The sequence below is a fragment of the Triturus cristatus genome, chromosome 3_2 (genome assembly GCF_964204655.1).
Source record: "Triturus cristatus chromosome 3_2, aTriCri1.1, whole genome shotgun sequence".
NCBI lineage: Eukaryota > Metazoa > Chordata > Amphibia > Caudata > Salamandridae > Triturus > Triturus cristatus.
Window position 1 is genome coordinate 703,183,829 of NC_140584.1, and position 144,179 is coordinate 703,328,007.

Consider the following 144,179-nt stretch of genomic DNA (forward strand, 5'->3'; position numbering starts at 1 on the left):
AGGACCAAGACAGTCCTGTCAAGGAGGAATACAATGAAATCTGCGTTAGTACACCCAGTACTGCAATCAACTTCAAGCAAATAATGCACTAAAAAAAAAGAAAACAAATCTGAACATTAAAATCCTATTTTAACTCCCTCTCCCTCCCCCTGGGTCACGAACATAAGGTCTGTCCCGTTGCCGCCATGTGTCAGTAATCTAGTACTGCTTTAATCAGGTGATCTACACTGTACCAGGGCAGGGGCTGCCCTCCCGTCCTCCCCATACCTCCGACCCATCTCTATCAGGTAAGGTCCCCTTTGACCATTGGGTGTTGGGGGCTTCCCCTACAGGGATCACCGAAATCATTAGATGCTATGCCCATGCATCGTCCTCTAATTTTCCATCTCTGTGGACTCGAATTAACTCCGCTGTGGCCCATTCCCTCAAATCCTTGGCCCAACATTTTACTGTGGGGGGGCCGGGACCCCATCCAGCTGACTATGATCTGCCTTTTGGCGAGCACCAATCCTAGCTGGAGGAATCTACACATGAGCTTTTTGCTCCTGGGGTGGGGAAGGAGACCCAAGAGTATTTCTTTGATAGATTGAGGAAGCGTCCACCCCGTTATGAGTCGTAGGTGCTCCAGTATCAACCCCCAGAATGGTCTTATCTGCGAACAGTCTCATATCATATGTAAAAATTGAGCCTCGTTGGAACCACATCTAGGGCAATGTGCTTAGCGACCTGGATATATTTTATGGAGCATCCATGGAGTCAGGTAGGTTTGGTGGACAACGTTAAACTGGGTTAGTCTGAATCTAGTGTTGGTGCTAATCTGCTTAACCCCTTCATGTACTCTCTTCCGTCAGACGTTCTTCCAGTTCTGCATCCCATTTGGCCTCAACCGGAAGTGGGCGTGAGTCTAGATCCTCCCGTAATGCCCTATAGATGTGAGACACCAGCTTGCGGCCCCTGGATAGAGCCACAAATGCCTGAAATGTGGCAGTAATAGGCAGCTCTTCCGGAAATACCGGACATAGTTCTCGTGCCACTGCCGATATCTTAATGTAGTGAGGGTATTGACCTCTACCTAACTCGAACTTTATCTCTGCATCTTCTTTAGTAAGAAATCGCTGTCTCGAGTACAGATCCCCATTGTGCAACAACCCCCCTTCATCCATCTAGTAATGGACATAATCTGGCTTATTTGCTTTAACGGTGCCTCGTAACACACTACATTTCTGATTACATATTCCCAGACTGAGGCCACTTGACTTATAATGTATGGAAATCGTTCAGCTACCCGTGATCCCATCATGAGAAGGTAAGGGAGTACTACCCCCGATGACTGCCCATCAGTAACCTCTTCTCCCAATTATCATTTTCGTCGAACCAGTGCACCACGTGTTGCAGCTGTGTCACCATGTAGTAAAAATTTAGGCGAGAGACCTCAAGTCCTCCTCTTTCCCATGTCCTCTGTAATGTGTCTAGTGTCACTCTTTTCCGTTTAGTCCCCCAGAGAAACGCAATCAGTAGGCGATCTAGCTGGCGGAAACATTCCCATGGTGTGCGGTAAAGGGAATATTAAATAATATATAGGCAGCGCGGTAAGACCACCATTTTTATCAGGTTGACCCTTCCCCTTCAGGGATAAGGGTAAGTCTCGCCAGAACCCAACCAACGCACACTGGATAGCTCACCCTCCTCTAAATTTTGCAGGCTGCCCATGGGGAAGAGTTTAGACTTTCCTGGGTTCAGACAAAGTCCTGATATCTCGCCGAACTCAGCTAGCTCCCCGAGGAGTACCGTAACCGCCTCCCTCTGTCGATGAAGATACACTAAGGTATCGTCGGCGTACATGGATACCACAGGAATCATTGGGCCCAACTGAATATCCCATCGCCTCATCTTATCACTGGCACTTATCTCTGAGTGTAATTGCCAGAGGCTCCATCTTCATGATTGCGTAGGCGGACCCGGGCAGTTGGTTTAATGTAAAGCAGTTTCAACCAGCTTAGATAATTGTCCCCCAGTTTCATTTGCTCAAGAACTGCCCATATGTAATCCCACTCAACAGAGTCGAAGGCCTGTTGTATGTCCAAAAGGTATAGTGCGTAATCCGCCCCCTGTAAGTCTGGCGCATGCCATATGTGCGCTAGTCGACGTAAGTTGTGCGTAGTGTTTTGGCCAGGAATAAACCCAGCCTGGTCCAGGTGGGCCAATCGTGTCATGTATGAGGAGAAGTGCCGCCAGCGCTCCACTCAGTATCTTCTCGTCAATATTTAAAAGAGAAATGGGTCGATAGGAGCCCGGAGCCAGGGGATCCCTGTCTGGTTTGAGGATAATGGACACTACTGCCTCCATCATGGTACCAAGAAGCTCCTTTCTGGACAATGCCTCTTTAAACACTTCTAAGAGGTGATCTACCAACTGGGTGGCAAACGTTTTATAAAATTCATCTGGGAGGCCATCACTACCCGGACACTTCTCCGACTTCAGGTTTTTAATCGCTGCCGACAATGGTTCCCCCACGCATGCAACGTTTTCCTCCCCAAGAGTGAGAATCGGGATAGCGTTAAGATAGTCTTGTAGTGTATGTGGACCAATGCGGGTGCTATTGGAACACGTCTGTAGTTGGTGGGTCACAAACTCTGCAATATTTGCATTTTGTGTGTGCAGGACATCTCCCTCGTTATTATGCAGCTGCAATACTGGCTGCTGTTCCATCTCCGTGCGAAGCAGTCATAACAGTATTGCTCCAGACCTGTCGCCTCCCATATAGAGCCTCTGCATAGTAGTGTATTGGTGTTTTTCTAGCCGGGACCAAGCCTTGAGTAACTCCCCCCGAACCCGTGCCCAATCCACCCTGTCAGTCGGTGTTCTATGAATTGAGTTCTCTACGGTCTTTAGTCTCTTTTCTAAGGTATCAATATCGGCATGCAATTGCTGTTGGACCCCGTGAGTGGTCCTTATGCAAACTCACCGGAAAACAACTTTCATAGCCTCTCATTTATTAGATCTAGTGTCCATGGACCCCCAGTTCTCAGTGAAGTAATGTTGTAGGGCCTCCTTCACGGTCTGCTCATATGGGGGGTCCGCAAGGGCTTCCACGCAGAGCCACCAGAGCGGGATGGACGGCCGTTGCAACCGCTGATCAGAGTCAGTAGTAATGGTGCGTGGTCGGATATGTACTATGGCAAACAAGAAGCTGCCTCCATTACGGCCGAAAGGCAGGGCCAGAGGTAGCAGCCATCAATTCGGGAGAAGGTGTTAGCTGCGGGGGTAAAGAAAGAGAACTCTTTTTTGGCAGGGTTACGCGCTCTCCATTCATCCCTTAATTGCATTCCCCGTATAATGCCCATGAGGGAGCTCGTCATACGTCGTTTAGTGTGGTCTCTAGGGGGCTCTCTGTCCAGGTATCCCTCGGATATACAATTAAAGTCACCAAACGGGAGGATCTCGGCTCCCATATACGGCGTCGCCCCTTTCAAGACTGCCGGATAAAAATCAGGGCAGTCCAAATTAGGTGCATAGACTAATTAATGTCTATGCACAATTCTTTTTCCTCCCATCTCCCAAACAGTATGACGTACTGCGCCTCGGGATCCAAAACATGATGAATGTGCTGGAATGGAGTGCCTGGTGCCACCCACACTAGTGCCCCCGTCCAAAGCCAGAGTATGAAGTGGTGTATATCTGCCCTCTTCAATGTTTACACAGGCTCGTTATCGAATTCCCCCGTATATGTGTCTCTTGCAGTTCAGCAATTGCGACCCTATATCTCCTCAAAAAGCCATGTACTCTGCCGCCATTCCCCTGACATTCCAGTTAAGGAATTTAATCGTTGGAGCTGCCATAATGGTGTATCTGTGTATGAGTGATAGGAGCCCCTCCCATGCCAGTGCATTTCCCCCGTCTCTTCCAGGATCCGTGAATCATGGCGTGACCTTTTGTGACCCTACCACTACCCCAGTAAAAAAACACACATCGCAAGAACCAAACTGTAGTTAACCCATTCCCCACCCACGGGCAGTAGTATAGATAGATATATGCATACAAGTCCTATAAGGAACCACACATACCGACCCATATCTCCACCCCCCTCCCTCAAATGCTCCAACAGCTGGACCCCAGACCGAGGGCCATGGCCCCCTCTAGTCCGGACCGAGTTGCCAGTGTGGATATTCATGTAGCGCTGTGCAAGAGAGCAGATAACGCCCAGTGTGAGATTACTCTCAAGCCTCCCGGATGGACCTGGTCTCTATTGGGGGTGTCGCTGGTCCGACGGCGGCCTCTTCTCCCAACCCACACATATAATAATGTACATTTAGACCCAATAGTCAATACATGTCTGGGGTGATACTGGAGATAAACCCATACTCCAAAGATCAAGTAGCCCACCCCTTGCTCTAAAAATGGGGAGCCCCCCCTGAAACCCCAGCAGTAATATTCGGATCTGGCATAGAAGACCCCAGATAAGCAATCAGACGAGTAACAACTTATCTGTACTGTTCAGCCATTAAGTGCAACAAATACGGTCATTCACGACCACTGTCTGGCCCTTCCTTGTCTCGTGTCCCATTTGTCGTCGCCTCGATCAAATCCGGGACCACCTCGGAGACTGACGCCTGCTATGTGCCATCCTGAAGGACCGTAATCTGACTTAGACTCATCGTCCTCTTATGCTGTTTCTGCCGCGTAAGCTGTCTGCGTCCCCTCCCAGAGGGTTGCACGGAAGGTGTCCCAATAGAACTTGTGGAAGGCACTAAGCATTCTCTATCTGGGGTTCTGGCATTCAGCCAGTCTCGTGCCTCCTCTGCAGAGAAAAAACACAAGGTACGGCCTCCACTTTCCACCCTGAGTTTTGCTGGAAACATGAGGTTATATTTCAAGTTCAGATCTCTAAGTCATCGTTTTACTGCGATGAAAGACTTTCTTTGCTCCTGGACCCTTTGTGTGTAGTCCGGGTACACTGTGATGGAGTGTCCCTCAAAGAAGAACCGTCACCCGTTACGGGAGAGCTGGAGCAGGAGATCTCAGTCTCTAAAGTTAAATAGCTTAGCGATGATAGGACGGGGTGTGCCCCAGGTCTTGGGGGGGGGGGGCGCCAGTGCTCTGTGCACTCGTTCAATGCTGAAGAACATCGATAGTTGTGTAGGAGCCATTTCCCGGGTGATTCAGTCCTCCAGGAATAGATCCACAGCCCTCCAGGAATAGGCCTTCTGCTTTTGCTGGAAATCCGATGAATCGGAGGTTCTCCCGCCATGATCGACCTTCTGAATCCTCCGCTCGATCGTCGAGTTTGATCACCTGTCACTTCAGCTCCACCACTGAAGCACTAAGGCTCTTGATCTGTTTTTTCAGTGATGTGGTGTCTTCCTCTGTTGCCATCACCCTGTCAGAGACCTTCCTGAGGTCATGTCGCAGTAAGTTGACATTTATGGCGACCGCATCGATCTTACTAACCATCTCGTCTCTGTACAGCGTGAATTACATCTGCCAGCATCGAGGGATAGTCAACCACTTCGCCTGAACTGTCTTTGTCCATTACTTGGTGTTCGTTTCTGTTCTCTAGGCCATGTGGTAGCGGTTGAGCATAGTTGGATATCTTATTAGATTGCGGTTTCGGCGGATGGCCTTTTCCCATTTTGCTGAATTGACAGTGGTAGAGTTTGCCTTGAGGGACCTGGCTCTGTCTGGGTAGCACCAAAAAGTGTTGCTCCCTTAACTACTGTGAGTCCGGTAAGAGGCAGCCGCACCCCAGCGTGCAAAGAGCTCCCCCACAGGCCAGGTATGCGTGGGACTCCAGGACCCCACCGAGGAGGGATAGAGCCAGTGCCAGGTCCAGCACAGTCCCCCCAGAGCTCCAATTCTGCGCCAGGCCGAGGCGACCTTCACATGTAGATTTTAGGAGATTGATCCTGCCCCTACCTCCAAACGTAGATCTGGGCCTGAGGCTACCTCCTGCAGTTCAGGATCTGTACTTTCAAGGCATCCTACTTCTTAGCTAAATTCTACAGACCACAAACGCCCAGCGGCTGCGATCAGGTTCGATATCCTCGAGCTGATCCCACTTCCAATCAGGCAGCCCTCTGTCAGGCAACAGGAGGCCTGTCCCTCTCTTCAGTTATGCGGGGCAGCCTCTCATCAATCACGGCCTGGATCGCATCCCGCACAAGAAGAACAGCCCATCAAAGGCCCAACAAAGCCCTCATTCTACCAGCTCGCCTCAGCAGAGGTGCACGAACCGCAGCTCACCGCACCGTCAACACAGGCCCGTCCAGTGCCGTGGCACCCTGTTCCAGACCTGCTTCCCTATCCCAGAGGTCCGGCCTGTTCCGGGTCCCACTCGGGTCAGGCTGCACCCCTGACAATGCAGCAGAAGCCCAGCAAGGTCCTAGCCGCTCAGCTCACCTCAGCAAATTGGAAGGTTGTGGACCCCTCCGTGGGCAGCACGGGGCAATCTGGGAGCACGACTTCCCCCTCTGTGTCCTCCTTTCTGCCGTCGGGATGCAGTTAGCAATTCCCCCGCAAGGACTGAAGCCGAAATCTCTCCAGGTCCGGTGCATTCCGGGTCCTGTCTCAGCAGAGGCAAAATGGCACAGGGTATCTCCAGGCTCGATGCGCCGGCGTCGCCGCCTCGGGAGCCCATGTTGCACCCCAGTGATAGAGGCATCTCAGGGGGCCCTCCGGGTCTGGGGAGGTCGTTATGTGTGTGCTTGGTAGCCAGGATTCTGCAGGATGTTTCTGAAGTTTAGGCCATTGAACGGAGCATTTGCAGAGCATGTCTACGCGGCCATGTTTTCAAGCCACGCCCCGGGGTTCCTAAGTTTCTTATCATACATTTAAGTTCTCCATGACGACGATACCAATACTCATTAGTACCACGTTGATACACCATCAAATTAATTTAGTGAGATTTTAAATGATCGTCTCTTTGTTGAACTTTGTCCAAAAATTCCTTTGCAGAAACATGTGTAAGATGAACTCTTGTTTTCAAACAGAAGATGAAATAAATATGGAATACACTGTCGAAATCTTGGACCTTCTGAGTACAAACTTGTTGTACGATATTCTGAAGCTGGCATCTGTACTGGTCGATCATCATATCGTCTACCTTTTCCATTGTGGAAGAGCTGTGGAAAACAACGTGCTTCTAAACTTTTTTCCCATACACTCATGGGAGTTCCCTTCACTTTGTTAATTTGAAATAATTTATTTCCTATCACTTCTTTTGAATGTAGAAGATGTATACTGCAATGTTCATAAATGTATTCACTCCTGGAGTTGTCCACTTTTTCTCTTTGGCCAGTTGAAATTTCTGTTTCATCTTCTAAACATATTGCTTATTCATCCATATTTACAGTTTTAGAATAAATATTGTTTTGTCCAAGATAGAATGTAGCCATTTGAAGTTTGGTGACATCCACTAACTCTTGTCATATTTTCCGACTCTTTGTTGGTACTCCATTAACTAGAATAACTACAGGTTCATTTTTCTCTCTCTCTATACTAACAGTTTCAATATTTTTCTTAAAATCTAAAGGTAAATACACAACTCTTCCTTTTAGACCTCTTTGTAAATCTGTTAGAGGAATCTTACCTGTTCTAGGCACCATTCGAACTATAGCCTGAAACGAGTGCACAGATTGAATAAGAATAGACTCATATGTATTTAAATCTACCAGTTCCGGAGGAATAGCTACCAACTCTAAGTTGTTATGTACAGCTGAAGCTGGCATTTTATTCTCTTCTAATTTGTTGTAACAATATTTACAAATACATTGATCTCTACCCAACTCAAAACGACCTTCCACCAACAAATTAGCACCAAATTGCTTCCACTTATCATTATTTTCCTTTTCACTTTTTAAATACACATCAACATTCCTAGTTTGACTTCTATAGTGAGTACCTCGACAACAAATACAAACATTGTTTGGTTTTTCACATGAAACTATCTTAAACTTTGTAATTTCCTCTGCAAACTTCTCAGTACTAATATCTTCCACCTGTTCTTCAACACCTATACTTATCAAGCTCTCACTTTCTCTACACACTTCATGTGAACCAAAGAAACAAAACTCTATATCATCACAAACTTTTTTTACATCCGATACTGAACCATGCAAAAGAGCTGTGTTCATTTCACTTAAAGATAATGCAGGACTTTTTATGTCGTACAATCTCCTTACTAACTTCCGCATTTCTGAGTGATATACTGCTAACATTCTTAAATGATGAAAAGTACTTTGACACACTTTTCTAGAAAGACAAGCCAGAGAATGACCCTGCAAGTTAGTATATTTCCTTAACTTACATGGATCTTATCCTTGTAACATCTTAATCTTCAGTTTCAGACTTTTTTCCCATATTCTCGTATAAAAAAGAAAAAACTCATAATATGTCAATAGATTCTTGTTGAATACTACAAATACTTTTACAATCCCACTTATACACAGGAGCTTGTGTACATCTCCCTTGGAGTTCTTCAGCTATTACATCTTTCATATTTCTAGGAACCATCTTTTCTTTTTCAATTGGACAACCATCCTTTATCTCGTACCAATGACCACTGGTATCAACTGCATGAACCTATGTATTTTGTTGAAAATAGCTCTCTTCATTAAAAAAGGCTTAGTACTAGAAGTGTGCTTCGCTTCACCCGCATTGTTTTTGCAACAGTTACTTCTATTAATCAGTCTTTTTCTTTTGTTTTTTTCTCCTTCATAAAGTCCATTGTTTAATTCAATGTTTTCATTCTCTTCAAAACCAATATAAATAATCTTTTTTTCAATTCAAAAGCTTTTTCTACAACACTTTCAATCTGTTGTTTTTTTCTTGTAAGCTACTGATCTTTTTTTAATATTTTTTACAATCTTTCAATACATTTTGTAGTACTCTACTTTTATGCATTCTCTTCCTAATATCTTTATATTCTTTCATCCTTCTTTGAACATGGATTATTTTCCCACTACTTGATTTTCCATTAATATGTCCTTTTTTCGTTTCCTTTTGATTGGTTGTACAACTTTTCTTTCTCTTTTCCACATTTTGAAAATTCATTACGTTCTTTAAAAGCCTTTTAACAAATTCTTTAGCTCTCTTACCAGAAGTCTTTTTCTTCAATGTCACATTTTGAACTTCATCTAATTTCTGCTTTTCTCTTTCCTTTAAATAGTACTGTTTTTTTTCTTTTCTTTTGATATTTTCTTGTCATACTCAATCTTTATTACTAATAATTGTGAATATCTGAAAACAAAGAAAAGTTTAAATAGTTTTGTTACATAATTATATATTATTAAAATAATTATATACAATTATTCTCATCTATAAATAAAGAAATATATTTAACTGTATTGCAAAGCTATTTCAGACACTGCACAATTCCGACAATTAGAAAACATCACAACCTCTACAACAGTATCACAGAGCACAACTTAAGGATTTCTCTACTGCGACCCAAATGACATGTAAAGTGCAGTTTGTCAAGTTTAAAGGCCTGCATGGTGTTGTCATTGAGTTATGTCTCTACTTGCACATGTATTCTCATATGTGTTATACATTTGAAGATGCTTTACATATAAACAGAAGGATACATGTATTTGTATGCTTTTTTATATCTAGTACACTAGCAAAAAGTACAGACTCATGCATGCATGGTTTCAGAAAGATGGTGAAACTTACAGCAGAAACATGTGAAGTGTTGCTGCTTTGTTTTTGCCTATACTCAATACCTAACTATTACCCAGTTCTGTACCCTTCTTCCCTCTTTCTGCACCTCTCTTGCCTCTTTCTGCATTCCTGTTCCCTCTTTCTGCACTTCTCTTCACTCTTTCTGCACCCCTCTTGAATGTTTCTGCACCTCTTTTGTCTATTTCTGCAACTCTCTCCCCTCTTTCTGTACTTGTCTAGTTTTGTTGCTTCTTTCTGAACCTCTCTTGCCTCTTTCTTTACCCCTCTTCCTGCATCTCTGTTGCTTCTTTCCGTACCCCTGTTGCCTCTTTCTGCACCCTTCTTCTCTCTTTGTGTACCTCTGTTGACTCTTTCTCTACCCCTCTTGCCTCTTTCTACATTCCATTTGCTTCTTTCTGCACTACTCTTGCCTCCTCCTACACATTTCTTTCCTCGTTCTACATCTCTGTTTTTTCTTTCTGCAATGCTCTTGCTGCTTTCTGCACATCACATGTATATTTCTGCACACCCTTTGCCTACTTCTACACCCGTGTTGGTTCTTTCTGTACTGCTCTTCCTTCTTTATGCCCCTCTTTTGTCTATTTCTTGAACTCTCTTGCCTGTTTCTGCATCCCTCTTGCCTTTTTCTGCACCTCTGTTCCTTCTTTTTGTACTGCTCTTACATCTTTCTATACCTCACTTGCTTCTTTTTACAACCCTCTTGCCTCTTTCAGCATCCTTTTTCTCTCTTTCTCTACCTCTCTTGCCTCTTTCTGCACCCCTATTCCCCTTTTCTGCACCTCTCTTGCCTATTCCTGCATTGTCTTGTCTCCTTCTGCACCTGCCTTGTCTCCTTATGCACCTCTGTTGCTTCTTTCTACACCTCTCCTGCAAATTTATACACCTCTTTTTGCTCCTTCTGTACCCCTCTTGCCTCCTTCTGCACCTCTGTTGGTTCTTTCTGCACTGCTCTTGGATTTTTCTGCACTTATTTTTCCTGTCAGTGCACTTCTCTTGCCTCTTTGTGCACCTCTGTTGCTTCTGTCTGCACTTCTCTTGCTCCTTACTTATTTATTTTGACTATGTTCAATACCTAACTACTAGTAAAATGGTAAAGCAGCAGCACCAGAAAAGTAATGTTTAACATATGTTGGGTGACAAATTATTGATTATGATACTTTGTAAGACTCTCTGGAAACGTTCACTTGAAGTGCACTAAAGAAATCTAAGTGTATCTTTGAAATATGAAGTGCACTGTCTCAAGTTTTAAGATCTTCATGGTCTTCTGTTTGAGATATGTAGAAACTTGCACATGTATTGTGATATGTAATACATCTGAACATACTACACATATAAAACACAGGTATACATCTATTTGTATGTTTATTTGATATATGATGGTACTAACAAAAGGTACAAATACATGCATGCATGAGACTTACACCACAGACATGTGAAAGATTGCTGCTATATTTTTGACTAGGCACAACACCCTATGAGTCATAGAACGATGAAGCAGCAGCACAAAAGTGACGTTTAAGGCATATTAAGAGAAGAATCAGTTATGATATTGCTAGCAAAAGGTACAGAAATAGGTTTAAATGGTTTCCGGAATATGTTAAGACTTACAGCTAAATTATATGATGGGTGTGTCTCAGTGATTGCATGACTCCATGGGTAGTGCCTGGGTGATTGCATGAGTGCAAGGGTTGTGCCTGGATAATTAGAGAACAGCATGGGTAGTGCTTGGGTGATCGCATGAGTGAAGGGGTAGTGCATGCATGAGTGCATTGGCAGTGCCTCAGTGATTGCATCAGTGCATCTGTACTGCCTGGGTGATTCTACGAGTACAGAGATTGTGTTGTAATTGCATTTGCATTTGTATAGCGCTTACTACCCTTGACGAGACGTTGAAGCGCGTTTCGGCGAGTAGCATGCTACTCCGGGACCCATAGCGGATTAGTGTTGAATTAGTATAGTGAAACATGCAAGTAAATTTTGAGTGGTGGATATGTTAGTCAGTTATTTGGATTCAGAAGGGTGGCAGAAGGATAGAAGAGGGAAAAAAGTTTGTGTTTATATAACGCTTCTTACCCCTGATGTGGTGTTGAAGCGCTTTTTTTGGGCGAGTACCACGCTACTCCGGAAACCCATAAAGGGTTAGTGGTGAATTAGTATGGTGAAATATGAAAGTAATTTAAAATTAACATAGTGAAATATGAAGTAATTTGAGTGGTGGATATGTTAGTCACTTATTTGGATTGAGAAGGGTTGGGGAGGGGTAAAAAAGGGAGAAAGGTTTGCATTTATATAGCTCTAGTAACCCTGATGAGGTGTTGAAACACTTTGTTGGCAAGTAGCACGCTACTCTGGAACCCATAAAGGATTATTGGTGAATTAGTATAGTGGAATATGGAATTAGAGAAGTGAACATGTTAGTCTGTTATTTTGATTGAAAAGGATGGTGGAGGGATAGAAGAGTGAAGGATTTTAAAGGTCATAGCAGTAGGAGGAGGCTTTTGGATGAGTAAAAAGGGGTTTTGGAGGGGAAGAGTCAGAGGGAAGAGTTTAGAAAGGTTTGTTTTGGGGGATCGGTACAGTAAAAGAAGTTTCAGATGATGCAAGGAGGGGTAGAGTAGGAGAGCGTCAAGAAGGGTTATTTTGGGGAACATAGTAGTGGATAGTTCCTGGGTGATTGGAGAAGTGCATAGGTAGTGCCCCGGTGATTTTATAAGTGCACAGGTGGCGCCTGGGTGATTGGAGGAGTACATAGATAGTATATGGGTGATTGCATGAGTACAGGGGTAGTGCCTGCGTTATTGAAAGAGTGTATTGGTAGTGCCTGAGTGATTACATAAGTGCAGGGGTAGTGCCTGACTGACTGAAGGACTGTATATATAGTGGCTTAGTGCATAGATGAGTGCACGGGTAGTGCCTGGGTCATTGCAGACTTACAGCTGACACATGTGTTGAGATTGCTGCTTTATATTTGACTACACCCAACATCCTGAGTAGTAGGAGAATAGTGTAATTGCAACACAAAAGTGAGGTTTATGACATGGTGTACACTTTTCTAGTACAGCTTCACCATTCTCTAACTGCGCAGGGTATTGGGGCGACCCAAATATAAAGCATCAAACCTACACATGACTCTGTTATAAATCTCACCATATTCCTAAAAACATGAATGCCTGTGTTTGTATCTTTTACTAGTACTACCATATATAATAGAAATATACAAATAGAGATATATCTCTCTTTTATACATGTAACATCTTCAGATGCATAACACATATGAGAATACATATGCAACTAGAAAATACATCAATTACATGACCATGCAGACCTTAAAACTTGACAGACTACACTTAATGTTTCAAACAGACACCTCGATATATGCGACATACTTCAAGTAAAGATTTACATTGACTCTTTTAAGCACCATAATCAGTAAATCCTCAACCAACTTATTTTAAACATCACTTTACTGCTCCTGCTGCTTTACCATTCTACTACTACTCAGATGTACAGCCTACGAAAATACAAAGCAACAACCCTTCACATATCTCTGTTGTAAGTCTCCGTATATTTCGAAAAAACATGAATACATGTGTCTGTACCTTTCCCTAGTGCCATCATATATAAAAGGAACATACAAATAGTTATATAACTGTATTTTATACATCTAGCATCTTTAGATGCATAATATATATGAAGATACACCTGCAAGCAGAGACATGCCTCAGTCACAAGATAATGCACCACCTTAAAACTTAAGAAGCTGCACTTTTCATTTCAAGTAGAGACCTAAAATCATATGGTGTATTTCAACCATACTTTTCCACAGATGATTGAAGGAGTGCATAGGTAATGGTTGGGTGATTGCATAACTGCAGAGGTAATGTGTGGGTGATTGAAGGAATGCATGGGTAATGCCTGGGTGCATAGATGAGTGCATGGGTAGTGTCTGGGTGCGTGGAAGAGTGCATGAGTCATGCCTCAGTGAATGTAGGAGTGCATCAATATTTTCTGGGTGATTTCATAAGGGCACAGGTAGTGCCTGGATGATTGGAAGAGTGTATGGATAGTGCTTAGAAGTTTGAATGTGTTCGGAGGTAATGAGTGAGTGATTGCAGGAATGCACAAGTAGAACCTGAGTGATTGAAGGAGTGTACAGGTAATGCCTGGGTAACTGCATTAGTGCAAGGGTATTGTCTGTGTGATTGAAGAACTGGATGGGTACTGCCTGAGTGATTGAAGGAGTACATTGATAATACTTGGGTTATTGCATGAGTGCATACGTAGTGCCTGGGTGATTGCATGAGTGCAGGAGTAGTGTCTGGGCGATTGGAGAAGTGCATAGGTAGTGCCTCGGTGATTTTATAAGTGCATGGGTAATGGCTGGGTGATTGCATAAGTGCACGGCTAATGTCTGGGTGATTGGAGGAGTGCATGGGTGGTGCCTGGGTGCATGGAGGAGTGCATAGGTAGTGGCTGGGTGCATGGAGGTATACATGAGTAGTGCCTGGGTGATTGTAGAAGTTCATCAGTAGTACCTGGATGATTATATGAGTGCACGGGTAATGCCTGCATGATTGGAAGACTGCATGGGTAGTATTTCAGTGATTCCATGAGTGCAGAAGAAGTACCTGAGTGTATATATGAGTGCATCGGTAGTGCCTGAGTGAAAACATGAGTGCATGGGTAGTGCCTGGGTGATTGAAGGAGTGCATAAGTAGTGCCTGGGTGGTTTTATAAGTGCATTGGTGGTGGCTGGGTGATTGGAGAACTGCACTGATAGTGCCTGAGTGATTGGAAGAGTACAAGGGTGGTGCCTGTGTTATTACAATCAATCAATCAATCATGGTATTTGTAAATCGCACTACATACCTGCAAGGGTCTCAAGATGCTTTGGGGGGGGCGGAGGGGGGGAAGCTGCTACTGTTCAAAGAGACAGGTCTTGATAAGTCTTCTGAAGGTCAAAAGGTCTTCGGTCTGCTGCAGGTGGATGGGGAGGGTGTTCCATGTCTTGGCGGCGAGGTGGGAGAATGATCTGCCGCCGGCGATCAATCTTCGGATACGGGGGACAGTGGCGAGGGCGCAGTCTGTGGAGCGGAGCTGGCGGGTGGGGGTGTAGAGGCTGAGTCGGCTATTGAGGTACGTTGGTCTGGTGTTGTGGAGTGCCTTGTGTGCGTGGGTGAGGAGTAGGGAGCCAGTGTAGGTCTCTCAGGTGGGGTGTGATGTGGCTGCGGTGAGGGATGTCGAGGATCAGGCATACAGAGGCGTCTGGATGCGTTGAAGCCATTTCAGGAGTTTGGCCGGGGCTCCTGTGTAGAGTGCGTTTCCATAGTCCAGTCTACTGCTGACGAGGGCTTGGGTGACTGTCCTTTATGTTTCGGTGGGGAGCCACTTGAAGATCCTGAGAAGCATGCGGAGAGTGTTGAAGCAGGAGGAGGAGATGGCGTTGACCTGCTTCATCATGGAGAGGGTAGAGTCGAGGATGACCCCTAGGTTCCGTGCGTGGTCGGTGGGGGTTGGGGGTGTTCCTAGTGCAGTCGGCCACCAGGAGTCATCCCCGGCCGAGGGGGTGGATCCGAGGATTAGGACCTCCACCTTGTCTGAGTTCAGCTTAAGTCGGCTGTTCCTCATCCAGTCGGCGACGGCCTTCATTCCTTCGTGGAGGTTGGTTTTGGCAGTGTGGGGGTCCTTGGTGAGGGAGAGGATCAGCTGGGTGTCGTCAGCGTAGGAGATCATGTTGAGGTCGTGCCGTCATGCGACGTAGGCGAGTGGTGCCATGTACACGTTGAACAACGTTGGGCTGAGGGATGAGCCTTGGGGTACGCCGCAGATGATCTCGGTGGCTTCGGAGCGGAAGGTTAGGAGGCGGACACTCTGTGTTCTACCGGAGAGGAAGGAGGTGGTCCAGTCCAGGGCCTTCTCTTGGATTCCAGCGTCGTAGAGGCGTGTTTGTAGTGTGCGGTGGCAGACCGTGTCGAAGGCGGCTGACAGGTCCAGGAGGATGAGGTCCGCGGTTTCTCCATTGTCTAGCAGGGACCTGATGTCATCGGTGGCGGCGATGAGGGTAGTTTCAGTGCTGTGGTTGCTGCGGAACCTGGATTGGAACGGGTCCAGGATGCTGTTCTCCTCAAGGAAGCTGGTCAGTTGTTTGTTGAAGGCCTTATTGATGATCTTCGCCGGGAACGGGAGCAGGGAGATGGGTCGGAAGTTCTTGAGGTCCTTGGGGTCCGCCACGGGTTTCTTGAGTAAGACGTTCATCTCTGCGTGCTTCCAGCTCTCCGGGAAGGTCGTCTCGAAGGAGATGTTGATGGTTTTCCGAAGATGGGGTGCAATGGTGCTGCTGGCTTTGTTGAAGATGTGGTGTGGGCAGGGGTCTTTCGGGGATCCGGAATGGACGGTGTTCATGATCTTGATGGCATCGTCGTCGTTGATGTTGGTCCAGAAGATCAGGCGGTTGGTGCGGGTGGTGGTCGTGGGAGCAGGGGTCTCAGTGGTTGCCGGGGTGGTGGCGGCATTGAAGCTGTCGTGGATGTCTGTGATCTTGCGATGGAAGAAGGTGGCCAGCGAGTCGCACAGGTCTTGTGAAGGTGGGATGTCATTGGTGTTGGAGCTGGGGTTGGAGAGTTCCTTCACAATGATGAAGAGCTCTTTGCTGTTGTGTGCGTTGTTGTCTAGGCAGTCTTTGAAGGAGGTCCTTTTGGCAGATCTGATGGGGTGGTGGTGTCTGCGGGTGGCGTTCTTGTGGGCGGTGTAGCTTTCCGGTGTTCGTTCATGGATCCAGGTTTTTTCGGCAGGTTCGTTTGGAGGCCTGGAGGTCTTCGGTGAACCAGCTGGCTTTCTTGCTAGTGTGGGTGTTGGAGGGCTTCTTGAGGGGGGCAAGGGTGTTGGCACAGTCGTTGATCCACTGTTTGAGGTTGCAGGCGGTGGTGTCGGGGTCGGTCAGATCTGTGGGGGGGGTTCCGGGTGAGGGCGGTGGAAAGCTGGTCTTCTTTGACTTTGCTCCAGCAGCGGCACGGCATTTGTTGGGTGCGGTGGTGCGTGGTGGGTTTCCAGAAGGTGAAGTGGATGCAGAGGTGATCGGTCCAGTGGAGCTCGGTGGTGTGGTTGAAGGAGACGTGTGAGCTTGCGGAGAAGATGGGGTCAAGTGTGTGGCCGGCGGAGTGGGTGGGTGTAGTGATGAGTTGTCTGAGTCCGAGGTTGGCAAGGTTGTGGATCAGGGTGGAGGAGTTGGTGTCGTTGTTGTTCTCGAGGTGGAAGTTCAGTCCCCGAGGAGGATGTAGTCCGTGGAGGCGAGGGCGTGTGTGCTGACGAGGTCGGTGATGGAGTCGATGAACTGTGCTCGTGGTCTGGGGTCTGTAGATGAGGGTTCCTCTGAGGGTGGTGTTGGGGTCGGTGTGGATCTGGAAGTGCAGGTGTTCGGCGGTGCTGAGGGTATCGTCGGTGTCCGTTGAGACTTTGAGAGTGTCCCTGTGGACGATGGCGATTCCTCCTCCTACTCCATTGGTGCGGTCCCTGCGGGTGATCTTATAGCCTCCCGGGATGGCTATGGCGATGTCGGGTGCCGAGGAGGGGTTCAGCCAGGTCTCCATCAGGAAGGCAACGTCTGGGGTGTTGGAGTCCAGTAGGTCGCAGAGTTCCACAGCGTGTTTGCGTGTGGAGCGGGTATTGAGAAGGATGCATTTGATGTGGTTGGGTTCTTTGGTAGGTGGGTTGGCGGGCCAGATGCTGGTGAAGCTGCAGTTCCGGCAGGAGAAGGGTACTTGGGTGCGCTTCGGGGTGGCCAGGCAGCAGGTGCGTGATCGTCCGGTGTTGAGTGCATGGAGGGTGCTGGAGTCATAGCAGAGGCGGGTGTTGTGCCGTTCGCGGGGGCCTGTAGTCCTGGCGCTAGGCGTGATCCAGGCATGGAAGGGTGCAGACGGGCTTGCCTTAGGCGCGCCTGAGTGCATAGGTAGTACCTGGGTGATTGGAGGAGTGCATAGGTAGTGCTTGGGTGATTTTAAAAGTGCATGGGTAGTGTCTGGGTTATTGCATGAGTGCATAACTAGCGGCTGTGAGAAGTTGGGCTGATATATGCTGTCCACTAGTTATAGTGGGCACCTTGTATCAGTCCAAACAACCCCTTATTGGTTATAGGTTAATGACAACCTTTATTGAAAGCTATCCTAGTGGTAGCTATGGAGAAGTCTTGAAGGAATATAAAGCAGCTTGCTTTTCCAGTCTATAATCTCTTGAGTCACTAAATGAAAGATATCCACACCAGATATATATATATAAAATATATGTATTTATAACTAAACACACCCTACTAGTCTCTTTATGAGACTAGAGGTCAAAACACATAAGTTACACTTCAATAATCACAGTAAAATAGCACAAATACATGTCAGGCCCTAGGGGCGCGCCAAATTATATACTAAAATAGTGGTATAAGAACCACAACTTAACTAGACACAAGGCCTAGAGCCTGTAGAATCGCTGGGACCCCAAGGAACCACCCAAGGTAGTGACACAGGGGACCCACGAGGGCCTTGTGCAGTGTGTGAACACAGCCGCGAGCTCAGATTAGCTTCTATGGGGAAAGCCGCGGTTAGATTTTTGAAGATTAGGGACACTTAGAAATGAGTCAGGACCAAACCCTTTTGGACTTAGGAAGTTCTAGGGCTAGCACCCACGGGAGCACCAGAGTACTTGTGTTAACTCACCCAGGGAAGCCGGGTGCATAGGTGTCTTTTGATGTCGGGTCGCGTCGTCGATTTCAATGGCAGCTGGCAAAGAAGTGCTGCAGCTGTGAAGATGCGAAGTGTCCGAAGAGATCCAAGCCTGGATCGAAGATGAGAAGAACCTGAAAGCAGAGTGGACAGAGTCTGGGTCACTTGCCAGTGACCAGGAAGATGATGAGCAGATGCCCACCGATGTCGGGTGATTTCAGGTGAAAGAGGTGAAGCTTGACTCTTCAGCCATGAGGTCCAGGAGGCATCGAGGATGATCAAGAGCTGGATTCAAGCTGTTCCACAAAGGATGTCGAGTGCTGCAGCGTCGGTGCCTGGACTGGACACAACAAGCCTCGGCAACAGCAACCCATGCAGAAACGAGAAAGATGCTTCAGTGCAGACCAGCAAGGTCTGTGGGACTCACCACTTATATGGGAGTCAGGGCAAGTCTGGAGCAACCAGGAAAGCCCAAGGAAATGAAAAGTTACCCCCTCAGGGACCCACCAGTCAATAGACCATGGATCGCAAAGCGACCTCAAGACGAAACACAAAATGGTGACCCACGGGTCACTCGGAATGACCAGGCTGACAATCTTCGGTGGATTCAGTGCTCGAGGTGGGGGCTACAAGTCAGCCTAAGCACGACTTCAAGAGATGTCGAGAAGTCAATGCACTTGCAGAAATGCACTTTGACCAGGAGTTCCGGTTCCACACTACTCACGAGGGCTGCGGGTCTCAGCTTTGCTGGGGACTCGGGACGGCCTCTGAGACAACTGGAAATCCTCTTCCTGGGCTGCAAATACTTTGGAGTCCGGCGGGAGCTTCGATGATGCAGAATGGCAAATTGCTTCCTTGGTGCCTGCCAAGCAGGGGAGTCACTCCTTGACCCCAAGGGAGATTTCTTCAGTCCTCTGGTCTTGAGAAGAGCGTCGAAGGTCCAGGATTCAGCTTCAGAGTTTTGTCCAGGGTAATGTAAAGTCCTAAGGACAGCGGTCCCATACTTATACTAAGGTAGGGGGTTGGACATACCCTGGGGACCCACCTATGGGAGGGTTTGGAAAGAGGGGTGGCTACACCCATTTCCTTTGTCCAGTTTTGCTCCAGAGCAGGGACTGGAAGCCCCTTAACCGGTTTGAAGTGAACTATGCACAGGAGCACCAAATGTGCCCCCATTGCAGGACTGCAAAGCACTCAGAGAGTGCTCCCACCCTGCCCCAATACACATCAGCCTGCCTGGGAGGTGGTTACACCTTCCTGTGACAGGAAACCTATTGTCCAGGCCTCCCCTGCCGGAGTTTCGGTCAGCAGCAGGAGGTCAGACCCGTGTCTGTGGCTGCTGCATCCATTTTGTGATGCCAAGGCTCTATTAAGTTTCTACCGGGTATACCAGTGCTGTCATGTCTCTCCCTCTAGAAGGGTGGGATCATACTCCCACACCAGTTACTGCTGTGGGGGTGTGATTCCAAGGTGTTTGGCACCAAACACGACATGTTTCCGTGCAGCCAGTCCAAAGTTAGCATTTACCGTTTGGTTATAATGCACTTAAGAGTATATGGTCAGGCTGCACTACCAACAGCATCAGAGAAGGGTCTCCGAATGCTGCAGAGGGACTCTGCTCATGCAGGGGCACCCTCTCACATAGGAACCAAGCACTCTGACTTCAGGGTTGATAAGGCCTGCCATAGGAATGACTTATAGGTTTATATGTGGGTATCTGGTGAGATATAGTGAACCTATATCTCAGTAAGGGGTGCATGCACCACCTTACCCAGGCTGCAGTAGCAGACCTGTGGTGTCATTTTGGGTGGCTTTCCAGGGGTGGCATAATACATGCTTCAGCCCCTGGTAGGCCTCTGGGGTACCTATGCCCTGGGTACATAGTATACCATATACTAGGGACTTATAAGGGCACCTCAGATCCAATCTGAACTTTACCTAAAGTACATGGAATCATTTTAGAGAGGAAGCAGCTAGGGCCCTGAATAGCAGGGTCCCAGCCAGTTTAAAGTTGAAAAACAGTGAAACAACAGCAAAAAGTGGGGGTAAATATGTGAAGCAGATCCTACTCTCCTACAGTGGCTGTATGATTGCATGAGTGCAGGGGTAATGCCTAGGTGATTGGAAGAGTGGATGGGTGGTGCCTGGGTACATGAAGGACTGCATGGGTAGTGCCTGAATGATTGGAAGAGTGCATGGGTACTGCCTGGGTGATTGGAGGAGTGCAGGGGGAGTGCCTGGGTGATTGGAGGAGTGCATAGGTAGTGCCTGGGTGATTTTATAAGTGCACAGGTAGCGCCTGGGTGATTGGAGGAGTGCATAGGTAGTGCCTGGGTTATTACATGAGTACTACAAGGGAAGTTCCTGGGTTATTGAAGGACTGCATAGATAGTGCCTGAGTGATTGCATGAGAGCAGGGGTAGTGCCTGGATGATTGAGGGACTGCATACATAGTGCCTCAGTGCATGGATAAGTGCATGGGTAGTGCCTGGGTGATTGGAGACTTACAGCTGAGACATGTGATGGGTTGCTGCTTTATATTTGAATACAACCAACATCCGGAATAGTCACAGAATAGTGAAACTGCAGGACAACAGTGAGGTTTATGACATGGTGTACACTATTGTACTACAGCTTCACCATTCTGTAACTACTCAGGGTGCTGGGCCTACCCAAATATAAAGCATCAAACCTACACATGAGTCTGTTATAAATCACACCAAATTCCTGAATGCATGTATGCATGTGTCTGGACCTTTTACCAGTACTACCATATATAAAAGAAACATATAAATAGAGATATATCTATGTTTTTATACACCTACCATCTTTAGATGCATAACACATATGAGAATACATATGCAAGTAGAAACATACAAAAATCACAAGAACACGCTCACCTTAAAATTTGAGAAACCACACTTCACATTTCAAACAGACACCTACATTTATGCGTCATACTTTAAATGTACCTTTTCACACAGCCTAATCCCTGTTTCCTCACATGTTTTAAAACTCACTTTTTTGCTGCTGCTTCACCATTCTGCAACTACTTAGGATGTTGGGCCTAGCCAAATATATAGAAGCAGTTTATTACATGAACCAGCTATAAGTATCTCCATATTCCTGAAAGCATGCATGCATATGTGTCTACCTTTTGAAATCATCATCATATATAAAAGAAATATACAAATAAACTGCACTTTACATGTGAAAGAGACACCTACATTTCTGCAGTGTATTTCAAGTGTACCTTTCCCCAGACTCATAGAAAGTAGCCTAATCACTAATCCCTCTGCCAACATGTCTTAAAACTCACTTTAGTGCTGCAGCTTCACCATATTGGGTCTAGCCAACTATAAAGCAGCAACCTATTGGGAAGAAGTCATTACAACGCACTACCTTTACCACGCAGCTGTTACAACATGACTGCCTTTACATTGCATGCCATTACAACACAGCCATTACAACGCATGTCACTTCAAAGCATGCCATTACAACGTATACCATTACAATGCATTATAAGGTAAGCACTGGAGATTTTTTTAAGTTTTAGGGTGGGTATGGGTTTTGGGGTACATGGGCATAGTCATTTTTACCCCTATACTATCCAACACTTACCCTACTGTTGCTCTAAAAGTATTATGCGTTGTAATGGTATGCGTTGTAATGGAATGTGTTGTAAATGTAGTTTCTAAAAATGCTTTGTAATGGCATGCGTTGTAAAATCATGCGTTGTAATGGTAGCTGCATTGTAAAAAAAACTGTTGTAAGGCATGCGTTGTAAATGTTTGCGTTGTAATGTCATACATTCCAACCTATGACATATCTACCATAATTCTAACCAAATTCCTAAGAGCATGCATGCTTGTAACTGTACCTATTGCCAAAAGCATAACACATATCAGAATACATGTGCAAGTAGAAACATACCACACTCACAAGACCATAAAGGCCTTAAAACTTCACAGACTACACTTAACATTTCAAACACACACATAGATTTATACGGCATAGTTCAAGTGAAGTTTTACACAGACTATTATAAAGTACCATAATCACTAATTCCTCTCCCAACATATCTTAACCCCTTCGCTGCGGCGCGAATTCCGCCGCAGCGCTGGGGGGTTTGGGGGCAGCACGGTGGCGCGGTGCTCATGACGGAACCACGCCGACATGAGTCACGGGCGAGCTGTGCTCATGACGGCGTGGTTCCGTCACGACTCCGCCCACTCTCTAATTCGCCCGCACAGGCGGGGAATTCGAGCCGCGTGGGAGGAGCGGCCGCTCCATGACGGAACCACGCCGTCATGAGCACACGGTGCCCATGGCTCATGACGGCGTGGTTCCGTCAAGGGCACACAAGGGGTTAAACATCACTTTTCTACTGCTGCTGCTTCGGTATTCTACTACTAATCAGGTATTGAGCATAGCGAACACCAAAACAACCCTCCACTTGTCTTTGTTAAAAGTCTCCCCATATTTCTAAAAGCATGTACACATATTTCTGTACTTATTCCTAGTATCATCATATATAAAAGAAACATACAAATAGATCTATACCAGTATTTTATAAATATAGAATCTTCAGATGCATAACACATATCAAAATACATCTTCGAGTACAGACATACCACAGTCACAAAACCATGCAGTTTTAAAACTCCCGTGTTCTCCATGCAACTGGAATCAAGCTATCCTGGTCCTAGGATGCTTGTTTCCAGTCCAGGGAGGACCTGGCTTGGCAGTTTGGGCTGGACTGTCCCCATGAGGCACAGGGTCAAGACTGATTTGCATATGGCTGGGTTCAAACTGAAACAGCATGCTGAGCAAAAAAACAATGTATTTAGGCCCAGATCTCTGTACTGGGGTGAATGTATGACATTGTTCTGCATTCTGTCCATCAACTGTTGTTTTTGCATTTGTCACCCCGAGTGGGAAGGGTATGCCCAGACGTGGGTCCCGTGCTCTCCATGCCACTGGAATCAAGCTATCCTGGCTGAAGAGGGGTGACACCCCGAAACCGGTCCTAAGATGCTTGTTTCCAGTGAAGGGAGGACCTGGCTTGGCAGTTCGGGCTGGACTGTTCCCATGAGGCACAGGGTCAAGACTGATTTGCATATGGCTGGGTTCAAACTGGAACGGCATGGTGAGCAAGAAAACGATGAATCAAGGCCCAGATCTCTATACTGGGGTGAATGTATGACATTGTTCTGCATTCTGTCCATCAATTGTTGTTTTTGCATTTGTCACCCCGAGTGGGAAGGGTATGCCCAGACGTGGGCCCCATCCTCTCCATGCCACTGGAATCAAGCTATCCTGGATGAAGAGGGGTGAAACCCCGAAACCGGTCCTAGGATGCTTGTTTCCAGTCCAGGGAGGACCTGGCTTGGCAGTTCGGGCTGGACTGTTCCCATGAGGCACAGGGTCAAGACTGATTTGCATATGGCGGGGTTCAAACTGGAACGGCATGGTGAGCAGAAAAACCATAGATTTAGGCCCAGATCTCTGAACTGGGGTGAATGTATGACATCGTTCTGCATTCTGTTCATCAACTGTTGTTTTTGCATTTGTCACCCCAAGTGGGACGGGTAGGCCCAGACTTGGGTCCCGTGCTCTCCATGCCACTGGAATCAAGCTATCCTGGCTGAAGAGGGGTGAAACCCCGAAACCGGTCCTAGGATTCTTTTTTCCAGTCCAGGAAGGACCTGGCTTGGCAGTTTTGGCTGGACTGTTCCCATGAGGCACAGGGTCAAGTCTGATTTGCATATGGCTGGGTTCAAACTGGAACAGCATGGTGAGCAAAAAAACTATGGATTTAGACCCAGATCTCTGTACTGGGGTGAATGTATGACATTGTTCTGCATTCTGTCCATCAAATGTTGTTTTTGCATTTGTCACCCCGAGTGGGAAGGGTATGCCCAGATGTGGGTCCCGTGCTTTCCATGCCACTGGAATCAAACTATCCTGGCTGAAGAGGGGTGAAACCCCGAAACCGGTCCTAGGATGCTTGTTTCCAGTCCAGGGAGGACCTGGCTTGGCAGTTCGGGCTGGACTATTCCCATGAGGCACAGGGTCAAGACTGATTTGCATATGGCTGGGTTCAAACTGGATCGGCATGGTGAGCAAGAAAACGATGGATTTAGGCCCAGATCTCTGTACTGGGGTGAATGTATGACATTGTTCTGTATTCTGTCCATCAACTGTTGTTTTTGCATTTGTCACCCCGAGTGGGAAGGGTATGCCCAGACGTGGGTCCCGTGCTCTCCATGCCACTAGAATCAAGCTATCCTGGCTGAAGAGGGGTGAAACCCCGAAACTGGTCCTAGGATGCTTGTTTCCAGTCCAGGGAGGACCTGGCTTGGCAGTTCGGGCAGGACTTTTCCAATGAGGCGCAGGGTCAAGACTGATTTGCATATGGCTGGGTTCAAACTGGAACGGCATGGTGAGCAAAAAAACGATAGATTTAGGCCCAGATCTCTGGACTGGGGTGAATGTATGACATTGTTCTGTATTCTGTCCATCAACTGTTGTTTTTGCATTTGTCCCCTCGAGTGGGAAGGGTATGCCCAGACGTGGGTCCTGTGCTCTCCATGCCACTGGAATCAAGCTATCCTGGCTGAAGAGGGGTGAAACCCCGAAGCCGGTCCTAGGATGCTTGTTTACAGTCCAGTGAGGACCTGGCTTGGCAGTTCGGGCTGGACTGTTCCCATGAGGCACAAGGTCAAGACTGATTTGCATATGGCTGGGTTCAAACTGGAACGGCATGGTGAGCAAAAAAACGATGGATTTAGGCCCAGATCTCTGGACTGGGGTGAATGTATGACATTGTTCTGCATTCTGTCCATCAACTGTTGTTTTTGCATTTGTCACCCCGAGTGGGAAGGGTATGCCCAGACGTGGGTCCCGTGCTCTCCATGTCACTGGAATCAAGCTATCCTGGCAGAAGAGGGGAGAAACCCCGAAACCGATGCTAGGATGCTTTTTTCCAGTCCATGGAGGACCTGGCTTGGCAGTTCGGGCTGGACTATTCCCATGAGGCACAGGGTCAAGATTGATTTGCATATGGCTGGGTTCATACTGGAATGGCATGGCGAGCAAAAAAACGATGGATTTAGGCCCAGATCTCCGGACTGGGGTGAATGTATGACATTGTTCTGCATTCTGTCCATCAACTGTTGTTTTTGCATTTGTCACCCCGAGTGGGAAGGGTATGCCCAGACGTGGGTCCCGTGCTCTCCATGCCACTGGAATCAAGCTATCCTGGCTGAAGAGGGGTGAAACCCCAAAACTGGTCCTAGGAGGCTTGTTTCCAATCCAGGGAGGACCTGGCTTGGCAGTTTGGGCTGGACTGTTCCAATGAGGCACAGGGTCAAGACTGATTTACATATGGCCGGGTTCAAACTGGAACGGCATGGTGAGCAAAAAAAATATGGATTTAGGCCCATATCTCTGTACTGGGGTGAATGTATGACATTGTTCTGCATTCTGTCCATCAACTGTTGTTTAAAACTTAAGAAGCAGCACTTATCATTTCAAATAGACACCTAAAATCATGTGATATATTTCAATCATACCTTTCAACAGACTCATGCATAATAGCCTAATCACTAATTCCTTTGCCAACATGTTTTAAACCAGAGTTTTGAGCTGCAGCTTCACCATTCTGCAACTACTTATGGTTTTGGACCTAGACAAATATAAACAAGCAACCCTTCACATATCTCTGCTGTAAGTCTCACCATATTCCTAAAAGCTTGCATGCATATGTCTTTACCTTTTCCCAGCAGCATCATATATAAAAGAAATATTCAGATAGATGTATACCTGTGTTTTATACATCTATCATCTTCAGATGCATAACACGTACCATAAAACGTGCAAGTAGAGACATATCTCAGACAACACCATCCACAGCTTAAAACCTCACAGACTACACTTCAAATTTCATACAGACACTAAAATGTATGCGGTATATTTGAAGTGTTGCTTTCCACACACTCAAATAACTAATCTCGCTTCGAACATGTCTTAATCCTCACTTTTGTGCTGCAGCTTTACCATACTACAACTACTTAGAATGTTACACCTAGCCAAATACAAAACGGGAACCCCTCACCTAACTCTACTAACAGTCTCACCATATTCCTGAAATCATGCATGCATATGTCCTTACCTTTTTCTAGCAGCATCACATACAAAACAAATATACAAATAGATGCATACATGTGTTTTATACAACTAGCATCATCAGATACATAACACATATAAGAATATATCTCCTAGTAGAGACTCTCTTCAATCACAACACTATTGGCGCCTATTTGGGATGCCCCGGGTTCGCCCGAATAGACTAAGGACTCTTTAGTAACTCCATTAAAAGCTGCTGGGATAGTATGCTGGGCACAACACGTTCCAGAGGGTTCCCTGCTATCATGGGAAAACCCGAGGAGCATCACGGACAATGAAATATCCAAATTTAAATACTTACAAATAAAGAGCTGGCATCAAGTGGTCGGCATAACTGTTGGTTTCTCTAACGAACTGGAGACGACTATGAAAAAGAAAGTCAGGAAAAAGAAAGAGGTAGCAAACTTATACTGGCTCTTGGTAGACCTACCCGACGGATACTTCAAACTTCCATCAGAGCTGTGGGGAGAGTGCTTGCCGGACTCTTATCCAGAAGAAATATGGCAAATATCTTCTAACATCTTGTATTCCACAGTTCAAGCTGCAAACCTAAGGAGAAATCACATCTTTTGTCTCCACGGGGTATACTGGTATCCCTTAAGGCTTTCCAAGTTTGTGAAGGGTCTTATTCAGAAATGTCCAAAATGCCAACAGGAAAAAGCTGATGATGCGCATATGTTTTTAAGCTGTCCAATGCTACATCTTTTTTGGGTCTCTGTAACTAGAGGTATGGAAGCCATGTTTGGGTCTGATATTCAGGCGAGCATAATCCTGGTATTATCCTGGTATTCTTTGGAGTTTTACCAAACTGTGAGTTGTTGTCCCTAGAAGAAAATAAGTTATGTTTTTATTTAATCTTACTCGCACAGAGAGAACTCTGTAAATGCGGGATCAAAAATAAATCTCGGACTTTCTTAGATTGGTTAACTTCTATTAAATATACAATGAAGCTTGATAGGGCCGCACGGAAAAAGAAGAGTAAGAAAAAGGATTTTTGGTTGCCTTGTGCTGATTGGTTGGATACTCTTAACACTAGGGTGAATATAGTCCAATGATTATGCCTTTACACTGGGATACTTTACCCCTCTGGTTGTTCTGCGAGTCACCCAGAAAAAAGATCAGAACAGACCGAATATGGGAAAGAGAGGTTCAACAACACCTCTTTGTTATACATCATGCACCTTCAAAAATGTATAACACATATGAAAATACATATACAAGTAGAGACATACTTCAGTCACAAGTCCATTCACACCTTAAAACTTGACAGACTGCACTTCCAATTTGAAAGTGCACCTAAAACGATACTGTATACTTCAATTGTACATTTCCACACACTAAAACAAACTACCATAATCACTACTCCATCTTCCAATATATACATATTACTATACAGAATCTATTTCAAACAACATTTAAGTAAAATAAAACGAACTACAATACACATTTCTACATTTAATAATATATTTCAAACATCACAGTTCTTGAATATTTTTAAAGTATAAAAATAAAGCTAATACATAATACACCTCGCAAATTTATAACTCACCTTCCAAATAGATTTGTAGAATATGAAATATCAGAAACTCAAAAGATTTTCTTATGCACACAATCAATGTAAGGCACCACTCTCAACAATATAAAGCCAATAATGGCAAACATTCCCTCTCTTTCTCCATACAAATAAATGTAAGTAACAAATCACATTACTTCCTACATAATTTCAAATTGTAAAACACATTTCTATTGGTTAGACATATTAACCCTTACCAACTGACTTCTAAAAGTGCCCAAAATGGTTCTGCAATTTTCTGGAGTCGTGACTCCACCATGCACCATTGCAATGGAGCCGCAAATCCATACGGGAGTTCAAAAATATATTACAAAGAAAAATACCACTAATTTTTAAGCACACACCACTTCTAAAAATAATACTGACTTGGGAAATCTTACTTTAACAACATATCACTTATATATAAATTACAATTCCATATTTTAAAACCACAGATAACATTCAACCCTTTCCCCATTCTGCTTAGTGCTAGTTTTCATAGTAACAATTCATAGAACATTCAACTGAACTGACAGGTCACAAATTCACCATATTTTCAAGTTAAACACATAAGGTTACAAATGCAAATAGCAGGTGTAGTTGACTTTTGCAAAATATGACCTTATCCTATCTACTGTACCTTTCAAACATTTTTTTACTAACCAATAACAAACATGCTTTTTAAAGAAAGTAACATGCACCCTATTTTTGAGTGTGCAATGTTCTTAAACAGCCAATCAATTCTCTACTTTAAAAAAAACAGCATCTTGTCTACCATTTTAGATACCTCTCATTCTACCAACTGACTACCTCAGCTACAGGCATCTTTTCATTACTTCCAGACATCCCTTCAAGATGCTTACAGTATAGATTGTTGGGCACAGCTATGTTTTCTGGTGCAAAAGGTATGCTGAAAGCAGAGGTAATGACAAACACCTAGGTATGCAAAATGTGGATATTAAATGGATTGCACAAAGAAGATTAAAGTGGCACCAATTGATGCCTTTGGTTAAAACCTTTTTGCGTCTCCAACCCCCTGACCTCATGATTGTGCACTGTGGTGGCTATGGCCTAGGCACATTGACTGGGGTAGGTCTGGAAATGCTAATAAAGGACACCTTTGCAAAACCGATGTTGCTTTTGCCTCTGACTTTCTTTGTATACTCTAATACATGGCAAAGACAGAAATGGAACTGGTCAAATCAATTCTGTCCACAAATTGAGAAAGCTAGAAAGAAGGTCAATAAAGTTATTTCTGCTTACCTCAGAGATCATAGGATGGGCTCGATCTATAACAACAATCTACGTTTTGATATGGATGACATCTACAAAAGTGATTGAGTACACTTCACAGATCAAGGAAACAGTGTTTCTCAACAACCTAAAGCTGTGCATCCGCACTTACATGTAGCTACAACAAACTCATAATGAAAACAAGGGCTTTTTTTAGAGGCAGCCTATAACACAATAGTGAATCTAATTCTTATTTAAACATACATTTTAAAAAAAAAAAATTTAATGATTCGCGAATCTGCAAAAGCATGAATTCAATGTACTACAACACAATACAATTTTATGTATTTTTACTAACTCTATCAATTTTAATCTTATCATTAACTTCAATTACACTCCCTCTTTAAAAAAAACTTCAAAAATGCAACACTAATATCTAAATTATATACTACTAAATTATTTATTCGAAGTGGATTCTAGAATCCAACACGACGTTACATGGGGGCCGCGCTGAAAGCCGCGATGGGAATCCGACTCCAAAATCGAAAGAAAAATAAAATTGCCCCACTTCCATTATTCGGTATCCGCCCTGGGTACCCCATCCCCCAGGGCCTGGCCAGCATTTGTTTATTTTTTATTTTGGAGGGGGCCATTGCCTCTTTTCTATTAAAAAAAAAATAGTACGGGAGGGGGGCTGCGTGGCCCCCCTTCCCACGGTCACTTTTATCCCCAGGGACCCCATCCCCCAGGGCAGGCCTTAACATTGGGTCCAACGGGGGAGCCCCAATTCCCCCGTGGTCCTGAGACATCTATCTATCTATCTATCTATCTATCTATCTATCTATCTATCTATCTATCTATCTATCTATCTATCTATCTATCTATCTATCTATCTATCTATCTATCTATCTATCTATCTATCTATCTATCTATCTATCTATCAATCACTGGTTTTGTATGAGGTGAATCTGAGCCTAACTAACACGTCTCTGTAATCTTTGTTTTTTCTGAGAATTTATAAGGTTTTCTAAATTGTATTTCCTAACTATAATGTCCCTGTAACCTTTGTTTTTAAAGTGAATTTTGATGGGTTTTGTCAGTGGTAGTCGCATTTGCAGAGTCGTGGAGAAAGGGGACAGGGCCTCTGACCAGCTCTCAGGAAACCGCCATAAGGGACCTACTTGAGGTAACATAACAGGAGGGATCTTGGCCCTCAGGTCCATCAGCATCCAAGAGGACTTCATTCCCCAACCAGTATTGCACCAGGAGGCACCTTTGCAGAGTGGGGGAAAAAGGGGACATGGCCTCTGAAGTCCTCACAACAATCACGCTCTGTGGAACTTACTGGAGGTAACTGGAGGGGTAGTTGGCCCCTAAGGACCCTCTGGAGCCAAGGGGACTTCATCCCCCAGCCAGCAGTGTGCCAGGAGGTGAGTTTGAAGAGTGGTAGAGAGTGGGGGCATGGCTTCCAACAACCTCTCAGCACTCTTGCTGTGTGGGACTTACTGAAGGCAACAGGAGGGGTAGTTGGCCCTCAAGAAGCCTTTGGACCCAAGGGGACTTCATCCACCCCATCAGTATTGTACCAGAGGCACGTTTGCAGAGTGAAAGCAACCTCTCAGCAATCCCACAGTGTGGGACTTACTGGAGGTAACAGGAGGGCTTGTTGGCCCACAAGGGCACTCTGGAGCCAAGGGGACTTCATCCCCTAACCAGCAGTATGCCAGGAGGCGCATTTGAAGAGTGATGGAGAAAGGGGGCTTGGCCCCCCAAGCGCTCTCTCAAATATCAGGCTGTGTGGGACTTACTTGAGGTAACAGGAGTGTTTGTTGGTCCCCAAGGACCATCAGCATCCAAGGGGACTTCATCCCCCAACCAGCAGTATGACAGGAGACAGGGACACAGAGGAAGCTGCTAACATGCAGCTCCCTCTCTGTCAAAGCAATTGTGCTCGCTTAGAGCAAGTGAGAGCATTTCACTGCTATCCCTTCCTGAAAGCAAGCACAGTTTGCTGTGGCTTGCGGGCAGCGGTAAAGCATAACAAACATCTATGTCCTGGAGGTGGGCACGCCGGACATAGCAGCAGCTGGTACTGGCTGATGGCAGTTCCCAGGGACATTTTTGGCTCCAGGGGGCACATGGCCCTCTCCTATCTTCACTTTAGCCCTAGTGAGGTGGTGGTCCCCGGGGATCCGCAATGGACCTCCTGCATTATACTATTTGAGCCCTGGGAAGGTGGTGGTCCCCGGGGCTGTGGTGAGGCATAGCGGGCCCCCCCAGATTTCTATTAATTATTGCCCCAGGGAGGTGAAAATCCCCAGAGCAGCATTTAAATTATTTTTAGCCCCAGGGAGGTGGTGCTTCCAGGGCTGAGGAGGGCCTAGCAGCCCCTGCATTTCTATTATTCGTTGACCCTAGGAGGTTGTGGTTGTCGGATGGCCTTTCGCCCAGCATCCTAATGTGGCCTTAAATACTAAAAACACTTAATACTTATATATACTTATCTTTAAAACTCTTACAACAAATATGCCTTTGCCATTCATGCCTTTACAACTAAATTCATTGCAAAGGCATGCATGGTAAAGGCATATTCGTTATAAAATTCTGCATGTTAAAGACTTGTGTGGTAGTGTTGCATGCGTGGTAAAGCCTGCGTGGTAATGGCATGCTGGGTTCTGGCTTCATTGTAAAGGCTGTTTCCTGAGGCCCAGGAGCCTGAGAGGCCCACTGAACCCTGATTATTGCTGTATTTCACAGTTCAAACAGAAGCCAGAGGGCCCATTTCCTTACTTGCCCATGACACAATGCCCATGACACAATGACTATGCAATTGACTTCTCCAGGGTGCCCCAGCTAGAATGTTATAAGCAATTCAAGGGAATATGACCGTGATTATACTATATTCTTAATTTCTTGCATCCAGTTTTGCAATGAACATATGTTACAGGACATTCTATTATGCTAGTTTTAGTTTTCCAGGATTACAAGCACATACAGTTGCAGACATGACCAGTGAATCTAAAGAAAGGGTTGAACGTGGATCCGGTTTCCTGAAGTATGATTACAGCAAATGCCTGAAGCATTGACTGAACAGAAACTTTGAGCATTCTGGTGCAGTGATGGTGATATTGTCTTGAAGTATACTTCTCATTCATCTAGAAAGAGTTGGAATGTACAAAACCAGTGGATTTTGCAGCAATAATTATGAATTTATTGAGTCCATGATACATAGAGGCAGGTAATCTCATTTAAGTGTTCCTTTTAGCTTGAGACAGAGAAATATACTGAGATGTATTTTTTCAAAGCTACATTTATTTGCAGCTCAAAGGTAGATTATTTTATCCACCAGTGCTGAAACTGCATTTGCCGCAATGTGGATGCACTTTCATTGCAGAGATCCCTGCCAGGCAGGTGGAGATCTCCATATGTTGTGAGCAGGTCTCTGCAAGGGAGGTCGGAGCAGAGGGTCTCTGCTGCCGTCCTATCTGTACATGAACCTCTTATTGTAAAGAAATATACTAAAAGAGCATTACCCTGCTTGTGTCATGGATACACCACATGATAAAAACGTGTGGTTGATATATGTGGACATTATTGAAATCATGCCATGTACTGTAGTGGCACAAACACATGACAAAAGATTATAAGAGTAGACTGGGCTGGTTGCTGCTGCAGCCCAGTTTAAAAATTGTCACTGTACCTCCTTTCACTTATGAGTGTGGAAAGTACAATGACCACATGAGTTTGCATAGAAAATAAGTGTTTCTGCCCCATCTGCTTGAAAGGTTGGTGTTGTTTTTTAAAAACAAAGGTTTATCATGTCATGTTATGTCACGTTATGTGTGTTTGTAAAGCGCATTATCACCCGCAAGGGTATTTTGGTGCTGAGCAGGTGTTTGTGCCAAGCCCGACCTAAGGTATGCTGGTTAATTGAAAAGCCATGTCTTCAAGTTCTTGTAGAATTCAAAAGGTGAGGAGGAGACTCCGTTGTGGAGAGGGAGGATGTTCCAGGCTTTAGGAGTAATGCATCCTCTTGATCTGGTTCTTTGCATGCATGAGATGTTGGCGAGTACTAGTCCTGTGGAATGGAGATGTCTGGATCATTGGTAGAAGGAGATGTGACTGTTCAGGCAGGTGGGGCCTGAGTTTTGGAGTGTATCTAATGTTTGAAGAGTTTTAATTCAGCGTGTTTGTGTATTGGACGCCATTGTAGTTCCCTGAGGTGTGATATAATGTGAGTTCTGTATGGCAGGTTGAAAATGAGTCCATCTGCCGAGTTCTGCATGGTCTGCATTCTTCTGGTGAGTTGCTTGTTGATCCCGGTTTAGAGGGTCTTCCCATAGTCCAACTTGCTAGGTGACAGTTTTTCTTGTGTTGCTTGGAACCCATTTGAAGATCTTCCTCAGCATCTTCAGGGTGTTTAAGCAGGATGCAATGATGGCATTGACTTGTATAGTCATGAACAGTTTGCTATTGATGGTTATTCTGAAATTTCTGGTGTTGGTACTGGGTGTGGGTCCGAGTTCGGCCAGCCATCAGTTGAAGTCAATGGTGAGGTGTTCTTGCTGAAGGACACTGCTTCTGTCTTGTCAGCATTGCACTTGAGACAGTTGGCTTTCATCCAGTTAGGTCATGAAGGCAATGAACTTTTTTCTTATATTGGGGATTCTGACGGAGAGTATGATTTGCATGTTATCTGCATAGGAGAGGATGTTGATGTTGGATGACATTGGCTAGAGGGATCATGTATGCGTTGTAGAGGGTGGGGCTGAGCGTTGAACCTTCAGGAACACTGCAAATGAGTTTGTAGGTTTCCAAGTAGTAAGGTGCCGGCTGACAGCTTGTGTTCTATCCAATAAGAATGAGAAGATCAAGCTGAGAGTGGGTCCTTGGATGCCAATCTCATGCAGGACTCTGTTGAGGATAGGGTGAGAGACCATGTCAAATGCTGCAGAGAGATCCAGAAGAATGAGGGCTGCCGTGTCTCCAATGTCAAGGATCATGTGGATGTCATCTGTGGTGGCAATGAGTGCTGTTTCCATATTTGTTTGGGCTTCAATCCAGACTGCATGGCATTCGAGAAGCCAGTGGTTATTGGGGTGGTCGGTGAGGCATCATTTGATTAGTTTCTCTAAGACCTTTGCCAGGTATGGTAGGAGGGAGACAGGTCTTTAGTTTGAAACTGTGGCTGAGGCAGCAGATCGTTTCTTAAGCAGGGGCATGATGGTGGCATGTTTCTAGGTGTCTGGAAATGTGGCTGAGTCGATGGAGGTGAAAGCATGGTGGGTGCATGGTCAGATGGAGCCCCCAAGTGGATGGTCTTCATGGTAGCAGCGATTTGAACAGTGGTGATGGCAGGCACAAGGTCAGGGTTTGTTTATTGGCCATGTTGGGAAGTTGAGTTGCAACGGTAACAGGATGCGGGTGAGGGTTGGTTCCTCTATATAGAGGTGATTTTGTTATAGTTGTGAGGGGTTGATATCCCTGGAGGCAGCAGGAGTTGTGGGGAAATCTGTGAGGGTTGTTTCCTCTGTATAGAGGTGATTTTGTTACAGTTGTGAGGGGGTGATATCCCGGGAGGCAGCAGGAGTTGTGGTGAAATCTTTGATAATGGTGATAATTTTCGTGCTGTTTTATTGATGTGATCTGCAAGAGCTGTGTGTTTAGTGTTCTGTATCTGCTGGTGGTAGTGTCTTAGGGCAGATTTGAAGATATATTTATCTGAAGTGGCTTGGCTTGTTCTCCAGTTGCACTCCAGTAGCTTGCAGTAGCGTGTCGTCAGCCTGAGTTCCTCAGTGTAACAGCTGGTCTGTGGTTGAACTGAGCCTTTGAGTTGCACTTGAAGAGAGCCAAGGTGCCGGCGCATGCAATGATCCAGCTTTTGAGGTTTTGGTGTTTTGATGTTTGGGATGCTTTTCTAACTCCAGTGGGCGGTTCCTGTGGCAGTAGGTCTGTGATGGTGAGTGACTGGTATCCTGAAACTGACAAGGGCGCAGTCTTTCAAAGTCATAGTTGCTCGCTTGTCGACTGTGATGTTGCTGATTCTGGAGAATATCAGGTCCAATAGGTATAAGGCGGTGTGGGTGGGTTCCGTAACATGCTAGAAGAGGGCAAGGTTTGAGAGTTTTTCTAGAAGGTCTGTACAGTTTGATTCTGTGTGGTCTTTTACGTGAAAGTGAAGGTCTACGGGGAGGATAAAGGCACTGGCTCTGCTGAGGAGGGGTGCTCAGAAGTCCATGATGTCGCTGGCAAAATTGTTGCGAGGTCTAGTTGGTCTGTATCTGAGGGTTCCAACCAGGGAGTAGTTGGCTGTGATGTGTATCTTGAGCGTGAGGTTTTCCATGTAGCTGGTGGGGGGTTCCATGTAGGTGGTGCAGCTGATCATATTTTTGAGTGTGATGGAGACTCTACCTCAAAGCTTGGGTGACAGTCTTCCCTAAGGATCTTGTAGCCAGCGGGTATGGCAGTAGCAATGTCTGATGTCGAGGTTGGGTTTAGCCTTGTTTCTGTGAGAATGAGCAGGTCCGGAGCATAGTCGTGCAGTAGGTCCCGTATTTACATGGCAGGTTTGGTGAGCTAGCGGATGTTAAGAAGCATGCATGCAAATGTGGCATGTTGTTTGGGTGGTGTTTGGTCTGTGTGAACATGAGCGAGTGGGGTGTTTGGTGCTGTTGGTGTGTGAGTGGTGGGTGTGGGTTGTAGGAAAGGTCATTAGAACTTTCGGAAGGTGCAAGTGAATGCTCTTTCCATATTCTGTGGTGCAGTATGACAGCAGTGCAGCAAGTAGCAGCCAAGGTGAAAAGCATGAAGGAGCGCAGCTGGGTATCGGTGGATGGGGAGAGAATGGTGATTCTCCAGTTCACATACAGAGAGAATATTGATTTCATTAAAGACTATGGAGGCTAAAATTATGCAATAACCCTTTGTTGCTTCCCCAACATGCAGCCCTTTAAAGAACATAAAAGATGTCATAAACAAAACATTCAATCTTAGAATATTCAAAACAACACATAACTCCTAGTCACTATGCATCTTCCTCTTTAAGCTGCAATGAAACAAGTGATGCTCATTTCACTTGCTTTGGAAAAATTCGAACAGGACAGAATTATCTGAAAAGGAAGAAACCAAGTGTTACCACCAAAAAATTCATTTCAAAGTAAAAATAATGATTTACCTCTGTAAGGAAAGCATCAAAATAATGACATAATAATAACAATAAAGCATAGTAAATAACTATTTCAAAAACAGAATAGTAAGATAAACAAATGGGAGTGGTGGGTGGAATGATGTTAGCCGCCGTTGTTTTTAATAAAATCAAGATTCTCGCTGTATGTTAATTGGAGAATTGCCATTTTATTTCAAGACCAGGGGCCAATATGCATGTTTAAAGCTCCTTAAAGACACACTGGTTACATGCTCCACTGCCTTAAGATAAAAGCTTGCAAATATGTTAGCACTTGATCAGTCTGCTGCTTTTATTATGTTACAAGTGTACCACCTGTCTGAAACACTTTACTGGCATTGCATCTCTAGAAGAGTGAGCTCCAAACTTAAATAAATCAATTCCTGCTTCAGACATCACTGCCCTCACCCATCATGAAACTACCCTACAGGGTTTAATATAGGAAATTAATAGCTGATTCTCACTGTCTGGTCTAAATTCTAGCATACTTTGTTCTAAGCCCTAATGCAATTCACCACACACAATTTCTTACAGTCATTGAAAAAGGGATAAAAGATGTTTTCAGACATGATTTTGTCCTCTTCCAGATCTCAAAGTGGAGCCCATCCGGGGGATAAAACCTATTACAAACTACTAATGTCTTAATATCCTAAACTCTTCTAAAACATATTAGACAGAGCAAAGTTGCCAACTTCTATGATATCTGTCACCTGGAAAGATAGGCATTATCAGGCCAGTAAACAAACAGGTCAAAAATAAGATCAGCATGCCATAATGAATCAGACCTAGCTCCAGGTAGATGCCTGAGCTTTATTACCTTCATTACTCTACAGATCAAAGGATTACTACCAGTAGCAAAATCATTCCCCAGGGAATGTTCTGCTGAAACACCAGATCTGTAACAGTTAACAGGCAGTCCTGACTTAAACAACTCTGAGAGGAAATTTTCTACTTCTACTATAGGAGCGGCCACAGGATCCAAATGTACCTGGTGACTGTGACTTATCCAATAGGTTGTTAGCCTCTCCCAAAAGGCCAGAGTATCTACCAGATCTCCTGAAATCCTTAAGACAAGAAGGTTCAAGTTTCCTACTAGCACTAAAGTATGCTCCTCTCCATCCTGCCCTTCTAGAAGGGTTGGAGGCCCCGGTATCATGCAGGGGAACTTCCACAGCTAGGTCCTTTACTCCAGGGAGCCTGACTTGTGAGCTCTAAAACGGAGTTACCTGAATGATGCTGCATTGTTCCATCTGTACCTCCAATACCGTATGGATCAGTGCAAATGGAGGTAACACATAGCAATTCTCTCCATTTCAAATCTGTAGCAAAGCATTTACTGCCAATGCCTTGGGATCTGGCCTCTAGCTGTAATATTGATCTACCTGAAAAGTAAATCTGCTGGCAAACAGATCTGAAAAGGACCCCACAGGTTCTGAATCTTTTGAAAAAACACTGGACTCAGCTTCCAGTCAAAAGAATTCTCTGATTCCAACAAATATACTAGATTTCCCTGCCTAGATCTGCAAGTTGTTTTGATCCTGCTCCCCCTGGACAACTGATATAGGATACTACAGTGAAATTGTCCATTCCGAACAATACCACTGTGTTAGAATGGCACTGAAACGCATCTAAGCGTTCAGGCCTGCCAACATCTCCAAACAACTTATGTGTAACAATGGTTCCTCTCTGGACCATTTCCCCCCAGTTTCTATCTCTCCTAATCTTTCACTCAAACCAAGGTTGCTTGCATCCGACTCTCCAGTAAATTCTGGAAAATTCCGAATATTGCCTTGCTGTTCCAGCTGTCCAAATTGTTCCACCAACATTGAAGGTCCTCTCGAGCCTACTGGGACAGGGGAATTGAATCTGCATACCAGAGAACTTTCCTCAGACCCATGGATGTCAGTCTCTGAAAAGCCCTGTAATGCAACGGTCCTGAGGAAACAGCCTGAATGGAGGATGACAAAAGTCCTACCACTCTTGCCAGATCTCTCAAAGTTATCATTTCCTTGGTTAGGACATGCGCTACCTCCTTCTTGGTCTTTGACAATTTTTCTGAGGGAGACAAAGATGTGTCTTGTTAGTATCCACCTTAAACCCCAGAAGTTCCAAGTTCTGAGTAGGAATCATGATTGAGTTCTCTTAATTTATACAAGGGCTGTGAGATCCATTGACCTCTTCTTCATGTGCTTTAGAAATTTTCACTGACCCTGAGACATCAGTAACATTTTGTCTAGATAAATCAGTAAGCATACTCCTCTCTTTCTCAAGAAAGCAACTACTGGGCGCCGGACTTTGGTGAACCACTAAGGGGCCGATGACAGACCAAAGGAAAGACAGGAACACTAGTACAAAACACCTCTCCAACTGAACCATGAATACTTCTGAGAACCTAGATCCATAGGGATGTAGGTGTATTTTTAGGTCCAACTTCACAAGTCAGTCGTTTTCTTGTAAAATGTTCCACAAAAGATGGATTCCCTTCCATCTTGAAGTGCTTGCAAAACCAAAAATCTGTTCAGTTCCTTCAAGTTTATTATGGGTCACCAGCCCTTGTCCTTCTTCTTCACTTGGAAGACAGTACTTATAAAAATCTTTTCTGAGTCTGTGACCTTCCAAATTGCGCCTTTGAGCAACATTTGTGCAACATCCTTGTTTATGTAGACCAATTTCAGGCAAAAAAACCGTAACTTTCCACCCTACCTTTGAATGGGAAGAACCACTTGGAGGATTTAGTCTTACCTTGATCTCCAGCTCACTAGAATCTGCCTCTGCTGCCTCGTGAGTAAAGGACTCGTCCTCTTTGCAGAAAGAAACTGCTGTTTGCACGGAAACTCCTTCCATTTCCCCACTGGTCCTGATGGTAATATTAGGTGGGAAGTTTGTAGCCCACGGATGACAGCCAGGCCCCTCCTGTCAGCCCTTACAAAAATTCTGTTATTAAATATTAATCTCATGTTAGTTTGCACTTTACTGATGACCGTGAACTTTGAGACATATCTTCCTAGGGTTTTAATAAAACTTTCCCCAAAAAGGAGGCTATTCGGGTATTTCTTTGTTGGCAAGATTGCCCAACTTTGGGTTGATCTTCATCAGTATAGCCATCCTTCTCGCTGAAATAAAATTGCCATTGGCATTGCCAAGCAGTCATAAGGCCTGTTGACTTCAGCCCGGAGAAGTTCCACATCTACAGACATGGCCCTAAAGGAGGCCTCCTCAGCCATATCCAAAATCCTAGCCAGCGGACACAGAGTGTCTAATAATCTGCTGAAGGGTCTTTTTAGCCTTTGAACTCAAAGACTGTTCTAAAACCTCATCTAGGAAATCATTAGCAAACTTCTTCAGAGGATCGAAGTCAATATTCATCCGCATCATCCTCTACCTCAATACCATATGAGTAATTGTCATCAGTATCAAAACGGTGGTCTCTTGTGCCATGAAGGCCATTCATTCTCTTCGTGTCGTGGGGGACAACTATATCAATTGCACCAACATGGCCGCTCCTGATAATTGTGCTGTTATGAACACCATGGTCTTTTGTTGTGCTCAGGCTACCCAATGATTGTTCACTGTCTTTGGCAGCACTCAGGCTGCCCAAGGAGTGCTCCTCACTCGTGAGGTGTTTAGTTTTTTTAGTTGCTTACCTCCCTTCTTAACTAATAAAGGGGTCTCTTCCTCCGTTTAAGGGGCACAAACATCTTCGTCAGAGAGTGAATCCCCTTTCCTCTTTGTGAAAAAGGCTTCCACCAACTCTTTCTGAAAAGATTTGAATTCCCTGTCAAAATATCTTTTAAAAGTATCCACACTGAGAGGAGGGTTAGGGGTCCCCTGGGTACCGGTCTCAGACATTGTCACACAATACTTCAATAAAGAATTAATAAAAGGGCTCTAAATTTGTATGAGACTTGCCCTTGTAAGTATTTTTCTCCATGTTACCTTTTTTGAATGCTAAAGTACCAATTATAGGCCAGATGATCAAGGTTCCATACTAGGGAATTGTTGGCAGGAGCTCGCTTTACTATGGTAATGCAGGACAGTCACTGGTCACGTCTTAACAAAAGGTCCAACCCAAGGGAAGATGGCCTCTGTGATTTTGAGTCCTCTTTTCATTTCTTTGGGGACTCGGCTGAAGCAGGAGGCTTGGGCAGGCTTGGGAATGCGACTGGTGAATGAAGGCAGAGGTGCTGCTCCTGAACACGAGAGAGAGCCTCTGATGCCTTCCAAGTGCACTCTGTTCCCGGAATGAGGGAGTGCATCTTTCAGGCTTGAAATCCTTAGCCCACGTGTCTTTTAAAAGATGACCTGCTTGAAGCAAAGCTACCGGGAGGCCATGGGCATTGCCCCGGGCCGCCAGAGCAATTGGGAAGATTTAAAGAGGCTCAGCCCTGAAGTGAGCTGTCCCCTCAAAATTATGCTCCACGATATTGGATAAACTAAAGAAACACTTAAGAAAAAAGAAACCCAATCATAAATTGAAAGGATGAAAAGACATTGACATCGACTTACCTGAGTAAATAAGAGTATGATCAATCTGCAAATGTTATAAAGAGGTTAGATAAACATTACAGGTTAAAGGATTAACAGAGCCATAGTACTTAACTGTACAGGAACAGTGAATAAAAGAGGAAGATGCATAGTGACTTGGAGTTATATGTTGCTTTGGATATTCTAAGATGGAATGTTTTGTTTATGATGTATTTTATGTTCTTTAAAGGGCTGCATGTTGGGGCATCAATAAAAGGTTATTGCATAATGGTAGCCTCTGGTCTTGTAATGAAACCAGGGCTCACGCGCTGCCCTCTGCCTAGGCACGTACTGGTGCAGACTGGCTATGCCTCGACACTGCAGTTGTGTAGGAAAGTGGTGTTTTTGTATGGTCAACCCCACTTTTTGTTCTAAATGCTGATGGGTATGACTCTAATGCCTAGACCCCAGTGCCTATGCTCTTTCCCAAAACTGTTATGTTCCACTTGGTAATCCCAAATTGGCAAAGACTTTACCCTCTTATAAGTCCCTAGTATATGGTAGCAGGGATACCCAATGCATAGGTGGTACACGGGTCTGTGGGATTCAGGCCAGTATATGAAGTTAGCATAACTTATCTAGGGTTGTGTCCCCCTCATATGTACATAGAACTGCTTCCTAAAATGGCTTATTCTTTATAGTATCCGGCATGATAGAAAGGGCCGAAAAGCCACAGTTCAGCCATATTGGATCACGACTGACTAGGCCTAGGTCACGTGACTCTCTGTAAACACTATCAGTATGATTTAGCTTGTACCAGCCTAAAGACAGGGTGAATTGTATTTACGGCCGAGGCTCAAGGTCACATCTGCGGAAGGGAGTACTAAGCTAAATTCCTCTGTGCCCGAGACGAAAGGTAGTCACCCGGCCGACCTTCTTTGAACAAGATAGTAACCTTATACGGGCAGATGGTATGAGCTCATTTTAGGAGCTCTAGGACTAACTGGTACTTTTCCACTTGCAATTCTTTGTATGCTGAATCTGTAATGTATATAAGTGTTGTTCTGTCAAGGAGCCAGCAGTCTTCGTCGGCACACCTTCTGGGTGAGGTTCGATGGGGCTCCTCTATGTAGAGTTCTGTTGTGGCCAATAAACGCTTGAACCTTCTTCGTTGCCAACTGCTTATTATTGCTTTGATATTGCGGGCCACTGGTAAGTGTGGCCCTTGGGATTACTATTAGATTACTTCAGTTGGCGACCACGAAGGGACCCCGTGACAGGGTCTTCTCCCTCCCCGTAAACGGGTGAGAGGATCGGGGCGTCTTGGCCGGGCGGGCGGAGGGGAGTCTACGTTCGCTCCGCGCTCCCGCTCGAGGCACCCTCTGCTGCTAGTGACCCTTAACCGGGGTCCTACGGGCTGGACCCAGGAGCTGACTGTATTGATGGTAAGAAGTTGGCAGCGGAGAACGAACATTCGTACCTGGGTGCACCCTGTGAGTAGTTTGTTTGTTTGAAACATGCGCTGTTGAGCGGTGCATTGGTTTGAAGCACGCGCTGTTGGGCGGTGCACTTGGAGCAGTTAACTGTATTTGATTTGAGGGGTCGTGAGTACCCCAGGAGAATTACGGAGGTCTTGCAGGGTGGTCCGGTAGGGACTGACTGTAGAGACTCCGCGGATCTTTTGTGACATTTCGAGATACTGATCAGATGCCTAGTTGTTACCTGTGAGTAATACGCGGCCGGATTGCACTCGGAAACGCCTGTGGCTCTAACTGGGTAGCCATGAGACACATCTGAAGTACGGCTTGGTCTACATCAGAATAGTCTCAGTGGTGAACCAGGAAGGTCATGGGATGGTCCGTAGTCCAGTCCGTGGTCACCCCTGTCTGACCATATTCTGCCAGTATGGCTTGTCGTGATCGTGTTGATCCTTTTTGAATAATTCTCCACGAGCGGGAGTCGACGGGCTCCGTTCGTTTGTTTGGATGCATCAAATGTTGGTAGGGTGAACTGCAGAAAGTATTGTCGACATACATGTTGCGTTTGTCTAACTAACCAACATGTCATGTTTCAGCAAATTGAATTGTTTTGGTTGTTGTTGTCGGACCAGCGACTCTCGGTTGGCCGAGAGTCAGCCTGCCCCTCCGGAGGGCAGTCCTAGTCATTTCATGTATGTGAAGCACGGAATTGCCCCCATATTGTTTAACACCCTGTGACACAAGTATACCAAAGGTAATGAAGAGTTGCAGTGGCCGAAGACTGGTTCCTTTGACGAAAAGAAAGTTGCCTTCTTACAGGAGCAACTATTTTCCAGGCGCAGCAGACAATCTATGTTTGATGCCTTAAACACCTGGCAGAAAGAGGCCAAGCAAAGACGAATAAGGGGAGAAAAGTTGGCGAGAGCCAAGGCAGGGCAGACCGTAACTCAGAAGGCTGTAGCCTACGACAGAGCAAGGGTAGAGAAAGGAATCGATTGTATGAATCAGGAGTTTAGGTTAAAAGTTGACAAAAGTTATGTGACCCGACCCAATGCAGAAGATGAGATAGAAGACCTGCTGGACATGCGACCGCCACCCCCCGTATGTCCCGCAACGGTTGTATCCGGAGGTGACAGCTGCTGTCGTAGCGGCCGGGGCACAGGCTGTTGACCCCGCGCCGGCGCCAGTTGCCTCTCCAGCAAACTCAGTCGCGTCAGCGCCTCAGCCCCCCTCCCTTGCGCCGATTATTGATCATTCCCGACTGTCCTCTTCTGTCTCGGACAGTATGGCCATATGGCCCAATTTGCTGTCGCCTTGGCAGCTGAAACGCCACAGCTGTCACCGGGGGGCCATGTATTCCCCTTCCACCCTGACCTCTTCCTCCGCGAGTGCAACTCCTTTTGCAGCTGTTTCAACTCCAGTACATCCGACCGGTTCATTAGATGGTAGGAAGTTGTTCACTCGATCAGCCTTAGGAACTGAGGAGAAGGAGGCCATTGCAGTCCAGGCATCCCAGTGGATGCGGCAACCCATCTATACCCTGACCGACATATGGAACACTATGCGAGATTATGAACCAGTAATGCAGCAACACGCGTTGGCCCATATGGCCCAACGCCTTATCTCATTATGGTAACAAGCCAATAGAGGGGATAGAGCTCCGGCCATCCTATATGATATTTGCACCCAGGCGCATAGATCTCAGCTGAGTCCAGAAGCGGTGTATGGAAACGTGAACACTTTAGTCAATTACAGAATGCGCCTGCCCACAGCTAGTTCTGTAGGGGTACAGCAATTCCCGATGCGTGAGGTGCACCCTATTTATCACCCCGAAGTAACCGAGATAATAGACGCACAAGGAGCGGTCACCCGCCCAAGGGTAGCCGCCCGTTTTCAGGAACAATGGGTATATACCCCCTGGAAACGAAGTGAGGTACTTTCTTTGAAAACTCAGTTGCCTGACCCCAGGAAGAACCCCACCGCATATTATAAGGAACTGACAGAAGCTGCCTCCTCGGCGGTGATGACACTGGCTGACATTGAGCTGTTCTTTGCTCTGTTGGTACCGGTGGATATATGGCGGCAGGTACACAACCAGGATCATGTGACAGAGTTCGTAGGAACGTGGGAACAATTGAGAGACTGGGACAATGATCGTAAGCCAGGAGATAAGCCTAGAAGTGAGATATTGGCCTTACCGGAGAAAATAATAACCTATATGCATTCCTTAATTCCCCCCAGGAAGGTGGATTGGGACAAATTGACTGCATGTAAGCAGAAGAAAGACGAGAATGTGTCCGACTTCTTCACGAGGTTCGAGGGAGTTTTTATTGATTTTAGTGGGCAAGACCTGTCCAAGGAGGGTGGCATACGTTTGTTTGTCAACAGATTTGTAACTAATCTGTTGCCTGAGATATCGGCCCAACTTCAGGCTGCGGAGAGTACCTGGACTACGTCAACCCCCTCGACCATTCTGAGCATGGCCCAATACTATGAGCATCGAGAGAATGAGAGTAAGGAGAAGACGGAAAAGAGATCAAAGGATTTGAAAACTAGGGTATTGTTAAAGCAAGTTGAGAGGGGATGCGGTAGGGGTAGGGGGATATAGAATTTTGCCCCGTGAGGGGCGGGGCCCGGACAGGGTGGGGGACGAACTGATTTGGGAATAAATCAGTGTGCCTTCTGTAAGCAGAAAGGGCACTGGCGAGCACAGTGTCCGTTGCTGCAGGCGCAGAGCGGGGTTTCGAGGGGACAAGGAAGAGGCCGTGGAGGTGGTCGCCGAGGTGGATATACGAGACAAGACGGAGCTGAGCAAGGTGAGGATAGCCCGAATTGTTTTGACCATGGTCGAGGAAAACAGTACTATAATGAAGGATGTGTAAGTAATGACTCGGCAGGTTACGGTGAGGCATAGGGAAGCCGAGGACAGAGTGAGGGACGTGTGTCAATTCCGATCGATCAAAATGGACCTTATGTACATTGCTCGTCTAATGGACGCATCAGGTAAGTTTCTAGTTGACACAGGGGCGATGAATAGTTCTGTTTCACACACCCTCGTCCCTGGGGCTGCTCTGTCTGGCCAGAATAATGTGTCTGTCGGTTTCTCCGGAACTCCAGTGGTAAGTCCCATCTCCCAACCTCTTTCTCTTAACTTGGGGCCGATTTCAATTGACTCACCTTTCCTTCTGACCTCGCAATGTGGGGAGAATCTTTTGAGTATGGACATACTGAAGAGGCTGTATGCCCGCATTTATTGCTCTCCTGATGGTGTTTACTTAACGATTAGGAAACCCTTACATCCCTCTGCACAATGTTTCTCTAAAACGGACCCTTTGCCTCCTGAGCTCGCCAAGATTCCACAGAGCCTCTGGGCTACTGGAGATACTGATGTAGGGTTGTTGAACATACCACCCATTTCGATAACTTTGAAACAAAATGCTCGATTACCCAGAGTTCCGCAGTATAAAATTGCCCCCGCGGGGGAGCGGGCATTTCTAACCATTGTCCACGATTTGATCCGCATGGGAGTGGTGGAAGAGACGATCTCTAACACGTGCAATAGCCCTATTCTTCCTATTCTTAAACGGGCCCCGATAGATCAGAGTCCTGATTATGCTGATACTTATCGTTTTGTGATCGACCTGCGGGAAATCAACAAGATTGTTGTACCCCAATATCCTGTAGTGCCTGACATCACTACTATCCTGACTATGATACCCCCGACGGGCAAATTTTTCTCTGTCATTGATTTGAAAAACGCTTTTTTCAGTATTCCCATACATCAAGATAGCCGTTATCTTTTCGGATTCTCCTTAGGGGGTCGCAGCTTCAGCTTTTGTCGCGCCCCACAGGGCTATACAGAGAGTCCTAGTATCTATAGCCAAGCGTTCAAAACATTGTTGGACACATTAACATTGCCACCCGGTAACGTTTTGGTGCAGTATGTGGATGACCTTCTCGTGGCCTCTGATACTGAGCATGGTTGCCGACTGGCAACGTCCGCCTTGTTACAGCACCTGGCAGACCATGGTAACAAAGTTTCGTTGTCTAAATTTCAATATTGTCGACCGGAGGTGACCTATCTCGGTCATCTCCTGTCGAAGGAGGGATGACGGCTAACCCCTGATCGTATTCTAACCATATCTAACATGCCTGTTCCTTGCACGCAACGTGATGTCCGCGCTTTGCTTGGTACAACTTCTTACTGTCGTCAATGGATCCCTAACTATTCCCTATTGACTAAACCTTTCTTGCATTTAACGACTAAAGACATGCATGAACCTTTACCTTGGACAGCTGAATGTCAGAATGCTTTTGTTGCTCTGAAATCTGCTCTTTGCTCTGCTCCTGTGCTTGGCACCCCTGATTACCGGAAGCCTTTTGTACTCTATGTGCATGAGGTGGACGGTTGCTCGCTTTCAGTGTTAACACAAGGATTTGGTGGTAAGCAAAGACCTTGTGCATACTTTTCGGCGGTATTGGATAATGTCGCCAGGGCACTTCCCAGTTGTCTGAGAGCCACGGCTGCGGTTGCTGTGGCGATCCGACAATCGGAAGGGCTTGTCCTGAATACGGACCTGAAAGTGATGGTGCCCCACGCTGTGGACATATTATTGAACAGGACACAGACTCAGCACTTAACTAGTGCGCGTCTTACGGAGTACGAATTGACCCTGTTTGCACCACACATTACTATAAAACGTTGTGTCACCCTGAACCCTGCTACGCTACTACCCCTTCCCCCGGAGGATCATAGTCAAGATATACATGATTGCATATTCCGGACAGAAGAGGAAACGAAGGGGCGGATAGATTTGACAGACATTCCTTTATCTGACCCTCAAGGGGAATTGTATGTTGATGGCTCATGTTTTCGGCTACCCAATGGCACTACGACTGCCGCCTATGCGATAACCACGTTGCAAACAGTAGTTGAGACGGCCAAGGTACCTTATTGATCGGCCCAGGCTGCCGAGTTAGTCGCACTACTAAGGGCTTGTGAATTGGGTGAAGGGTTGAGGATAAATGTCTACACCGATAGCCAGTACGCCTTCGGCGTAGCACATAGCTTTGGAAGATTGTGGGCGGAGAGAGGTTTCCTTACATCCCATGGACAAAAAATACAGAATGGTCAATTGGTGTTGAGATTGTTAGCCGCCCTGACCCTGCCCCAAGCCATAGCAGTTGTTAAGTGCAGTGCGCACAAAGCAATAGTTGATGATGTGGGTAAGGGTAATTCCTTTGCAGACAGAATCGCTAAAGAGACTGCCCAATCTAATACCACCTCCATGTTTGTAGCAAGTCCTCATACCGGGATGATAGAGGCGGAGGCATTTAGTAACACTATAGACAGCGTAAGAGACTTGCAATCAGAAGCGACCCCTGAAGAACTACAATACTGGCAAGAGCAGATAGGGAAGCTGGATGACAATGGATGTTGGGTTGATCTGTCTGAAAGATGTAGGTGGCTGCTACCGAACGCCTTTGTGACTGCAGTTGTGTCCATGGCACACGGTCCGGCACATGTGGGAATTCAAGGCATTTGCGTAATTCTGGATCCTGTGTGGTATAATACCAACATTCACAGGGCTGCGAAGCATCTAGTTCAGAATTGCATGATTTGTCTACAGCATAATCCTGGGGGTAGCATCCCTGTTTTGATTGGTAGCTTCGCGCCACCCACCCTACCTTTTGAGGTACTACAAATGGACTTCATTCAGTTTGAACGGGTTAATAATCTTAAGTATGTTTTGGTGGTGGCCTGTACGTTTAGCAAGTGGGTGGAGGCGTACCTTACCAAGGAGAATAGTGCCTTAGCCACTGCAAAGGCCTTGGTAAAAGAATTCTTTCCCCGCTATGGAGTACCCCGGGTGATTTGGAGTGACAATGGGACACATTTCAATGCCGATCTGGTTAAACATGTTTGCAAGGGCCTGGCCATACAGCAGAAGTTTTATGCGGCTCGCCATACCCAATCAGCAGGATTGGTGGAAAAATATAATGGAATCCTTAAATTAAAGCTGGCCAAGTTGCAGGACACCACAGGTCTAAAGTGGCCTGATCTCTTACCTCTAGCTTTACTATCTGTAAGGGCCACTCCTCACTCCCGTAGTGGAATATCGCCATATGAGGTGATATTTGGTAGACCCGCTAATGTATGGGGCGTGCTGCGACCAAAATCCCTTAGAGACATCGAGTACCCTATGTTGGCAGACTACCTTTATGCACTAACTAAAGATCTTCGTTCCATTCATCAACAGATAACAGCAGCGCTGCAGCCTCTGCCGGAGGGTCCCGGACACGGTGTGGAGCCTGGACAGTGGGTTCTGGTTCAGAACTACCAACGGAAATCGAGTCTAGACCCACGCTGGACCAAGCCTTTCCAGGTGCTTCTGGCCACAAGGACGGCTGTGAAGGTCGAAGGGAAGCGGCATTGGATTCATGTGTCTCACCTCAAAAAGGTTCCTCTTCCCTTGCCGGATGACCAGTGGGACCAAAGTGAGGTGTTGAGACCCGAAAGTGGCAAGTCAGCCGGAGAGTCACCTTCCCCGGACGCCCGAGAAGAAACGGATGGGCGAGAGGAGGGTGTCGTAAGTTCGGCGACATCTGTAAAAGGTAATCAGGCATCTGGGGCCACAACGGGTGACAAGAGAAGTCACGCACCCAACCCTTTACCTGACCCCACTGTGCCTGTTCTTTTCATTAATCCTGAAACACCGGGTCATGTTCGCTATAACCTGCGGCCCGACCAAAAGCAGAGATCCCAGGCTCAGGCTAGAGAATGAGAGCGAGAGATCTGAGTAGCCTCTGGGAATGAGTAAAAACACTGGACTGAACCCGTTGAGAGCTTGGAACTTTTTGATATTGCTCTGTTCAGAAAGAAGAGAGAGACATTGGTAGACTGGTGGGGCCCAGGTGGAGTTTTTCTTTCTTTGAAATTACCTGGAACAATAGGAGTCTGCCTGTGAGGCTCTATAACGGACACAGGAAAGAAGCACCCTCCGGCAGGTTGGACTGCTTGTAGATTTTCTGTTTTCCCGAGCTTATAACTGGACTTTTAGTGAGAATGTACCCTTTTGGCCGTTTTGTCCCTGAAGAGGAGCGTCCCATAGTACACCGCCCTTTGCATCCACATTTGCCAATGTTTTTGTTGTGTGTGGAGTGGTACTTATGTCTACCAAGGATACCACAGTTTTCTACTTGGAGCTTGCGTGGCAAGATTGTTTTTATTGTCATAATAATTGTTTCATTAATGTTATGTTTAGGAATGTTCATTTATTTAGAATTCCGTTATCCTGTACATACCCTGATAGCTACCACTCCCGTCCCCGAGGAGCACCATTTTCAGACTTTTGCCCCGCATAAAGAAAGGCACCGCCAGACCTATGTAAACAATGCCTTCATTGAAATGTTGCACCAAACCCACAGTTCAACGAATACCACAAACTGCTGGGTATGTGGGCTCCTCCCCTCAGTGATGCACAAGCATGATCTGTTCATTTCAATGCCATTGTCATATTTAGGCAGTTGTGAAGCATGGTTCAGATTATTGTCAATGATGTATGAACATTATGCTGTTGATGGACACCGGTTTTCAGAGAAAGACTATGATTTGATTCTGGCCTATATAGAGAGACATCAGGGATTCACCCCAAACGCTGAAGGTACGGACGGTACTCTGGATCCTACCGCTTGCATGAATGTATATATGGAACATGAGAATGACACCTGGTTAAGGGATGAGGTATCGGATTTCGTGTCCTTCAACTTTACTGAATATTTTAGATATTTCCAAGAGCGAAATGTGTCAAACGACAAAGTCATCCCGGTCCCTGTGTTGAACAGCACGTCCTCCTTTTGCATACATGGTACTGGCCATTTAGTTGTTGGTTACAGTAGATGTAACTATAGCTATAGTTTACACACGTTTAGCAGCCCGCCTCTACTCACCCCCCCGAATGTATATTTTGTATGTGTAGAGAATGCTTACACTTGGCTTCCGAGAGGATGGTCAGGTAAATGCTACTTGTCTTTCTTGTATCCTCCTGTTTATATAGCACCTTCTGATTATCACCGGTCTCATTCACTGAATCGGCGAAGCTTAAACTCAGTAAAAACTGACGGAGATGCCACCGACCAGACTGATACCCCTGCCCAACATTTTGTCGATATAATAAAGGGAGTTCTGCCTATATGGGGACCCATTGTGACCAGTAAAGAAATTAGGAGACTGTCCCGAGTGGTAGAAGGAGTAATAAATACCACTGCTGGTATACTGACCAATATCACAGTCGAGATTCAAGCGACCCAACTTGTGACGCTTCAGAACCGCCTTGTTTTAGATGTCATTCTAGCTGACCGTGGGGGAGCACGTAGAGTGATTGGCAGCTCCTGCTGTGTATATATACCTGACTCCGCCCCCTCAGTCCATCTGGCCATACAGAAGTTACATCGGTTGGCATCTGAGATTCACACGGAGACTGGAACCTGGTCTGGTTCAGGCTGGTTTTGGGGTCTCCTTACCACTTGGGGTTGGAAGATCTTCATGTGCCTTCTAGGAATAGGAGGTTTCCTTTTCACTTGTTGTATCTGCATCCAATGTGGGCCCGCTTGTTGCTCTTATTGTGCCACCCAAGTCCGCCTTGCCTTACCTACCCCTAAAGCAAATCCTGGCAAGATAAATGCTCAACTAATCCAGAAGGAGATACAAGACATAATGCAAATAGACGAGGGAATTTTCGAAGAATAGCTCCATGAATAGCTACATTATGATAAAAAGGGCCGTTCTGTGGGATTCAGGCCAGTATATGAAGTTAGCATAACGTATCTAGGGTTGTGTCCCCCTCATATGTACATAGAACTGCTTCCTAAATGGCTTATTCTTTATAGTATCCGGCATGATAGAAAGGGCCGAAAAGCCACAGTTCAGCCATATTGGATCACGACTGACTAGGCCTAGGTCACGTGACTCTCTGTAAACACTATCTGTATGATTTAGCTTGTACCAGCCTAAAGACAGGGTGAATTGTATTTACGGCCGAGGCTCAAGGTCACATCTGCGGAAGGGAGTACTAAGCTAAATTCCTCTGTGCCCGAGACGAAAGGGAGTCACCAGGCCGACCTTCTTTGAACAAGATAGTAACCTTATACGGGCAGATGGTGTGAGCTCATTTTAGGAGCTCTAGGACTAACTGGTACTTTTCCACTTGCAATGCTTTGTATGCTGCATCTGTAATGTATATAAGTGTTGTTCTGTCAAGGAGCCAGCAGTCTTCGTCGGCACACCTTCTGGGTGAGGTTCGATGGGGCTCCTCTATGTAGAGTTCTGTTGTGGCCAATAAACGCTTGAACCTTCTTCGTTGCCAACTGCTTATTATTGATTTGATATTGCGGGCCACTGATAAGTGTGGCCCTTGGGATTACTATTAGATTACTTCAGGTCCCCTTGGCTGTTGCACGGTTTTATGCCATCCTGAGTGATCCAAGTAAACTACTGACAGCCGGCCTGCCATTGCAGGCTGCAGGAGCAATGCAAACTGCTCGAACTCGACTGTGTATTCACCAAGTGTTGCACAGTCAATATACTATTTTTAATATATGTCAGGTACCCCTAAGGAAGGCCTCATGAACACTGAAGGCAGGATGCATTATATTAAAGGTGATAACAAGTGCAAACCTATATGTCCCAATAGTGGCGTTCCCCTTTGGAAACTACTATAAGTGTTAGCGGTCCATAGGATAACATGTGCTGCCACTCAGGCATTCTCAAAGTTGGCAGCTCCATTATGGTACCGCCAAAATATGTTAAGTTTAGTATCAAACAATGTGCCTTCTCACTCCTGACATGCATCTCATGTCTTGGGTGATGTAGCATACACCCAGGTGGCTATCTTAGAGGTTGCCCTTTTGGTTGTTCCAGCTTCTCTGTGCTCTGGCAGGCAAGCCCAGACTTGGCACGTTTGCTGCCGTCAAGTTAGGATTCTGAGCTCCTGCCAGGCAGTGAGACCTCTCCCAGGAGCCAGGAACAAAGGCTTGGGCAGACAGGAAGGAGGTCATACCTCTCTCCTCCCAAGCAGGATAGTGAATAGGCACATCAAGGTGGTGAGCTTCAAAGGCTGCACCGCCTATGATATTCATCAGGGCTGACTCCCAGTGGAGGAAACAGTCCTCCCCCTTCCCCAGGCATATTTGCACCCAAGCAGGTGGGAAATTCGCTATTCAATAAGAGGTATGTATACCCCCAGGAGGGGATCCACATCTCCAGTGTGGGCATCCTGGACTGTACAATAAAAATGTGATTTCTGACATCTTTAGGAGTGGCAGAATAGAGAGTCCTAGGTAGACAAGGTGACCCACACACCCCGTTACATGGTCATTTCAAGCTCATATTGTTTCAAAATCCATAACTCCAGGTATATGATTGTGATTTTGTTCATTTGGTGTCTAAAGTAAGATAAAAATACACTCTAGCTTTTACAAATTGAGTTTGTATTTCTCTCGAGTCATGTGAATTACTTATCATCCATGTTGTGTAGTCTGAAATGCTTAATACATGTTCCTCTAGTAAAGCCTGGCTGCTCTTTGCCATACTATAAGGACTAACCTAAGGATTTATTGGTGAATCCAAGGACCATCTTATTGGTATCATGACAGTATTGCATGGTGAAGTCTAACCCCCTCACTACATAATACTCCACTTTCCTGATGCCAGTAAATGGATCCTGACAGGAGGGAGGAGAGCAGGGTCTAGTGGGTGGGAATCCACTGATGCCATTTCCTGTTCATAAGGATGATGGGAAATGAAGCCCTCTTAGTTGGCTTCTTCTTTTAAAAAGGGTTTTGGCTGAAAACCAGTAATGTCACTTTCTATGCAGGTGGTGATGGGAAGTTCAGTGATATCACTTCCTGTGCAGATGGATGATGGGAAAGAAGTCCTCTTGCTTGCTTCTTCTTTTAAAGAGAGTTTTGACAAGGCACTAGTGTTGTCTCTTCCTGTGCAGATGGATGATGGAAAGTCCAGTGTTGTCACCATCTTTGCAGATGGATGGTGAGAAATGAAGTCCTCTTGCTTGGCTTCTTCTTTTAAAGAGAGTTTTGGAAGGAAACCAGTGATAGTTCCTCTTAAGCCTTTAAAGCAGTCCTGCACACTAGTAGCCTTTTACAGAGGTACCTTGTGTATTTCTAGCCCTGTACATGGACATCCTTACACATTTGATTACGTATGCATAAGCTGCTATGACCGAAACCATACAACAGCCATAATATGTGAAAGAGTGAGTGCTGAATGGTCAGCTTTTGTTTACATGGAAGAATGTGGGTGAAAGTTGCTACAGCTCATAGGTAAATTTAACTTTAGCACACATTCAGCATTAGTCATGATGAAAAGGACTAATATCTCCGTTCAGAAGACACATGGGTTGGGGAGAAAGGAGGCAGGTGATAACACCTAATCAGAAAAAGACTGACCCTCAATACCTTATTGCAGATAGCTGAGCAGCGATTAACCTGCAAACGTTAATGGAGGTTCTCTGTCCACATATCTCCTTTTAATGGCAAATGAATGATCCTCATAGCTTGCCTTTACCCCACCTTCCTGCTATGCTTTTTGGTCTGTATAAGTATACCTGTAGCTCCTATTTCTTCTGTAATCTATACAGACAATGGAGGGTGCACTTGCAGTTAATTGTTTTGCTTTCTCAGTTGGCGTTCTGAGAAAGAACAAAACGTGTGTTGTTTGATGTAGGAAGGATGAGTACTGCAAGCCTTTATGTCAATATTGCATTATGCTCTATTAGAAAGTCTATTAGAAGGGATTGATGTGTGTGTAAACAAGAAGGCCAGTATGACTGTTAGAATTGCTTTAGGTACAGCAGTGTCTTGTATAAAAAGGGGTAGCTGTGTGCAAGTAGGAGTCAGTCTGAGTGAAGGTGTCTGGTAGGTTTGCTGAAATTTAGGCAGTTGTTGAGGTACATGGGGCCAATGTTGTTTAAGGCTTTGTATATGTGTGTGAGGAGTTTGAAGAGTTCTTGTTTGTGGATTGGAAGCCAGTGGAGTTCTTTCAGGTGCGTGTGGATGTGTGTGTGAGTAGGATGTTGAGGGTGAGCCTGGTGGCCGACTTTTGTGTGGTCTTGAGCCTTATGGTTAAGTGAGAATTGATTTCAGTATAGAGTGCTTTGTCTTAGTCGAACTTTCTGGTGAAAAGTGAATGGGTGATGGGTATGTGACTGTTGATGGGGAGCTATTGTGTGATCTTCTTGAGAATCTTGAGTGTGTGGAAGCGGGACACTACAACTGTGTTCACTTGGCCTGGCATGGTGAGTTGGTTGTCGATTACTATTCCAGGTTCTTTGAATGGGTTGCAGTGAGGGTTGTGGGTCCAAGTTCGGCAGGCCACCATGTAGAGTCACGCAGTGAGGTGCTTTTGCCAAAGATTACTACTGCTGTCTTATCTATCTGTGAGCTTGAGGATCTGGCGACTTTGGTCATGCAGATGGAGAAATTGGTCGAGGTGTTTGGAGACTTCTCAGAGAGGAAGACTATGAGCTGGGTGTCGACAGCATAGGGTATGATCTTGATACTGTGGGCACTTATGATGCTGGTGAGTGGGGTCATGTAGGCTCTGAACAAAGTAGGGCTGAGTGAGTATTCTTGTGGCATTGTGTAGATGTGATTGACAACGTCTGAGGTGATGGGGTCTAGGCTGACTTAAAGTGCAGGGCCTATCAGGAAGAGAAATTCTAGCGAATTGCAGGACCTTTGATGCAGGCTTTGCGCAGTCGAAGGATAAGAATGTAGTAGGTGGTGTCAAAGGTTTGGCATCAAAGATTGCAGAAAAATCCAGTAGAAACAGGGCCGCAGTGCCATGTGTGCCTATGATCATCTGGATGTCGTCTGCCATGACAATGAGGTTGGTCGCTGTACTGTGGTTAGACCTGTGTGGTGTTGAGTAGGTGGTTTTCTGTGAGGTGGGTGGCTAGGATTCTGTTTTTCATCTTTTCAGTGACTTTTGCCAGGTAGGGTAGCCAGACGTTGGCTAGAGATTTTTGATCTGCTGAGGGTTTCTTGAGGAGGAGGAGAACTGTGGCATGTTTCCTGGCATCCGGGTAGGTGGGTGTGATGATTGAGTTGTTGTGTATCGGAGTGAGGGTTGCGCTGATGGGGTACTGCCCTTTGATGAAGACGTAGTGGGGGCAGGGATCCAAGAATGCTACAGAGTGTTTGGACTGCATGGTTGTTTCAGTTTCTCGAGTGGTGATGGTGGGACAGGTGGACAGGGTGGCCCTCTGTGTGTTGGTAGAGATGGGCAAGGTTTAATGGGTCTGGTCGGGGCTCAAATTATTCTTAGATTCTGGTGACCTTGTTGCTGATAAATAGGGGTGCTGAGGTCCTGAGAGGGGGTTGCACCAGTGGAGATTGCTGCCGGTGAGGTGACGTCTTTCACTATTGCAAATAATGCCTTGGTGCTGCCTTCGATGAGATTGGTGAGTGCAGAGTGTTTGGTGGCTCTGATTTACTGATGGTAGTGTCTGAGGGCATATTTCTAGGAGCTCTTTGCAGAGTTGTTCTGACTTTGTCTCTATCTGTGTTCAAGTTGCTTGCGTGGCACTTGGTGAGCCTGAGTTCTTCCATGTACCAGCTTTTTTGCGTTTTAATTTTCATGGCTTTGTCCACTTGGAGAGGAGCCAGGGTATCTGCGCAAGCGGTGATGCAGGTTTTGAAGTTGGAGGCGGGTTCAGGGAGCTTGGTTTTGAGGCTGGTAGGAGTTTGGAAGACCAGGATGTTTCTGAAGTTTTGTTTCAGTGTCGCCTTGAAGATTTGGTGATGGTGTTTCTGTGGTGGTGTGGGATGGGTATGCTGAAGTTGATGAGAGTGTGGTTGGGCTAGGTGATTAGTGTGGACTTGTTTACTGTATGAAAGCCATTGACGATGGGGTCCAATAAGTGTCTGGCAAGGTGTACAGGGTCTTCCACTCACTGGGTGAGTCCAAAATTGAACAGTCCTTGAGCAGGTTGGTTGTGATAGAATTGGTGAGACCCTTCAGGTGGTAGCTGAGTTCGCCATGGAGGAGGAAAGTACTGGAGTTGAGGGTCAAGGGGATGACGAAGTCTGCAATAGTGCTGTTGAAGTTGGTGCTTGGTCCGGGAAGGCAGTAGATGAGGGTGCCACTCAAGGTGTAGTTGGCAGCAATGAAGAGTTTGAAGGTCAAGTGTTCCATATTGCTGGTGGTTCTTTCCAAGGTGGTGGATCATGAAATGGGTTTTTTGAGGCTGACAGCAATCCCACCTCTGGGTCTGTTTGTCCTATCCTGTCTTCAATCTTGTATCCGAGTGGGGATTGTAGTGCAATGATGAGGGCAGACGAGGGATTCTGTCATGTTTTGGTCAAGAACAGCAGGTCCTGTGAGAGGTAGTGTAAATCCCAAAGTACAGTGTCATATTTGGTGAGGGACAGAGTGTTGAGGAGCATGCAGGACAGAGAGTGGTATGATGTAGTTGTGGTTGGGTGTGTGGCTGTGTGTGTTGGATATGTGAGGTGCATGGGGGAGTGAGGTGGGTGCATGAGGATGCAAATGAAATGGCAGTTGGTGCAGAAGAATGCTCCTTCAATTTTGGGTGCAGAGGCATGGCAGCAGTGCTGGGAGATGTGAACAGGGATTAGAGTGTTGAGGGGCACTGAAGAGTAGATAGGGATAGGTGGTAGGAGGACCAAGGGTTCAGTTGTTGTAGTGGGCGAGGTGTGCACATGCACAGACATGCTTGGTTTTGGTGTGCTATCAGGACGCACACTGCACAGGTCAGGTGTTACAGTAGGCAGATGCTCTGTTTAGCGTACAAAAGCTGTCTCATGAGAGCCTGCCGAATATCTTTCAGAACCTCTATTTAAGAAGTCAAGCTCTGTGACTACAAACTGACGAATTGTCTTATGTGCCTTCACTTATATTCCTCTGCTCTTTCAGTGCCAAGTGCAATCTGGGATGTGTTCATCAATCTTGATGGGAAAGAAACTGGTGGATTCCATGTTTCTCCAAAAGCAATGTTCAGATCAACCTGTAAGTTTTGACTTGAATCTGACACCAAGAGATCCAATAACCCAGTATACACAAACAGCAATCAGGAAACTGCCACAAAGGAAACCCTCCTATGTCACCACTGAAAATGAAATCTAAACTGGGCACACTGGAGTACCAATCCAGGTGGACCTGTCTAAGCAATGACACGAAAAAGCATGGCATCCCTGGCTGAGCAGGGAATGAGAGGTGATGTATACACCCAAGAGGAAAGGGAAGACACAGTAGAGAAGATAAGCCATCAACAAGAAGCCCTCACCTCAACTCAGTGGAGAAGACTAATAATCAAAGATCTCAATTACTTTTAATTATAGCTAGAGTCTGCCAAGGCAATAGAGTGCACCCAAAAAGACAAGTAATTCCCAAGTCAAACTACACTGCTTGGAAGGGCTTTCAGTGAATCCTTTCAGTCCTAGGCGGTAGGGTGGGTTGGGGAGGAATGGCATACACTGAAAACAAGCCAAACAAGGTAGGCTAACACCACATGAACCGATTGAGGAATATGACTGACATTAGATATAGACACATTCTTTCTCACACCCAGGACAGCATAGACAGAGTCCCAACCTGTCTCAATGATCCAAAGCCAGGGCATTCAGATTCACCCTCTACAGTGACCTCACCCGGTAGGAACTATTCACTAAAATAACCAAAAATAAACATTTGGCTCTGCTAAAGTAAGGGCTAGCATTCTTCCTAGAAAGTGACTTCAGACTCATTCTCTTGATTCTGGATGCCAGCCATGCCCTGCTCCACATTCTCACTGATAACTCTTCATAAGGCTTACTATACACTGCAGCATGCCACATACATTAGAGTCCTGAATAAATTTGCCAAATATCCCCAACCTGATTGATCTTTACCCCTTGCCAGGCCACTCCAGCTACTTAGCCTACAAAGCCATCACAAATGGCATCTGTGTCTATCTGACAGAAAAGCTCACCATTTCTTGCAGTTTGCAAAACACCCACGGCCAGGACATCTCCGGACTGTAGATGAAGAAATATAACAGGATAGAGGCCTTCTCCATGTATGCATACAAGATAGGTAACCACATCCCCTTGTCCATCTGGACTTCCACAACCCTCTTTCATTTGAGGAAAGAGCTGAAGACACATTTTCAAATAACACTACATCCAAAAGCCTTAGAATGCCTTACCTTATTTTATTCTGCTCTCCCCTTACTCTCCATCCAATAAACTTCTACTCAGTTTTTGCCTTTGACCTTGTACAACACTCACATGCACCTCATTTTGCTTGTGCTCTGTAAATACCCATAAGCATACATACATCAGCATAAAGTTTCTTTGCACCCCCAAAGACAAAACCCAAGACAACTGCGGATTAAGGAGGAATTCTTCATGCAAATAAAAGTCCTCAAAAAAGAAACAACCATTCAGGTTGAATGCCCACCAAAAAGTACCACCGGACTGAAAAGCTCAAACTAGAGGCTTTCTCTCAACATTAAAAGACCTTCATTCCTTTAAAGTATAACAGAGTCAAACACAACAGAGGCACAATAATTGTAACTGACCAGCTGCATGAACAAACCCCATGTGAGTCAAGCAACACAACTCAGAATATGAAGCTGGAGAGGAGCCTGGGTTGTAGCGAAAATGACTGAAAGTCATCAGGCAGGATGACTCTGATACTGCAAAAATCAGCTTAGAGGACCAACTGGACATGAGTATTATACCCCAGACCATAGGGGAACGTGTACACACTCAGAACTAAAGCAGAGAATTCTGCAAAAATAGGAGAAATATTATAACATATATAAGCATATCCACAGTCCCACCACGTGACCCCTAAAATCCACCCTAAAGAAGGTTCCCAGCCAGAATAGGCATCTTATTTTTTAAATTTCCTTTTTTTATCAGAGACTTAAATTAAAACAAGATTTGAGGTGAAACAAACCAAACAGACAATTCATTTCATACAATTACATACAAGCCATCTATAAAAAAGTTATTGTACACATTACAATATCACTTGCACCAAGAGTTTCTTGACTCTACGAATGATCTATGCGAACATGACTTTGCTTGGCAAAAGCATATACATACTTTTCCCTAAACACAATAGCTCGGAATTATTACACTCCCCACAACAATAAACAACTGTATAGTCTTCCTTATTCAGTAAACCTTGCCCATGAGAACCTTTAACCAGCCATAAATTGGGCCCACATTTTATTAAACCTTGTAATCCCTCCACATCGAATGGCATATAATGACTCTTTCTCCCTTACTTGCTTCATTGTCCCAATCCACTCTCCAATAGAAGGGATATTTGTGATTTCCACCTTTGCAGCAGCAGGGTTCTGTTCACCAACACTGACAAATATCTCAATTTCTGGTATCTAGAGGTTCTTTTTAAAATGGGATCATATCCCATTAGCAAAAACGAGGCACAAGGTGCAAACTGTATTTGCAAAATCCATTCCATATGCTCTAAAATTGTGATTCCAAAATCTTGAAGAGCAACACAGTACCAGATTACAAGAGACCAGTTTGCTGCTTCAATCGATCCCAATCTGAAACATTGGCCCAACAATCCTGGGTTATTCTCATGAATTTGTGGAGTTCAATAAACATCCATTTCACGTATAAACTGCATTCTACACCAATTAGCTCTTCTAAACACCGTAAAGTTCAATTTATTAACTTTACCCCAAACTTCCCTTGACAATAAAATCATTCATATTTTTCCCATTTACTTACAGCTCTTTGATAAATATCAGCCCCTCTTTTTTCCAGCCAACCGGTCGTTTTGGGCTCAGGTCTCAATGAAGTTAATAACCACATTTTTGATGTTTAGTAGAGAATTTATATCAATTGTTTTAATCATAAAATTAAGATACTAAAGGAACACTGCAACCAATAGCTGTTCCCTATCTGTGTCTCTAATTCAAGTAAGGTTTTTCACCTATCACTTATAATAAAATCTATCATCTTAGAGAAGCCATTGGCCCTCGATTTAGATACAGTGCATTGTTCAATCCTTTCCCTTTGACCCCAGACCGAATTGGGCAGATGTGTTGCAGGATTGATAAAGTAAACCGAATAGTACCAATAAAAGTGCATCTGTTTGTTTTTAAAAAACAATATAGAATCTTATATCGAACTTTCTTGGGGGACTTAATCAATCTTAAATTGTCAATATTATTATATTCTTTTAAAATCAAATTTATCAGGTCATACTTAAGAATCACATATGATTAGGATGAAGTACGAAATCTGAGCGTATATTGTGCAAAATTAGCATAATAGTATTCTCTCAAATTGGGGAGACTTAATTCACCTTCTTCCACACTTCTATATAAAGTGCTAAGTGCTAATCTGGCACTTTTATCCTGACAAATTAAAGATGAAAAAAACAATTATATTTCCTTTCAAAATTTGACATTCAACACACAGGATAAGTCTGAGAAAGGAAAACTAAACAAAGAAAGAATCACCATTATTATCAATGCTACCCTTCCCAAATGGGTAAGGGGAAGTAATTCTCATTGAAAGAATGCCTTACCTTTAAATAACAGTGGGGTGTATTTTAACTGATATAAATTTTCAACCTTACTTGTATATCTAACCACCTAGTAGCGCTTAGGTTGATTGTAAATAAAGCCCCGGAGCTCTGGTAGGAGAATGTCTGCACCACTATTGCACAAAATAATTTCAGTTTTCCTTTTGTTTATTCTATAGCGTCCTAACACTTGACACATAGTAAAAATCAAAAAAACTATTTTATGTGTTGAATTCCTAGTGTCTAAAATTAATATTAGATCATCAAAGAGTTTTATCTTGTCCATTTGCGTTATAGGAGGCCAAATCTCCTCAACTTTTAATATTCTGATTGCCAAAGGTTCAACAAAAAAGGCAAAGAAGATCAGAGACAGGAGACAACCCTGTCTGGTCCATTGTTGAACTTTTACCATTTCTGTATCTTGATGCATTTTTAATTTTTGCCTATGCATTTTCATACATTTTCTGTATAAACCTCATGATCTGAGATGGAATCCTAAATCTCTATAGTGTACCAAAAACTTTCTCCCAGGCCACTAGGTCAAATGCCTTCATGGCATCCAATAAAAAGATATCAGATGGAATTTGATTTGCAGCTAAGTAATCAAGAGTTTCTACTAAATAATGTGTAATGGTTCCTAACTGTCGTCCAGAGATAAAACTGTTCTAATCAAAGTGTATCAATTTAGAGGCTATCTCATTAAATCTATTTGCCAGTAATTTCTTGATTGTTTTATAATCCAAATTTAACAATGCTATAGGGTGAAACGAATTTGGATTGTCAACATTTCCCCAATTTTTTAAAAAGGTAATCACTTTGCCTAATTTAAAAGAAAGTGGGATGAGCCCTCGGCCTGGGATATAGTAGTCTAACAAAAGCAGATATTCTATTAAATCCTCAGAGATGTCTCTATAGAACTCCAATGGAAAGCCACCGGGGCGGCAATCTTTGTTATTTGGTAGACTGAGAACCACCTCTTCCAGCTCTTCCTAGCTAAAGGGGCTAGCCATCTTTTGACTATCTTCTTCTGAGAGTGTTGGCATGTCTAGTCGTCCCAAAAACACCTCTGATGCCTTTTTAAGAACTCTTTGGCTATAATTATAAATCTGGTTGTAATTTTTCGGAAGGATCTCATTTATTTTTCCCTTCTTGCAAAGAAACCCAGTTACAGGGCATTTTAAAGTATGTATGTCCCTTTTTGCTATTTTTTTCTTGAGCTTGCCAGGCATAAATTTCACAGCATAACTGCTCTCTTCATAAATCATTTGTATATAAGAAATGTTGTTTGCATAGCTCTTAGCATAAACAATATCAATTAATGCATGCTTATCTTTCTCAAGCACACTTCTATTTTCCTCAGTATACTGCTGAGGAAGTTTATCATGTGCTTACCTCACATGATTTTCCAGGGTCAATATTTTCTCTTTGGCTTTCCTAGTGGTTGCCACATCCTTACATATCACTTCCTCCGTAAGTAAGACTTCAATGTGTCCCATACTACATTTGGTGGGGCTGTTCCTTAATTTCTAATAATAAAGTATCAGATATCCCCGATTAATATTATAACCCAATTCTCAGCCTGCAGTTTTCACAACCCACCTCTTGGGCTGGGGCTTTCGCTCCTCACCAATGATACCCGGACAATCTACCTGAGAAACATGTATACTTCCTCTTTTCTGGTAATGCTTCCCTCCACCGGTCTGTAAGAAGTTGAACTCTTTGATATTCTTGTATAAGATTAGGTACCAGAGGAGGGCTCCACCCGTGTGTCCTGCAAAAAATGAAAATTGCCTCCTATAACATTTTCACCCAGAATCTGAAATAAAGACTGAACTTACCCAACTTATGGTCTTATGTTGTCCTCCTCTGGGGCATAGAAGCTAACTGAGATGAGCTGTGCCGAAGAGATGGAGCAATTGACACAGTACCAGCGACCCTCCAAATCACTCACCTAGACATGGATCTCTGCATTTAGAATTCTAGCTATAAGCACATTAACGCCTCAATGGGCCACCTGAGGTCCTGATATACCTCTAAAGCCATCCCATTTCTAAACATTGAGGGGCAGATTTAAAAGCCCCTTGCGCCACTTTTGTGTCACTTTTCCCAAGTTAAAAGTGATGCAAAAGTGGTGCAAGGGGCTTGTAAATAAGCCCCTGAAAACCTAGCCAACTTAGTCGAGGCAATATGGGCTTCCTGTAAGAATACTACAGATGGATTTCGCCCTATAACCCAGGCTTCAAAAGCATACAATTTCTTTTTGTTTTTTAATCAGTTAGCATCAAATGAAATAAGCTTCAATGTGTTTCCTCTGCAATAATGCCCCTTGAGCTCCTGGCCGCTTTATAAATCTACCTCTATTCAAATCGGTACCCTTTCTGAGTATTACCTCACCCCTTTAAAGCGCTAAAAAAATCATAAAGTGCTTTAAAGTGCAAAAGTGTTTCATGTGCTTAGTGACTGGCCAACAAACTTGTGCAAATAACAATTCCAAGTGAACCATCACACTATCAGGAGCCCCCTCCTAGAGTGTCTACTATGCATGTCCAGTCAATGTAAACTTAATTAGATGGCCTGTAATCTGTCTTCACTTTTTTCACTCTTCTGAACCTCTTTTTCAACTGCACCCCAAAACCCCTCCTTCCCACCCTTCCCTCTTTGAATGCTCTGACTGGAGCCCCGTCCTTTCTCCCGCTTCTCTCATCCCTCTAATTCTGACCTCACCCTACATCCAGCAAAAAAAGACAAAAAATCAGATCACCACATTAACTCATAGATTTTTTTTTAAAAAACCTGCTTCTTTCACTGTGCCGAATGTTTGGAATGTGCCCTCAAACAGTACTTCAAGTCTGGAAACTTGGTTTATCTGGAACTGGAAAGTTGGATTATCAATACCTGTGCACCAGCCACTTGAAACCTTGGAATCCTGTTCTTAAATGTATTTCGTCTCCGAGCCGTTTCTGCTGTCAAAACATCCTGAACGCAAAATTGGTTTGTATTGCTAACAAATTCCCCCTGATAACTTTTACCAACATCATCTTTTTAACTCTGTAATCCACTAAATTCACCAGCATGGTCCTAGGATATTTAGCTTGACTAGACCCTTGGGCAGGGACTCTTAGAGCCCGCATAATTGTCAAATCTTGAGTATAGTCCAGAAGTACATACAATTTAATTAAACCTTCCACCATGGAGATGCTTCCCACTCTATTCTCCTTAACTTCTTACAATGAGTGCACCTTATCCTCGCACTCAGATACCCTTTGCTCCGCTTCATCAATTCTAAAAGAGAGGCCTCCCTAACTGGGCAGGGACGTTTTAAGGATTTTGGGGGCCCTTGGCCAAATGTATTTTGGGGGCCCCTGTTCGAATAGCTTTGATTTTATGATCCAGTTTCAGCTCTTTCATGCCCTCTTTGGTCAAATTCTAAATGTGTGTACATCTGATATTCAGGGCTAGTGTTGAGTGTTTTCACAATTGTAACACAGCAACAGCTCATTGATATTACTGCATGCAATCTCTTACACCCTCCCATTTCTCATATTCGAAGTCCTGTATTCATCTAAAAGAAACTTTTTATATCATGTTGCTTGAAACATAAAAATATTTTGTCTGCAAAATGTCTGTAATAGACTCACAAATTAAAAATAATTGATACAAAAAACGATATTTACAACAATCTGTTTAAAAAATCATTCAAAGTCATCAGGGCAAGACTCTCTGCAGAACATAGCTGGCTTTATCAGGGGGCCCCTTGCAAGGCTGGGGCCCTGGGCCAGAGCCCACTTTGCCTATGCCTTAAAACGTCTCTGTAACTGGGTGCACACATTGTCCAGCCACATCTTCAACTCATCTGCTATCTCTTTCTGAGTGAGTCTAATTGTTTCAACCTTACTTAACAGGTCCTCTAACATGCTCAGTATACCGTGCGAGGCTTCTACAGCTACGACTGGTGTTGTTAAGACAGTGTTCCCGCCCCCGCGGCAAGCAGAGCTCTGCTTTTCTTCCTGATTTACTGTTGCCACTCACTGAGTTTCAAGTAGATAGTTCGCTAGGCTGTCCCTCATGGGCAGGGCCTCTTTAACAGAAGCAAACTCTTCCTTACTTCTCCCTATATCTTTGACTCCTTTCTTCACCCCAGCCTTCCTGGTCTGAAACAGAGCGTAAATCTGGGTCACATCACCTCCTCCTTCCGCACCGCTAAAGGAGGAACTTTTCCCCTCGCTAGTTCCTGGATGATAATTATTTGGCATTACTCTGATCTCCACTCCGCTCTCAGAGATTTGCTCCGACTGCTCCAATTCCGCTAGCTATACCGGTGCTTGTAATGCTTGTGATGCACCCACTGACTCAGCTATTGCTAATCGCCCGCTCCCTGCACCCAAGGACTGTGTCCCAGGTCCATTCTGGAATTGTCCTGGGTTCCACGAGGTAAGGCTGGGACTTTATCTGACACATGGGGAACAACCTTTACAACGCAACTTTTACAACGCAGTACCTTTACAACGCATTTTTTACAACGCATAATCCATTACAACGCATGACATTACAACGCATGACACTACAACGCATTTTTAAAAACTACCTTTACAACGCATTCCATTACAACGCATACTACCATTACAACGCATACCATTACAACGCATAATATTACACTACACTATCCAACACTTACCCTACTGTTGCACCCCCTGGAGTTAGAATAGTAATTTTTACCCCTATACTATCCAACACTTACCCTACTAATGCACCCCCTGGAGTTAGAATAGTAATTTTTACCCCTATACTATCCAACACTTACCCTACTGTTGCACCCCCTGGAGTTAGAATAGTAATTTTTACCCCTATACTATCCAACACTTACCCTACTGTTGCACCCCCTGGAGTTAGAATAGTAATTTTTACCCCTATACTATCCAACACTTACCCTACTGTTGCACCCCCTGGAGTTAGAATAGTAATTTTTACCCCTATACTATCCAACACTTACCCTACTGATGCACCCCCTGGAGTTAGAATAGTAATTTTTACCCCTATACTATCCAACACTTACCCCACTGTTGCACCCCCTGGAGTTAGAATAGTAATTTTTACCCCTATACTATCCAACACTTACCCTACTGTTGCACCCCCTGGAGTTAGAATAGTAACTTTTACCCCTATACTATCCAACACTTACCCTACTGTTGCACCCCCTGGAGTTAGAAAAGTAACTTTTACCCCTATACTATCTAATACTTACCTTAAATGCAATTTAATATTATGCGTTGTAATGGTATGCGTTGTAAAGGTATTATGCGTTGTAATGGAAATGCGTTGTAAAGGTAGTTTTTAAAAATGCGTTGTAGTGTCATGCGTTGTAATGTCATGCGTTGTAATGGATTATGCGTTGTAAAAAATGCGTTGTAAGTGCATGCGTTGTAAAAGTGTGCGTTGTAACGTCATACATCCCTGACACATCAGTGGAGGTTTCCCTGCCTTTTTCCACAGGACTGAGCCCTGCTGTTAACACCACTACTGCTTCAACATACCCCATAGAAACTTTCAGCATGTTCATTGGATCACTCAGCAAAGTTTTCTTTCTCTCATTCAGATGTTTTGATGTCTTTAATGCGTTAGCCAGTTTAGCTGGCATTATCAAAATGGGATACTTGTCACTGGCTCCAGGAGGGGGCGGGGGGCTGGAATACTGGTGGCACACGGTGGGGCTTTCCAATGTACTTATCAACAAAATTCACATTGCTTTTCTTTTTACTCAGCACTTTCCCCATTTGTCAGGTGAACAGTAAGTCAGTAGTTAGAAAAATGTGCCACTCTCTACACGGTTCCAAGATGTTTTTGCGGCGGTGGTGTGTCCATATTGTCACTCCGAGGGCAATAACAAAGGGAAAGACGCCACTTCCTCGCCGCCAGCAGAGGCTGGCAGTGCCTATAATCCAGGATGAGATTTCCATCATTCAGCCACCTTTTTCCTTCCACTTTTGCAGCAGTAGCTCTCCCCCACAAAGTGTGAGGTTGTGAGACACAAAGAAAGCACAGTAGAACATTGGACGGCTAGAGCATGGCCCTCCCTCTCAGCTACAAAGCTGGCATGCATCTGCAATAAACCTACTACCAAAACATGGGGGCAGGGCTATAGGAAGCCGAAAGGCAGAGATCAGAGGATGGGCATGGACAGCGACATCATCCTCCGCTGGCTCCAAGAATACACCCGCCGAGTGTACTCCAATTGGAGTCACATTCATAACCATGTGGAAAGACTGCGTGAACAATACATTCAAGGCATGCAGAATAGGCCTTGTGAGGGACCAGAGATTCTAACACAAATGAAAGCCAGTTAGGAAAAACACACACCCAGGTCCTCAATACCAACCACACCTCCCTTGTGAAAAGCTTCAAGGCACCACCTTCACTGCTTTTATGCCAGGATAAATGCTAAGCATAACTAAACAGAGCAACCACTCAGATACAACAGAGCACCTAGTCCAACAAGGAAGGACCAGGGCTAGAGAGGTCACCAAACCTATATCAACACCTCTAAATAGCAGGTGTGAAAAAGAACATCATAAGCAAATGGGCCTTTTCTACCAACTATCAATCAATCAAACAATCAATCAATCAGAATGGTTTACATGCATTTGTTTAACCCACAAATCACAGATACACTATATAAATAAACACAATCACAAACACCTGAAGAAACAGTGGTAAGAGCATCCTTACCTGGACCAGATCTCCTATGTGTCTCAATAGAATTGGTCTAGAAGAATAGTGGTCACCAATCTTTTGTTGTGCTGTCAAATGTAAATCAGAAGATGCTCTGTGTCTCCTTCAATCGATGCTAATAGATTTTTTTTATCACACTGGCAGCTTCTCTCTTAATATATCTTTTAGAATTTTATTCATTTTTATTGCTCTGAAGTGTTTAGTTACTGGGTGCTGCCTCATGCTTTAGGGGCCTAAGTTTTAGTATTTCAATTTCTAAAGGACTGGTTACTTCTTCCAAATTGTTTATCCCATTTTATCAGTCTGTCATAACAACAATATTTCAATCAAATGATCATAAAAGTAAACATGGTCATCAAATCAATAACACTGATTTGTGAACTATACAACCCAAATCATTTTTAAAGAATGTAGCATTATGCATGTTAAAACAAGATAATGGCAAATGTGGAATCCCATTTCTTTGCTCAAAAGGTGTGTAGTGCACTCACACTGTTAGACTCTAAAATCAATTTTGTCCTGACTAATCACTGTGTGCTACACTGGAGCGTGTGCTGTCTATCATAGCTAAGTTTGAAGACGAATATATCTTTCAAGATCCACATTGGAGAAATAATCTAATACTGTACTGCAGATTTATCGACAATATGTTTTTAATATGGTCCCAGTCTAAGGCAATTCTTGATTCAACTGTTGAATACGTACAATTCTAGAATTCAATTTACATACACCGTTGATGACTACAAAGTTTTGTGTCTGGATGTACTAATAGTCAAGTAAGAGACAGGGTTGCAAACCTAGGTGTATTCGAAACCAACTGACAGAAATAATGCTTTAATGTATACAAGTTTTCACCCAAACGAGCTAATACAAAATGTACCTTTCTTAAAGCTTTTAGGGATCAAATAAATGTGTTTGGACCCCAGAAATGTGTTCGGATGCAAGATCAAAACAGAGAGAGAGGATATCCAGAGGTAGCACTAGAAGAACTCATATGATGAGTCTCAGTGATGGACAGAAACCAACTATTGCACAAACAATTTGAAAAAAAAGAAACTCTACAAGTTTTTTTATCCAAAAACTCTACAGTTTCAGAAAGCATGTGGAGGACTATAAATTCAAGATGTGAACTCTTACAAAATGAACTAGATTTTAATAACATCTTCAAATCCAAATCTTTACATGCATACACAAGATCTATGAATTTAAAAGAACATTTGACAACATCAAAGCATAAGGGGATAAAGTCCCCAGAAGGAACAAAACAATGTTTTAATTGCATACACTGCAAAAATGTAATAACCGGTTCCAAGATCACTCACCCCAGAATGGGAGAAATCATATAACTATCGCATATACTGATTGCAACACAACAAACTAGAAGCACGACATACAATTTCAGAATTGCGTTTCCAAGTGATTGAGGTGCTGGGAAAATTACCCGGAACAAACATCACAAAATCTTTATTAAAAAGAGAAGTATATTGGATTAAAAGATTAGATACACTACACCCTAAAAGCCTCAATGACAAGTTGGACATGACCTGTTTTCTATAAAGTTTCAGCAAGGGTTAACCCCATCACCAGTCACTACACATCCCTCACAACTACATTAATGAGCATTTGCATACATTTTCCGAAAGGAAAATGTATTCGTATTTTGCCATCAATTTCATTACTCTGACATCACATGTTTTATTAAAGGAACAAGAATGTGTGAGCGAAGGTTTACGGCAACGGTGATAACATTTTAAGTGAGCACATAAGATCACAAGACCAAATTAGAATGACTCTTAACATCGAGTTACCGGAGAGTTCGGGAAATGTTTTGATAATTGTTTTTGGTGTAATGACAATTGCGATTATGGTTCAATTTTATTTGGGTTCTCACACTGTGCGAGCTATAAAAAACATGTATTTTCCAGGTTTACCATTCAAATACGGCGTGTGTTCATAGACAACAGAGTCCGCTGTTTATGTATTTGGTGAAACCGTATTATTACACTGGTCAGCGGTAGGATTAACTGTGGCTTAATCCGGTAATGTCGGACCGTTGGTGTCAAGTCACTGCATATTCTACTAAGAGGTATGAGGCTGATGACTCATCCCAACATGGCTGTGGAACAGGTATTCAAAAAGAAAAGTAACACTTGCAAAGAGAAGAATTAACTGACACAGCAGGTAAAAATATCCCAAAGATTTATTCCTGTAAGTCAGGATAAACAGAGCCCACAACAGCAAGTCAGCAGTGCACAAGAGAAAGGCAAACTGACTCAACTGTCAAAGACTACTGTATGAATAAAGTTGTCACAGTTTGAATGCAAACATGCATCTGTACGCAGGGGAGTAGCATCTGCGCGCAGATACATGTTTGAACAAAAACAGAACAGAGAATGCACGCTCCATTCTGGTGCCCGCAACTTCCGCAAGGAGAAGAGGCGCGAGGGCTGTGTGGAGGAAAAAGAACAAAGGGCAACGCTCTCGCACTTATCACCAGCTAAGCGTGAGAATGGTTACAAAGAAAGATAACAACAGTACAACAATGGCGTGTGTTCATTGAACAAGTGGAGAACGGCTACTAGTCGTCCGTTTTTTATGTTATTGATGAAATTGTTTAACCACAATGGTCAGAGCAAAAAACAACCGCGGTTGGATCTGGCATTGACGGCCAATTGGTGTCAAGTCATGGCATATTGGACTAAGAGGTTTGAGACTTATCACTTACCAGGATAACATCAATAGTAAACATTAGTATTGTGTTACAGTAACAGATGATTGTTCTTGTATTCGTAGACATAGTTAACACACTCCTAAGGATACTAGCGTTCACGTACTCAGTGCAGTATGCACTAGAACGATTCAATTAAGAACTTTACATTTTTCATAAAAGTGATAACATAGCTGACCAATGAGGCAGATGTTTCAAATTAGTTCTTGTTGTACTCTTTCAATAGGTTAACCTGAGAGAGTATCATCTTAAAAAAGAGTTCGATTGGCATTTGATTTGTATTAAGTAGATGATGGTTAAGTTCACACCGGTCTGCTTATGTTGCGGTTCATCTGGGTTTGCTAAGCACCCAGCTTTTGGTGGTTTGAATATCTAATCAATGTAGGTCCTGGTCACCTTTTACAGGTACACCTCACTATGAGCAAGTTACGTTTTACATATCTATTGGCATGAAGTGCATGAGGCCACTGTTGAAGAGCATATATTGACACATTGGAGACAAACTCAATATATCACAGAAATTGTTTGGATGGATATATTGTTACCATTGAAACCAACCCCTGCACCTGTTATTATTTCTTTCAGATCCACCCCTGAGGAAGGGACTAGGTCATGAAATGCATTGGGCGCAAATAATAAATATTGTTTTATAATTGTGTTCCATACTTTGTAAAGCACTGCAACTAATCCTGTAATCTGTTAATAATCTGCTAAATACATGTTTGTGAATATCCACACATGCAGTTTTTGTTCTAAATGTTAAAAAATAAATGAAGATAAGAGACATGCAATAGCTTGCATTAGGTTCACAAAAAAAAGCATAAAAGTTATGTATTATTTGGTGATTGTGCACACTGTGTTCAAATCCTGTTACTTGACCTTTGAATCCCATTTGTCTACCATGCACAATTACATCAGTGAAAATTTTGCAAAAAAGCATATTACCTATCCAGTATTAAACAGTAAGCAAAACTCCCAATACATGAGAGCAGCCATAAAAAATACAAGTTAAAATACATGGATAAGCCACAAAAAAGACAGGTTGAAATATAGTTTGTTGATCTAAAACATTCCCTCCATGTTATTGCATAAGGACTTTCTTAAGGCTATTTCTAACATATATCATCATCATATCACCTTTATTTCGGTCACTAGGACCATAAAAGAATAAAACAAGTGTACACACAAAGAAAACAAGTACATACATAATAGAAAAGCGAATTATAATCCATCAAATAAAAAATAGACCATGATTATCAAAAAAAAAAAGTTCATTCACCGGTATTTGATTTTATACAACGGATGCGACTGAACCACATTGCTGTTAAAAATTTTGCAACTGCAAATACTGTAGAAGCCGATAGATCTGTTTTTAAAATCTAAAAGCTGGGAGGTACTGCCTAAAGCCCAATTTTTTTAAAAGTGGGACAAGCCAATAATTCCTGGCTCTTTGGTAAGCTCGACAGAAAAATATAATGTGCAGGTCAGTCTCGCACGGATGACCACATGCTGGGCATTGTGCTGCGGTCTGTGAATGTGTCCCACAGTCCATGTATGCCCTGAGGGGGAGAGTGCCATAACGCCATTGCATATAGAGTTTCCTTGTTAGTGTTGGGCCTATGTCATCAAGGACAAGCTCCCGATAGTAAGAGTCTTTGAGGCTCAAGAAATGATCAGATAAGGACCCAGCCCGAACATTTTTTAATTAAACCCTTAGATTGTACTCATAATAGGCCATGGAGATAGATTTGCGTGAGATCCTGAAATATACGTTAGCTGGATCTGACCACAAATCTGGTCTTCCCAGTGACTCGCAAGTTTGCTTCACATACCTTAACCATGGAACTTGGGCAACTTTTACAAGGCGCAGAATCTCTTGGAGCTCCATTCTATAGTTGAAAAGCTCTGGTGTACACCAAATTTTGCGCCAAAAAATTATAGGTTTAAGTCCAAGCTCCTCTGTAATAGGTCTTAGGCCCAGGTCTAGTCTTAGTGGTAGTAATGGTGTACTAGATGGTATTTCTAACATATATATATGTAGCAGTAAACTAATTGAGAAAATCATGGAAAGTCATTCGGGTGGGTCCAAAGGGAACACATAATCTATATACTGGCATATATACATCCCAAATTGCTGCCATTGGCTGTTTCCTAGCATGGAAAATATTGCTTCACCGGACCTTGCAGTTAAAATACCATGGGTCATATTCTCAAGGACCTATCGCGGAGTTAGTGGCACTTTATCGCAGCCAAAGTGGTGATAAATTTATCGCACCATTCACAAGCTGGTGCTAACAGCTGATATCACCAATTTTCCTACGATAGTAGCCGCAAAAAACAACGCCATGGATGACACCGGCAACTAATGCTAATGAGATGCACTGTAGGTGTTCCCGGGCAAAAAGCCGCAACAACACCACCTCGCAACATTCTCAACGACCAGCCAGATCTGCGATAAGATCCCAAAACATGACATAAGGTGCGTAAGCAGCAAGAATTTAACACCAGGAATTTAACACCTGCTCTTACCTGGTGTTAAGTCAGACGACAACCTGCACCATGAAAGGGAGCCCAGCACACAGCCACACCTGAAGTACAACAGATGCCATGGATCCACTGATCAAGCTGCTCAGACACACAAGAGGGCCACAACATCCACCGCTACCAACCCCAGTACTCCTACCCCTCCCTGGCCTCTACCCCGGGCCCCCCCTTCCTGGACAAAGATAGTTCACATCAAATTTACAAATCCTTGAACCAATCAATTCGCCTGAAGCTGCACAATAACAACAATTAACATTCAGGTGTGGACAGACAAAGGTAAATCATTCATTCACCCTTGAATTTTCCTGACTCATGGCGGGTCTCCCATGGACATTCTGTATGTCACAGCCTGCAAGACAAAATTCAAGATAAGAAGGTGTGTCATGCACTCATCAAAGGACAGAGAGAGAGAGAAAGAGAGAGAGAAAGAGAGAGAAAGGGGGAAAGAGGGAGAAGCAGAGAGAAACAGAGGTAGAGAGAGACAGTGAAAGGAAGAGAGGGAGAGAGAGAAAGAGAGAGAATCATCCCTGGGCCCTGTGCGTGGTTCATTTCTGGGCTGGTCAGGAAACCAACTGATGCGTGTGTCTCTGTTGCAGTGTCGGCGCCACACAGACCTCAACCGACAATGTCGCCCTGTTGCATGCACACGGAGGGCAGCCGCGCAGGAAGGGATTGTACAAGGAGCACAAGGCTGCTCAGAGTCTTGGCTGATACATGCCAACTGTTGTGTGTGTATCGCTCTTGGTGCACCATAAGCCTAAGGCTGAGCCTCATTTGCAAAGCGAAAGCCACATAACATTTCAAGAATGCAAGCAGTAGTCAGACTGACATTGTGGATAAAAGCTCCTTTGTCCCAAAACAGAAGGCAGAAGGACATCCGCACCTACGACCTTGGCAGTGCATGCTGCGGGCACCCCCTGAAAGATACACCATAGGAGATGACGACTCCCACACTCCACACATCGCTAATGAAAGAACAACGTATCCACATCCCACACACAGAAGGCCTTGCCCGAGGTACTCCTGCATGGAATGCCCTTGACACTTAAGCACAGCAAAACCCATACGTCCAAACTTTGCACACCCATACGTCTCATTGCTCCGAGCTGTGGCATATCATCCACACAACAGCCGCAGGTCAGAAGAGTGCCGGTCCTTCGAGACCCAACAACGCAATGGCAGAACATCCCGGGCACATGCGCAACCCGTGTGATGTGGAACCGTACCGTGACTGAATGCTGAATCTGTTGGGGCACTGCCATTGGCTGTGCTGTGGATCAATTACCGTTTGAGCTTCCAAATTGCATACGTCACCTGCGTCCAGCCCTAGTTCCACTGTCGATCATGCATATTTGAGTGGCCCATGGATGTCTGACCAATGGATGTCTGCCTATCCAACACAACGGTAGCTGAACTGGATTATGACATGTGTGTGCGTCCCCTGTTGGCACATGACCAGGAGTGTAACCGTAATACCCGTTTATGGGATGCCTTGATATTTGGCGTATGTGCTGGCAGTTGGGCATGGGAGATTGCACAATTTCTCGTATGCAGTGACCACATTAAGGCGCTCCCCTATTGAGCTGTTTTGCGGATTGGTGAAACTGCGTGGATGGAGCACATCTGTCCGGACCAGCTAATGGATGGGCTCGCCCTCATGTTTGTTGAAGTCGACAATGACGTACTCTTGAAACTGATTGCCTATGAAGCTGCACTCGCTCTCATGGACGAGTAACTACGTGCCTGCAGCCACAACTGATTGTAACCCATAGCACAGGTCCCAACACCGTTTTGCATCTTGGAGTAATGATCACATATCCCACCATTACAGTGGACATGGCTGCATTCGCCTGGACTCAGAATGCATGTGCGTGCAACACTGCGGGTTGACACACACCTGTGCAAGGTGAGTGAACAGCGGCGCATGGCAATGTTCCATGGCAATGTTCCTCAATCTGATTCCCTGCTGGAGGGAGTGTATACACATGGCAATGTAGTTCTACATGTGACCCTTTTGGACTCTGTCACCTGCTCACTGTCAGCAGAGCAGACAGTCAGCGCAGTCCGGTGGCCCAGGACCATGCAGATCCGATGGGCTGTGAGTGGTGTCCCCTGATACGGTGCAATGAGCGTACGCCAAACATCACATGACTTGTCCAGCAAGGTAAGGTGGGCTGAGACCGTTGTCATCCATGATGATTTCTGTCTATGTTTGCATCCCCATGTCATGCAACTCTATATGTTCCTATGCTGCATGTTAGTATATGATGCAGTGGTCTGCATGTTGTGGCCCTTGTCTTGCCCGTACTGACACGCACATGTTAATAAAGTTTACGCAACTTCAATAGTGTTCAACTGTGATGAGTGTTAATTAGAATGCCAAATCGTGTGCCTCCATGAGCATTGTCTGTACACAGGGAAGGACTGACTGACGCATTTCACTTAGGGGTGAGTCCCCATTGGCAGCTCCTCCTCTGTGAGCCGGACATTGTGGTTAGGAAAGTTGCTGGTATACCTGTGTGCTTACTTGTCTTCAGCAATGTGAGTATGGTATCCAACTTCTTGCCATCTGGATCAATGTGATTCATCAAAACAGGCTGTCTCCACTCAGTTGAGTGTGTGTAGGTATGCGAAGAGATGAACTGTTGTCACATGTGATAGGGGACAGTACTTTGGTCCTGCTACCGACTTTGACATTTTCACACACAGCCATATTTCATACAGGGATGTGGGGCTACATTGGGGGGTTGCTAGATTGTTGTTGATGAGCAATGAGGCCACAGCTAGTTCACACCTTCACAGACATATGATTGGCCATGTGTGTCACGGTCAAACATTTGCATTGATGTCATTTCCTAGGGTGTACTTTTTTCGTGCAATCGATGTCCCTACATTCATCCATAGTTTTATTCTTGACTGAACATAGACATGACACATCTGTGTGATATGGAATGTTTTATTCACATTCTGTGGAGTGTCGGAGCCGGAGCAGTACATGGCCATGCACACCCGATATTACATGGTTGCACAGTGGAGTGCCAACCAGAGTCCTTTGGGGAATGACAAGTTAGTCAGAAGAGTCCAGTCCGCAGCCTGATTGCTGTGTCATTGGTAACCAGTGCAGATATGGCAGTCCATGTCGGGGTCCAGGTGAATTTTGCAGAGTGTTTGGGGGGATAGTGGAAGGTGTTGTTGCAGGGCATGATGCAGAGGGCTGAACCAAGCAGGACCAGGCCATTTGGTGGGGAAGAATGCTACAACCTCCTTTTTGACACAGAGTCATTACCATCCACATCTTCATCCTCTGATATGTCTTCTGTGTCAGGTGTTCCAGGTGTGTGTGGTGGTGTTATGGCTGCATCACTGTGTGCCACAGACACATCAGGGGGCGGAGGTGGTATGGCTGCATCACTGTGTGCCACAGACACATTAGGGGTGGAGATGTGTGTCAAAGTACCTGCAGCAGTCATCTGGGACAGGCTCTGTGGCAGCAATAGCAAGATGAGGATCTGCAGGGCATGGTAGATTCCAGCTACATCTCGCTGGTGTTCGGCCTTGGCAGCCATCCTTCCTGTCTGCATCCGCTGCATGTTCTCCATTGTCCTCCGCATCTGTGCCAACTCTGTGCTGTCATCGCTGGAGCCTGTCTGACTAGACAGTTCTTGTATCCGAGTAATGGCTCCAGCGAAGTCAGCCATAGATTGTTGTAGGGCATGAAACGGACTGTGGGTGTCCGTTAGGGACTGTAAGTGGTCCCTGATGGGACTTATACACCCACGTATGGCATCAAGTTTGGCTGCCATGATTTCGAACCCCAGACGCACATGTTCAGCCAGCTCCTTCTGGCAGTCTAACACGCGGTGTTGGAATGTCATGTGTTCTTCAGTGAGGTGCTGGGAGCCAGCCATAGTGGTGGGTGCTTCCTGCTGTGTGGTCTGTGCAGGGGGTGGTGTCACCTCGATAGAGCTGGGCTGCACTGCTCCTGGTGTTGGGGTGCAGAGGCTGCCTATGAGCCGTTGGAGGGTGTCTGAGCAAATGTCCAGGGTGTCCTCTTCATTATCACTGAAGAGATGTCTGGTATGCTCTGCAGGAGGTGTTGATTGTCCCTCTGCAATGTAAAGGGGAGATGCAGGTTTACAGTGTGTCCCATGTATGTTGACGCATTGTAGATGTTTACATACAGACTGAATGACAATGTACATTGTGACTGTTTTTGAGGAGATGGCTATTTGATGGGAGACAGTGGACATTTGGATTACATGATGGATGTGAGGTTGTACTCATACATTGTCCTCTAACAGTGTCCTGCTATGCCAGATGTGATTGGCCAGTTTCTACGCACAAGCGGTACCAGTTGTGTCTTCTGTTCTGTAGTGAAAGTGTTGCACCTTGTACCACATTGTCGTCAATGTTGATGTGCTGTGATTGCTATGTGTGTGTGCTGCATTGTGGGAGAGTCTCCCCTGCAGCTCTAATTTAGCGGCCCCTTACCTCTTTGAAGAGGTGTGCCTTTGACTTGTGTGCTTTTATGGTACAGAGATGTTGGCGACTTGGGTCATTTGTGCTCTTGGACGGTCTTTGTACTCATGTGCATTGTTTGTCTGCCATTTTGTTGCTGATGTCAGGGGTTGCATGTGCACGTGGATGTGTCAGAGTGTGACCTGCTCATTGGAGGATGTGATCCACACTGGGCCACCTCAGTGTTGTGGCATGCACCATGTCATGGATTTTGACTGCTGCCATGCTATTGGTAATGCAGTGTCACTTGCATTGTCAGTGTGGCTCACAAAGCTGCTGATTGGGTGGATTCAGCACATGTGCATGGGTAGGTTGTGTGATTGGCGATAGGGAGGGGGGCCCCTTTGTGCACATAGTGGAGGGGGGCCTACTTGGTGTTTCTATGTGTGCTGCAGCATGCCAAGGGTATCAGGGACATGTTCCACACTCATTGTGGGTGTGCAGTGTGCTACACATGATTGTGCATGTGTGCCATTGTGCCCATCTCCCCCCGTCCACCCAGTCCCTGGTCGTTACTCACCCTGTTGCTGTTGGGTCATGTCATATGAAGCTGTGTCCGGCCCCCCAACTCTTGCCACCGTCACCACACTGATGACTGTGGCCACCATTTCCTCCAGATCATCCAGCTCCTCCTGTGGCGCAGGACTCCCACCTCCAGTCGCCGTTGCTGCCTTCCTGTTGGCAGCGTCTTTCAGCTTGGCTTGGCTTTTCACATCATGCCAGCGCCTCTTGACCTCCTCCATTGACCTCCTCGACACTCTGACTGCATTCACGTTGTTCACGATGGACTGCCATATTTCCGTTTGTGTTGCCAATGACACGTTTGCGGTGCTGAACAGTTGTTGGGAGTGTCCTATCACCTCCGTAACGATGATCCTGTTTTCAAGTGGACTGAACTGCGTCTTCCTCTTCCTCTTCTCCTTGGCCTTCCCCGAGCCCGGGGATCCTTGCTGGTCATCTGTGAGGCTTGTGGGGTTCGCCTTGTCGTCTGCGCTTGGTCCGGGTGCATCCATGGAGCTACGCAGTTTATTTTCTTTTACCTTTTTTTGTTCTTCTTTTATAGTGCATTTTCCTGCATGACGCGTGGGAATTGCAGGCCTGTCGCTGGTTATCGCTGATTTTCGTAATGCAATTGGCCACATCGCAACTTTTTTTGCATTCGTGTTTCGTATTTTGTAGGCGTCGCGTTCGTTTTAACGCGGTCATTTGGCACGTTGTCGTGAGACTATTGCATGGTGCCGCCGGGTTGAGAATACAACGTTGACACAGCGTTATTTTCCTGCGATAGACTGCGATGTGCAAAGTTGCGTTAAGCAAATTTTGCTATAGTTATCACACGTTCTTGAGAATATGTCCCCATCTGTATAGAGATAAAAAATCTTACAATGTTTATAAAAACACTACCTAAAGTGCAATCACGCAGGGTCAAGGCTGTAATTTATTAAAGATAAAGTGCATAAAGGTTTTTTTTTCACATACTTCGAAAAGACGAATGTGAAAAGCTTAGAATAGCACATCGTCCCAGTGCTAACACATAGGCGTACAAAATGTGTTTTGTTACCTATTCACTGGCTTAGATGCATTTAGAACGCCAAATCGAGGCAGACATAAGTTATCTTGCAACAGAGAATGCCACCGGCCTGGAGATGTCAATACTAAGTACCCTAAAGGTCGCCAGATGCCTCCAAGTGCCCAGCTCCCTACAGAGGGGCAATATCCATTTTGCTCACTGGGGCCATATGCTGGGCAGAAAAATAAAATATAAGGTAGGGACTCTGAGGCCCTTCTACAAGCTGGACACATATCTCCCACAAGTTGTACATTGAACCACTTGTTACAAAAAACTCTAGTTGGAAAAAACGAATATCTAAATTGTATATACAGTTTCTGAGCCAGAGTGGGCGTAATGTTGTCATTTGTGCTCTCATATCAAGGGAGCGGTTTAAAATAAACGTTGTTAAGGTGCCTTTGCTTCCACTGATAATTTTGACAGACACTTACTCCCAATATAATTACTTAATATCCATTTTGAAAGGGAGTTTGATTTCTCGCATATAGCCAAAGCATCTCCGGACCAAATTTCCTGAACACACTTTCTTTTTGAGTTTGAAATGCTTTATTGAACAATTATGTTAAAAACAAAAAGATATCAGCAACTACAGATAATAAAATCAAATACAAAATTGAAGCAAGGGTAAAGCTAATACCAAATAGAGAAAAACAAAAGCATTGTGTGAAGTTTTATAAATACGAGGGAAAGGAAAAGAGAGGAAGAAGAAAAACAGAAACAGAAGAAGAAAAAAAAGATAAATAAAAGGGAAAAGAGGAAATGTTAATATTGCAATATATATATCTATGAATAAAATATGGCGTATCAATAAGTAACTGCAAGAAAATTAAAACATATTATTCAGTAAAAAGGATACATAATATGAGGAGCATAAAAAAGAGAAAGGAAAGGAGGACAGAGGAAATATCATTCAAGGAGGTTTAAAATTTTTGGAAGTGATATGAGAATTTTTCTTCAGGGCCAATTTATCTAGGTATATAGTAAGGGGTAACCAAAATAGGTCTCTGTTGAGAGTGGGAGTACAGGAGGAAGCAAATGCAACATCAAGTCTATGAAAATGACAGAGGGAATTCCACCAACATTGAATGGAGAGTTTAGTTAGAGGGTTCCAGTTAAAAGATATGTGTTGGAGCGAGCATGAGGTCAAATAAACCGCGACAGTGTGCGGGGAGGTCTAAAGAGTCAGAAAGACTACCTGTAAAAAGGAGAGGTAGGGAATAAGGAATAGAAATTGTAAAGAGGCGAGAAATATATAACCAAACTTCCTTCCAGAATTTAATAACAGGAGGGCATAGAAAGAAGAGATGAAGAAGATCAGAATCAGGAAGGCCACAGGTCCAACAGTTAGAGTCAGGAGTAATAGAAAAACGAAATAAAGAAACTGGAGAGAAGTAGAGTCTATGATATAGAAAGAACAAAGATTGAGTAAGAGAGGCGGAGCGGGTAATTTTTAGGGATCTGGACCAAATTTTATCCCAAAGAGCAACAGACCAATCACATCCCAAATCCGACTCCCAAGCAAGTTCTAGTTTAGACTTCACACGATCCGGATTAGGAGATAAGAAATTCTTATAGATAAGAGAAGCTTTAGGAAAGGTAAAAAGAATTTTAAGGAGAGGAGATTGGGAAACAGAGTGAGATGAGGAAAGGAGAGAAGAGTAGACGTCGAGAATAATTGCCATTATAATGGTGAATTTGTGTAAAAAGGAGCGGGGACAATGAAATAAAAGTTGAAATTGAGGAAATGAGCAAGGTGAGAATCCATCAAAGAGCTGATTAACCCACATGAGACCTCTTGATCTCCAAGAAATCCAGCAAATGGGTCTATTGTTTAAGAGAATAAGGGAATTATGCCAAATGGGGGTTTCTAAAAAGGATTCACGGGTAATAGGGTTAGAGTGGACCAAGGATTTCAAAGAGAAGAGGTATGTCTAAATAAGGGGAGAGAAGTATAAGAATTTTTGGCGGAAAACATATAACTTCGTTAAGAGAAAATGGTAACAATAGCATTTGCTCTATAGAGAGCCAAAGGGGAGTAAAAGGAGAGTATATTGATGTAAGCCATCTGGATGCCTGACGAAGCGAAAAAGACTTATGATATAGACGAAAGTCTGGGAAATTAACTCCACCATTTGACTTTGGTTTATGAAGAGAGGATAAAGCAATTCTAGACTTCTTATTTTTCCAAAGAAATCTTGAAAGACAGGAGTCAAGACGTTTAAAATGAATATTGGGGATATGAACAGGAAGCATGGAAAAGGTATATATTAGAATAGGGGCGATCATCGTTTTAATTGAATCCAGTCGCCCCCACCAAGAGAGAAAGAGAGGATTCCAAGAGGAAAATGTCTTGTCAATACGGGAAAGAACTGCGGACATATTTAGTTGAACGGAGGAGGCAATGGAATTAGAGAACCAGATACCCAAATATTAAATTTTCGAGCTATTCCAGGCAAACCCAGTAGAGGAGAAGAGATGAGGAAGGCAGAATTTTGTCAGAGGGAGAATTTCAGTCTTATCAGAGACCTGTGAAAATGAATCAAATTCCAGTAATAAGGCAGGTATGTACGTTTTCGGGGGCAGAAATAAATAGCAGAATATCATCTGCATACGCGGAAAGTTATCTGATTATCCCCATAAGTAAAGCCAGAGATAGATACATTGTTACGAATAGAGGTCAAAAAAGGTTCAAGGGCTAGAACAAAGAAAAGTGGGGATAACGGACAACCTTGACGGACACCACGCTGAAGAGAAAAATAAGAGGAAACGTGACCGTTAACTAGGACCGAAGCCTTAGGAGCAGAATATAGTAGGGAGATAAGCTAAATGAATTTAGGGCCAAAGCCATGCCAGCGTAATGAAGCAAACAAAAAAGACCAATCCACTCTGTCAAATGCCTTCTCTGCATCAACAGAGATAACAGCGAGAGGAATGGAAAGTGATGAGGCTTTATTTAAAACATTAAGGAAAAGATGAGAGTTATCAGAAGTGAGTGTACCTTTAACAAAGCCACATTGTTCCTTACCAATAAGATGAGGCATAAGGGGATCCAGGCGTTGAGCAAGCAACTTAGCAAATCATTTATAATCCACATTGACTAAAGATATAGGCCGATAGTTTTTACAAAATTGGGGATCACGGCCTTCCTTGGGAATGAGACATATGGTGGCCTCTTGGAAAGTTCCTGCCGTCTTACCAGATAGGTAGAATGATTGAAAGAGCACTAAAAGTCGGGGAAGTAAGAGGTCAGAAAAGTGCATATAAAATTCAACCGAAAAGCCGTCGGGTCCAGGTGATTTCCCTTTAGTAAGAGTGTTCAAGGCTTTAGATAGTTCGGCGAGTGAGAGATCATGTTCAAGATCAAGAAAATTAAGATGAGAGGTGGAGGGAATAGGAAGCTTCTCAAAATATGTTTGAATAAGAGAAGAAGTGGGAGGAGATTCAGGTGTGTAAAGAGACTGATAAAAGAGTTTAAATTGATCAAGTATTTCTTGGTCTTTGTGTAAGAGAAAGTTATCGGAAGAGTAGACAGAATCTATAAAAGTACGCTCTTTACGTGATCTAAGATAATTAGCCAAGAGCTTGCCTGATTTGTTACGGCCACCATAATAACGGGCACTACTACGAAGGAGCATTGAGGAAGCATTATCGGTGGTGGACTTGTTAAATTCAAGTTTAGCTCGTATAAGATCTGGTGAGATAGAGTTAGTAGAGGAGGTGTAAAACTCATGTACTAGAGTCTTAATATGGGCTAATAAAAGTTTTTGTTTGCGAAGAAAGCGTTTCTTTTTCTTAGAAACAAAATGAATAACTAAACCTCTAGCTGTGGCTTTAAACGAATCCCATAAAAGAAAAGGAGACAAAGTGGGAACATTGTTGAGCAAAAAGAATTCGTTAACAAAGGAACGAAAAGAAGTAGAGAAAAGGGGATCGGTAAGAAGAGAGTTATTAAATCGCCAGCGTGAAGACTTAGGATGTGGGGGGAGAAGATCAAGGTCTGTTACAATTGGAGCATGATCAGAAATAACTATGGGTTCAATAGAAGAGGATAGAAGATTTTGGGGTAGGGGTTGAGAGAGAAAAATGTAATCGAGAGAAAGAGATGCATGAGGAGGAGAGAAAAAGGAGTAATCAAGGGCGTCAGGTTGGGAGATTCTCCAGGAATCAATGAGATGTGACTGGGAAAAAGTGTCAAGGAATTGTTTATGGGTCTCATGAGGTGCAAAACGGACAGATGACTTGTGGTCAAGAAACGGGTCAACAATCTGGTTACAATCACCACCTAAAATAAACATGGCATCTTGGTATTGAATACATTTTGATTAAAGGCCAAAAAGAATAATCAGGTTGCGTAGGGCCATAAACATTAAAAACAGTTAAAGGCACAGAATTAATTAATAGTTTAGCTAATACCCATCAACCTTCAGTATCATTATCCTGGAACACAACCTTACATTTTAATTTCTTGTGACATAGAATAGCAACACCATTTTTTTTATTAGAAGAGAATAAGACCGTACCCACCCAGCTTCTCTTCAACTTAACCGATTCGGCTTCAGTAAGATGAGTTTTCTTGCAAAAGAACTAAATCTGGGTTATAAGAAGCCAGGTGGGAAAGTATTCTCTGTCGTTAAATAGGATTAATAAAACCTTTTACATTCCAGGAGATTACTTTGAATGCAAAAACAGAAGAAATGTAAAAGAAACAATAGGTATAACAACACGAAGAAAGGGAAGAATGCCACTAGGTAAAAGAAAAAAAGGATGAAAGGAAAGGGGAAATTTAGAAAAGGAATTAAAAGAGCAGAGGGGAAGAAAAATGAAATAAGTGTATATAGAGAGAGAAAAAATAAATAGAAACACAAAAAGAGAAATAAGTATAACCATTAAGTAAAAGGGAAAGAGAAGGAAAGAAGGGGACGGAAAAGGAAGAAAAAGAAATACAAGAAGAGACAGCAAATATCCAAAAAGGATGACTGAGGACAACATACCTGAGGGGGAAACGAGAAAGGAGGACAATGGGACGATGGCGACACTCAACAAGATGAGCCTCCCATGAGTGGGAGTCCGGACCGGACCAGGACGGAAAGACGCAGAAGAGGAGCCACACGGAGTGAAGAGAAAAAATAAACCAACCAATCTAATTGGATAAACAAAGGAAACAATTAACATAGAAGAAATATAAATATAAATATAAATAGCCAGCTACCTTATAACACGAAAGGTAACAAGTCTTAAGACCAATAATATCAAAAAAAGCAAAACAAGAAAGGAGATGAACATGAGAGGCATGAGAGGCACCCTCATCTACAGACCCCCGGGACCACGCACACAATTTAGCGAAGACTTCACGGACTTCATCAGCCCACACGCCCTTGCCTCCGCCGACTGCATCCTTCTAGGGGACCTCAACTTCCACTTGGAGAACAACAAGGACTGCAACACCGTCACCGTGCTGGACAACCTCACCAACCTCGGACTCAAGCAACTGGTCAACACCCCCACCCACTACGCCGGCCACACGCTTGACCCCGTCTTCTCATCCAGCAAGCACATCACCTTCAACCACTCCACCGGACTTCACTGGACCGACCACAGCTGCGTCCACTTCAGCTTCAGAAAAGCCACAACCCACCACCACCCGCAACAGGTCCCTCACAGAAGCTGGAGCAAGATCACCACCGACCAACTCGCCACCTCCCTCAGCCAGAACCCTCCTGCCAGCACACTGGACCCCAACGTTGCAGCTCGCGACTTCACGCAGTGGCTGACCACCTGCGCCGATGACCTCGCACCACTAAAGAACCCTCCCAGCAAACCCAGAAGCAAGAAGGCCCCCTGGTTCACCAGCGAACTCAAGGACTCCAAGAAGACCTGCCGCACCCTCGAGAAAGCCTGGCTCCTCGACCAGAACACTGAAAACATGACCGCCCTCAAACTCGCCACCGCAAGCACCACCAGCTCATCCGCACCACCAAGAAGAAATCTCTGAAGGATCGACTGGACAACAACACCCACGACAGCAAGGAACTCTTCAGCATCGTCAAGGAGTTCTCCAACCCCAGCACCGGCAACAACGACATCACCCCCTCACAAGATCTCTGCAACTCCCTCGCCTCGTTTTTCCACCGCAAGATTGCCGACATCCACAACAGCTTCGGCACACCACCCCCGCACCCAAGCGTCGAACCAACGCCCCCCACCGCCACCCTCCGCACCTGGACCGCAGTGACCACCGAAGACACAGCCCGCACGATGAATACCATCCACTCCGGATCTCCGACTGACCCCTGCCCCCACCACGTCTTCAACAAGGCCGCCTCCACCATCGCACCCCAACTCAGAGACGTCATCAACACCTCCTTCAACACCGCCACTTACCCGGAGAGCTGGAAGCATGCCGAGCTCAACGCCCTACTGAAGAAACCAACAGCAGACCCCACCGATCTCAAGAACTTCCGCCCCATCTCGCTCCTCCCTTTTCCGGCCAAAGTCATCGAGAAGATCGCCAAAAGACAGCTTGCCGCCTTCCTCGAGACAAGTGGATCCCTCGACCCCTCGCAGTCCGGTTTCAGAGCCAACCACAGCACCGAGACTGCCCTCATCGCAGCCACTGACGACATCCGTGCCCTGCTGGACAACGGGGAAACAGCTGCACTCATCCTCCTGGACCTCTCCGCAGCGTTCGACACTGTCTGCCACCACACCCTTGTCCAACGCCTCAGCAACACCGGCATCCAAGAGAAGGCACTGAAATGGATCATCTCGTTCCTCGCCGGAAGGACACAGAGAGTCCGCCTCCCCCCGTTCAGATCGGAGGCCACCGAAGTCATCTGCGGCGTCCCGCAAGGATCATCACTCAGCCCCACCCTCTTCAACATCTACATGAGACCCCTCACCATCATCGCACGCCAACACAACCTCAACATCATCTCCTACGCCGACGACACCCAGCTGATCCTCTCCCTCACCAGAGACCCCGACACCGCCAGAACCAGCCTCCACGAAGGGATGAAAGATGTCGCCGAATGGATGAAGAACAGCCGCCTGAAACTGAACTCAGACAAGACGGAAGTCCTCATCCTGGGTCCATCACCCTCCGCTTGGGACGACTCCTGGTGGCCCCCAGCCCTGGGCACCGCCCCCAAGCCAACAGACCACGCACGCAACCTGGGCTTCATCCTGGACTCCTCCCTCTCGATGACCAGACAAGTCAACTCCGTCTCCTCCTCATGCTTCCACACCCTCCGCATGCTCCGCAAGATCTTCCGATGGATCCCGACCGAAACCAGGAAGACGGTCACCCAGGCCCTCGTCACCAGCCGACTGGACTACAGGAACACCCTCTACGCTGGAACAACAGCCAAGCTACAGAAAAGACTCCAACGCATCCAGAACGCCTCCGCCCGACTCATCCTTGACATCCCCCGATGCAGCCACATCTCCAGCCACCTGAAGGACCTGCACTGGCTCCCCGTCAACAAAAGGATCACCTTCAGGCTCCTCACCCACGCACACAAGTCTCTTCACGACCTGGGCCCCAAGTACCTCAACGACCGTCTAACCTTCCACACGCCCACCCGCCAGCTACGACCTGCTAGCCTCGCCCTCGCCGCCGTACCACGCATCCGAAGGGCCACCGCCGGAGGCAGATCCTTCTCCTACCTGGCGGCCAAGACCTGGAACTCCCTCCCCATCCACCTTCGGCTGACCCAAGACCACCTCGCTTTCAGGAGACAACTCAAAACCTGGCTGTTCGAGCAGTAGCATTCCCCTCCCCCTAGCGCCTTGAGACCCTCCCGGGTGAGTAGCGCGCTTTAAAAGTGTTTTGATTGATTGATTGATTGATTGATTGAATGAGAGGAAAACTACACCAAAACAGTTTATAGAACATAAAAAATACCAAATTGCAATGTAACAAAGAACAAGAAATACGAACATGGGGGTACAAAACCTGTAAGGTGGAAAAGAAAGAAGGTTAAATGTTCAGTCATTAGAAAAAGTGGAAGTCTCCATGCCATTGGAAGCTTGAATATGAATAAAGTTTTTAAGCTCTGCAGGATTTTGAAAAGTCCATGTTTGGTTTTGGTACGTGACTTTGAAGAGACATGGGTGGAACAAGCCATATCTAGCGCCAAGAGAACGAAGAGGAGCACGAAGGTTTAGGAATTCTTTTCTTCTGGACGCAGTAGCATTTGAGACGTCCTGTGAAAGAAACACCTTCGGTTCCATCCAGGAGATTTGACGTTTGGACCTAGCTGCAGAAAGAACTGAGAGAGGATCTGTAAACTTCAGGAAAAGAATGATGACTCCCCGTGGATTAGTAGAAGTAGATGTGCGAGGACCAAGTATGTGAGCTCTTTGGATGCTGAGAGAGGTGGTAGATGGCATGTCTAAAAGTTTCGGAAGAAAGGAGGTGAAGAATGAAACAGGATCATCTCCTTTCAGGGATTCTGGCAGTCCGTAAACGCGTAGGTTATTCCTCCTGTTCCTATTTTCTAAATCCTCAGTGTTTTGCTGAAGAGCGATAACCGATTTTTCCAGAGAGGAAATTCGTTGCGAGTTCGCTGGAATCACTGCGACTTGTTGCTCCACTGACAAACACTCTGTTTTCCATAGTAGACCATTTCTCCTCAAGAGTTCTCAAGTTTCCTATGGCCTGGCGTAGGTCACTCAGTCCAGGTTTTTAGTAGTATTCGTGGATTGGATGTAAAATGTTTACGAGATTAGGCAGGTCACTGAGGCCATAATGCTCCAGTCCTTTGCTTTTCTTCTTCAAATCCATTATGTCACTCTCGTTTGCTGTTTCCTAATTGACCAGCACATGCTGACTTCACTTCCTCTTCTTTCATGTGGAGCATGGACCACCTCTGGTTGATTCATCTTGGTTAATGTCCTTCCACTGTCCATTCATTGTTCGTGCTGTGATTCGGGCACTATTTTCTTTGTTTGCTTCTCCCCCTCTCACCCTGTGCTCCGGTTTTTCTTTCCCTTCCGCCCCTGGCTACTGTTCATTTTTCCCCCTCCCACACCCCAGTGCTCCTGTTGCTTCTTACACTCTCACCCGCTGTGCTTCTCTTCCTTCATCACATCCCACCACCGTGCTCCTGTTACTTCTTCCCCTCCTAATCCCGAGCTCTTGTTGCTTCGTCCCGTTCACCCCGCACCCCGGCTCTTTCTGTTGCCTTTCCCCTCACCTGACATAACAAAAAAAGTGTTATGACATGACCAGCCCTGGCCATGTCATACTACTTTTTCGACTGTCCCGTTCCCACCCTCCCTCACTTGCCCATCCACCCTTCCCATTGTTTAGCTTGCCCACTCCCACCCACCAGAAGAGAGAACAAAGCACCATGATGCAGCCAGCTCTGGCTACATCATAGCACTTTTTTTTTCTAACTTTACTTTTAGCCATGCTGCACAGCCACACTGAAGGACAATATGGCTAAAAAGTAATTGGCAAAGCCAATAGCTCTCAGGTAGGAGAGACCTCTTGGCTTTGCCAATGCTTGTTTGTAGTTGTAATTCAGAACTCTTACACTCTGGAACTCAATATCAGTGTTGCTTTATTATTCAGTTGTTGATTCCGAAGGTAAAGATGAGTCTCATGTAAATTAGGACGTTTGAAGGAGGCATCTTGCTGGAGAACTAAATATGATTCTGCTGAGAATGACTGATGGCTCGGTCGCAGGCAAATACATTTTATAACAGTTTTTATGCTTTTAAAAATTGTAATATTTACTTGCACTGACTGAATATGAATTGCGATTAACTTTGCAGACGATTGGGGGGTAGGCTCACTACCTGTCTTACCTTATTCCTGACAGGCTCCGGGAGGGGGGAAACCATCCTGACAGGAAATCACCATGAGCCCGGAAGCAGCGCATTGTTGGCCAGGCCAGCGCTCTAGCTTCCCGCTTACGGGTGGACATTTAAACGGGGCCACGGCGCGGAGCGTGTAAGGCTACCGATTGACTTGGTGACAGGCATATACATTTTGAAACTGTTTTTATGCTTTTACATTTTTTTATATTTACTTGCACTGACTGAATTTGAACTGGGATTTACTTTTCACACGATTGGGGGGCAGGTTCTCTACCTGGCTCACCTTACTCCTGAAAGGCTCCGGGAGGGAAGAAACCATCCTGACAGGAAGTCACCATGAGACTGGAAGCAGCGCATTGTTGGGCAGCGCTCATGGGTGGGCATTTAAATGGGGCAGTGGCGTGGCAGCACAGGGGCCGCGGTGCAGGTTCGCCGCTGGTACGCTGAAGTTGTGCCAAAGGTAAGCCCGTCTGCACCCGTCCGCGTCTGGATTGTGGCCAGCACCAACCACGCTGCTCGTTGCTTTCTCGGTGGATCCATATGTTGGTCCAGGGAACAACTCCTTAGCATGAACATTAAGGCCTGTGATTATACATTCAAACAAGACTGCCTGGTGTCCAACCAAAAAACATTCTGCAGCTCCTGTCCTTATTTTCTAGAGATAGACTCCTTGAACACGAGGACGCTTCACCCCCAAGCACTACCCTTATCACTGATGCCAGGGGTAATATCGCCCCTAATAGGGCCTGCCTGATCAAATGTAGATCCCTCCGTAAACATGCAGATGACATCTGGCTCTCCCTGGAGGCAAACTCATGGAATTTAATGTTTCTCACCGAATCTTGGCTCAGTGAAAGCTCTAATCCAGACCTCACACTAGCCATCCCTGCTGGCTTCCGGTTGGTGGGTGTAAATAGAGATGGCAACAAGACCGGTGGCTGGGTGGCTGTTAATCTCAGGGAGGGCTGGGACATCTCCTATAGGAAGAGTGAACACACAGGGATCCTAGAGGCCATGTTCTTCTGCGTTAAGACCGCATCTGATCTTTTGTTGCTCGGGATCCTAGTATACAGACTTCCAAACACTTCGGCTTGCCATCCAGTAGAACGTTGCGATATAGCAGCTGACCTCTCCCTTAACCTCTTCGGTGCCTGTGACGAGCTGGACTCGTCATGGGCCACGGTGGCGCTGTGCCCATGACGAGTCCAGCTCGTCACAAACCCCGCCCGCTAATGTAACGGCCGGCACACGGCGGGGAAAGGGGCGGGCACCGAAGGGGTTAAGCACGCCAGGTTCACTTTTCTGGGGGATTTTAACGTCCATATGGATAGTGACAAATGCACGAAAGCTAACTATCTGGCTGAAACATTGGACCAACTCAACCTGACATAGCTGGTCACTGCTCCCACACATGCTGCCGGATACACTGCACCTCATATTTTCTAATGATCCCAACCTGAGAGTAGCGGCCCCCAAACCACTTATACGGTCGGACCATTTTTTAATACCCCTCAGCTTTGAGCTGACTCACCGCATCACTAGATCACAGCAAGGCCCAGAGAAAAGGAGAATCTGGTCCAATGTCACTAGAGATAGTATGGCACCCGCACTTTTAACTGTCCCGCTCAAGTTGTCAGGGAACCCAGACGTGGATTCAGTGAGCTTTAACAGCTGGGTGGTTAAGGCCTTAGACGCTGTTGTCCCCACCAGGAAGAGGCCATCAGCCCCGTGGTTTTCCCCTGAGCTCCGTGAGGAGAAAAGCCTTTGTAAAAAATTGGAACGCACCTGGAGACAATCCTACAATCGTGCTGCTAAACTGGCCTACAGAAAACCCCTAAAAAATGTCCACAAATTTAAGCATAGAGAAATTAGTTTGCACCGACTAGCCTTATCAAAAGTAGTTTTTGGTCTGATGCATGTGAAAGTGGCATTTTTAAGTCTGGCTTGATATTGCAATTTTCTGGAAAACTATTGCTAACAATTCTTTAAAATAAACATAGATTGAGATCTGGCTCCTCCCAAATGAGTATTCTTTTCACGCCCAGTGGTGTAACGAAAGTTGAAGGGGCCCCACTGCAAGGTACATAGAGGGGCCCCCTCCGGATTTAATCCGGAGCTCTCTGGTGTGAGTACAGTGCTGAGGGGGCCCCCTAGAACTCGGTCCCCCCAGCACTGCTGGCAAGGAGGGATGCAGCGGGCCTGTGTTCCCCCCTGCTCACGCCTCTGTCTATTGGCAGTCTGGGGTACCACCTAATACAGAGTGCTTGAATTGCACTGCATGAGGGTCGATAGTACATCTCATATGTGTGTGCGTGCACGTGTGTGTGTGTATATACTGAACCATCACACCAAATATTTTTCGTGTGTATGCATTGTATATAGAAACGTATGAGTTTTGTGTTTTTTTCTCTTCAGCAGACTTTTTTTTTTAATGTTTTAGTCAAGACTCCAAATGCAAGCAAGACCCATTGACTCTCAGTCGTCAGTGCTAATGTTGGTGAAGAATTCACTCTACCATTGTAAAGTATATATTCTATATCCTCAACCATTGCTTAAATACAGGTAAGAGAATAACTTATGGGAGCAAAATACATTCTACATAAAGTTTCACTGAATTGAAAACAGCGGAATAAACTAACTCTCCATCCAACCTATTGACCGGAATTTGGGTGCCCATGAATACTTTCAACAAAGAATGAAAATTCAGTCATACAGGGAAAAGATTCGATCCGGTTCATGTGTAAATTAGGTTCCAACTTGGGACGGGAAAAAACATTTTCGTTCTTTTTCAAAATGTGGCTTTTTGCGTTGGGAAGTATAGCAGCATGGTGCTTTCACCCACAGAATCACGAAGTACCAATTTTGACCGTGTGGATTTCTTCTTCTGAGCTGTTAGTGCCAGCATGTCGAATGCTATATTTGCTCTGGTGTATTGGAATCTACAACGATGTCACATGCTTATTCCGTTTTATTTGGAGATAGAAGCATTTTAATAAGCAGTATGCTGCTGGCTCCAAAGTGATGGAGCAACACAAATATCATAAATATGTCATTATGATTACTTCAAATAAAGCTCACACTCATAATAATGTTTATTTTTTCATTTCTGTTTTCTGTAGACTGTCGAGACTCCGCTAATGATATGTGCATGTGAAATGCCGATCCTTTCATCTTTCTCTTACATTTGACTTCAATTGTATATATATCCTTATTATGAGTTGATGAGTGTGGCTGCTATTGTCGCTCGCACCTGTATTAATAATGCACCAGTGCTCCTGTAATCGATGGTAATGGGGTGGCTGCACTGCGATGCTAGACAGTAATTCCCTGATCGTAATAATTGACGAGATCTTTGAATGTAAATTGTGGCATTTCAGCGAGACAACTTTGAGCAGGGTGGGAAGCTGAGGCCGGGAAAGGAGTGACTGCTCCTATAGAAGCTGGCCAAGAACTCCATCTTTACTTTATCATTCATTCCGCAATGTGAATATATTCATCCATTGTTGAGCCGTGTGCCGCTGACTGGTTAGGACTATAATGCACGATATATTTGCAGTCATTTCACTGCAGTATTTTACCTCGTGTTAATTTTATGCATGAAGGTCTCAGGGAGCAGCGGGCTGCTGGGCCTCCGATGCAGTCACACCCGGAGCACTCTTCACCGTGGGATCGGTCATTTGCAGCTCTAGTAAGGAATGGGGAATTACTTGGAAAGCTAGCACCATAAGCATTGATTTCTCTAGGTAATTGCTGCATTTAAGAAGGCAAATTCTGGCATGTATTACCTGATGAAAGATGACCTGAGAAAACCTGGGTTCGGTGATACACGGTACTGAATGGCATTTTTTTCTGATGCTGAACTGATAAAAACTTCAGTGTCTGCCCAAATCGGTATTACAGTGTAATTCAGAATGCTAGCCGTAATGCTGTAAGAAATAACAAAGGCGTAAAACAGGCCTCGCCTACTTGCATTCTCAACAATACATTCATATACAAAATATTAGCTGTCTTGGAGGGGACAATTTACTGGACTTCGATTCAGACAGGCGCGAGCCACCCTGGGAGCAAACATCGCTCGTTTATAACGCTACATGTGAAGTCTTCGACGGATACTGCTTTGGTGAGTTGAGGAGTGTTGGCCCTGCTTCAGCACATGCCCTTCACACGGAGGCGCGCATGCTGGGACCCCCAGCTCTGCAGGGGGCTGTTCTGCTCCACACAGGAAAAGCAAATCCTGGGACACTGGTCCCGATTGAGGTTGAATTGCTCTCTTGTTTCAAAATGTCTGTTTTGCTTCTTTAATGTCAGATTGCGATGAGTTTGCAGCATATTTATCTTTTGCTAAAGTTTAGTTTAATTTGCTATAATTTGGTGCCAAGTTAGACTGAATAATTGTTCTAAAACATCGATTTACCCTATAATCAATGATACGGAAATTGTATTTGTGCTGAAACATTACCGCTGTACTCTTAGATACTATTCGACTCGAAAATGTCGAAAAAATCGCCAGCTCCCTCCTATCGGTTTGATGTAGGAAAGGGCTTGATGGCCACGGCTGGCTGTGCTTTGACGTATAGAAGCAAAAGAAGGCATGGACCCAGATTTACTATTCTTTGCCGCAAGGCCACGCTGCATCCGTTTTGCTGTGCTGCCTTGTGTCAAAGGGAGAGCGAGAAAAAGCACAACATTTGCTGAGAAGTGGTGCATTTATTCTGTCCCTCAGCACAAGCGCACTTTCAGCAGTCATGCGTGAACGCACACATCCTTGCGCTATAGAGGACTGGTGCACGCATTCATGGAAGCATAGGTGTTAGACCTGGCATCTTTGGCGTGGTTACCCCTGACTTTTTGCCTCTACCTCCTGTGTTTTTTTGATGCTATGCTGGATTTCGTTTTTGCTGGTTTAGATGCTTTGGGCACTTTGCCACTGCTGATCAGTGTCAAAGTGCAAGTGCTCCCTTGGTAAATTGTTGTATTGATTGGTTATCCATGATTGGTATATTTGTTTCACCTGTTAGCCCCTAGTAAAGTGCACTGCGTGTGCCAGGGCTGGTGATTCAAATGCTACTAGTGGGCTGCAGCACTGATTGTGCCACCCACAGGAGTAGCGCTAAAATGATGTCTTAGGCCTGCTTGCAGTGCCTATGTGCAGTCCAGGACTGCCATGTCGACCTGGCCAGTGCACCCACTGACCAGGCCTTATCCTTCCCTTTCTATACATGTCAGGCAATCCTATGGTGGCCCTAGGTACCCCCCCCCTGGGCTGGGTGCAGTGTATCTGAAAGGTAGGGCATGTACTGAGGTGTGTAACATGCCCTGGTAGTGAATTACAGCCATTTTCGTTTTTCACTGCTGAGAGGCTATCTTGCCCATAGGATAGAATGGGGAAGGCTGGTTACATGCCTATCTTCCCATAAGGGCAAGATAGAAAATCCAAGTTTGGTATCTCTGTGTTCAGAATTTAATTATACATTTTTTAGCAAGATGGTTTTTAAATTCACTGTGTGGGAATAGCACTTTTTAGAAAGTAGCTATTCTCCTGTTTAACCTTCCTGTGTGCCTGTGTGCTGGTTGGCTGGCTGGTGTCAGGTGATGTGCTAGGTGGCTCCAGGAGCCTGGATGAGTCAGCAGCAGGGTGAATAGGGAGATCTGCTTTAGATGGGTGGGAGGAGTAGTCCCTGGGTTTGAATAGGGCTGCCCCTGACAAACACAAAGCTGGCTCCACCCCCTGCTGGCCAGGCTGAGGACTCTGCCTCTCCTGGCACAAAGAAGGCTCCACCTCCTGCTGAGCGTCTAACGACCCTGCCCCTCACTCTGAAAGGAACCAGGTGCTCCAGAGCAGAGCACACCCAGGAACCGGTTTGAGCAGGGGAATCCCCCCACTGAAACAAAGAGAGACAAAGACTTGCAGGGGTATAAGAAGAGGACCCCAGACACCTAAAACTTTAGATCACTTTGGAACTAAGAAGGAACCTCTGCCAAGGAGAAAGCTGAAAGGACTGAAGAGGAGAAGACTGCCTGCTTGCTGTTTTGCTTTGCTGCCAAGGAGAGGGGAAGGACTTTGCTGTGCCCCCTTCTGTTGATTCTGATTAAGGGTGGGCGTAGTGGGCGTAGTGGGGCTACGTGAAGCAGCACGTAGTGTGCCCAAATCTACGCACACTACGCGCTTCGCGTAGCCCCACTACGTGCCACCCACCTCCCGCCCGCCCTTCTTTTAAATAATATAAGCAATGAAAAATAAATTAAAGTAAGTCGACTTACCCGTAAACGCGGCGTCTCCGGGGCTCCCTCTTTCTGTTTCTAATTTCTTCTGGCAAATGCGCATGCGCGGACGCCCGCGCATGCGCATTTCTCGCGAGAAATGCGCATGCGCGGGTGTCCGCGCATGCGCATTTGCCAGAAGAAATTAGAAACAGAAAGAGGGAGCCCCGGAGACGCCGCGCTTACGGGTAAGTCGACTTACTTTAATTTATTTTTCAATGCTTATATTATTAAAAGGAGGGCAGGCGGGAGGTGGGTGGCGGGTGGCAAGCAGCTACGCTTCGCCCTCGGCGTGTGCGTAGCGCTGCCCTGCTTCGCCTACTTCGGAAAGTGCGAAGCAGGCAGCGCTACGTACACTACGTGGGCGAAGCGTAGTGCTACGCCCGGGGTTAATTCTGATCTCCAAGGGCCTGAGAAGAGCTGGCTCCCTGTTAAGAAGTCCCAGGAACAAAAGGACTTCACCACCAGCTCCCCTGGAACTCTGCTGAGAGAGTTCTGACCTGCCTTGGAGTGCTTGCCCAGTCTTGGGGCCTCAGGAGGTCGTTTTGCTGTGTTTGGGAGCTGGGAAGCAGAAGCGTGAACAAGAGTGACTGGTACCCAACGCATCATCCGATTGCGTGTCGCAAGACGAGAGTGCGAGGAAAATTTCATCGCGGCACCATCGCAACACGCAGGGTCCCCGCATCGTCGAGTGCGTCGAGCATCGTCCCGAAGCGTGAAGATTCCTGCCATTGCGAGGGTTGTCGCAGAACCAGTTTGCGGGCCGCACCACTGCCAGTGCGTGAAAAGTCTCCAGTCATCGTGTGCGTCGACGCAGAGTCCCGTTCCGTGGCGCATCGAGAGTTGCGGCGCCGGAAGGCAACGCTGCGCCACGCATCGCACCACATCGAAGAGCGTCGCATCGAACCTGTGCGTGAAGCTTCCCCCTAAGAAACCTACGCAACGAAGGCCAAAGTCATCGCATCCTCCCCTTACAGATCGGAGCCGGCGCATCCACCTCTGCTGCGTGAAGCAGGGCTGCTGCAAAGCCTCCCCAGGATCTCAGGAGTATCGCATCGCCTTGGCAAGCTTCCTTGTTATAGCTTTTGGGAACCTTATCGCAACTACAGGTACTGTTGGGCACGAAAGTGTCGCATTTTGTGCATTGAGAGTCGCATTGTGCAGGACACTGACTTTTACATCCTGGAGTACTTTCTGCAAACTCTTGAACTATCTTTAAAGTAACCTTTTTGAATTATATGTTGGTTTGTCTGTAGTATTTGGTCTTGTGAAGTTGTTAGTAAAGATACCTTATTTTTCTAAAACTGGTGTGGAGTAAATCTGTGGTGTTTTCACTGTGTTACTGTGAGTGTTGGTACAAATACTTTACACATTGCCTTTGATAGCCTAGACTGCTCAGGCCAAGCTACCTAGAGGGTGAGCAGGGGTTATCTTAACAGTGTATCCCCCTTTCCCTGACTAGAAGCAAGGGTCCCTACTTGGACAGTGGTACCTACCCTGCCAACTAGAGACCCCCAGATCTAACAATAGGGTTAGTACTTGAAGGGGTCTCTAACATACATCATGTATGCTTTAAGGTTTTTCCCACTTCATATGTTTGCTGCACAATGCAACACACATGAACAGTTGGAAAAATAAGGCAAATAAAAACAGTTTGTTATGCCTGCCAGGCGCCTAGATTTACAAACTCTTTGAGTCGTGATTACATTCATTTTTGAGCGGAAACCCGATGCAAAATGTTAGGGTGGGATTTACTATTCAATGAAAATTGTCATTTACATTGAACAGTAACCCAAAGTAACATATAATTGCACAATGCACTGCCATCTGTTACTTTGCGTGTGGGCATTACCTCCCGGTCCCTCGAGTCCTCGTCCCATTCCTTAACAAAGTGGAGATGACCATCTCCACGTCAGAAAAAAAGATCAAGGGAATGCTGGGATACCTAAACCCACTCCCTCCCACTGGGAGTACATAACCTGACCCCTGTATTGTTTTTGAAATTGTACTGGTCTTTTAATGGGCTGGAATGGATAGCTCCAATTTCATCGGTGGCTCCAACAAACGCAATTACAAAGGAACAGTACCACATAAAAAGGACTTTCCTGATTTTAAATCACTTAGAAGAAAGTTTCCGATCTGATGCGATTGAGGGAATTATTAATTTTTGGCTATTTGATTAGAAAACTCTGTCCTGAAGAAGGTGGTTGATTCAAGTCTCACCGAAAGGCCGTGTCGACTGTTGTAGTTTTCTTGAGTTTTTATCATCAACACTGTGTGTTGTGAATATGAAAGTGTTTTTTTAAAAATGTGTATGATCATTTTGTGTCTAGTTTTAAAAAACTTTAAAAAAACAATTATGAATAAAGACAGAATTTTGAATTTTATAAAAAAAATTCTTGCATTACTGTCTATGCTATTGTGATATCTGTTGTACATAAACCTCAAGAGCTCAACACATGATCCACATACTTTGGTTAGGGACTCGTTTAGTTTCTAGTTCCAACCCAGCATTCAGCCTGTTCTTTTTTTCTGTCTTGCGACAGAATGGTTCTTGGAGTTGTGCTGGTTCTTACCTGTTTGCTGTCTTCATTGGATGTCTTCGTTGGGTTGCTGGGCTGTCCTCTACGTCCTTCTGTGCTGTCTCCTGGCCTGCCAGCCTTGCCAGGAGCCGCGTTGGTTGGCGGCTGGGGAGCCGTTCCTCCTGGTCTCTTTCGGATTGGTGGGCGCGTCTTCCTGTGGCTTGGCTGGTCTGGAAGACGCACTGCTGCTGCTGTTTAGTGTGTCCCAGGGCCGGTCCTGGTGGTGCCCCTGGGCTTCTTGGCTGGCTGATGGGATCCTGCTGGCGTCCTTTTCCTGGCGCTCCTGCTGTTCTTCGTTGCAGAGCAGGGGGGTCCTGGCTATGGCCTCGGAGTGCCGGTTCTGCCTTGCGCTGGTTTGCTGGAGGGCATCTGGTTGGCTGGTGGGGGCAGTAGGTGAGAGGTGCTGTCTCTCTGCCCCTGTGGTGAGTATCACATAGCGGTTCCTTTGCCACTTTTTTCCCATGTATCACTGTGGCCTCTAGGTTCTGGTTGTAGACTCTTCCTCCACAGGTGGTGCATTCATCTCCTGAGCCTCCGGCCATGCCTCTCTGGATGTACTTGATCCTGCCTGCTTTCTGTTGCTGGGCAGGGTCGAGCCTGGTTCGTGCCTGATTGGGCGCACGTAAGCCAGGTCCTGTGTGCTCTTTGAGTCCTGTGGCTGTTCAGCGCGGTTGAGCCTTGTTGGTACCTGTTTGGGCTTTGGCCTGGGTATGCAAGGTGCTGTGGGCTTCATGGAGCTTCATTTATTTTTTGCCTGTGTCCCGGCTGCTCTTTTTTGTTCCGCCTGGTTAGTACCTGGCTGGGTACCTACGATGGGTTTCTCGGTGCTGTGTGCTTCATGGTCTGCTCTGGTGGGGCCTGGTTGTTACTTACCTGGGTTGCAGCCTAAGGGTGCCTGTCTTGTTGGATGGCATTTCTTCTCGTTTGCCTCTCTGTTTTCACCTGCTCTGCTTTGCTCTGGCGTTGGGTGAGGTCAGTTCTGGTTCATTCCTGGAGGTCGCAGCTCCCTTACCCACCCTGTCGGTGGGTGTCGCGTTGTTGACCTTTTATGTTCCCGGCTCACACCAGCCAGCCGAGGCCCAGCCCCCACCAGGAAGGCACAGAGAAGAGCCCTGAGGAAAAGAACAGAAGGCCGGCCCGGGCACTCACAATACCAGGCACCAGACTGTCGACCACCAAGGGGCCAAAAAGACCCACACCCAAACAAAGCGACGCACCCACTGACAGGGAGGGCAAGGAGCCGGGCGCCCAACACCGACCGACACTACCGCAACCCTAGGCTGGAGCACACGCAGGGGGGACAGGAAAAGACTCACGGGCACCGGTGGGCCCAGCCAACAACCCGGAAGGGAGAGACGGGCCATGGACAAAGTGAGCAGAAGGCAGAAACACAAAGGTGACCCCCATGGGAATAAGGCTCCCACCACCATAGCCGGACACTGCCCAGCAGGAAAGGCACCTCCAGAGGCACACCACCCATGGAGGAGAGAGGACAAGGGCCTTGCCCAGAATCACAGGACGTGGAGGAGACCCAGAGGTTCGTACCATGGAATCCCAGCCCCAAGGTCAGCAGCCGAGCTGTAGACCACACCCTCCCCTGCAACATAAGCACAGGGACCAGATACACCACAAGCCCAAAAGGAGCCCCGACACCAGAGAGCCAAAGGACCGGGCCCAAACGACCAGCCCCAAGGGCAAAGAGACAGGACCAAACCAACCCATCGCCACCCCAAAAAAGTGGTCCGCCGGCCAACGGCCACAAGGCCCACCAGGGCAAAGGCAAAGCCAGGCCAGAAAAAAAGACACAGCACAGGCCCCCCAAGCATGTGTGGTAGGGAAAGCCACAACCCGGCACACACCCCAGGGCAGGCACACACCAGACCTGAACATCAGGAGCGATGTGTATGTGATTTTTATGTCGTTTTGATCTGCCTCATCTATATAAAGTAATTAATATTTTTGATAAACAACTTGTGTAGCATCCATTTGTGGTGCTTCACTATGTTACTGTGAGTGTTGGTACAAGTACTTTACACATTGCCTTGGGGATAAGCCTGTCTGCTCGTGCCAAGCTACCAAGGGGGTGAGCAGGGGTTATCAACAGTGTGTATCCTCCTTACCCTGACTAGAAGCACGGTTCCCTATTTGGACAGAGCTACTTACCTCTGCCAACTAGAGACCCCCAGATCTAACAGGGATGGTGGAGCTAGGTCAGGTAAAGCCATGGCAGGCATAGTGCGGAGCCCAGGATCTGCCATTGCCAGGACCAACCTCATGTGGGGGGACAGCGAGGAAAAAGGAGGGGGTGTGACCAGGGCCTAGAGAGAGTTGAGCAAAGGTGACCATGACATCTTTGGTTTGTGTGGGGTCGAGTTTTCTACCTCCTTTCCATCTGGCTAGGACGATGGAGGCAGGGGCATGCTGGCAGCAACGCGTGGGGGCCATACTGCGAAGGCACGGGCAATCCCGAGGGTACAGCAGAGCAGCTGGGCTGAGTGCCAACGAGGGGTCGATCAGGCACAGCATGGCAGGCAAGGCATTTCAAGGTACAGGTACATGGGACTGGGTACCATGTGATGTGGGGGGGTGGAGTGAGCATCGGGCATGCCAGTTCACTGGACCTTAACTTAATGCCCCCTGTTTAGTGGCAGCGATGAACAGTGGAGCAGACTCGGGAGAGTCGGTGTGGTTTATATACCTGAGGTGAAGAGATGGCATTGTCTGGTGCGTCCGGCCTGAAAGCTTCACGGGCTAAAGGTGTCACCAGTGGGGGATGGTCTGCTGGAGCCTCTGCCGGTATCAGCGTGGGTGGGTCTAGTGTGGCACCCCCAAGAAGATGGAACTCCGACCCTCAAAATGTGTGGTGGTTTTCAAATGTGATGGATGCCCTGCCGGGCACTAGTGGTTATGCATAGCTGGAAGGCATAGGAGGTGACAAGACCCAACATACCATACCAGGCATCGTGCATTTCCCAGGGAGACTGGAAGGGTGGAGGGCTGCTTTTATTACCGGCCCAGTTTTGTAGCAGAGCAGCAATTTTAAAAGCACCACAGAGTTCCTTGTATACACAACAGTTTTCAGGTAGCAATGAAAGTAACACAATAACTCTGGTGATTAATGTACCTGCAGGAGAGAGATTCGATTTTTGTCTAGTGGCAGTTGAGAGTAGACCTAAGGCTTCCTTGCCACTTTGAGTAGGTGTGGACATGAAATCAAGATCTAACTCAAAGGAGGTGATTCCAGGCCAACATAATTATCACAAAAGCAATAGAGAATGTGTATCAATAATAATATGTATGTGGGTCCCGGGCTCACTGTGCCACTGGATTTAAGCTATCCTGGCTGAAAAGGGGTGAAACCCCGAAACCGGTCCTAGGATGCTTGTTTCTGGTCCAAGGAGGACTTGGCTTAGCAGTTCGGGCTGGACTGTTCCCATGAGGCACAGGGTCAAGACTGATTTGCATATGGCCAGGTATAAACTAGGGTGGCATGGTGAGCAAAAGAATGATGGATTTAACCCAGATCTCTTGACTGGGGGTGAATGTTTTGATTTGTTCTGCATTCCGTCCATCAATTGTGTGTTTTTTGCTTCCTCGCTCTAAGTGCGCCGTGTATGCCCAGATGTGGGTCCCGGGCTCACTGTGTCACTGGATTCAAGTTATCCTGGGTGAAGAGGGATGAAACCCCAAAACCGGTCCTAGGATGCTTGTTTCCGTTCCAGGGAGGACCTGGCTTAGCAGTTCGGGCTGAACTGTTCCCATGAGGCACAGGGTCAAGACTAATTTGCATATGGCCAGGTCTAAACTGGGGTGGCATGGTGAGCAAAAGAATGATGGATTTAACCCAGATCTCTTGACTGGGGGTGAATGTTTTGATTTGTTCTTTTGCTTCCGTTCACCAATATACAGCAATAAAAATTAAGGTCCCTCTCTAACCACTTACTATAACGTTAGTAATGTTCTAAAGGTTGTAAAGCTATGACCATGCAAACAATGAAGAAAGCACAGAACCCCAGAATGCCAGAAGGAACTGTGCAAATACAGAAAAAGTACACACAACAGCAGTTATAGGTGGACAGTGTCTTGACATTCATTTTTGTGGGTATCTTTGTATGAGTGTGCCTTAGGGATCCCTTAGAGTGAAAGAAGTGAGCACCTGGCAGCAAGCCCAAGCGTGCACAGTGCTCCCAAAACACCAGTAGTGTCTCTTTATTTGATTGGCTAGGTAGTCAATCATTACATTTGACCACTGGACACAGAAGGATGAAGGGAGCAAAATGAAAATAATTAAAGTTGGCACAGTGAGGGGTGTTCTCGCTAGGCAGAGTCACCATCAGTCTCACCTTCACATTGTAGCAATTAATAACTCAGCAGCCAGTCTCCAGCTCTGTAGAGAGCTTCAGTTGGCATTCTCAAACACCAACACTGGTCAAGGATGTTTCTTTAGCAGCCTGCCTCCAATCTTGTATTAAGGGGTGCAGCAAATTTAACGACACTGGGCATGATCTCGTATCTACTTGGACAGGTTGTGGGCTTACATGCAACCAATGGTAGAAGCGATAGCATGGCTGGGTGAATAAAGTACCTTTATCAGAAGAATGGTCCATGCAGGTCCAAATGATGTTCAATGAGCTGTATGGTGTGTCCAGAATATTCACAATGCCAGGCTGATCTTCACTGCCGTGCATGGTATAGTGAACCTAATATTTTCAAGGGCTCAGCCAGTCAGGGAGGTTGAGTCTCCTCTGAGATGAGTTTGGGACGGTCATCTCCCCAAAAATGTGCTGCAGGACCGAAGCCCAGAGGCAGATGGCTAAGCACATTTTCCAGGGATCTGCTCAGGCAGGAAAATATGGGACTCATTACAAGTTGCCTCAATATGAGTTGCTCATTATTTTTAATGGGAAAATAAGTTGACCGACCTGTTAGAATTTCAAGGCCCACATAATTAATCTGGGCACTTGTGTTGTTGAAACTAGCCAAAATCACCAAGCGAATCGGATGCAGGACTAAATAGTTGTATAGTGATTACTTTTTTTCAGGGAAATATCAGCGTTGCAAAGAAAAAAGAAAGAATCATTTACCTGTGTATGGTTGCCTCCTCTCCTCCGTCCTCTTCTGTTTCTGACTCCCGGAAGCAAACAGGCTCCCAGACTCCCCATAACCAATCAGAATGCTGCTCTCATGCTGGCATTAGTATAACCAGCATGACAGCAAATCACAACGCTGCTGTCCTGCTGGTAATACCATTACCAGCAGGACAGCAGCTTTGTGGTTTGTCTGAGTGGCCTGGTTTGCCGCTAAGACAGCCCTTGGGAGCTGGAGACTGCTCTCCACTTAAGCACGCATGACGATTTGGCTGTCCTAAGACAGACAGCCAAACTGTCATGTGCACTTATGGTACTGTTGGAAATGGCCCTTTTTGCAGGGTTATCCCCAAACTTTTTGCTTCTTCCTCCTTTATTTTTTCTGACCCGTGGTTGTTGGCAATAGGACTCTGGGCACTTTACCACTGCTGATCAGTGTTAAAGTGCATATGCTCTCTGTATAAATTGTTATATTGATTGGTTATCCATGATTGGTATATTTGTTTCACCTGTTAGCCCCTAGTAAAGTGCACTGAGTGTGCCAGGGCTTGTGATTCAAATGCTACTAGTGGGCTGCAGCACTGATTGTGCCACCCACAGGAGTAGCCCTAAAATGATGTCTTAGGCCTGCTTGCAGTGCCTATGTGCAGTCCAGGACTGCCATGTCGACCTGGCCAGTGCAACCACTGACCAGGCCTTATCCTTCCCTTTCTGTACATGTCAGGCATCCCTATGGTGGCCCTAGGTACCCCCCTGGGCTGGGTGCAGTGTATCTGAAAGGTAGGGCATGTACTGAGGTGTGTAACATGCCCTGGTAGGGAATTTCAGCCAGTTTGTTTTTCACTGCTGAGAGGCTATCTTGCCCATAGGACAGAATGGGGGAGGCTGTTTACATGCCTATCTTCCCCTAAAGGCAAGATAGAAAATCCAAGTTTGGTATCATTGTGTTCAGAATTTAATTATACATCTTTTTAGCAAGATGGTTTTTAAATTCACTGTGTGAGAATTGCACTTTTTAGAAAGTAGCTATTCTCCTGTTTAACCTTCCTGTTTGCCTGTGTGCAGATTGGCTGACTGGTGTCATGTGATGGGCTAGGTGGCTCCAGGAGTCTGGATGAGTCAGCAGCAGGGTGAATAGGGAGATCTGCTCTAAATGGGTGGTAGGAGTTGCCCCTGTGTTTGAGTAGGGCTGCCTCTGCCAGCACAAAGAAGGCTCTACCTCCTGCTGAGCGTCTAACAACCCTGCCCCTCACTCTGAAAGGAACCAGGTGCTCCAGGGCAGAGCACACCCAGGAACCGGTTTGAGCAGGGGAATCCCCCCACTGAAACAAAGAGAGACAAAGACTTGGAGGGGTATAAGAAGAGGACCCCAGACACCTAAACTTTAGATCACTGTGGAACTAAGAAGGAACCTATGTCAAGGAGAAAGCTGGAAGGAACTGAAGAGGAGAAGACTGCCTGCTTGCTGTTTTGCTTTGCTGCCAAGGAGAGGGGAAGGACTTTGCTGTGTCCCCTTCTTTTGATTCTGATCTCCAAGGGCCTGAGAAGAGCTGGCTCCCTGTTAAGAAGTCCCAGGCACAAAAGGACTTCACCACCAGCTCCCCTGGAACTCTGCTGAGGGAGTTCTGACCTGCCTTGGAGTGCTTGCCTAGTCTTGGGGCCTCAGAAGGTTGTTTTGCTGTGTTTGGGAGCTGGAAAACAGAAGTGTGAACAAGAGTAACTGGTACCCAACGCATTATCCGATTGCGAGTCGCAAGAGCGAGAGTGCGAGGAGAATTTAATCGCGGCATCATCGCAGCACCCGGAGTCCCCGCATCGCCGAGTGCGTCGAGCATTGTCCCGGTGCGTGAAGATTCCTGACGCTGCAAGGGTTGTCGCAGAACCAGTTTGCGGGCCGCACCACCGCCGGGGCATGAAAGTATCCAGTCGCTGCGTGTGTCGATGCAGAGTCCCGTCCCGTGACGCATCGAGGGTTGCAGCGCCAGAAGTCAACGCCGCGCACCGCGATGCATCGAGAGTTGCAGCGCCAGAAGTCAGCGCTGCGCCGCGCATCGCGCCGCATTGAAGATCGTCGCATCGTACCTGTGCGTGAAGCTTCCCCGCTAAGAAACCTGCGCAACGAAAGCCAAAGTCATCGCATCCTCCCCCTACAGATCGGAGCCGGCGCATCCACCTCTGCTGCATGAAGCAGGGCTGCTGCAAAGCCTCCCCAAGGTCTCAGGAGTATCGCATCGCCCTTGCCATCTTCCTTGTTATAGCTTTTGGGAACCTTAACGCAGCTACAGGTACTGTTGGGCACGAGAGTGTCGCATTTTGTGCATTGAGAGTCGCATTGTGCAGGACACTGATTCTTACATCCTGGAGTACTTTCTGCAAACTCTTGAACTATCTTTAAAGTAACCTTTTTAATTGTATGTTGTTTTTTCTGTAGTATTTGGTCTTGTGAAGTTTTTAGTAAAGATACCTTATTTTTCTAAAACTGGTGTGGGGTAAATCTGTGGTGTTTTCACTGTGTTACTGTGAGTGTTGGTACAAATACTTTACACATTGCCTTTGATAGCCTAGACTGCTCAGGCCAAGCTACCTAGAGGGTGAGCAGGGGTTATCTTAACAGTGTATCCCCCTTTCCCTGACTAGAAGCAAGGGTCCCTACTTGGACAGTGGTACCTACCCTGCCAACTAGAGACCCCCAGATCTAACATTGGTGGTCAGCGGTGAGGATTTGAACTTGTATTTGTACTTGACCCACAGTAATTGGTGTACATCACTAGTTGAAGTGCAGACCACTACGCAACCACATACTGTTTTTTTTTCTTTCCTTGTGTCCTCCTGGAAGTATATTTTGGGGATACTAAGACTCTGGCTAGTGTTGCACCTGTGAAGTCTTGCCAAAATGGAAGTCAACTTTTTCCACTTGTATATCTACACAGTGGAGGAGATAAAAGCTTTTTGCAAAAAGAGGGGGCTGCCCGTGGAGGAAGGGTCCACAAGGGGGGATTTTGAGGCACGCCTGTATTCCTATGAGGTCAGAATTTGGGAAGCAACACTAACAGACGATTCTGAGGAGGAGGACTTCTCTGACAGTGAAGGAGAGAAAGGTGAGTGGCACCTTGCTGCTGAGCGAAGGTGCAGAGAATTAGACCAGGAAATCAAGGAAGCTGAGATCCGGTGGGCCTTAGCCCAGAAAGAAGAAAAATGTGTAGCTCAAGAGGTGAGCTTGGCTGAGTTGGAGGTGGAGTCCAGCTCAGATGGTGGCAGCAAGATTGTAGTTTCTAGTGCTGAGAGAAAGGTACGAACGCCCAGAGATGTGGCTCCTGACTTGAAGGAGGGGGTTGACATACACCAGGGGGTTCAGGTTTATGATGTAGTTCCAGTGGGGTGCAGTGTCCCTGAAGTAGATTGGGGAACTGACACATGGGACCATATTACTAGTGGTGGGAGGGACACTCTACTGACCCTAGATGAGAGGTACAGGGAGAGGGGTTCCCCCATGGTAGAAACCTTGGTGTGTGAGTGTGAAGACTGCCCAGAAGAGTGTGAGTTGTGTGACAGAGACAGTCAGATACTGTCTTGCCAATCTCAGGAGAGTGGTGTGGGGTACATATATGAGGCACTGGAGGGTGAGGCAAAAGGTAGCTTGGTTAACAACTGTGGGGGGCTGTGTGATTCATTTGTTGGAGAGCATATTTTAAGTCCCTGTTTTCCAGAGCTATGCCAACACCCGGTGGAGTGTGAGTTCTCTGGTTCCAGGGAGCTTGCGTTGGAGGCAGACCTTTGGTTGGATGCCAGAGGGTCTGAAGAGGCATTGGAGAGTGATCCCAAAAGGAGTGGCACAGATATCTTCCAGACCTGTGAGGTGGAAGAGGTTCAGTGTAGCCCAGTTAGGTCCCAGTGTAGTGGGAGGGGTGTAGGGGCTCACGTCCTGTCTCAGTGGAGAAGGGGTGAGTGTGGGACTGTGGGTCCCCAGGTGCCCGAAACCCAGTCTCAGGGCCTGGAGGGTTCCTTAAGAGAACACCAGGTTGGGGGCCTAGACAGTGCTAGTAGGCCATTTGAGGGAGATCTCCTAGTGTCAGGAGAACCTGGAGCCTCTGTAAACAGAGCTCCAGTTGTTCTGGTGTCTGGCGGTACCGCTCCAGTTGGGAGGGTGCAGAAGTCCAGACTGATGGGTGAGAGGGTGATGTGTTTCCCAGTGGGAGAACCAGTGGGTCAGGGACCAGCCAGAAGGGCTGAGTCCCCTAGGAGTGACCATGGTGACACCACTTCTGTCCTGGGGGATCTTCGCGCACTGTCAGGTGGACAGGGCCCGGGAGATCTGCACCAGGCAGACTGTCACAAGACACATGAGTCATGTGTCACCCTCGGGGAGATACTGTGTGAGTCCCCAGAAGTCCTGGCATGCCAGGCAGGTGTGCAACCGCAGGGTTTAGTCCCTGGGTTGGGAGGCCAGGTTCAGGATCTGCCTGACCTGGAGGGAAGGACATCTGTAAGCTGTGTCCTGACCGGTTTGGCTTCCAGGGGTACCACTCCAGCAGGGAGGGTGCAGCACTCTGGAAGGGGGTGCAGAGGGAGGGAGTCCTCGCCTCTGACCACAGTGCAACCTGAGGGTTTAGACCCTAGGTTGGGAGACCAGTTGCTGGAGAGAGGTCCTGAACTGGTGGGTGAGTTGTGTTCTGAGGGTGACTCTCCTGGGAGGAGAGGGCAGGACCCCAGAAGAAGAGGTAGGGGGAGGAGAGCCTCGCCCGTGACCTCTGGTCAGCCTGAGGGTACAGACCCTGGGCTGGCGGGCCAGTGTCAGGATGCCCTACCTGACTTGGCAGGAGAGAGAGTGAAGGAAAGGTGCCAGGCACCTGGGGCTACTGCCCCCCACTTTCTGACGCCACAGAGGTTAGAGAGGCCTGACAGGCATGAGGCCTGGCTCTCATCACTGCCAGTTGTCAGTGGCCCCTGTGGCTGGTTGTCCTGGTGGACAGTGTTGCCCCTGGAAGGGGGGCAGGAGTCACACCCTGGGGGTGGACTGGGCCACACCATTGTGTTGGCCAGGTGGGTGCTGTCTACCAGTGTGGACACATCTGTGAGTGAAGTCCTGGTGCGCCAGGCAAGTGTTCAACTGCAGGGGTTGGTCCCTGGGTCGGGAAGCAAGGTGCAAGTGTTGCCTGACCTGGAGGGAGGGACATCTGTAAGCAGTGTCTCTACCAGTTTGTCTTTGAGGTGTATCACTCCGAGTGGGAGGGTGCAGACTTCTGGAAGGGGGTGCAGAGGGAGGGAGTCCTCGCCTCTGACCCCGGTTCACCTGGAGGGTGTAGACCCTAGGTTGGAGGGCCAGGTCCGGGGTGTTCCCCCTGACCTGGAATCCCAGTTGCAGGATAGAACCCCTGAATTGGTGGGCGAATGGTGCAGGACACCTGCCACAGGTGCCCTGACTATTCTAGAAGGGGGTACCACTCCAGGTGGAAGGGTACAGAGCCCCAAGGAAGAGGAGGAACTGGTATGGAACAGCCCACCCCAGCCTCCTGTCCAGCCACCGGACACAGGCCCGGGGCTGGTGGGTCAGTGCCAGGTTGTCAGACCCGACCTGACACGGAAGGGAGTGGACAAAGGGTGCCAAGCACCTGGGGCTACTGCGCCCTACCCTCTGATGCCACAGGGGTTTGAGAGCCCTGAGAGGCATAAGGCATGGGTCTCATCCCTGACCACTGTCAGTGGTCACTGTGGCTTGCTGTCTGTCTGTTGGGACACACCTGTGAGCAAGTTAAGGCTAGGTGCTGCACAGGTGGTGTCTACAGGTGAAGAGAAGGGTTCCACATGGGTTGGCTTGGTGGACCCTGAGAGTATGGATGGAGAGATTAAACCGGGTTCAGGAAGGCGTAGAACAGGAATAGTGCCCTGCTGTTTGGGCCAGTTTCCGTGTTCTATCGCCCTAAGCAGGGAATCCCATTGAGGTATCGCTTGGTCTTCCCTGGCTTTAGGCTGGAAGGGGGTTGGGTTGGAAATGGCCCTTTTTGCAGGGTTATCCCCAAACTTTTTGCTTCTTCTTCCTTTATTTTTTCTGACCCGTGGTTGTTGGCAATAGGACTCTGGGCACTTTACCACTGCTGATCAGTGCTAAAGTGCATATGCTCTCTGTATAAATTGTTATATTGATTGGTTATCCATGATTGGTATATTTGTTTCACCTGTTAGCCCCTAGTAAAGTGCACTGAGTGTGCCAGGGCTGGTGATTCAAATGCTACTAGTGGGCTGCAGCACTGATTGTGCCACCCACAGGAGTAGCCCTAAAATGATGTCTTAGGCCTGCTTGCAGTGCCTATGTGCAGTCCAGGACTGCCATGTCGACCTGGCCAGTGCAACTGTAGTAAGGACTCCCTTAATACGTACATACATTGTTAAGTTAGCATAACCACGTTAGAAGTTAGAAAGCCATCTTGCTGCTTTTGCACACAACACTGCGTTCACATGTTATTGCTTAAACAAACTGCTGACTCGAGTTTTGCTTCACACGAGAGCAATCTGTTGTTACCATCCCGAGCTCTGCGCAGCGACCTTGGTCTGCACACGATGTGACAAACAGTCTGAGTTGTTAGACAATGCATGTTTTCCACTCTAGGTTGATCGACCCACTATTTAGTCATAACACACGAGCAGCTGCACATACCTGAAAGTTGGTGCTTTTAATATCACAGACATCATGTTTATTATTCAGACCGAAGACGAGCCTTCCTGCGAGAAGACTCCTGATGCTCCTGTGATGTGATTTCACTAAGCTGATCTTTGAGATATGGGGTCCCCTATTCAAGCCTAAGAGACCTTCTGTTAGTCTAATAATATTATTAATTTCTTAGTAAAGGGAAGGTGGTAGTATCCCCTGTCATTATAACATGATCACCCCTTTTATATTCTATGGAATTGTAACTATGTTGATGGTTTTGATTTTAATCATTTGTCTGCTTGTATTAGCCAAAGTACTGCATCTTAGGACACGCGGTCTATAAAAATAAACTCTTTTTATTTTCATCGTGTCTCTGTTGATTCTTGTTGTGGACTGATGTGAGAATAATATACGAACAGGTATTTCCGATTCCCACCATTCCTGAGTATGTACTGAGTCGCTTGTTCTGGGTTGTCTTTTCATTGGGACCGCCGAGCTAAATCTCGGATAACGAATGGGACACTTATGCTAGCCGGATACTGGGTTCTGGGTTCTGAAGTGAGTTTCTGGTACACCACAACTCACTGAGGTCCTGGGGTTCTACGCATAGTTCTGTGTATAAGCAGAATCCCTGCAACATGGCGCACCTAACGTTTGGTCTATGAGTTGAAACGCCTTAGTAGTGCTCGCGTTTGTCCACAACACCCTCATTCTTGTTTCCGGATAACAAGTCTGACGGATTTAAACCTACCTAGGTCTATTGATATAGGTTCCTTCAAGCTTGATCATTAAAAAGGTTATTGAACCCTTGTGCTACTGATAGTTTCAAGTGTGTGTTGTCCTAATGTCGGTGGATATTGCGGCGCATAGCCGTGCAGCTCTGAAACGTCATTTGACGCAGTATGGGGTGCCGGACACTGGTATGAACGTCATCTTTGTGGTGGGAGCCGATGCGGCTCATCCCTATGAGTTGTTCTACTCTTGGGTGACGATTCCGGCGGTAGGGGATGATGACACCTTTCATTCTTACACTGCCGCTGCCATGCCAGCGAACTATACGCCGTATAGGACACAGGAAATACCAATATCTGCTTGGCAGCATCTTATTTGGTTTAATGGCGCCCTTCCCCATGTGGTTATACCGCCAAGAATGGGCCCTTTATCAATTGCAGGGGCCACTTGGCCGGTACTAGCCGGATTTACGCCTCATCCCCGTTACCTCACGGTGACGGTGGCTGAGTTGCGTGTACTGCACACTGCCCTAATTACGGTATATAGGGCGTTGGTGCAGTACGTGTCGCGCAATGTGCAGGCGGGGGCACCTGCTGTTGCGGAGAAGCCTACTGATCATCACGCGGTGGTCATTAGTCCTGTTATGGTTAATTCTGTTATGGGCAAGCGCCCCCAAAATAGGGATGATTTCCCCTTTTGGCTTGCTGAAAAATTTGACCAAATAGAAGCGGTTTACCCGAATACTTCTCCTGTGGAGAAACACAGGATCCTCACCATTAGTTTGCCTAAAGACTTGGTCCCCCACATAGATGATTGTGTAAATTGGGGCAAGGTCTTTGCAGCGACGTACGCGCAGTGCTTTGGCACTCCGTCTATGTTGCAGCTGCCCTCCATTATCAAACGAGTTCAAGAGAACCATGGTGCGGAGTCTGCGATAGAGTTAGGGATGCGGCTCCTCGGTCAATTTGACCTGGTGGCTACCATGATAATTGGAAACCTTAAGGGTGATGCTTTGCATTTCCAGGTTCGTAATGAACTGAAGCGAGTTGCTGAGGAGGACAAACCACAGGAATTTGCGAAAATAATCGCAGAGGCATATCGGGATTTGGGTCGTAGCTCTTTAGGAGTTAAGCCTGTCATAAAGAATCCCGATCTAAAACAGCAGGGTAAGGCAGAAACGTCTGGTAAGGACGAACGACCAATTTTTCCAAAACAAAAATGGCAGTTTAAACAACAGGGAAAGCAGCAGCAACAGAAACAGGGCTCTCGGCCTGCCTCTCCCGTACAGTCAAGTAGTGAACGCACTTATGATCTGCGCGATCGTGCTACTATAAAGTCTCCTGATAGATTTCAGGTTTCTGAACAGCGCTCTCCTCGTTCTTCACAGGAAACATCGGCTACACAGTCCGGTGGCGGAGGCGGTGGCAAAGGTCGGGGTGCTCCACAACAGCGTGACCAGCCCCGACAGACTGAGGGTAAAGGCAAGCAGGACGAATTTGCACGACAAAGACCCCCGTTTCAGAAGAAGAAAGTGGCGGCTCTGACGGCAAGGTATGCCTCAGATAGTGCGGACACAGCTTCGGAACCGGACATGGGCGCTGACGCTCCTGGACAGCGCAGCGGAAATTACCATAGTCCGTCAAGCTCTGCGTCCTTTTCTGGCGGTGACAGCAACTGATATATCGGTTACTGTTGAAACAGCTGACACCAGAGTGGCTCCCCCTGACAGACTTTATGAAATAGTCTTATTAATTGAGGGTGACATACAACGTACAATAAAAGGGATTTTTTGGGATAATCTGACCACCACGTATGATATCCTCCTAGCGGAGGCAGATTGGCCCCCAGCTTTCATTTTAGAGGCTCCTAGAGGGGAGGAAGTAATCCTCCCGTCCTTTGCGCACACGGTGCCTTAGGACCAAGCTGAAGTGTATGCTGGGGAGTGGGCGCTTGCGCTTGCGCCGGCGGTGTATCGTACTCAGGTGGGATGGGACAGATTGTCCCCCTGCCATGAGATTCCATTGCGGTCTATGCCCCAGCCTCAACCTCAATATCCTATGCGTCGTGAAGCGAGACCCCACGTCGCGGCAATCCTTGAACAATTGGAATATCAGGCTGTTATTGAGACATGTGTGTCCCCTATGAATAACCCTTTATTCACTGTAACGAAGCCTGACGGCTCGTACCGTTTAGTTTTGGATTACCGGCACCTAAACTCCCATTGCCGGACCTGCGCGGTACAAAATACACATAGCTCGGCTTTGGTCGACAGTCTCGTGCGTAAAAGGTTTAAAACGACACTTGACATTTCCAATGGCTTTTTTAGCCACAACCTGTCCACACTGAGTAGCCAGTGGACAGCGTTTACTTCGGGCAGCAAACAAAAACAGTTTACAAGATTAGCCATGGGTTACAAAAATAGCCCTGGCGTCTTTTCTGCTCGCGTGGTTTCTCTCTTAGAAAGAATAGACCCCGACGCATACTCCTATGTTGACGATATCTATCTTACGGATGATGAGCTGATGCCGCATCTGTCTCGAGTCGACAATATTATCATGAGTTTTGCTGACTATGGCTACAAATTCAATTTTGCGAAGTCACACATCGCAGAATATACGGTGTTGTTTTTGGGCTTCGAGCTCAACAATGAAGGTAAGGGGTTAGCCCCCCACTTTCTGGAGAAGTGTGCACGCTTAAGTGCTCCTACGACACTGAAGAAATTACAATCTCTGCTGGGTTTTCTGAATTTCGGCCGTACGTACATTCCTGATTATGCCCAGCGTATCAAGCCGCTTTACGCCTTGGTACAACCTTCGTTTTCGAAGTCTAGCTGGCAGCTAGAACACTCTGCAATTTTACAGTCTTTACAGGCTGACCTTCTTGCTTCACAATACTTGCTGACACGTGATAACCGCACTAACCTGGTAATAAGAATAGTACCAGGCGCCGTGGGGTTCACGTATTTGACGTTTAATGAGGGCGACACAGTCCCCATTGCGTACAAATCCCACTTGTACACCTCTGCTGAATTACGTTTTTCCACGGTCGAAAAAGTTCTGACTGCTGTGCAGATGGCGATCCTCAAGGAACGCGCACTGTCGCATGGGAAACAGATTCTGGTTGTAACACCATATCCTGCTTTAGAGGCAGTGACTAAAGCAAGTGTACCAAATTCTAAAGCTTTGCATCCACGGTGGATACAATGGGCCACAACACTGACGTCGCCAGATGTCACTTACATCTTTGATGCCTCATTACAGACTCAAGAGTGCTTGCAGTATGAATTCGTTCATCCGGCACCTCTGTCTTTGCGCCCGCTCGAAGAATACCATTGTGTCATATACACTGACGGGTCTGCGCAACCCGCAATTGGATCGAAGCACGCTTATTCAGCGGCTTGCGCAATTGTCGTAGGTACATTCGTAAATGGTGAATTCCAATCTGATGCAGTGCATAAACAGTCATTGGGTGATTGTACCGCGCAATTGGCGGAGCTCCGGGCTCTGGTGCTTGCACTGGAGTTTGCTGATCCCCGACTCACTACTCTTATAGTGAGTGACTCCTTCTACTGTGTCCAGTCCTATAATGACAATTTACACTTCCGGTCTCAGAATGATTATCGAGACACTAAAGGTAGCACAATTAAGCATAAAACGCTTTGGGTTCGAGTGGCAGACTTTAAAGAACGTCTCCCTCTCGTAAGTGTTATTCACACTCTTGGTCACCAGCGGCTTGGTGTCCATGCTGTCGGCAACAGCTTAGCTGACGAGGCAGCGAAAACAGCAGTGGCTACATACTTAGTGGCAGCAGTTACAAGGTCCAAAAGTAAGATTGATGATGACATCTTGGCAGCTATTGCTGCTACAGAGAAGGGAGCTGATTACCCGAAGGGTCTTCCCTCTCGTTATATTTATCATTTAAGTCCTGATAACGTCCCATTAGTGAGGATTAACGACGTTGGTGACAGAATTATTCCCAACGCGGACTGCAGACCAGCACTGATCCTAGCTGCGCACGAGGGGTTGGCGTCAGCCCACGCCGGTGTGTCAGCTACAATATCTCTGCTACAACAACGTTACTGGTGGTTTGGTTTATATAAACAAGCGCGCGCATATGTTCTTGATTGTGACATTTGCCAACAGATTAAACCTTCTACTGTTGCGCGCCCACCACAGACACAGCTGTACATCTCTAATAAGCCATTTGGTTGTGTTTATTTAGATCACTGCGGTCCTTTTTCTTCTGATACTGCGTACAAGTACATCTTGGTTGCAGTGGATTCATGCACACGTTTTCTATGGGTATGGCCACAAAGGAGTGCTGACTCGCGGACTGTCATCAGGGATTTGCGTGTCTTTGTGGGAACTTTTGCGTGTGGTACCTTCCATTCTGATCAGGGCCCTGCGTTCGCCTCTAAGGCTTACAAGGAAGCTATGAGAAATTTGGGGGTCCTAGTCAAATTTTCGTCTCCCTACCGACCTGAGGGTAATAGTGTGGTGGAGCGAATGAACCGTGACTTAAAGCAATCATTGACAGCACGTGTTTTAGGCACAGGCCGGAACTGGCTAGCCCATTTGTATAACGTCCAACGTGCACTTAATAATCTCCCTAGAACGTCTCTGGGTGGGCGGACCCCGTACATGATGCTCTTCGGAATCAGAATGTTTGTTCCAGACCTTGATGGTCTAGACATTGCGGCGTCGACCGCACCCTTTGACGTAGATGATCACTGTGCTGTTTTGCAGACTCTACAAGAAGCCAGAGACTCTCTTTCGAAAGAACATTTGCCCTCCACATCTGAAGCTGAGGTTCAGATTCCGGTAGTCGGCTGGCTACCCCGAGTTGGAGATCTGGTCCGTGAGAAGGTGGAGAACAAGAAGGAGTTCGGCCCCTCTTATCGTGCACCAGTTCCAGTGCTTGGAGTGCAGGGTACAAGAACAGTCATTTTACCTCCACTTCCTGGTCGCAAAGAAAACAGGTACATCTCTATTGACAATGTCAAACTTCAGCGAGTGGCCTATACTTCTTAGTATGACTCCGGCAGTTTCATGCCAGACAATGCAAAGAAATTCAATGTTGGTTCCTGCTTCTACCACCTTGTCTGATGTTGCCATCGAGATGCATTCAGTTACTGATCCCTTGCTGATACCACCGGCTGGTGGTTTGCCCGAAGAGACTGAGTATGCTTATCCTACACGTGGACCCTCGCCTGTTTTACAATCTACAGCACTTGGCCAGTCCCGTTTTTCCTTTGACACTAACTCTTTGCCCTCAACTCCCCCATCGAACATTGCTGTTTTTGTAAGTTGGTTTAAGAGACATTTTTTGATAGCCCCTTGGACATACATCTGGTTGCTGCTTTTCAGTATTTTTTTGTTCATGTCCATTGGATTTGTTGTAGTTTTCTTCCGTTTGGTGGATGGCCATTATCTCAAAGAGAGATCGACAATTAGACTTATCAATGGAACTTTGGCCCCCCACTCCTCATCCCACATCATGAAAAGGGACCAGACTTTTGTGAATATTACTGCCTGGCCCGTCATGGATGGAATCGCATGGAATGCAGTTAAATTTCAAATTAATGGGCCTACAGAGGTCATTAATGTGCCTAATGTATTTCGTGTTTCTATGGGTGATGTAGTTAAACAGAACATACGTTCTGATGATTGGGATGTACACGCCATTGAAGCACTATTTTCAGATTTGAAATATTATGCCGCCTTTGATGCTGAGGATTTGTATGACAATGCGGCTAATTATGCAGAACAGTATTGTTTTCAACATTATGGCAATCACTTCCTGCATAAAGCGAATACGTTTAGAAATGTTGTAAATTTTACCCAGTGGGAACATTGTCCCTCCCCCTCGTTTGGCAGTTCACATACATTAGTTGATAAGTTTACTTATTTTACTGATTTCAGTGTTTCAGCCCCGGCATCCTTTTATTTTAAAGTTAAGCCTGAGTCTGCCTCCAAGGTTAGACTGACACACACCAAATTGCTATATTCTAAGTCCTTTATGGATGAGTTGTCAATCAAAGGTTATGATCTATGGAAGGCTACTATTGATTTTAAGTCGGTTTGGGGTTCCAAACCGTGGCAGGTTCAGGGAACTGAAGCTTTACACCGTGCCTGTCTAGTACCAAATCATATGTTGTTTTTAAATGCAACCATCTTCCAAACCACCTGTTTCGGATTGGCCACTTCTAAAAAACTAAATTCGCCTTCTGTGCCGGATCTGGGTGCTTACCCAAATTGGAATAACCACACAGATCTGTCCCTTCCTGCTTTGCAGTTATTGGTTTCTAATTCATCTTTCAATATTTCAAAATTTAGTAATGAGGGATGGTTAATTTGGCAAAGCAGTTCTGATACCTGTCAACGTCGTTTTCTAGGTCTGAAACCGGGGTATACTCAAGATCGCGTAGACCCCCGGTTTGAGTCGTCACATACAGTAACTACATACTCTGTAGGGAAATTATGTCAGTCCTGGCTGCGACATTCTACCTTGGCATCTGTCAAAGTTCATTTATCAAAATTACATGACAAAATAGATTTGAATGATTTTGTTAAAGGTCCTGTGGGTGGCAGATCCAGGAGATGGGCGTATGCTATTTACAACGAAGTATGGAAACTGTCGCAAATTGAGGCAGCTTCAAGATTGAGAGCTATTGATCAGGCTAATATGGAAAAAGTATTAGCAGTTATTGATAACAGCATTAACACTCTTTCTTCTCGCATTTATACATTAGATAATATTGTTTCTTCAATTGTGGATATTGTGCAGGATGATATGTCTGTGTTGTATCATGGTCAAAACCAGTTGCGTTCTGTTATGCAGTTTGCATGGACATTACAAACATTGAAGGCAGGGAAGGTCCCTTGGGACTATCTGAATACAACATCATTATTTCTTCCCTTTAACCTTACTGACAAACAGCAGTTCATGTCCATGAAGGATGCTACATATTCCTTGCTACATATTGAAAAATTGGAGCCGTTACCTTTCTCTGTAGCGGAAGTAGATTCCGCAGTGTGGCTCTTACACGGATTGATAACTCTCCCGTTCGCACTTTTTAAGTTTACCTCTTGTATGAAACACTATGCTCTGGGTAGATATGAACAGCTGGGTACCGCTTTCATACATGAAGTTTGGTCCCTCCCCTTTACGTATAGATGTACAAGGGACGGTACTGAGGTTTATCTGAAGGGTGAAGAATGTACAACGTCACCTGATCATTCTGTTGTATGTAGGCACATTCAGTTGCACGGAACTTGCAATGTACACGCCCCGAATTTGGCCTGCGTCCTCAAAGGTATCCCGGTACCAGTGATTACGCCATCTTTCACGCTGCTTGCAAACGGTAGTTATTTAATTTTAAACAATGTAGCTTGCTGCGGGATGTTAGTGGGGATCCCGTATATAGTAACTGTATCGCAGAGGGTTGTCTGCTGCAATAACGTTCTGTTTCCTCTCCCGCATGGGAGGCTAGATGCTTCCATCTGGCCTTCGATTCCAACCTTGAAAGCAGAGTTCAACAAGATGAGCAGATTAAGAGCGCTATTGTCCCAAAAGGAGGTGCCATTGACTTCCTCCCGGGAAACATTTGTCCTTCACGTAGCAAATACGCGCACTGAGGTACAGGCGCTTTTGAATACTGACCTCCCCCTGCATTTTGGAGCTTTGATCCAAACAATTTTCAATGCCTCGTCCACGACTGGCCTGGCTCATTTTTTTAAACTTGTGGGCTCGGGCCTCGTGACCTCTTTCCAAACTATTTTTGGTGTGATACCGGCATTTTTTCATTCTATTTTCTCGAGCGTCTTTGGAGGTGTCCCGTTAATTCTGGCGCTAGTGGCAGGTGTGCTACTTTTACTTTTCGTCTTGCGGAATGGCTGCTCTTTCTGTGCCACACGACAGCCTGTCCCGTCTGCAGCTTCTTCGTGACAGGATGCTTGATTACTATGGTGTCCTGCCGTTGGCGACGTTGAGCCTGGCATATGGATTATCCTTCCGGTATTCCTACTTCACCTGCGTGCAACCTGTCTTCCCCTGCCTAGATTGTCCCTTTGAATGGCCTATGGATTTGTGCTTAACCAACATGGTGTCTCCGGACCCGGATTATGATCGACTGATGAGGCCCTTAGTGTCTCACGAGTCCGCCTGTTCTGGTGTTCGGATTATGGCCTGCGGTGCGGCGCATGGTATCCTGGGTAATTGGGACATCGCGAGAGCGGCATATGACTTCTTGGATATGAGTTATTTGGAAGTACACGCTGGTTGCCCTCTGATGGTGCTAGAGGCTCCGCTAATAGAAGAACATGTATGTTCCTTTTCTTTGATTAACTGGATGGCTGAAACTTTCAGTGGCCGTGCCAATGATTTTCTGCTGGAAGCAGTGGCCACATATGCTGCGTATACTTTCATGGATTGAGTGAACTATCGTCCACAATGTTTTCCTCACGTGTCTTGAACTGTCCCTGTACGTCTGCACTTCTGCCCGGTGAGGCGTTTTTTCATTTTTTCACCCCCCACGGCACGTTTGAGGTTTTTTGTTTTTCTTTCCACTTTTGATTTTTTCCTATTCGAACTTTGCCTGAACTGACCAGTGTTTGAACTCTGCGTTCTCTCTTTTCTTGCATACTAAGTAGTGCTTCGATCAAGGGGGCATGTAGTAAGGACTCCCTTAATACGTACATACATTGTTAAGTTAGCATAACCACGTTAGAAGTTAGAAAGCCATCTTGCTGCTTTTGCACACGACACTGCGTTCACATGTTATTGCTTAAACAAACTGCTGACTCGAGTTTTGCTTCACACGAGAGCAATCTGTTGTTACCATCCCGAGCTCTGCGCAGCGACCCTGGTCTGCACACGATGTGACAAACAGTCTGAGTTGTTAGACAATGCATGTTTTCCACTCTAGGTTGATCGACCCACTATTTAGTCATAACACACGAGCAGCTGCACATACCTGAAAGTTGGTGCTTTTAATATCACAGACATCATGTTTATTATTCAGACCGAAGACGAGCCTTCCTGCGAGAAGACTCCTGATGCTCCTGTGATGTGATTTCACTAAGCTGATCTTTGAGGTATGGGGTCCCCTATTCAAGCCTAAGAGACCTTCTGTTAGTCTAATAATAATATTAGCTTCTTAGTAAAGGGAAGGTGGTAGTATCCACTGTCATTATAACATGATCACCCCTTTTATATTCTATGGAATTGTAACTATGTTGATGGTTTTGATTTTAATCATTTGTCTGCTTGTATTAGCCAAAGTACTGCATCTTAGGACACGTGGTCTATAAAAATAAACTCTTTTTATTTTCACCGTGTCTCTGTTGATTCTTGTTGTGGACTGATGTGAGAATAATATACGAACAGGTATTTCCGATTCCCACCATTCCTGAGTATGTACTGAGTCGCTTGTTCTGGGTTGTCTTTTCATTGGGACCGCCGAGCTAAATCTCGGATAACGAATGGGACACTTATGCTAGCCGGATACTGGGTTCTGGGTTCTGAGGTGAGTTTCTGGTACACCACAACTCACTGAGGTCCTGGGGTTCTACGCATAGTTCTGTGTATAAGCAGAATCCCTGCAACACAACCACTGACCAGGCCTTATCCTTCCCTTTCTGTACATGTCAGGCATCCCTATGGTGGCCCTAGGTACCCTCCTGGGCTGGGTGCAGTGTATCTGAAAGGTAGGGCATGTACTGAGGTGTGTAACATGCCCTGGTAGTGAATTGCAGCCATTTTCGTTTTTCACTGCTGAGAGGCTATCTTGCCCATAGGACAGAATGGGGAAGGATGTTTACATGCCTATCTTCCCCTAAAGGCAAGATAGAAAATCCAAGTATGGTATCTTTGTGTTCAGAATTTAATTATACATCTTTTTAGCAAGATGGTTTTTAAATTCACTGTGTGAGAATAGCACTTTTTAGAAAGTAGCTATTCTCCTGTTTAACCTTCCTGTGTGTCTGTGTGCAGATTGGCTGACTGGTGTCATGTGATGGGCTAGGTGGCTCTAGGAGTCTGGATGAGTCAGCAGCAGGGTGAATAGGGAGATCTGCTCTAAATGGGTGGGAGGAGTAGCCCCTGGGTTTGAGTAGGGCTGCCTCTGCCAGCACAATGCCGGCTCCACCCCCTGCTGGCCAGGCTGAGGACTCTGCCTCTGCCAGCACAAAGAAGGCTCCACCTCCTGCTGAGCATCTAACGACCCTGCCCCTCACTCTGAAAGGAACCAGGTGCTCCAGGGCAGAGCACACCCAGGAACCAGTTTGAGCAGGGGAATCCCCCCACTGAAACAAAGAGAGACAAAGACTTGGAGGGGTATAAGAAGAGGACCCCAGACACCTAAACGTTAGATCACTGTGGAACTAAGAAGGAACCTCTGCCAAGGAGAAAGCTGGAAGGAACTGAAGAGGAGAAGACTGCTTGCTTGCTGTTTTGCTTTGCTGCCAAGGAGAGAGGAAGGACTTTCCTGTGTCCCCTTCTTTTGATTCTGATCTCCAAGGGCCTGAGAAGAGCTGGCTCCCTGTTAAGAAGTCCCAGGCACAAAAGGACTTCACCACCAGCTCCCCTGGAACTCTGCTGAGGGAGTTCTGACCTGCCTTGGAGTGCTTGCCTAGTCTTGGGGCCTCAGGAGGTCGTTTTGCTGTGTTTGGGAGCTGGAAAGCAGAAGCGTGAACAAGAGCAACTGGTACCCAACGCATCATCCGATTGCGAGTCGCAAGAGCGAGAGTGCGAGGAGAATTTCATCGCGGCATCATCGCAACACCCGGAGTCCCCGCATCGCCGAGTGCGTCGAGCATCGTCCCGGTGCGTGAAGATTCCTGGCGCTGCGAGGGTCATCGCAGAACCAGTTTGCGGGCCGCACCACTGCCGGTGCGTGAAAGTATCCAGTCGCTGCGTGTGTCGACGCAGAGTCCCATCCCGTGACGCATCGAGGGTTGGGGCGCCAGAAGACAACGCCGCGCCCCGCGTGACGCATCGAGGGTTGTAGAGCCAGAAATCCGCGCTGCGCCGCGCATCACGCCGCATCGAAGATCGTCGCATCGTACCTGTGCGTGAAGCTTCCCCCTAAGAAACCTACGCAATGAAAGCCAAAGTCATCGCATCCTCCCCCTACCTCTGCTGCGTGAAGCAGGGCTGCTGCAAAGCCTCCCCAAGGTCTCAGGAGTATCGCATCGCCCTTGCCTTCTTCCTTGTTATAGCTTTTGGGAACCTTAACACAACTACAGGTACTGTTGGGCACGAGAGTGTCGCATTTTGTGCATTGAGAGTCGCATTGTGCAGGACACTGATTTTACATCCTGGAGTACTTTCTTCAAACTCTTGAACTATCTTTAAAGTAACCTTTTTAATTGTATGTTGGTTTTTCTGTAGTATTTGGTCTTGTGAAGTTTTTAGTAAAGATACCTTATTTTTCTAAAACTGGTGTGGAGTAAATCTGTTTTGTTTTCACTGTGTTACTGTGAGTGTTGGTACAAATACTTTACACATTGCCTTTGATAGCCTAGACTGCTCAGGCCAAGCTACCTAGAGGGTGAGCAGGGGTTATCTTAACAGTGTATCCCCCTTTCCCTGACTAGAAGCAAGGGTCCCTACTTGGACAGTGGTACCTACCCTGCCAACTAGAGACCCCCAGATCTAACAGGTACCAACACCATCCTCCCTGCTGGCTGCTGCTGTCTGGCAGGATAGCATAGACCTGCCATGCCCTGGCTCAGTACTAAAAAATAAAACGCTAACATGGTGTTATCATCATCTTATTTTCCTTTTTGCACTGCTCAGAGAGCAGTGGTGTGAAGCTCCTCCACCTTAATGGAGGAGTTGCTGCTGCTTACCTCTAAGATTATACTGTGGCTTCATGCAATCAAGTCCTTCAGTTGGCCCTTCTGCATATGTCAAATATTCTATTCTCATGGAAGTAGCATCTTTCACTTTTGCTATTATTTTAGCACACATTTAATTTGTAACTAAGGTACAAGTTTGGTGTGCAAATGAGTCAAATAGCTGAGGCTTGTTTGGAATTATGGTGTCTACATTTATTTATTTGAAAAGTTTATAAAGCACGAACAAGACCCAGACGGGTATCAGAGCGCTGTACAGAAATGGCGAAAACAAGGGTAACAAACTCAATGGGGCAGTAAGTGAGGTTACAGCAAAGGGGGAAACATAACCAGTTAAGAGTTGGGGGTATTAGAGGTGTCCTAGAGCACAAGAACAATTTAACATACAAGCATAAAATAAAGCGCACCTGTGTAGTACAATAAGAATCAAAATATTAACAAAACAGAAGCGTGAGAGCAGGTTGATGCTGTTAAAGTTCGTTCAAGAGTAGCCGTTTGACAAGTTTCTTGAAAGATACTGTGGAAAGATTGGATCTGATCTTGGGAGGCAGGGAGTTCCAGATTCTTGGAGCAAGACCAGTGAAAGTACGGTTGTAAGATCTTTTCTTTTTGAATCTTGGTGGTTTCAATAATAAGGTGGACGTACTTCTAAGGTTCCGGCCAGAGCCCGAGAGTTCAAGCTTATATGCTAGGTAGAGCAGAGTGTTGTAATGAATGTCTTTGTGGGTCAGGAAACAATGTTGAATCAGATTCTGGCTTCAATAGATAGCCAATTTAGTTGCAAAAGGTCTGGGGAGATGTGGTCATATTTTCTTAGAGCCCATGATGAGTAGGGGTGGGCGAAATTTGCGAAATTCACTTTCGCAAACTATCACGAAAATGTTAAAAATCTCCGCAAACACGCAGAAATATCGCAAAGACACGGAAGGTTTTTTCCCGCCCGTTCGCGGTATTTTCTGCGTGAACGCGGCTCGCCAACTTACCCATGCGGTTGCTCACGGGCGCGGCCATCTTGTTTACACTTGATCTGTTCCGGGTCGTGCAATGCATGCTTGCGCCCGTTCGCGGTACGTATTTCCTGTTCGGGAACGCTTTTACTTGTTCGCGACGCTTTTTGCGTGCTCAGGGAGAGAAAATATCGCGCGAACTTGCGCACGATGTCGCAATGGGCGCGGCCATCTTGTTTTTCACTCTATTGCATGGTTCTGGGGCCTGATTTTCAATCCTCCCTGTATCTTTCCAATCCTTTGTTTGAAGCCACTTTTTTAAAATCTTTTTTATTTATTATCTCTCTAACTATTTTCCTGCTTCTATATTTTTGGTTTTGTCTACTTTTTTTTGGTTTTTTTAGCTACTTTTTCACTCTTTTTATTGCCTGCTATTTATTTCCTTTACTTACTTTTTTAATTTTATTACCTTTTCTTTCCCGCCCCGTCTCTCTCTCTCCCCAGAACCATGTCAAAGGGTAGGGCTTGCCACAGCCAGAGCTGCAACCGCCTTCCTTGTGTAAGGCGGCGCCCACAAGGGGTGCAGGCACGGGCCTTATTTGGGGAGGTAGAGTTGGCTGCACTCATCTTCTTTGTGCAGCGCAACCTCCCCTCAACGCTGGCAGCAGGTGGCAGGCCTGGGTCCGGGTCTGGGCTTCGGGAGCCCGGACAGCGGTGGGGGAAGGTGTGCCGGGCAGTGTTGCGCTGCTTTGGGGTCCGGCGCACCCAGGCGCAGTTGACGCACAGGTGGTCCGACATCCTGGACAGTGAGCAGGACCTGCTGGACCTGCTAGGAGTGGAGGTCCCGGGGCTTGGTGAGTAACTATTTAATTATTACTACTTTGTCTGTTCTTCTGCTCTGTGTTATATATTGCAAATATCTTTTTTTCTTCCAACCGCTAGAATGTTGCTGCTTACATTCCAGGTTAATTACGTTTAAAAGTCTTCTGTGATTGTTATGACACAGGTGCTCCTCTGCGCTACTACTAGTCTTACTTGTTTGCAACTTTGCATTTGCGCTCGCTTAGCGTGATTATGTAAGAGTTTATTTTAGAGAATTTAAGTTACGTAATGCTATAGTGACTCTAGTCCTTACTAGGTCCTGTCACTAAGAATAGGGGCGGATTGGTACTTAGGTTTAGTTACTTTGTATGAGTTTGTAATTTTTTAGTGGTATGCGTGATGCCCCCTCAGTGCTGCTAGTACGCCAGTCTTTATTAGAACCTTTTCTAGTTTGTTCAATGAGTGATGGTAATAGGCTTAGCACTAGCAGAACATCAGCATCAATCAATCAACCCAAAATTTGGTGTATACAAAAAATGTAGTCATGTGTCCTCCATTTGACTAAATGCATTGTTGAGGACTAAAAGAAGTGGAAATGCATACTTAATGTACAATTGGCACGCCTGGAATAGTTGGGCTAGGTCGGGTGGTATGTCGTACTTGGGCTTAGTTAGTATTCTGGAATCAGAATGGAAGACTGGATTACTGTTGATAAATAGTAAGTAGTCGATCCGCGAATCCCCCGATACTACTTGTTGACCAGATGAGATCGCTCAATTTAGTTATTGCAATTGTTGTTTACATTAGTGTTTTTTGACCATTCTTTAAAAATATTTTATTTGTTTGACACCATCCATCAATGTTTGTCCCTTTCTTATATCTTTCCTGTTTAGCACCCAGGGGATGGCAGACAGAGAGTGGGACAGTGTCGGCGGGAGAACAACACAACCAGGAGGACACCAACCTGGGCTCCTCTCCTGGCCCTAGTAAGTCTTCTTGTTTTTAATAATAATTCTTATTCCATAACTTTTACTGCACCATATTTTTCCCGAACTATTGTTTCAGTTTCCCAATGCTATTTTTTACCAAGAATTATCCTTCGATCTAAACTGTTTCAAAAATCTTGTTATCCCTGCCTCTGCTATGATGACACTCTGTACTACTATCAGTCTGTCTGTACTGTAGTAGCTAAGCTTGCCCAGTTGGCCACTCTTTATTTGAAAGGTTGTAAATAAAACTCAGATTCACCAGTAGCTCTAGCCATTGAGTCCAGTCCTTTGGGTCGTCCTCTTGTACTACTTCTAGTCTTATTGATCTTGAGTCTTTGTTAATCTTGAGGCTTTGACAATTCACACCAACAAATGCCCAACCAGATTTATTACTATTTTGATATGATAGGACATACTACTACTGTTGTAGGGATTTTGCACATACAGACCTTTGCACAAGAAAATAGGATGTTGGTGATGGTAGGTTGGACCTTCCTCACACACCTCAATCAGAAATTCAGAACACACCACAATCCCCTGCCCGACTAGTTATAGTAGTGTCTTGTCATAACTATTAGCTCTCCGAACCCTCGCCCCAAGATACCCAACAAGTAGACAACCCAGAACATAACACACCCACCCTCTCAGTCGTGGAAGCAATGCACATGCACACCCTTCCTTTAATTTGCTCACTCGTGTAAGTCCACACCAAATACCGCCAAGTCTATGTAAGTTCAAAATGTTTATTTTGAATTGACAAGCTTGGATGTTGTTATATTCTAATGCAGCACCAACAGGAAAATCAATAACATTAAAACAATAAACATTGTTACACTTACTTACAGTTGGGAATTAAATCATGATAACTGAACAGTGGTGGAAGCACCACCATCCCCTAGGAATTTAGTTTAGATACATTTATAAAGGAAGATCTCTGAGTGAAGGGACCCCTCACCTTAGAAGAACCTAGTACTGGTAGTTGTTGCATCATAAGCTCTGCAAAGCTCTGGTTCGTAGAAGGGAATCTTCCGTCTGTAATACGAAAAAAAAATGGTGCGCGTTAGTATATTGCAAGCATTTCTCAGCCGTGCCAAAAAGTGTAGCATTTATGGATAAGCAATATGGACTAACAGTACACCAGTACTTCATAAAAAGTGGCTTGTTAATGTTTTGGTTGACCGCTTGTATGCAGCGCGTAGACAGTAGCAGTGTGAGGTCATGTGGGCTCAAAGGTGTCTTTTACAACAAGCTGCAAGGTAACGTCACATGTGCAAAAATAAAAGACACAAAGGTAAAATGGTTGCATGGCTCGGGCTAACTAAGCAAAGGCTAGAATGACCCTAGGGGGGACCATATATAACTACTAGTGTCTACTCTACTACTACCTGATTTGTACTAGTGATGTATGTTATATACTATTAACTCATTTTTCAATCTTGCTACTGACCAATGGGTGAAGGTGTATATGATGCCTAAAAAATGTGTAATGTTTTCTAGGCGCACTACCGACCACGACCACAATTGCCGGGGCCAGCGAAGGCGACGCGGAGGGAGAGGATGCAGCAGTTGCCGATACCGACGATGGAGCGGTAGGGGGAGTGCCAGCACCAGTGGCGGGCGGTGGTAACTTAGATTCATAATCCTTATCTATTGTTGACATCACACTCACTGTAAGGGTGTACTGTATGTATTCTGTACTTTTGAGACTTAGGGCCCCATTAGGATGGCGGGCGGATTGCCCCCGTCGGGCTGGCGGTAGTCATCGCTGACCCCGCAGGGGCAAACCTCCCACCATCCCTGTAAAGAAGACCCCCCGCCATAGATATTACAATGTCTGGGGGGTCCGCGGCAGATAGAAACCGTCCGCCGATTTTCCGCACAGTCGACATGTCGACCGGGCGGAAAAGGGTTCAATATGGTGGCGGTGTCTGAACACACCGGCAGCCATTAATCTGCATTTTGGAATGCCTTTCCGTGGCGGCATTGCCGCCACGGAAAGGCATGCGGAGTATGCTTGGGGTGCCCCTTGCGGGCCCCCATGGAGGGTACCATATGCTATGGTACCCCCCTGCCTTTCAAAGCACAACGTGGCAGGTTCCGTGTGGGGCCTGTCACGTTGTGCTTGGAAAAGCACAACATGTATTTTCCGCCCACCCCAATGATAAAAAAACGGGATGCACCCGCCACTGTGGCGGGCGCATCCTAATTGTCCCCACGGGACCCCCGCCCTTATGGCGGGTGGTCCCTTTTTAGCGTGAGGATGTCCGTCCACCATCCGATGTCCTAAGTAAGTAAGAGTTGTTGTGAACGTTTGAAGAGTGAAGACACCCTTTAATTGGCATAGGGGCGGGAGTATTGAGTAACCAATGGCCTCATCTATCTGATTTCAACTCCGCTTTGAAAGTTTTATGGAGAAGACTAAAAGTCAGATCAGATCACCTGGTGTTCAACTAAAAAGTGAAAGACGGGTGGAAAGAAGGACGGGCGAGATTTAATAAATGTTATGTACTGTGCTTTATAGTGCTACCATGCCACTATGTGTATAATTAACTAGTCTTACTGTTTTTCGAAGAGTATATTTTACAATTGTCTTGTTTTTTTCTTTTTGATATACAGCTACTCCTTCCAAAGTTAATCAGAAGGAGTTGGCTGCCAAGGCATGGCGCCACAAGCTGGAGGCAATCCAGCAGGAATATCGGTGGCTGGTGGTCTTGGCAGAGGAGGAGGAGGAGACTGCAGCACTTCAAGCCTCCTCCAGTCCCCCGGGCCCCAGCCACCGCCCTCCAGCGGTACGGCGCCACCGCCGCGCCCGCAATACCATCTCTGGTGCCCCCCCACTGTGGCTGCAACTGCCGCGCTCTCAGGTGCCGCGTCGCCCATCTAGAGGAGCAGATGCGTGTTGTCCTGCAATCCCGCCACACATCTTAGTCCCTATCTTCTGCCCCTTTTTTAATTCTTGTTTGGGTGGGTGGGAATTGGACATTGGGGTTTTGGAATATTTTGGACTTTTTTACAGACATTGGTTGCGGTTAGGGAGGGGGTTGGGTCAGCTTTTGTGTTTTTTTTTACATTGTTTATTTTTGTTAGGGTACATTAAATCAATATTTCTACGTTACATGCAATGTTGTTAATGTTTTGTAGGTGGGGTTTCTGTTTTACATCACACTGTTTCCTTGCAGGTGCAGGTCCGCCCATAGCCAGTGTTTGATTTAAATAATTGGCTGATTGTGTAAGACACAAACAGATAGATGCGACACCCCTCACTGATTGAGTTGTCCTACTAGTACTTTCAATCTCTCTGCTAGTCTATGCATTCTTTATCTGGACTCAAAGGGGTGTGTGAATTCATTGAAAACATGCCCATTATTAATTATGCCTCCCCCAAACTTCTCTTTCCTTTGCTTGATGTTTAACTTAGGCACAGCAATGGCTGCATGGTGAAGATGGCTTCCTTTTTCTAACATGCCATGATTGGGGTGGTGGTGGTAGTATAGTAGTAGTAGTAGACACTGGCAGGGCAGCAGCATTTGCAAAAAAAGAAAATGAGACAGTCAGTCACCTTTGAAAGACTGTTTGGGGAGTAGTAGAATGAAGTACAGTACAGAACTTACCGAGCAACAATAATATGCTAAAATATTTTACAACAAAACATAATGGTGGTGGGGATAGCCTACTAGACAGAGTTACAAACTACAGTTGTGTCGAGTCACTTGACTAGGCCTACAGCATAACAGTTAGTGTTGTGTATGAGGAATGACAACAAATCCAATCAATGCAGTCAATTAATGCTGAGGTATATGTTCCTTTGTTAAATAAAAATCACCTCTAAAATATACTGCTCATGGGTGGGCAAGCAGAAGAAGATCATCGTTCTGCCTTGAAATTGAAGTACTGTTGCTTTCGTCACATCCGCCCCAGCAAGCGTGTGATTAAGTATTGGTGTACATTTAATTTAGTCACACCTTGATAATAAGTCACACAGCCCGGGGGAAGAGGGTTAGGGTTTGTTGAATGGATGGGAAGGGGGTTTGGGGAAAGGTTTGACAGTGAAAAACAGTATGCATGGACAAACAAACGACAATCTTTGAAGACTACCATATCCCTATCAATATGTTAAGGGAGAAAAGGGAAATGCATGCATGATGATGATTGATAAGGAGACCCGGATTACATACACTTCTTGGTCTGTTGTTCCAGGCTTAATACTTTTACAGATAGCAAATAGAATTTTTAAATATTGGTAGGGATGAATCATAAACAACGAGCAAACCTAATGATAATAACAACAACAAGAAGAACACCCTGTTGTAAAGATTGTAGACAAAAAAATGAATCAAAATATTTAAAAGAAGATGAAAGTTGATATGTAGAAGTGGACCTCAGCTAGGCCTACCAGTGCAAGGGGTTCACCCTTCTCTGCACAGAGTCCTCAGACCAATAGGAAGAAGTTGGCACAGAAACTGGAATAGAAAATACAAAGTTTAAATAAACCTCATGAGGTGGAACTACATTCACACAGCACCCTTCGGTAATGCATGAAAGTAGCACACTGAACAGAAGGAGCATGGTCCTTTTATACCCACACAGGGGCTCAAAAGAGGGCGTTACAAGTACAGGAGAAGGTTTTATGTACATATAAGGTCATATAGAAATGCACAGTCGACAAGTAGGAGGAGTTAACAGTTTGCCAATGCTAGTAAACACATCCTGACAGTTACATACTACTAACAGCTGCAAGGACAGCTGAAAACTCACTGGGCATGTGCAAAAGTGGAAGATGCTAAATATAGTTCATTTCTAGGAAGATTACAAGAACAGTCAACACTGAGGGAGGACAAAGCACATGGTGAGCACATGGCAGCACATAGCAAACAAAATGGCTGCCAGAAATATAAAATGGATTCCACAAAATGGACAAGATAGCTTCTAAATACAAGATGGATTCCGCTAATGCTAAGCCAATCGCTGCCAATTTACAACAGATACTGTTACTGTGTTATCCTGGTCAAAAATGTGGACTGGATTTGTATCTCGGCATTCCTCTTGGTCCTCTCATCCATCAATCTTGGGTGTCGCCACTCGCCACTGCACGGCTGGAAAAAAATGTAGATTTATTGGTAAGGTAAGTGTGCATTGTAATGTTTTCCCAAGTATAGGGCAAGGCCCGGCCTGTAATTGTAGATGGAAAAACAAAGGGGCTATTGAGAAACAAAGTTGAAACAAATGCACAAGTTATGGTGTAGTGCAACAAGAACACTTTCCGAGGCGGCTTGTATGCATCATCTCTACTCTAGTCTGTTTCCAGCATTGACCTTCAACAACAACAGGACAGAGCAGGCCCACAGTGACAGGCCTAGCTTAGCACATCCTCCGTTTAGAGTACTTTTTTTTTTTTAAAGAGTTGGACAAAGGCAAAGCACATATCCATTCCAAACCAAGCATTTTACAATTTAAGTTAGTAAATCAATGCACAGCAGTCATCCCACCGCTACACTCGACTCCACTTCTACACAGGCATTTGGGTCTGCTGTGGTTGTTGTTGACGTGTTTACCTTTAGGCTTTTATGCCACTCATGAAACGTCCTCCTGACTTGTTATTATTCCATCAATCATCTCCGATACTTGTACTGACTGACTGTGACGATCGGCCTGCAGTAGAAGTAAAATGTTGTTATTACACAACAAGAGTAGAAATATTATTGACTTGAGTCACTCTTTAGTGTGTACAGTAAGACTACTAGTACACTTTGACTTCACTTCGTGCACAACAAACAAACAACAAAAACACAAATACCAATCACTCAGAGTCAGGTGTCCAATGCATGCCATTAATTTTCATTACCTGATCCTTCTCATCTTAAGTTAACGGGCCGTCTTTTTCGCCATCATCAGCATGGACAGTGCTGTTGTCAATCAAACTCAGTGCGCAGATTGAGTCCCCTTCCTGTATTCAATCAAAAGCAATGTATCAACCTGCAGGAGAATTACAAATTTCTTATTTGCAAGAAGGGGGAAATTCACCTTGAGTTACGTTTAGTGTGTACTGTAGAAAGATGATTAGTGCACAATGACATAACTTCATGCACAACAAACAACAACAACATCACTCAGTCTGCGACTCTGCGTCTAATGCATGGCATCAATCATTACCTGTTCCATCTCATTTTAGTTAATGAGCAGTCTCTCTCGGCTTTGAAAGGAGGATAGCTATAGCAGTCATCTGATTCATGCTCCACTTCTTTTGGCGGGACTAGGAGAGTTTTTATTTTTTCTTCTATTTTCCATCATGCAATCATCATTCATGAGGGCAATGGATTTAGGCGGGAGATTCAGTATGATGGAGCGGAGGAGCTGGATTCGGAGGACTGTACTGTCAAATTGCAGACACCTGAAACTTGTATATTAAATAAGAAGAGTAGAAGACGGTGGTAATGGATTTGTTGTGATTCACAAGTTTGTAACCGGAACGACAGACACACAAATAAAGGGAAAAAAAGGGAGGAAGACAGTAAGTGCAAGCCTAATTGTCAGGGAAGTACAGCTCATCCTCAAACTCTGGGGGTTCAGCCAGTGGTAGGTAATCATGTGACACACTACTTCCATCACCTGAGCCGCTGTCCTCATCTTCCTCCCCTGCTTCATGTATTGTGTAATTCAGTGGTATGAAGTGCTGATTCATTTTGATCATTGTTAACCTCTCCACGTTTTTGGGCGAGCAACTGGTCCTTCTCACTGTTCCAATGGAACCAGCAGCACTGAAAACACGTTCGGAAGAGACACTTGCAGCAGGGTAAGTCAGATAGCTTATCGCCAGCCTGCTGAGCAGTGGCCATTCAGACCTTTTCCTATACCAATACTGCAATTGGTTTTGATCAATGTACACCTCTGTTGGGTCATCCAGATAGGCCTGGACCATCCGCTCAATGTTCAGGGGTGCTGCTGCTACACTTTCCGGCTCTTTTCTCTGTGCATCAACACTGTGCTTATTAATGCCTAACTGTACATACCAATCGTCTAACGATTCTACTGGGCCTAATGATCCAGTTATTGTTGCTGTTGTCGATAGTGATGGTGAGTGTTGTGATCCAAATGCACTGCCCCCAGCCTGCAAAGTTGCACTTGATGCTGCATGCCCTGCTGCAGTACTTCTTGTGGGTTGATCTTGCGGGCTTTTAATTAGCAGCCGTTCATTTTCCAACCTACTCGCTGCCACAGCTATCCAAGTTTTGTAGCGGGCAACATCAATCTCTGAAAAAGGAAAGAATGTCTTCAGTCCAAATTTTGCCCATGGATCCAGAATTGTGGCAGAAATGCAATGTTCTTGTGACAACATTTTATTTTCTATCCTTGAATTTTCAGCTAAGCAACGGGCAAGCTCTCCACCAAGTCATAGGCTCCCTTTTTGTCCTCTACACCTTTGTATGATTCAGACACCTTATTCAGCTGATGCTCTAGCATTTGCAATAATGGGATAGCTTGGCCCATTGTACAGTCCTCCTTGCTGACTTCACGTATAAAGACCTCAAAAGGCCGAAGCATCTCAGTCAGGCATTTAACTAGGCCCCATTGCTCCATCTGAAGGGTCATGCCTTTCACAGTAGCATCCCCTCTTTGCCAGACATATTCATTGAGTGGCCTGTACTGCTCAAACAGACGATCAAGCATGTAATACGTTGAGTTCCAACGTGTTGCCACCTCCTGGATGAGTGCTTTGACTGGCATCCTATATTCACGTTGAATGATCCTCAGCTGCTTCCAAGCTTTAAAAGAATGGCTGAAATGAGTGGATATTCTTCGGCAGATGGCCAGTAAGTTGCTGACTATGGGTTCTTTTTCCAGAGAGTCTTGAACTATAATGTTTATGCAGTGCGCCAAACACGGAACCCTGAAATGGGAACCAAGATCCATGGCCTTAAGTACATTACTGCCATTGTCTGTGGCAACAAAACCCATACTAAGCCCTCTTGGGCACAGCCATTCAAAAACCTTGCTGCGAAACTCTTGCAAAATGTTTTCAGCAGTATGAGATTTCTCCATGGCGAACATGGCTACAGTTGCATGTTTCCGAGTACCTTTAAAAATTGCAGCTTTGTCAACAGCACCTCGCTCAGATAGCTTATCTTTAACCTCCACAAAAGAGACCCAGTGTGCAGTGATGCACATGTAATCTGTGGCTGGCAACTGGTCCACATGTCTGTTGTCAGGTGGATATTGTGAACAGCACTCTGCTGCAAATCTTGTCCAACCAATTCCAGCACATCATGATGTAGTGCCGGAACAGCAATTCTTGTGAAATAGGACCGGCTGGGAACCTTCCATTTAGGGCAGATGGCTGACACAAATTCAAGGAAACCCACCCCTTCCACAAATGAAAAAGGGAGAAGGTCCAGCGCTAACATTTTAGCCAGCTTTGCACTGTACAACCGTGCCGTTGGGTGGTTGCGTTGAAACTGCCCCTCCAACCTAAGCATGCTCTCAATGGTAGGCTGGAATACTCTCCTTTGTGGTGCTGTTGTTTTCATTAACCCACTTAGGCTCAACGACGCAGTTTGTCTCATTGCGGTACTCGGTCGCCTGACTCTGAGTATGGCTCTTACTGCGGTGCCACTCAGATGTTACTGAGGAGGATGTGGGCGGTACCACCACTAGAAATGCCTCCCACTTCTTCACCTTCCACCGCAATAATATCGCCCCCTGATTCTTCCTGACCAACTTCAATGGGTTGAGTTTTTCTACTTTCTTTTAACTGAAGTAGGTGATTCTCCCACACGATGGTGTGGTGTATTCTGAGATGACTTGCTTGGCCTCCGGTACCATAGTTTGTACCAAGCTTACCCCGCCGAACACCTTGTAGACAAATTGAGCATATAGCAAATGTTCTCCTCCTTGGTGCTAACAGAAAAGAAGTCCCAAACTGGGGAGGAGAACTTTCTGGCACTGCTGGATGTGCCACTTTCAATACCAGATGAACTGGAGGGTGTGCTTGGAATGTGACTCTGTGCAGCTACACTGTGACTTTTACTACCACTACCTACTGAGAGGGTTGAGCTGGATGTAGGTCCCTGCCGGGCCTTGGAAAATATGGCAGCTATAGGTAGTGGTGGTGTAACCTGTGTTGGTGATATCCGTGCTACATCCCGCTCAGTAGCAGCCTTTCTGGATAGGGTGAGAATGTTGGTCTCCAATCCCTTTGGGGTGGGAGTGATGTGCGTGATGACTGGCTCGTCTTCATCAACTTCACCCCCCTCTTCTACATCTACCTCCATAACTCTAAGTGTTTCTGGGACCTTCCTTTTCAGAAGCATTGTCTTGTGGCGTGCATCACTCTCAGACTGAGCTGGTGGCTGCCAAGTGGCATCACGATCATCAGAAGAGGGGCTTGAAGAAGAAGATGATGGACTAAGCCTCCTTTTCCTTGCTGGTGGTCTGGAAGACAATAGATCTTCCGAACCAGTGGTTTGCTCCACTTTGTCTGCAGGAAGCTCGATTTCCTGAAATGCCCCTACGTCAGGAGCAACAACTACTATGGTGGGCTGTTGTTGTGGCCGCTGCTGTTCTTGTTGCGGCTGCTGCTGTTCTTGTTGCGGCTGCACACTTATCTGCTGAGTTTCCGCCTGCGTTGATTGTGTACTACTTTGCGATCATGACATTTCAACATCGCTGCTCGTTAGTAGACTGGCTACCTCTGTGACACTCAAGGCCTTGGGCCTAGGTTGGTGGGGTTGGACCGCTGGTGCTGAGGTGCTGCTCTCAGCTTGGTTCCGGGACAATGCTGCTGCCGGCGTAACTTTTTTGGTGCCAAAAATAACATTGGCCGGCACACCAGTCGTGGTTAATGGCACTTCCTTTTTCTGTTCCTTCTTCTCACCGGCAACTTTCTTAGTACTGGACCTGGTACCTTTCTTTGGGGCCATCTTCTTCAGATGTCAGCCAGGACGCAGATGCACAACAAGTTCTGGTCACACGCAGCAGGACTTCTGTCTGGCTGGCAGTACAACGGGTGATGATGATGACACCTCCTCCTCTGGCTTTTTGTGCACCTAAAAGCAAATAAGCCAGGAGAAGAACATCAGTGAAATGTTGCATTTGTTGTTGTGGTTCAGTTACTTACTACTGTATTAGTGCAAACAAAAGATATAGTCTAGCCATTTCTGAGACTTTGTCAACAAGGGCTATGTTATACTACTGTGTACACACACTACACTCTCAGGAAGGATAGGAAAGATAATAAGAACCACCAAAATAAAAATGTAATGGATGTGGGGTGGACCCTATTTGCCATTAAATTATTTGAGCATCTCTTCATTCATGGAGCTGCTGCTGGCAAAGGGGGTGGATGGATGGAAGCAGTAAGCCAATAGGAAAACCATGTATGGCAAAAGCAGGACACTAATAACTCCCAACACAAAAAAGGCCACTAGCCACATAGACACTCACAAATTCCAAACAAGCAGGGGGCCTGGGAAACACCAGGAGCTGACAAAAGGCCTATAAAAGCCAGGTAAAGGATGCATGCTAAAGCACACTGCTCTGCCTTTCTTTTTAATGCAACAAAATGCAAATACGAAAATTCACAGGCACCAAAAAGGTCTGCAGGGTGCATGCATTGCACACCAACACACACCAGACACACACAACAAAAGCATGTCTTTAAGACAACCAACATAAGAAAGCCCACCTCAAAAAAACACACTTGCCAACTCAATCCAATGCCATCCATGCCCTAAATCATGTCTAAATTAAACAGACCACACAGAAACACTTGATTAATAAAGCTGTGGCTACCTGCTCTGATCCTACTGGATGAAATCAGGCCTGTTGGCAGACAAGGCCAGACAAGCTTGCAGGCCTAGGCTTCAAAATGGCCAAAAGCCACATGGCCAGGCCCAACAACATCAGAAAGCCCACCCCCAAAAAAACACACTTCCCAACTCAATCCAATGCCATCCATGCCCTAAATGATGTCTAAATTCAACAGACCACACAGAAACACTTGATTAATGCAGCTGTGGCTACTTGATCTGAGCCTACTAGTTGAAAGCAGGCCTGTTGGCAGACAACAAGGCCAGACAAGAGACAACAAGCTTGCAGGCCTAGGCTTCAAAATGGCCACCAGCCACATGGCCAGGCCCAACAACATCAGAAAGCCCACCCCAACAAAACACTCTTCTCAACTCAATCCAATGCCATCCATGCCCTAAATGATGTCTAAATTCAACAGACCACACAGAAACACTTTATTAATACAGCTGTGGCTACCTGCTCTGAGCCTACTGGATGAAAGCAGGCCCGTTGGCAGATAACAAGGCCAGACAGCAAGCTTGCAGGCCTAGGCTTCAAAATGGCCACAAGCCACATGGGCAAGCCCAACAACATCAGAAAGCCCACTCCAAAAAACACACTTCCCAACTCAATCCAATGCCATCCATGCCCTAAATGATGTCTAAATTCAACAGACCACACAGAAACACTTGATTAATAAAGCTGTGGCTACCTGCTCTGATCCTACTGGATGAAAGCAGGCCTGTTGGCAGACAAGGGCAGACAAGCTTGCAGTCCTAGGGGCAGATTCATAAGCCCCTTGCGCCACTTTTGCGTCACTTTTAACATGGGAAAAGTGACGCAAAAGTGGCGCAAGGGGCTCATAAATCTGCCCCCTAGGCTTCAAAATGGCCACCAGCCACATGGCCAGGCCCAACAACATCAGAAAGCCCACCCCAAAATAACACACTCCCCAACTCAATGCAATGCCATCCATGCCCTAAATGATGTCTAAATTCAACAGACCACACAGAAACACTTGATTAATACAGCTGTGGCTACCTGATCTGAGCCTTCTGGATGAAAGCAGGCCTGTTGGCAGACAACAAGGCCAGACAACAAGCTTGCAGGCCTAGGCTTCAAAAGGGCCACCAGCCATATGGGCAGGCCCAACAACATCAGAAAGCCCACCCCAAAAAACACACTTCCCAACTCAATCCAATGCCATCCATGCCCTAAATCATGTCTAAATTCAATAGACCACACAGAAACACTTGATTAATAAAGCTGTGGCTACCTGCTCTGATCCTACTGGATGAATGCAGACCTGTTGGCAGACAACAAGGCCAGACAACAAGCTTGCAGGCCTAGGCTTCTAAATGGCCACCAGCCACAAGGCCAGGCCCAACAACAGAAAGCCCACCCCAAAAAACACATTTCCCAACTCAATCCAATGCCATCCAGGCCCTAAATGATGCTTGAAAATGAAATAAATTCAAAAAACACCAAAGGAACAGTTGCTTCATCATGCACACACCCATGAGGCCATGACTAGCTTGGGCCTACTACTGACTACTACTACCCACAACATTTAAAAAAAAAGGAATGATAGTTACCAAAAATAAATTGTAGTTACAACAACTGCAATGCCCCCAATCAAACAGACACAACAACCACTTACTTGAAAAATATCCAATTAAACAATCCTCAAATCCAATTGCAATGATACAGCAGACAAAAAGAGTGATCTTTCCAGCTCAAAATCCAAAGGCAGAATGAGCAGGAGATGGACAAAGCACTGGGAGGAGCCTGCTGGACAGAAACAGGAAGTTGGAGATTCTGTGGCACTTCCTCCCTCTCCCCACCTTTTTAAAAAAGGACTCCTTGCACAAAAAAGGACATCCAAATGTCAATCTGAGGAGTTGTTTTCATCCAAATCATCATTTGCTGAATTACTTCCTCCGGATGTCGATTGCGTGTCCAAAATGACTTGATCGTGTCTCGCTCCCTGTCGCGTTGGATATGATGTGTTCGGGGTCTCTTGCTCCTTTTTGCGTTCGATATGACATGCGTCCTCACGCTCTCGCTCGCGGTGGAGAATGACGTGTTCGAGATTTCAATCATCTTATACTCTCGCAGTGCATGATCGCGAGAAGAAAGACGTGATCGCGCGACGAATTACGTGATCGCGCGCCAAATGACGTTAATGCGGGCGCGAACTGTTGCGAGACAGCGCAAATGGCTACCAACAATCCAACATCTCGTGGAGAATGTGACCGGATTGGGAAAACTTGTCGGCGAACGCGGGGATTCAGGTAAGGCGATCGCGCGCACGCAAGAATATATTTTTTACAGAGCGAGCAAGAAAAAAGTTTCCGGTAAGATGCGGATTGCGGAAATTTTGACATTTTCGCACTCTCCGTGAAACGCGAAAATGTCAAATTATCACAATTTCCGCGAGCGGAACAGAATTTTAGCCCAGGCCTAATGATGAGTCTAGCCGATGCATTCAGGGTAGCTCTGAGTGGGGTCAAGCTACCTTGGGGAAGTCCAGAAAGGGTCACCAGACCATATTCAAACTTAGAGATAACCAGGGATTGAACCGCCGGCCTGATGTCTTCGGGGGGGAGGAAAGGTTTGATTTTCTTAAGAGTGTTAAATTGAAAGTTGGCTCCCCTAATAGCTGAACTGATGTGCGCTTGCATGTTTAAGTGTTTATCCAAAGTGATTCCTAGAGATTTGGCAGAGTCTACAACATGAGGGGTGCTGTTCAGAGCCGTGAGTTGTTTAAGCTATTCCAGGGTAGGAGACGAGTGATTGGGGGGAAATTAAAAGAAATTCCATTTGAGAGTATTTAACAGCAGATGGTTCTGGGCTAACCATTATTGGGTTTGAGCAAGTGCAGTATTTAGCATTTTTATGCCCTCTTGAGAGGAGATCTTCAGGTACAGTTGCGTGTCATCCACATACATGTGGTATTAAATGTTGGCAAGGTTCAGAATGACGGGAAGTAGTTCCATAAAAAGGTTGAATAGAGTGGGCGAGAGTGCAGATCCTTGAGGCACTCCATTCATGACAGGGCTACTGGAAGCAAGGGACTGGTTAATTTTGATCCTTTGTGTGCGGTTATGCAGGAAAGAGGCTAACCAATTTAGGACCGGGCCGAGAGACCCATCCTATGTTGAAGAAGATCAATCAGGTTCCATGTTTGATGGTATCAAAGGCTGAGGAGAGGTCCAGAAGGATCAGGAGACAAGGGGCATTTTAGTCTAGGGATCTCAAGGCGTCCTCTACAATGTAGGTTAATGCCGTTTCAGTACTGTGGCCTGTTCTGAAACCTGACTGATGGCGGTTAAGGAGTTGATATTTCTCAATGTGGTTGCATAGCTGTGAGTGGGCGCATTTTTCAAGCAGCTTAGCTAGTGTCATAATGCAGGTGATAGGTCTGAAGTTGTTAGGATCCAACAGGTCCCCATTGGGCTTCTTAGGAATGGGAGTAACTTGCCCCACCTTAAGGCAATCAGGGATCCTTGAAGCCAAAAGAGGTACGGTGTTCCTGGGTGGCAAGTTGGCCACCTGGTGAGTACTCAGAGTGGTGGTGAGGTGGGAAATACCTACTTTCAGAACTACTCACACACCCAGCAAGCTAGGTGTCATTCTTCATCATATGGGTCTGCTTCTCGTCGAGCCGGCGCTGCAATGCTCGACGGGCACCCATAAAGGGGCTCTTTATCGGAGATCTTTTGTTCCTTGCTGTATAGGTGCTGTGGGTGTGAGGGGCCTGGAAAGATGTAGATGTGGTGTGTGGGTTAAAACAGGTAAGGGAATCCTCTATAATTATTTTTATTCTGGAGAGGTCACAACCTGATTAAAAAGTAAAAAGAAGAAGGAGGGCGACTATTTTGTTTTAATCTGACAAAAATTACGCTCTACCCCTTAGTGGTCAACATGTTTCTCGCCTATAAAATGTCTCTAATAGATCAGTTGGCGATTCCTCAGGACCTAGTGACTAAATGAAAACTATCTACAGTGTGTGGTGTGGTTCTACATACCACTTCTTCTCTCGGTAGGATGTTCCCCCGGAGAAAAGCAGCCAACCTCTTAAGGATTCAAGTGCGGCTTCATCAGACTGCAGCGGAGTATATGGACACTCAACGTAGTGTCGCTGCTCCCGCTCAGAGCAGTCCGGCTCACCTACCCGCTCCGCTACCAGGAGAAGAAGTGGTATGTAGAACCATACCACACACTGTAGATAGTTTTCATTTAGTCACTAGGTCCTGAGGAATCACCAACTGATCTATTAGAGACATTTTATAGGCGAGACACATGTTTACCACTAAGGGGTAGAGCGTAATTTTTGTCAGATTGAAACAAAATAGTCGCCCTCCTTCTTCTTTTTATTTTTTAATCAGGTTGTGACCTCTCCAGAATAAAAATAAGTATAGCGGATTCCCTTACCACACACCACATCTACATCTTACCAGGCCCCTCACACCCATGGCACCTATACGGCAAGGAACAAAAGATCTCCGATAAATTGCCCCTTTATGGGTGCCCGTTGAGCATTGCAGCGCCGGCTCGACGAGGAGCAGACCCATATGATGAAGCATGACACCTAGCTTGCTGGGTGTGTGAGGGTCCTAGTTCCGAAAGGAGGTATTTCCCACCTCCCCACCACTCTGAGTACTCACCAGGTGGCCAACTTGCCACCCAGGAACACCGTACCTCTTTTGTCTTCTAGTTCTACCCAGGGCAAGTACGGTGGACCTTTATCAAGCCCTCATTGTCTCCCTTGTTGTTTACTAATCAGGGATCCTTCCCTGTAAGGGGGATTCATGAATGATCCTGGACCAAAGAGGGAGAAGGGCTGAATTGAGCTCTTTATAAAACTTAACAGGTAAAGGATCGCTGAAATGGTTGGAAGGTTTAAGGGACGCCATGTTGTGTAGGAGCTACTTGACATCTAGGAGGAGAAAGATATTCCAAGAGGCGTTATTCTTGGGAGAGCATCCTAAGGACAAGGATATTGTCGAGGATTCTGCCAGCTCAGCTGGAAATGCAGATAGTTTCGGAGGCCTCAGATTTGGAGTGCCAGGAAGTAGCTCCAGCTCGATTTTCCTAGTTTTTTCAGAGAAGTGAACTGTGAAATCATCACCGCTAGGAAGCAAGGATACCGGAGTAGTGATAGGGTTGGAAGAATAGTTAGTTTGTTCCTTGATGATGTCAAAAAGTTTCTTGGGTCTATTTTTAGTTCCATCCAGCTGAGTCCTGAAGTGGTTTATTTTAGCCAATTGGATGAGTTTGTTGTAAGTACTTCTCACTTTCCTAAGTTGAGTGAGACAAGTGGTGGAGGGAGTGTTTCTCCAGAGCCTCTCTGAGAGTCTAAGATTGTTCCTCTCATCATGAAGGACATCATTAAACCAGGGTTTAGATTGTTTGATGGGAATCCTTTTAAATTGCTTCGGTGCAATAGTATCAAGAATCTTAGACACCGTGTTAATGTAGTGATCAGAGAGATCGTCAAGGTTGGTCATGTTAGGGGGGATGTAATCTGTTTTTGGTGATTGAGGTTAGCGTATTGATGTTGAGGTCTCTCATATTGCGCATCAGTTATTTAGCTTTAAGGGGTTAGCCCTGTCTACCCAAGCCCTTTTCCAAGATGAGGAAGGGAATTTGATGATGAGCCGACCAGTCACAGGGTAAGATGCCACCTATTTGTATGCTATTGTCTTTAGCAATGATCAGGTTGAGAGTAGCACCCTTATTGTGTGTAGGGCCTTTGCAGAGCTGTAAGAGGTTATGGTCAGAGAGGAAAGACTTAAAGGAGCAGACTATAGGATCATTTGCATCATTCCAGTGAAGGTTAAAGTCTCCGAGGAAGATGTGGCAGAGTTGGTATGAGCTAATGACCTCCATGATTTGCTCAATAAAACCAGATTGTCACGCGGTGGATGATAGATGGAGTGCAGTACACAAACCTTCTTGCCTTTATTACAGATTTCAGTGACAAGCTGTTCACAGGAGGATAAAACAGAACTCAGAGATTGTTTAATGTTGAGGTTGATGTGATGAATGCATGCAATGCCCCCCCAGATTTAACAGGTCAATCACTTCTGATAATTGCGTAGTCAGGGGGGATTAAGATGTTGAGAACTGGGGAGGAGGTATCGCTGAACCAGGTTTCATTGAGAATCAGTAGGTCCAGGTTTTGTGCAATGATGAGTTCTGAAATATCCGCTGCATGTTTCACAGCTGATCTACAGTTGCATAGCATCGATTTTATGTGAAGGTTGGAGGTGATCACTATGTGATGAGAGGTCGTTATGTGGAGTAGATTTTCTTTGTTTACCAATCTGTGTTTAAGACTAGGTTCCCTGTCAGGGTCCGAAATGATGGAGGGGATGTTGAGAGTAGGGTAGGCAGAGGAGACAGTCCTCGTGTCAGTGTAAGAGAATTCTGAGGGAGAGAATGTCCTCCTCAGATAGCTGGGGCAGGAGTCTATGGGGCCTAGAGTGATGGTTAGGTAAAGGACTAGAGCTCCACTTAAGAGGGGAGTGAACAAGGGAAAGTTCGTTAGGAGCGTAGATCATATACTGAGTGTTGTAATTATCTCTCCTCTGGGCATTGGGAGTACTACAGAGCTTCTCCATATTCAGGGAGAATTATAGTAAGCTCTGCATGATCTCTTTAACAGTCAAGAGATCCTGCTTGAGATCAGCAATCTTCCCCTCCAGGCAGGGCCTGTAAATGCCCTTTTCTGCAGGACCAGAATGAGATGCTTGGACTGACCCAGCAGCGAGTGGGGTAAAAGAGAGTTGAGTCGGACCATTACCACAGTTACAGGGGGAGATAAAGTCATGCTTGGGACTGGAATCGGAGCCCAGAGTGGGAATGGTGGCAGGCAGAATGGATTTAGGTGTAGCATGTAAAGCATGAGAGGGTGAGTGTAGGTTACAGGTCAGCGGAGTGGAGACAACAACTGGATCCCGCGCCCTAGAACTCGAAGATCCAGAGTCTAAGGGTAGAGAACCAGTGCTATCCAGGTTGTTAATGTTGGAATGGTGCCTACAGCCCGGTTGTAGGAGTGAGCAATGGGTGATGAAGGAGACACCAGATAAGAGGGAGGGCGTAGTAAAGGAGAGGCCATGCTGGAGTCATCAGCTGGGGGGGCGTTACTCAGGTTGGATAAACCATATCTCATAAGAGGCAACGTAGGGTTGTCCGTGATAGGGAAGTGGTTAATGAAAACATCCTTTGTGTTGGTGGATACGTCAGTGCGGTGAGTGGTTCCAGATTAGGACAGAGTATATGGGGAAGAAGAGGCCCCTGTCACCGCGGGAGCAGATATAGTGGGTGGACAGCTCTGATGGAGGGTGGTTGGGTTAGAGTTAGTTAGAGTGTTCTTAATTCACAAAAAGACATAATCAAAGCACTTGAGGTTCAGGTCTGAGGCTTGAATAAGGATGTTCCCATTATTGTATAAGGAGACGGTCAGCTCAGCCTTAAGGGCCGGGGATGGTAGCGTGGTTAAAAGGTACATGAGCTTCAAACTAGTTACCTAGCTTCAACTTACGTTCTGTCATGATGTCCATTGTTCTAAAAGTAGAACTAAATCAATAAAAATGTGAATGTAGCAAGTAATGTCATATTAATTACATACCAACTTCATGCCAACTTACATGTGAATATTCCATAATATAAACTCCATGTCCACTATTATCTGGCTAAATAATGTGAAAGATAACCCCATTTCAATGTTCCCACTCTGGTTAGGCCCAAACACAGTTCTTAGAGAATCTCTCCTCAACCTCTGGTAGCTAGAGCACAAACAGCAGGCAATCTCCAGATGCTAAGTCCAAAAAGAGTCAATCATTTCAAAGTAGAGAATACAACACAATAAAATATGAAAGCCAATTTAAGAAAATAGAGGACATCTAATGAACAAAAAGGCCCCAAAATTATCAAAATAGGCTAATGGGAATCAGAGATATGGATTTTTAAACTTTTAAGGCAAAAAGTACCTGGAAAGATTTCAAGAATTATGGAAAAACAACAGTTCATGGGAACCAGGACATGTGTGTAATTTCAGGGTGACAGTAAAAGAGTGGAGGCAGGATACTTTAACTGGGTTGTCCCTATTAAATTTCACCTTCAGACTTAAGCCTTCAACTGCTGGGAACTCTTCTTCTGGTATTCTTCTGGTCAGTCCTGCAGCCTCCTGCTCCTCAGGGCAGGCTTCTGCGTGTCAGGTTTCTCTCTATCCAGGTCTGCTTCTTGGTCCTATCTTCTTAAGTCAGCTGAGCCCTCTTTGAGTCAGGAGTCCTTCTGCTTTTAGTTTTCCTGAAGGTCGTCAACCACTTGACTCTTTGACAATAGTTCCAGTCCCTTCAGTGGCCTTGAGTCCTTGTGTAAGCCCTGTACTCCCAGCATGAGTCAGGAGTCAGAAGTCAGGATTCTTTTTCCAGCAAGGATTTCTTCTTCAGATGGAGGCTCCTCAGGGCCAGGAAT